The sequence below is a fragment of the Chanodichthys erythropterus genome, chromosome 10, assembly GCF_024489055.1.
Source record: "Chanodichthys erythropterus isolate Z2021 chromosome 10, ASM2448905v1, whole genome shotgun sequence".
Taxonomy (NCBI): Eukaryota; Metazoa; Chordata; class Actinopteri; order Cypriniformes; family Xenocyprididae; genus Chanodichthys; species Chanodichthys erythropterus.
In genome coordinates, this window is record NC_090230.1 from 37397726 (window position 1) to 37541904 (window position 144179).

General features: G+C 38.3%; 1 protein-coding gene across 1 annotated transcript; it reads right to left on the reverse strand.

The window, feature by feature from the left end:
- Positions 1-24934: 24934 nt before the first annotated feature.
- kirrel3a (kirre like nephrin family adhesion molecule 3a) lies at positions 24935-109839 on the reverse strand. The gene is made up of 16 exons (XM_067397088.1): positions 109707-109839; positions 100854-101003; positions 92627-92776; positions 74426-74583; positions 69272-69422; positions 57986-58091; positions 47176-47324; positions 46873-47000; positions 44062-44188; positions 37350-37450; positions 34377-34575; positions 33793-33900; positions 31966-32049; positions 31679-31788; positions 29244-29330; positions 24935-25399 (listed from the first exon to the last, which is right to left on the reverse strand). Exons 1-16 carry the CDS (start codon positions 109837-109839, stop codon positions 24935-24937), a joined length of 2406 nt encoding a protein of 801 aa, XP_067253189.1.
- Positions 109840-144179: the final 34340 nt, after the last annotated feature.

Below are 144179 nucleotides of genomic sequence, written 5' to 3' on the forward strand. Positions count from 1 at the left end.
TCGTAAGGTTGGCGAACAGTTTTGGAGAATTAGATTTTTCCCCATTCAAAGAGATTGCACGATGCCTCGAGAGGCGTTTCAAAGATGGCCGCCGAGTGAAATGACTTGTCTGAAAGGGACTTATATATAGTCAGTATCTGGGCCTGTAGAATTCCACAGAATTGTAACATTTGAAATTCACAAAATGCTTGTTTATTAAGCATTATTATTATATATAGCCTACACTCTTAAAAATTAAGGATCCAAAAGGGGGTTTTCACAGAAATGCCATAGAATAACCATTCTGTCCAAAGGACCTTTCAGAGAACAAAATAACCACTTTTCTTATTGAGAACATTTTAATAATCCAAAGTACCTCTTTTTCCATTATAAAGAACCTTTTTATCCAAACTGACACACATATTACAGGAACAATCTTCCTGAAAAATGAGTTTTATAATATCTTGAGAAAGCTAGCTATTAGCATTGACATTAATTTGCAGTTTTTCATATGGCACAGGAATTATAGGAATTGCCTTGGTAAAAGGCTCACATAAAGTTTGAACAAGCACCCTTCCAGTTCCCAGCCCTGATCTTTAGCCACACCATTCTGGAACATATTGGCCAGGAGTCCTATAATCCACTTTGATGCACAATTAAACCCAACAGTGAGACCATGACCCAGTGAACAAACACACTTTCTTGGCCCGCACAGGTTACAGAAAGACAATGTTTATGTAAATGAATCGTTCTTTTGACCGATTTGAATAACTCAATGGTAAACAAGCATTTGAGAGTGGTGAGATTAATGAATAAAATGCAATCAGAAACGATAGGACAGAATAGGACAGTCTTCAGTGTTAAGCGGTGGTCACACTTTTTCATTCCATTGACTTCCATTCATACACATACACATGCTAGAGACCAGAAACACAAGCTCATGCAAAGTTTTGCATTTCGGTGCATTCACTTCATGTCCCTTGTAAATACAACTTGTAACTTGTAAATTTCCTACTTGTACCACCCTGACCACTGCAGATTAATTCAGGTGTTGATAGTTTTGCACATAAAGGCATAATTCCCAGTCCAAGAATGTGAACAGCTTCGAGTAGAATGTCATATTGTGTGATGATAGCAGCGCATGATCAAGATGAAGAAAATAACAGGCTTCATTAAACTTAACAAATCTAGCATAATCTCAGGAGCAAAAACGCACAATACATCAATGAGAATCAACCAGGAGTAACAGAAACATAAGGCTTAAAGCTGCTGTATGTCATTTTTTTGACTGTATTAAAGCACAAAAATGATCATAATATGTTTGCAGAGATTTAGGAAACATGCTAAGTTCACATACTTGTTTCTCTGAAAAAACAATGCTACAGCCAGTTATTCTTTTTTGTTTTGGTCTGTGTGATCCCGCCCACTGTCAGTTTACCCAATAGCATTTCATCACCCTGGGTTGCCAGTTGGCAGAAAACACAGCATAATGCAGCAATGGAAGCCAGCAAACAAACTAGGTCAGAAATCACAGATTCTCCCTGACTTAAAAGCTTCAGTATCCATCTAAAAACCTCCATGTCCTATGGAAGCATGTTTCTGCCATTAAATAAAAATAAAAAAGGTAATTGTGACTTTTCTTACAATTGCGAGTTTGCATCTCACAGACACAATTGTGTCTTGTAAATTCAGAATTGCGTGATCTAAAGTCTCAATTGCGTCCTGTAAAGTCATTTTTTTCTCAGAATTGCAATTCTGACATTTTTCTCAGAATTGTGAGTTTATATCTTGCAATTTTGACTTCATAACACGCAATTGCAAGTTTATATGTCACAATTCTGACTTAATATCACGCAAATCTGACTTTACAGGACGCAATTGAGACTTTACACCTTGAAATCCTGAGAAAAAAAGTCAGAATTGTGAGAAAAAAAAGTCTCAATTACCTTTTTAATTTTTTATTTCATGGCTGAAACAAGCTTCCATAATGTCCAGAGGCGTATAAAAAGGGGATAAATCAACTCATCAACTTTGTTTGTTCCCGTTACTTGTCCTCAATCTGGCAACCAGCATGAGTGTCCAGTCTGAGGAGGAGTGGCCCTCTCCAATATTTAGAATTAAGACTGCAGTATTCATTTTAACCACTAGCTGCCAGTATTACTTTCTGCACCTTTAAATACACTGAACAAACAAGGGGAGCTAAGCTAAATGGTATTCAGGTGAATCTAATCAGTAACTATGGAAACAAATAGTGCATAATCAGTAACCAATGAGACAGAGGAGAAAAACATGAACACATTCATCTAAGTAGAACATATGCTGCGTTCACGTCACCTCGTATTTACCAGAATCTTGAAATGACATCACGTGACGTTATATTCGGAGCTGTTCACGTCCTTTTGGTCCTTGAACTGGGAATTATGCGTTTCCATGGCAGCACTATCGACGCCTAAATGATAGTGATGGGCAGATCGAGGCTTCATGAAACACTGAAGCAGCTGAATCAAATGTGCCGTAATGATTCGAGGCTTCGAAACAATCTGACACCCGTCTCCACGGTGACCCCTAGTGGTCAGAGCAGTGCAAATGCAACAAAACTCAGGCCAAACATGCGTTAAAAATACACTTTAACAAATGTATTGCAAAAGTTTTATTTAAAGTAAAATCAATTAAATGGAATGAACTAATCATCTAATAAGATTAAATACAGAGTGTCTGTATAATTTGTGTTCTTTTATCAATTTTAAAGGCTTGTTTCTCTGTTCCATGGCTCAAGCTAAACAGGCCAATAAGAGATTAATAACTACCATTATTCATTTTAATTATTCTAATGTATAATTAAAACATGTACAACTGTATAAAACTGATCGGAGATCAGGTAAAACCATAGGGTAAAGCCCCAGACACTTGTTCAATAGTTCTCAGAGAATCTGCATGATTCATGGGCTCACTTTATCATCGCCCTCTGTTGGTGAACCATTGAAATTTCGAACTGTTTCGAAACAGTGATGACGTGATGAAGCCTCGTTTACTAAATCACGTGACTTTAGCAATTTGATACACGCTCCGAATCACTGATTCGAAACAAAAAGATTAATGAAGCTTCGGAGCTTCATGAAGCAGTGTTTCGAAATCGGCCATCACTACTAAATTAATCTACAGCGGTCAGGTGGTACAGCGCAGCCACGTGGTACATCTGGGAGCTTTCAGAAAACTCCCAGCTTACAAGCTGTAATTACGAACTCTACGAGGACGTGAACGCTTTTTACAAGCTAGAATCTCGTAACTACAGGAATTACGAGGCCGCGTGAACGCACCTATAATACTGACACACATGATGTCATCACAAAATTATGGTAATTACCAAACTACACATAGTTCCAGTATGGTGAACACTGACCTGCGAATTCATATCATGTGAAGACGTGTGACCAATAGAAGATCGATAAGTCATGGTACGACCTCTTGGCTAAATTAAAAGAAAGCACAATTTTTGCAGTAAAGTGGAGTAGGTTATATATTTTGTATAAATGAACCATCCGAACAAACCAACTAAATGTGAATCAGACTTTCAAATGCTATTGCATCTCTATTTTTAAACAATTATCTCATTGGTTTTCTAGCCTTGGAAACCAATTTGATTCATTTTGCACTTTCATATACCTGATTAGACATCAATTTGAAACTGACATGACTTTTCCATTCGATTTAAGAAATGTTGTAGTTTTCCCCCTGTACAACCAGTCTTTGTCACGAGACGCCGGTGGCCCAGGTAATTTCCTTTTCCAAAGAATTTCCTTTCAAGCCGAGCATTCATCTGTGCAGACAATGAGAAAATTTCACCTCAGTCCATTAAAAAAATGTAAGCCATGAACATAGCACTCATTCCTAGAAGCGCTGCTCTCACCCTGGCTTTTAAAAGCTAAACCTTCATTTTAAAAGGCCCTATACCCTTTACATTAATTAAAACACCAAAACCCAAAGGCACAGAAGAACAGAACCTAAATCAATGTGGAATTTAAAAGGTTGAACCTTTTTATTTAGGAGATTTTTAAAAGTCAGTGTGATAGAGGATCTTTGCAAGATTTGATGCTCTGTTTTCATCATGTCGGGGAAATGCCACTCTTTTATCTGCGCAGTCATTGACATCTCTGTTTTAGTCTGACGACTTCCAAATGAATCCATTAAATCCCTCAGCCGAAATGAAACTGTAAAACACGCTCATGAGGAACTGGATTAGCACGAACACAGCTTTGTATGCCACCAGCGTGCGGGTCGACCCACGCCGGCATTTTCCAAATGTCAATAAGCACACGGTGATTTATCTTTAAGTCTAGTTGCAAAGTGCCCTGTGTCAATAACAGCTGTTGATGGAGCGTCTGCTCGTGTGCTTTCTGAATGGCTTATAATTTATGTAGAACATAAAATACACAAACAGACCACGGCTGATCTGTGGGTCAGCAGAATCACAGGCCGTGTCAAAGGTGTAATTGAGAACTTTGAGATTGATGTCTCCCTCATATATAAGACCTGTGAATTTTATAAGCTACTATAAATTTCTTCAAATTTGCATTGATTGTAATTTTCTCATTTTAGCCATTTTTATACTTTTGTTTTGGACATACACCATTCAGTGGGTATGGAAAGTATTCAGACCCCCTTAAATTTTTCACTCTTTGTTATATTGCAGCCATTTGCTAAAATCATTTAAGTTCATTTTTTCCCTCATTATTGTACACACAGCACCCCATATTGACAGGAAAACACAGAATTGTTGACATTTTTACAGATTTATTAAAAAAGAAAAACTGAAATATCACATGGTCCTAAGTATTCAGACCCTTTGCTCAGTATTTAGTAGAAGCACCCTTTTGATCTAATACAGCCATGAGTCTTTTGGGGAAAGATGCAACAAGTTTTTCACACCTGGATTTGGGGATCCTCTGCCATTCCCCCTTGCAGATCCTCTCTAGTTCTGTCAGGTTGGATGGTAAACGTTGGTGGACAGCCATTTTTAGGTCTCTCCAGAGATGCTCAATTGGGTTTAAGTCAGGGCTCTGGCTGGGCCATTCAAGAACAGTCACAGAGTTGTTGTGAAGCCACTCCTTCGTTATTTTAGCTGTGTGCTTAGGGTCATTGTCTTGTTGGAAGGTAAACCTTCGGCCCAGTCTGAGGTCCTGAGCACTCTGGAGAAGGTTTTCGTCCAGGATATCCCTGTACTCGGCCGCATTCATCTTTCTCTCGATTGCAACCAGTCGTCCTGTCCCTGCAGCTGAAAAACACCCCCACAGCATGATGCTGCCACCACCATGCTTCACTGTTGGGACTGTATTGGACAGGTGATGAGCAGTGCCTGGTTTTCTCCACACATACCGCTTAGTTCTATCTTGGTCTCATCAGACCAGAGAATCTTATTTCTCACCATCTTGGAGTCCTTCAGGTGTTTTTAAGCAAACTCCATGTGGGCTTTCATGTGTCTTGCTCTGAGGAGAGGCTTCCGTCGGGCCACTCTGCCATAAAGCCCCGACTGGTGGAGGGCTGCAGTGATGGTTGACTTTCTACAACTATCTCCCATCTCCCGACTGCATCTCTGGAGCTCAGCCACAGTGATCTTTGGGTTCTTCTTTACCTCTCTCACCAAGGCTCTTCTCCCCCGATAGCTCAGTTTGGCCGGACGACCAGCTCTAGGAAGGGTTCTGGTCGTCCCAAACGTCTTCCATTTAAGGATTATGGAGGCCACTGTGCTCTTAGGAGCCTTAAGTGCAGCAGAATTTTTTTTGTAACCTTGGCCAGATCTGTGTCTTGCCACAATATGTCTCTGAGCTCTTCAGGCAGTTCCTTTGACCTCATGATTCTCATTTGCTCTGACATGCACTGTAACCTGTAAGGTCTTATATGGAAAGGTGTGTGGCTTTCCTAATCAAGTCCAATCAGTATAATCAAACACAGCTGGACTCAAATGAAGGTGTAGAACCATCTCAAGAATGATCAGAAGAATACTTAGGACCATGTGATATTTCAGTTATTCTTTTTTAATAAATCTGCAAAAATATCAACAATTCTGTGTTTTTCTGTCAATATGTGGTACTGTGTGTACATTAATGAGGAAAAAAAATGAACTTCAATGATTTTAGCAAATGGCTGCAATATAACAAAGAGTGAAAAATGTAAGGGGGTCTGAATACTTTCCGTACCCACTGTATACCTCTCCAAAAATGTAACTTTAAACATTGCATAAATATGTTGACTGCAAAAGCTGTGATTAGTCCTCTTTACATAGACTGTAAAAAAAAAAAGATGGACAGCGTGTTTCGGCTTCTGGTGCCTTCGTACATTGTTTACGAGGTGAGAAGTCGTGTTTACGGCATCAGGTGCGTTCAAGTTCCTTTCATCGGAGTAAGATGACAGTGTACCTTCTTTAAAGGGTAAGTTCACACAAAAATGAAATTTCTGTCTTTCGCACGTAAACACTGAAGCTCTCCTACAAAAATAGCATAGCAGTATGACAGGAGACAGACGAATTTGTTGAATAAAGTTGTTATTTTTGTTTTGTTTTTTTGCAAAAAAAGTATTCTCGTCGATTCATAATATTAAGGTTGAACCACTGTAGTCATGTTGACGACATTTTACAAATGTCTTTAGTACCTTTCTGGACCTCAAAAGGTGCAATGTTGTTGCTGCCTATGTGTGATTTCATCCAAAATATCTTAATTTGTGTTCCGAAGACAAACAAAGGTCTTGCGGGTTTGGGGCGACATGAGGGTGAGTACTTAATGACAGAAATTTCATTTTTGGGTGAACTAACCCATTGACCCATCTTCCGACATGACTTGAACGCACCATTCCTTCCACTGTAGAAAAATTAAGTATCCCAGCAGCCGCTAACCGTTGTTGCTGATCACGTTGTTCGGAGCCCCTAGGCTGTGTTCAAAATCACCCCCTTTACCCTCATTGTCCACTTGAGCAAGTGAATGGAAACAAGTGAGTGAATTCGGACACTGAGTGCGCCGGAAGGACTGCTGCTTTGTTTAATAATTTGTTTAATAAACTCAGCAAACTGGCAGCTGCAGTAGTAATGAAAAGATTTATCTTGAACTCTGTCATGGAAACCTTAAATAAACAATTGAATAATCAGTTAAAAAGATTTATACCTGTATGATATTATGCTGTAGCCACATTGGACCAGCAGTTTGGAAAATGGATGGATGGATGATTCAGTTGCTGGCGCCATCTTCTGGTCAGATGTGGGAATTCATTCAACACGACTCTCTCAGGCCATGTCCCAAGTGGCACACTTCATATGCACTTGTGGACTTACAATGGCTGCCAAGCACATGTGTCCGTCAAGTCCATGAGACCGTAGGGTGTCTCATTTGTCATTTTAGGTTTCAGAAGTGTGCTCGTGAGCGCCCCCCCTTTCTGGTCGATATGCGCCCTTGATGCAGACTTTTGCCAAGCCCATACTGAAGCGAACTCCACAGCAGACAATCAAAGCAACCTTACGTCACAAAAGTGCAGATTCGTAGGAAGACCATGAGTGATTAGGGTGTCATTTGGGACAGGGCCTCACAGTGCATTATGGGTATTCTCTAGCCATTGAGTGTACATCGGTTGTACACTTGCGGTTCACTACAAATGGATGTTCCCTCAATAGTGCCTTATTTAAAGGTATGGGGGTGATTTCAGACACAGCCCAAGTCTGCACTGTAGTGTGATCCTGAGGTGGAGCCACAGTCTCGCACATACTCCCGCAGACTAAGCTGTCAAACATGACATTACACCCGTTTTTATAGCATCAAAAAATCTTGGGAAAACGAACACTTGAACATGCATCTGCTACGTGGATGCGTTGAACATACATCTGTAATTGGATGTTTTAGTTTAGCTCATGTCCCATTTGATTACATGGAAAGGGTGGGGTTTATGACCTATACAGCAGCCAGCCACTAGGGGGGGCAATAAAAATGCTTTGGCTACAAAAAAAGCAAGCACACAAGAGACCATCCCTCAGAATGATAAAAATATACATCTGTGGTCGCTTGCAATAGAGGCTTATTGCTAGAAACCTCTAATGAAGGCGGTGAGGCTGATTAGTGATGTGAGAAACTTTTTGAAACTCTGAATCAATTAAACCAATTGCTTCGCAAATTGATTCACCGTTTCAAAGTGCTTGAAACACTGCACTGGTCAAAATGCATAAATACAACGAAAATAATTAGTCCATTTATAAATGACACACATTGAAAATGTTTTCATGAAAGTATAATCTATAAAATGTAATCTACAAAATAAGTAAACACCATTAAGTATGACTTCTATAAAATTTGTGTTCTTTTATTAATGCGTAGTGCTTGATTTGTGAGTTGTTAGGCAGGGCTTGGTAAACTAGGTCAATTAGAAGCAATTAAAAATATCATTCTCCTTTTTGTGTTATAAATGCATAAGTATTATCATTCATTACATTAATTAAAAATGAACCTACTTTATTAAACTGAGATCAGTTAAAATCATTAAACGCTTGCCATAGGCTACTCGAGTAGTTCAGGGGTTCATTCGGCGTGCCATCTGAATTTTGAAATGTTCAAAACAGTATGACCTAACAAAGCCTCATTTGCTTAAATCATGTCTTGGTGAGTTTGATACAAGTCAAGTTCCCGAACCACTGATTCTAAACCAAAACATTCGTAAATGTTTTGAAGCTCTGTCCATCATTAAATACAGTTAGATTACTGGAAGCTTGTAATGAAAGCAGCGAGACAGATTCTACACAGGTTGGACTGAGATGACCTTTAACTATAAATGAACCAGCAATCCGAACGTATTTGTTTATCCATATAAAAGCATATATAAATGTTTATACCTTGGTAACCTCACAGCAACATGCTAAAACACAATAACATTGTGTTTGCTGTCCAAAATATAAAAAATCTAAACTGCTTTTTAATTGTTATTTGGATTCCAATAACTTGACCCAAGGTTTATTGGCAATCAGCCCATTTATGTGGAGGAAGTGGAGCAGGTAGCAACGTAATTTAGGGATTTACTTTGATTCTCAGTTACAATGGGGTTTTAAAGTGGTGTATGTTTGTACACAAACTAGTCAGCGCTTGCACTTTCTGCAAAGACTCAGGGTTTATGGGATGGATAAAGTGCCATACTGCTGTTCTATAGAGTAGCCATTGAATACATCATATGCTATTTGTATGATGCTATTTGGTAATCTGTCCATTAAATATAGGTCACAACTTCAGAACATGGATAGAGCTGGAAAAATAAATCGCACCCATTTCCTCTTCAAGAGATATTTGAGAGGACTGTAAAGATGCAGAGTCTTAAAACAGCCGTGTTGATCTGCTTTATCAATGCAGAAGGGTCAAGAGCGCAACTAAATCAAACACTGATCACCATGATGAACTAAACATTTTCAATAAGACATCAACATCTAAACCTCAATAAAAAACTTCTGTAGACGTGTGACAGAAATAAATTCAGTCTGGTTAGTAATAAGTGAAGCTGGTAATGCTGTTTGTGGAGTTGTTTAATCAGATCTTTAGAGATTTAATGTCTTTTATCTTCAGTTGATTTCATCTAAGTCTGTGACTGAAGAAAGTCATAGTTTGTGTTCTTATTTCTCTTTCTTTCAGAGCTTGTTCACAGCAGGTGTTTGAATGATTAAAATAATGTTTCAGGAACATCATATTAACCTTTAAATAACATTCTATTAACATTAAGGAAACTGGAAATTTTATGTTTATGTTGAATTTTAAATCTAAATTAAGTTGAAAGAACGTTTGAGGAACATCATACCTTATAAAATACATACGTCAAGAAAACTAGACATTTTTTACGTTCCCAGAACCAACACTGAATATTTAGAGAACATTCTTATAAAAAAATTCTGTAAGCTGGGTATTGGGTACCAACTATAGACTGTAAAGAGGATGGATAACACACCTTCACTCTCTACCATTGTAGAAAAGCCTGGAGCTTGAGTCTGTGCAGTGGTGAGCATGAAGTGGAGCCGCGATATCATGGCCCCGCCCACACTCCTGCAGAGTTGGTTAGTACAGTTTACTGCAGAACAAATCATTATGTCGGTGTGAAATAAACAGTTATGGAAATGTAGAAATTAATATTGAAGCTCCAATCTCCTCCCGAAAATCCTGAACAAAGTCTGTTGGTGCCTCAGTGTCAGGGACTGCTTCACTCAGAGAAGCTGTCAATCGTGACGTCAAACCTCCGTTTTTATAGCATCAAATAACTAACTAAACCCAAACTTATTTAAAAAATGAACACTTGAACTTACATCAGCATGATAAAAACTACCTAAAATGATAGAAACCATCAGGTTGAATGGGCATAACAACTCTCTAGTTCTATTATCAATTAAATTATTCAATAATAATATATGATGGGTGTGTAATGTGTAGGATATTGTGTAATGATTGAGGTATTGCATCTGGAAATGTCATGCAACGTCACACATTGCCTTTTAATTTTTTTTGCAGTAATTAGTTTATCCACAAGGTGGCAACCGTGCCCTGTCGATTCACAAGGTAGTAGGAAAACCTGCAGAAACAGAACAGACTGGAACGCATGCAAGCTACAGCAAAGATGGAGGCCTACATAGATGACAGGTTCTGCAAAGAGGTTAGAAATTACCCTTATTTGTACTCTAGCATGAAAGAATGCAGATATATTTACAGTTAATGAGTAATAACTCATTGTGAGAGATTGCTCAAAACAGCGCATGTATAGGCATGCAAGATAATTGAAGTTTACTTTGCAACGCTGTGCGTGTAAAAAAACAAAGTATACCTAGGCCTTCATTCTCTCTTTCTTCTCTCCTTTAAAATGCTGGTAATGTCAACCTAATTAGTCTGTGATTGTGCAATCATGAACAATTATTGGACCATCCTCATGTGCATAATACAAATGACAATTAATTACAGATGGTAATTGTCAGCGTTTGGTTAGCGAGCAGGTATCATGCCGTGAGGTATATGTCAGACCTCATCAGGAGAACGAGACGGGATTTGCAGCTCATCGGCTTTCATCGTGCATGAAGCCGTCCATCGAGGGAAGAGGGTGTTTGTTTGCTTGAGCTCTGCAAAGTTTATCTTTTTTTTTCTCTCTCTGTTGACTTTGTGTTGCTATTTAATAATACTTTATCATACTGTAACTATTTGATTCATATGCAAGTATTACGTTTGTCCTGAGGGAGAGAACATTTGAATTTAAATCTCATAATATGAATTATACAGTCAAATAAAGATTTAGAAGATTTATGCTCTGCAAATAGGGCGTTTAATTTCAAGAAAACTCTTTAATTTTTCACGATCAATTCCACCGCATCTGAAAGATTAGATAACCTTAAACATCCGTTTTAAAATGATTCATTACACCAGCATCAACAATACAGTCTGAGATTGAAAGAGATTTTAATGATCAATTTCACCACATCTGAAAGATTAGATAACGTTAAACATCCACTTTAAGTTGATTCATTACACCAGCATCAACAATACAGTCTGAGATTGAGAGATGTTATATCGACAGTTAATGCAAAGGTCTTTGTGTCCAGAACAGAAGTTAAACCTGTTCCTGAATCCCACAAAATACATCACAGAAGGACAAACTCATTCAAAAGGCATTGCAATTAAGTTCTAAAGCAGAGCGAGCCAATTAAAGCTGAAGTTTTACAAAAACATCTGTGTGTAGACCATTATGGTCATTATCTGTGAATAATGATCAATCCATGAAAGATGCTTTCAGCTGGAACGAATGACTCATTTATGAGTAATTTTAGCTGGATGGATGGGGGGGTATTTGTGGTTCTTCAGGTCAACAGAGAGAACAATGGGAGCTGAAAAAGAAAAATTGACATGCATATTGATTTGTGACAGTCCCTTAGAGACCTGAGACAAAATGTCAGAAGTTAGTTTGCCATCGACCAACTCAACTGCCTCTGATATTAATTATAGAAGGTAAATAGTTAAAGCAAGACTGGACGTGTCCATCATCCTAAAGGCACCCACACACTACAAAATAATCAGGCCGATTTTGGGTCCAATTCTTCCCTTCTGACAATCAAGTCCAAATTATCTTGATGGTTCTGCAGATTATCTTTTTAGATTTTCTTGTGGTGTGAGGTGTGTTGATTGAATCTGCTCGGAAGAATGTCAGGGACAAATCCTGTTGTGTGGGGGAAACCCTGAGGACAAACGCACACACACTCTCTAGATTGTCACGTGGAACGAAACGATACCCAGTCAGAAAGCGAGCTGATCGAAGACGGAAGCATAGCATGACTTCATCAAGTGGCAACCTCCCCCAGTTTCTCCTGAAGCCAGTACGGAAGTGACTTAATCTGCAATTCATCGACTGGCCGCTAGGGACAGGCTCTAAAAGAGAGCAGAATCTCATTGACCCCCATGTTAAAATGGCACTAAAACTTTACAGCAGAAAAAAAACATAGCTGGTACAAATTGTAGTTTTGGTCTATACTGATCATTTTGCCCTTCATGACAACTCTGAGGGGGGTGATTTTTTTTATAACTCATCCGTTTAAATTATATTAAGCCTTAAAGTTCTGAATAATTAAGGGCGTGGTCACTTGAGTGACAGGTGAATTGCACTGCTGTCTGTGAGCCGTCACCTCAGCTAATTCCAGCCACTGAACTTGGCATCTCTTGCCTGTTTGTGCTTTTTTTGGGATTATTTTATACAATTATAAAATAATATGGCTTGCTGCGTTAATGGTTGAGACTCCAGACAGATGTGCACGCATGTGGAAGATAAACAGAACACACATTGGATCATCTTGGCATTGGCTAAAAGTTTTAAGACAACGGTGAGAGGATATAAAACTCTGACAGCACTTGGATTCATCTCAATTTTTCGTGTTGTCATGTGCACACCCAACACAAATTACAATTACTGGTGCTGGAGCATCTATATCGTAAAAAAGACACTGTAGCTTGACAGTAAACCTTTAGAACTTTCTAATGATATAAGTTATCTTTATTAGCTTATAAAGATAACAAGTTATATCATTAGAATATTAATATTTTAGATAGTATCTAAGATAGATAGATAGCTCCTTTGCCTGCTAACATGATCACATATAAGAGTAAATAAAACTTGCTTAGACAAATCCAAATTAAACCCTGCGGCTCGTGACGACACATTGATGTCCTAAGACATGAAACGATCAGTTTGTACAAGAAACCGAACAGTATTTATATAATTTTTTTATCTCTAAAACACCACTATGTCCAACTGCGTTCAGCACTCGCTTAGTGAGGTCTGATCGTGCTCTGACAGCGGCAGCGATGTCTAGCACTTATTGAAGTATATGCGCGGGACATTAATTCTGTTATCTAGACAGAACTGTGAATGTTTTTATGGTTGTCAGTGCATGGGACACTATTTTTGCTTATATTAAGATTTTCCCAATAAATAGGCAGGAATAAACCTGGTGACCTCCATAATTCCTGTTCTTTCCAACAACAAATCACATGAATGAAACAAGCTCGTAATGAAATTTCTGATAGCACGTGAAGGCAGCACTCCACACACTAGAAGGAACCAAACTGTAAAAATCTGCGATTTTTCTTTTTTTTTTTTATCGTTATGTTCATAGTCACTCACATTTTGAAAATCTGAGTACAACATAAACTTTGATTGGACAATGTTAGGACATTTTTACCCAAAATGAGACTAAAATTGCAAAACCTATTTAGCTTTTTTCCAAGATTGTGAACTGGATGCCATTCACTGAATTAAAAATCCAAATGCTGTACACTCACATCACATTTTAGTAGTTAGCTTTTTAAAAAAAAAAAAATTCTATACAAGTTTTAGTTTTAGTTATTTTAGTACTTCAACTTTAAATGAAAATTAGAAACGTTGCCTTCGCAACTAGCTGAAATAAAATAAGTTAGTTTTTTAATATTTTATTTCAATTGTTTTTTTATTTCAAGTAATTCAAAGTAATTTTTTAAAGTAATTTTTAGTTAAATCATGATAACTCTGAATAGTTTTAGTATGTTATTGAATATGGAATACAATGCTAATGTATTTGGTTTTGGCAGGCTACATCTGCTACGCTGCTGCTGCTGCTGCTGCTGCAGAGCAAGTATGGACTCGCTACTGATAATAGATACACAGACATGCTGCTGTGAGCATGTAAGATATAATGCTGCTGCTGCATAAATAGACATAAATCCCATAGCAGATCTAGGCAGATGGAGCAGAATTAGCCTAAAACAAAAAAATCAGACTTTCTTAAATGTTGAGCAAGTAATCTCATTGGCTGCCGGATCAGCAGAGCCAATCAGCTTGCATTCTGTTTTGTTTAGAAAAAAGTAACATCTGATAAATATTGAAATAATAGAGCATGTTAAAAATGCATCCGTAATTATTTCTTACTCATTTGTCATACTAGAAATAGACAGTCAAATGCTTTGCATTGTGCTACACTCTTTCTAACCAATGATTTTTTTATTATTTTTTATTTTTTTTTACTGACATTTTGCCTTTTATTAGATATTGGAAAAGTCATGGAAATTAATAAAATGTTGAAAGGTCAGAGAAAACTAATGGATTTTTTTTTCTAGTCACTATACATTTTTCTAGTCATCCGTTAGACAGAACATTAGATAGGACAAGCACAACTGCATATGATAGAAGCAATGCACACGGCTCTCAAATCACAACTTTTTAAATCATTTTTAAAAAATCATTTGATAGCTTACGCTCCACAAAGACTAATTTCTATTTCAAAAAATACATTGACCATAGAAATTTCCATGATTTTTCCATGACCTTTTAAAATTGTATACATTTCCATGCCTTTTCCAGAAGTGAAAATAACACTTTTGAAATTCTCTGTTTTTCAGTTTTTCACAGTCATCCAGGTACTTCAAACATACAAAAAAAATGCAGTATATATATATATATATATATCTGATATACTGCAGATATAGTATGCTAATTTGAAATCTTTTTAATATACAACATTTTCTTTAGATATCCGTTTATATTCCGTGATAGTTGTAACCTGTGTGTGAATCTTCAGAAAAGGCCCTTTTATTTGTTCATCCTTGAGTCTCCTTTGAAAGGAAATGATGAATGAACAGAGCCGAGTTCCTCTGTCACCTGATCCATCTCTTTTTTCCCCTGTTCTCCGAGAGCTCCACGATGTTTGTATTTGCCCTGCTCTCAAAAAGGTTAAGCAAGAAAGTCAAGCATTCTGGTTTGACAGCTCCAAACACCATCAGCAGCTCTGGGGTCCCTTAACCTCGTTCAGAGCTGTTTAGCGGAGAGATGATCTTGAAAAAATCACCTTATTCTGCTGTCATGTGATGCTCTCTGTTCCTGAGCTCATCTCGACTAAAGGTTGCATAGTGATTTCTTTCCATTTCGTGACTTCCTCTTGCCATATGTGCAATGGGGGGAAAACAACACAGTGCCAGTAGACGAGCAATTGTGGATTGATTCTTTTTTAATATTTTGTGTTGCGCTTCTAATTGCTTTGTGCTGTTGTTGAGCAGCAGGTTGATTGTAAATGACACTTCATCGGTTCATTACACAAAAAAAAAATCAATTGAAAGTTTTCTACTTAATCTTCAAGATGTTTTCAAGACAAATAACAATCTGTCAAAAACAGGGTAATATTGTTTTGAAAATTTCATTTTTCATTTTAGTAAGTTTTAATGGAGAATAAATAGTTTTGATTTAATTTTGTTCTTTCTTTTGTAGACCAAGTGTGGTCTCTAACAGTGCCACAACTTGTTCAGTCCTGTGGCACATACTAAATACAGAAATAAATCATAAAATATTTCATTATAGTACCAGTTTTTCCAGTGATTAATTCTTTTTTGGAAGCTCTTAAAAGTGTGAAATGGCTTTTATTTTTATTATAACAGCTCTTTTAATTCTTTTAAACAAATAATATTAATTTGCATAAATTATTCTTGAACTAACTTTATTTTAACATTAGACATTACATTTTGATGTTTTATATAGAATTGTTCAGTCACATTTTAGATTAGGGTCCAATTCTCACTATTAACTATTAACAACAACTTTTGCCTCAATAAACTCCTAATTACTGCTTATTAATAGTTAGTAAGGTAGTTTATTAAGTTTAGGTATTCGGTAGGATTAAGGGATGTAGAATATAGTTATACAGAATAAGGCATTAAACTGGGTTAGGGTTAAAGGGTTAGTTCACCCAAAAATGAAGTTTCTGTCATTAATTACTCACCCTCATGTCGTTCCAAACCCGTAAGACCTTCATTCGTCTTAGGAACACAGATTAAGATATTTTTGATGAAATCCGATAGCTCAGTGAGGCTGATTTCAAAACACCGCTTCAAAGCTTTACGAATCTTTTGTTTCGAATCAGTGGTTCGGATCGCATAAACAAAGCCTAGTTTACTGAAATCACGTGACTTTGGCGCTCCGAAACAAAAGATTCGCAAAGCTTCGAAGCGGTGTTTTGAAATCGCCCATCACTAGATATTGTTGATAAGTCGTTATTTTATTTTTTGGCACACAAAAAGTATTCTCTAACCCTTTCAAGCGTGAGTTTAAAATATTCTAGCTGACCCCCCAGAGTATCACGTCTTTCTGTTTTTGCACCGTGTTCTGTTTGTCACATGTTCTCCTTTGTTCAGTTTCCCGCCTTTAATTTGTATCCTTGTTTACTCATCTGATTAGTGTCTTCAGTTCAGCTGTGTTTTGTTTGTTAGCTCATTAGTTCTTGTATAAGTACTCTTTGGTTTGTTCACTCTTTGCCCTGTCACTGTTATGTTTATGGACGTGTTTATCTGTCGTCTGAGTTATTATTAAACCTTAGAGTTCTTTTGGAAACCAGCTTCTCCTGCCTTCTTCCTCCTATTACCGTTACACAGAGTGAGTTTTTTTAAGACGACCGTTATTTTAGAACATTTTATTGTTTCCATGGCGACGCATCATTCATGCCACGTAACACACTGCAGCCACAATAGCACAGTATGACAGATGGATCGCTATTATTTTGTTTTTCTTTTTTCATTCAAAATATTTACAAACTATGACAAAGTGCTGAGTGTGTCCGTCTCACAGCCAAAGCACGAAAGCACAGTTATGTGACGTCACTGAACGTTCTAAATCCCATATGTGGGACCGTACCGCTCAAAAGGTTAAGGTTGAACCACTGTACTCACATGACCTGTTTTAAATACGTCTTTTGTACCTTTCTGGATCTTGAACGGTTCAGTGACATTGCTGGCAATAAAGGCCTCACTGAGCCATATCGGATTTCATCAAACATATCTTAATTTGTGTTCCGAAGATGAACAAAGTTCTTACGGGTGTTGAATGACATGCGGGTGAGTGATTAATGACATTATTTTCATTTTTGGGTTAACTAACCCTTTAATCCTTTGAGCGGTACGGTCCCATATATGGGATTTCGAACGTTCAGTGACATCACATAACTGCCAGATTCAAACTGAGCTTTCGCGCCCTGGCTGCGAGATGGACGCGTGCAGCTCTTGTCATATATCACAACCATGCAGTGTTTTCAGCCACATAACGTTTCTTTTAAGGTTTCAGACATTTAAATACGCATAAGCACCATTAAACAATACATTTAGAGTTTATAAAATACACACTGATGTCAGACATCAGTGAAAGGAACAATAACAATCCATTCAAATACAATACTGTTCACCAGCCACTTACTTGCTTATATTTCGGGAGAAACGGATGAATTCACCTGCTGTAAATCCGACTGACAGGACTCTGTGAACTGCGGGGCAAACTAAGATGGCGGCGCCCATCTCACATTATAGATCAAGATAAAGATCATTTATAAAGGCTTTTAAACGACAAAACACACTCACTTACACATATGTGAGGATCGGAATATCAGATAGTTGATGACATGGTAAGCAAGTTTGTGAATATTTTAAATAAACAAGGAAAAACAAAATAATAGCGATCCATCTGTCAAACAGTGTTATTGTGGCTACGTTCAGTGCTCGTGACAAGCAAGACGCGTCGCTATGGAAACATTAAAGGCAAACGTTCTAAAATAACGGTCGCCTTAAAAAAACTCACTCTGGGGGGACAGTTAGAATATTTTAAACTCACGCTCGAAAGGGTTAATATTTGCTTTATAAGTATTAAAGGTGCTAAAGAGGATCTTTTCGTCGACTGAGAAACCAAAGACTGTTAGTGAGTTTTTGAAATGAGCGCATGCCTAAGAACAACCCCCCCCCCCCCTCCTTTCGAGGGAACGCCTCCCAAAACTCGTGCACCGGGTATTGGAACGAGAGTGTTTGTTTACCACCGGCATTCACTGTGTCGTGTTAGTGGATTCATTATGTCGGACTCACCGCAGGTAACTCATAATCTGCAGTTGTTACTCCTGTCTGCTGACAAAAACATTGCATGCGGTGCCTGTGGAGTGTGGAAAGTTACTGGTTACTCCTCTCTCACAAAGGAACGTCACGGCAGTGATTGACAAGCCAGAGGGCCAATCGTTTACGCGGTGATCGTACAGATGATGTATATTAATATTATTCCTTTCAGTGCACCTAATAAATAGTCTTTTATCAGTTAGTAAAGACAGTTTCAAGTAATATTGCAAAAATGTATTAAAAAAAAATCCTCTTTAGCACTTTTAATAAACAGCCAATATCCTAGTAATATGCATGCTAATAAGAAACTAGTTAAGAGTGAGAATTGGACCCTAAACTAAAATGTATCCAAATGTTACCAGTTTTTGCTTATTCCTATGTAACTTTATTACTTTGAGTTTGATGAACTTAAATAATTTAAGGCAATCGGTTTCCTCAAACCGTTTAAGTAGCTATATAGTTGTTAAGGCTTGGTTAGGTTTGTTACCTGAATGAGTGGAATAAACTTAAAATCTTTAAGTTGAGTTTACTCTGATTGACTAAACTGACACTAAAATAAGTGAATTCAACTTAATGTATATGACACTTATTGGTTTTAAATCTTAAATGGTTTAAGGCAATCGGTTTCCTCAAATGGTTTAACATAACTTATCAGGTTTTACAATGTAAAAAATAAAAAATAAACTGTTGCCTAATAGTCTTAGTTAACCATACTAACCTAGGGGCAGCAAAACAATAAATCACATGTTTTCATGAGTATTTCACCTCTTCCTCTCAGACTGTCTGTTATGAATTTTCAGTATGATTAACCACCCAGATGCACAGCGTCGTTCAGGAGGATGGAGTGCAGATATACGTCTCACGCGGCGCCTGTATGAAGCTCGGGTTTGTAGAAATGTTTCATCATACATTCAGAGGCTTGAATCATTTTCCTGCAGCAGGTTTCGCACAGCGCAGGATGAGGAATGACGACGTTTATTTAGGGCTTCATATGTCACATTTCCGAGGCTCCTCGCATGCTGTGATCATCAGTTTCGGAGCGTTTGGAGGGATATAAATGTGCATACTTGTATCTTAATTTACATAAACATCTCGCCATCTGCTGTAAACTCGAGTGCTCAGGAAGACGCGGTTTGAGCAGCAGCTCTGACCAGGCCGTGTCCGCAACATCACGCCGATAAAGTTCAGAGCACAAGCTCAAAAGTTTGTGTGCTGTGTGGATTGGGTTAAATTGAAGCATTAAGCTGCCATCACTTCTGGCCGTGTGCAGAATCAATAGATGCATCCTGAAAGTGGCTGCAGAAGTAATTTACTCAGCACTGGTCACAACAGATAGGCAAATTCAGCTCCAGCACTCAGGCCTCCACACACACGGCGCAGGCAACTGAAGAATGTGCTGATGAAGGCTTTTCCAAATAGCTGCACTTACGAAGTGTGTGACTAGACTTTCGATTAAGATGACAAAGCCGGAAGCAACAAGGACTGTAATTTAATCCAGTGCAAGCACGAGGCTCTGTACCTCGAGTAAGATCATCCTTTGAAGTCCATTTAGTTTCAAGATGGATCCGTCGTGGTCGGGCCAACCTTTAAAAGCCAAGATGATGGATTAAAGACACGGTAGAACTCATTTGTATAAAGATGTTTGGAGGGTTTGTGAAATATCACTAATGCTATCGTGGGGAGATTATATCAGGATAGGTTTGCATTTCCTCTGCTGCTTTATTCAAGGAGGGCTTATTCAGATAAGATGTGAATGGAGGAGGATCTTACAACTGTATGTATTTAAAGACTTTAAAGAGCATTTTCCTATGCTTATGTATGTTAATTTGTTATAGGGTTGTCAAAAGTACAGACTTCGATACCAGGTCGGTACTGAAATATTAAAAATGTGATGCTTTGAGTGCTGTTGAGCGGATTCGTAAACACCATTGGCCATTGTGTTCACGTGCTCAACAGATATGTCTGTGATTGGCTACAATCATCAACACTTCAAAAACATGTAAATAGACATCTTTGGTGCTCTTCATCGAACGCTTACACAGATACACACTGGAGCATTTGAAAGCAGGTGTCTATCAGCGGACGCCTGCTTTCAAACACTTCTGCTACCACTTTCAAAACACTTTCAGATTCAAACACTTCGATGTGTTTTCAAATGCTCCTGTGCATTGATCATCGTAGCAAATCACAGACATGTCTGTTGAGTGCGTGAACACAATGGCCAATCAGAGGTGTTTAAGAACAGTGCTCAAAGCGCCACATTTTTAAAATTTCAGTACCGACTTGTATCGGTTGTATCGAAGTCGGTACTTTTGACAATATTATTTTGTTAACATTAGTGCATTAGCCATTAGGTGTCATGAGCTAACAACAAACAACATTTTACAGCATTTATTCATGTAATTTAAGAGTAATTGTTATATAGGGATGAATCCAGCTTGATTGGGACACTTTTTCCCAGTCATCTCAATGTCAAAAAATGTCCCAATCAACCTGAATTCACCCCTAAATGTACTGTCCACCGTCCCATTCTATCTGCAGCTCAATTCCAACCTTAATTAAACACATCAGAACCAGCTTATCAAGGTCTTCAGGATAACTTGATTAGGAGGTTTGATTAAGGTAAGAACTAAACTCCTCCAGGAACAGAATTGAATAGCCCTGCTGTAACTCTTAAAACCCATAATTATTGTTGTTGATTCACTAAAAGAACCAGTTCATAAACGTCAGTGGCCGCATCTGAAATCACATACATCCCAACTAGGGCTGTCAAACGATACCAGCAGGTGTCTATTTGCAGATCTCTAATATATCCGCTAATAGACAGATCTGCTGATAGACGCCTGCTTCCAAACGCTCCCGTGTGTCTGTGCAAGCGCTCGGTGAAGAGCATCAAAGATGTGTATTTACAACATGTTTTTGAAGCGTTGATCATTGTAGCCAATCACAGACATATCTGTTGAGTGTGTGAACACAATGGCCAATCAGAGGTGTTAAGGAATCCGCTCAACAGGTACTGGACTTGGTACTGAAGTCAGTACTTTTGACAACACTATTCCTACCTATATGTGACAAAAGAAATTTGTCCAAATTCACTGCTCTTACAAGAGAAGGCAAAACCCAGATGACCTACTGTTTCCGGCGTGATTCTGAAGTGCGAATATGATGTACTCTTGTACATTTGTGAATGGCAGTGAAGTGACGCAATTGACGCTGGTAGGTCACATGATAATGATGACATGGTGAATATAGTACATCTGGGGCCTCATTTATAAAATTTTGCGTAGAAACTGTCCTACGTTTGATCTAAGATCATTTCTCAAATGTGTGTACGTGCAATTCCGAAAAATGGACGTATGCACAAAAAAAGTACGTATGCCTCTCTTTCAGATCTGAAATCTATCGCAAATGATCTTGAAATTGTGCGCAGATGAATGGTTTCAGATCTTCGCCTTGTAAACGCCCCCTAATTAATATCATTAGTATATAAAAGAACACCATTCAACGTCCAAATTCTTTAATTGAGACTGGAAAGCGGAAAGAAAAAGAATAGTGAGGCCAAAATCGGGGTCCTGTTGGCGGAAGTAGAGGTTTGTGCTATTACATGCTACATAATTTAAATTTAACACTGCAAAAAATGGTTTTCTTACTTAGATTTTTTTGCCTTGTTTGCAGTCCAAATATCTTAACCATGAAGCATTTTCTAGACAGGTAAAAATATTGTCTTGTTTTCAGAAAAAAATAAGTCAAAATTGAGTGAGGTTTTCCTTAAAACAAGCAAAATAATCTACCAATGAGGTAAGCAATCTTGTTTTTGGTTTGAAATAAGATTATTTTGCTTACCCCGTTGGCTGTTATTTTGCTCGTTTTAAGGAAAAACTCTCAATTTTGACTTATTTTTTCCGGAAACAAGACACTTTTCACTTTTCCACATTTTTATAAATATGAACTTTGCCGCAGATTTTAGTGTACGCACACTCTAAGATCAAATATGTGCACACGCACGCTTTATAAATGAGGCCCAAGTATGTTCAGACTACACAGTAACACATTCATAGTATGATCATATTTTTAGTGGTCGCAAAGTAATTACATATTCAAAACAAGTACCCCACCTACTCAAGAGAGTATACAATTTCAGATGCAGCCATTCATTTGGGAATCAGACTACACTGGCTGCTCTCTGCTTTTGATTCACTAAAAAGAACCCGCTCATAAGAGTCATTTGTCCTTTAATCATCTATGCACACTGTATTTTGTTGATTCACTAAAAAGAACCGTCTAATGAGAGTCATTCGTTCAGGAATCTGACTACACTGACTGTGCTGTATGTTTTTGATTCACCAAAAAGAACAGGCTCAAAAGAGTCATTATCAGTCTACACTGGTCATGAGGTCAATAGAAAGAACAGGCTCATAAAACTCAATCAGACTAGGTGTGTATACTGACAGTTTGTGTATAGCTCTTGAGGATAACTTACCTGCAATTATACCTGCTAACATTCTACGGTACACAGTCTTTCTTTCTTTTTCTTTTTTTTTAAATCACATTAACAGTATGCACAGTATGATTTCTCCTGATTCAGCTGTGAACGGAGCTCCTGCAAAGGTTGCAAGTTGTTCATCAGTAATTCATATTCATACATAATGCATTGAAAATATATTGGTATATTTAGAAATGCACATTAACCAAGATTATTAAACGCTGTAAAAGTGTTGTTCATCATTGTTACTTATTGATACACAATCCATAAACTGATGTTATCACATTTTTAGGTCCAGTCTCTCTTGGATACTCATAATTTAGGCTGTTTTTGCTACTGTACTGTTACTTCTTTTCATATGAAATTCAATACAGTGAATGCCAGCCATCTGTTCCATGCAAATCAGTATTTTCCAGTCTTAACTAGTTACATAAAGCTTAGTCACTCATGTTTTTATTTATGTGCCATTGTGCTGAGTAGCTAAAGTTGTACATTACTATATTAAACATTAAATATGTTTTAACTATCTGTGATTGTGTTGCATTATGCAGTGTTTTTGCTGTCAGAGTGAATAGACTGTTTGTCACTCAGTGTTAGTTTTCTTTCCAAAGAGCAAGGAAAATCTCCTTTAAATGAAGCATTAGTGAAAACTTTCATAACCTATTTATCATACAGCATGCATATTTCAGTTGGTACATTTGAAACGACATAATCGGATTTGACAGGAAGCCATGAAAAAACATTACATGGATCAAAAAAAATAATAAAAAATAGACGCCACCTCAGCTTTAATGACCACAGAACGTCTTTCCCACACACTGTTTTATTCAACACTTATTTTGTAATCATGATTATTTGATCAGTGTAATTGCTCTGATGCACAGCTCGAGTCAAAGTTTCACTCAGAACGTTCTGCAGGCTCATCCGACCACGGGAGGCACTTCCTGCATCAATAAAGCAATGTAAACGCTTACGCCAGACATTCAGGGGGGCTGCGGGAAAGAGAAGCTTACTTAAAACAGTGAGCTTAAACATATGGCAGCCTTAAAATAAGCACAAAAATGTTCAATCATTCTCCCACCAGAATTGGGGGGGGGGGGGGGGGTGTTATGAACAATTATGTATAGAAAAACAACAACAACAGCACATTGTTGGAGGTATAAAAAAAGCTTTTAACAACAGAGCGTTTGAAACTCACAGGACGTGTACATACGTAAACGCATTTATTAACCATGAAGTGTTGAAATGATCAGCTCACATTTAATACGTGTTTAGAAAAAAAATTGGGGGATTTACATTCTGGTCTCTGGCATGTAAACACTACGCTGTCCACGCTAGCAAAGCTCCTGAAGAACTCCTCTCACATGCAGTTTGGTCGTGTGTGTTTTTACACATTCGCTTTGCATTGAAAAAAAAACACAAAGCATGGAATCGTAAAGACAAGAGACCACATAACGAGAGAGATGTAATTAAAAAACAGTTTAGTGCACACAAGTGAAATCTATCTTACAGAGTCTTTAGAAAAGCACAGAATGATCATTTTCAGCGACGACCTCAGGAGGATAATTCATCCTCATTTAGATTTCTTTATCAACAGAGAAACACTGCGGTTGGCATTGAACAGACATCCTTGTGCTTTGGGCCACAGCAGAAGAACTACAAAACGGCCCAAGTTTGGCTCCTTGTTTAAAAAATAAACGGATACAACCCTCGAGTTTTTCCCGCATCCGAGTACCGGATCCCAGGCTGCGTGGAACAGATTAGATCGGCTCACCGTGATAGTCAATGACAATTGTGACTCCTGATTGTCATGTTATGAAACGACGTCCAAGGTTTTTTTTTTTTTCCTTCGTTTTTCTTTTTCAAACTCGCAAGTCTTCCAGAAAGAACATGAGATCTAAAAAACACGTTACTTTTCAAAATATACAGAAATATGAGCTTGAGATGTCGGAATTGTCTTTCCAAGCTAGCGACGCTTGGATTTGTTCACGAATGATGCATGAAGCACAGGTGACTCACCTTTAGTGTTCGTTCAAAAGCATGTACGATTCTCACATTAAACGTGTGTCTGCATTCGTTTCTGTAGCGGTCGGGTCAGGTCCGAGTTTTGGGAGGACGACTGCGAGTAGTGGGATGAAGACGACGCAGAGGCTTTGCTAGCTTTGTCGAACTGCACATATCCATCCTGCTTGCTGTAGCTGCTGACACTGCTGTCGCACTGTGTGTCCTGGAACGAGCTGGAATCGCTCAGCGATCCCCTCTGGAACTCACGTTCGCACAGCTCGATGGAGCTGCTGCCCATGCCCAGCACGAAACGCTGGCTGTAGTCGTATAGGCGGTTGGGACCAGCGCCCAGCGTGTTGTAAATGTTGGTGTAAGACATGCCGGTGGGGACGCGGTGCTTTCCGAGGGTCGCCGTGGCAGGGTTTCGGGCCTCTGTGTTCTGGTTGGCTGTCAGAGAAATGGTAGGGGTTGGCTGTTCTTTGAAGGTGTTCACGCTGTAGTATCCGTTGGTTGGATCCTATGAGATATAAATAAATACGTTTCATCAATCATTTAATTATTTGGACACTTTCTATGCAAATAAGCAAAAGAATGGCAATGACTTAAATTACAAATGCATGGCACAGTGCTATGGTAGCACATATAGTGTAAGATAAAACTGTGGTGTAAAACATTATGAGCTTGTCCACTTTCATGCACTTCCAAAGGTAGTCGAAAACGTCCGGATTGCTTTCATACTGTAGATGCTCATGTGGTTGAATGTGTTCGAACAGCCACAAAAGACCACCTACTCTCCATCTACTGACCTAATGCGTAAACATTAGGGGCTTTCGCACCAAATAGTTCTAGGAACTTAGTTATAGGAACAGGCCACTAGGATAGTTCCCCAAGAACTAATTTCTCCCCCGGGCCATGTTCCTGAATTCACACCGAATAGGAACTCTGAAGCGGTCGACAGCGGCGTCCTTAAGCGAGGCATTTACAAATGCTAAAAACCGGTGGATGGAAGATTCTGTGATCGCAGCTGTGTTTGTTGTGTGTCTTGGGTTTCATGATAACAGAGATGGAATGTAAACGCATAATTTACGTGAATGAAAGAGCAAAAATTGGGGCTAAGAGACTAAATCTCTGTGACGAGCAGGGCGGGCGAGAGCCGTGAGGGAACGGCGCGAGGCCGGTGACGCGAGTGATAATGAGCGTCACCTGCGAGGCGTGCCGGCCTCGAGTCTCTCACGGAGGAGCTCCGGAGGCAAAAAAGGAGGAGCGACATCAGTGAAGGACGAGAGAGGACCAGGCCTGGACTTCTCTCGTCCTCCACGGTAGTCGCTCCTCCTTTTATGCTCCCGGAGCTCCTCCGTGAGGGACTCAAGGCCGGTGCGCCTCCCAGGTGAAGCTCATTAACACTCGCGCCACCGGCCTCGCGCCATTCCCTCACGGCTCTCGCCCGCCCTGGTCGCCACAATCTCCATTGACAACTTTCAGTATTGCATATAATCGAGGCAAATGATAGTTTCTATAGTGCTGGTTTAGACCCTACTCTGAAGTAGAAGCTAATTTAGTTCCCTAAAAGGAGTTTCTAGAACTAAAATCATTCCTAGTTCCAGCGGTGCGAACACGGCAAAATCCAGGTAATTTAGCCAATAGTTCTACGAACTATGGAAAGGTTCCTCCGGTGCGAAAGCCCCTATTATGGGAAGCATGCTAGCCAGACGGGATTTAAACTGTCTGCTGAAGACCTAAGTTTAGTTTGAAGATGAAAAACATACCAAACACAATGTTCTCTCACCAATTCCAGATTTCTAACAAGCACTCACTACGTTCGGCATGGTCTTGCATTTACAGTACCTGCCCATAGACCCTCCCCTCAAAGAAATCAGGACAGAAGGGGTCGAAAATGGATAAAAGAGATTAAAACACCAGGTGTAAACGAGTATGTCTTCCTCATGTACTTGTGATCCGATCGACCAAAACGCATCTTAATACCAGGTGGAAACGGCATAAATAGGCTCTTTTCTGTTGAAATAACAACGTAATGAATTCTCACCTTAATAGAAGTCAATGAATCAAATGATCACATCAAATGATTCTTTCTATTTGTTTGTGGATAATTCACTGGATGTTTCATAAAGCCTGACATCTAAATAATCTGTTTATTCAAAGTCTGTTAACACAGTTATTCATTTTATCAAACAATTATTTATATTACAGGACTTTTACAGTATATACCTTTCAGCCGAATTAAATGAGAGCAAAATGAGAGAAAAAGAGAAAGGAAACTGTAATTTTCCTCTCATGTATTTGTAAGCTGTAAAAAGCCAAGGTCAAGTTCAGCTCACACTAATTATAGGCAGCGTGACATGGAAATTAGGGAACAGACTGATAACTGTCCCACGCTAAGAAGATTACATGGTTTAGTGGTGTGAAACAGTCATCTCCAGCATAAACAGTCAAATCCTGTTATCAGCTAATTAAATGGGCCTTGACGATTCATGTCAGCATTAAATATGCTAAATAATCTCCATAAAATTCACTCACATTTTATTTTTGGCCAATTTCAATATAGATAACGTATATCTGCTCTCTCTTTTTAATCCTTGTGGCCTTGTGGGAGCGCGGAGGGGAAACAACTCAGGGATTCCTGGAAAAAAAATAGTATGGTGTACACTTTTACCGCTGTCAGAGTCAAGGCCGCACCTCTCTGAATGAGGACCAATGGCCTAATCGTATTAGATGGAATGGAATATTTCAAGATTGACGGTAGATTTCCGCCTTAGAGGGATTGTTGAGGTAAGTGTGGTTGTTGGTAGAAAACAATATGACCAACATTTTCTTTGTTCACTTCGCAAAAGTTGTATGTTCCCCTGAGAAACATTTTCTCCTCACAAAAGTTTTGCATTCTCCCAAGAAACGTTGTTCACTTCGCAAAAGTTTTGCGTTCCCTCAAGAAACATTCTTCACTTCACAAAAGTTCTGCGTTCCCCTGAGAAACATTGTGTGCTCCTTGGAAAAGATTTGCATTCCCCCAACTCTATGTTAGGAGTATATATAGGAAAATATATATTTAAATGGAGAAAAAATTATTAATGCTCTTACGTTGTCTCGCAAAAGTTTAGCATTCCCCGAAAAAAACGTTATTTTCGGATCGCAAAATTTTAGCATTCACCAAAAAACTTGATTTTCGGTTCACAAACGTTTTGCTTTCCCCTGAGAAACACTCCTATTCTCTTCACAAAGATTTTGCGTTCCCTCAAAGAAAAAGTTTCTTGGGAAATGCAAGACTTTTGCGAGACAAAGTAAAAGCATTGAAATATACTTTTACCTCCCATCTCATATTTTGCCATGTTCACTCGTAAAGCACTCAAAAGTTTTGCAAGCTAATGCAAAGTTTCTCAAGGGACGCAAAACATTTGCAGGACAATGCAAAGGCATTGAAATATATATATTTTTTCATCACCGTGGACTAGGCTCGTGTCCTGAAGTTGAGTCTGCTCACTTCCAAATGTAACGGCAAGCTCACAATTCACCATTCATGTTCTTCAAACGAGTTACAGGATTGTGTTAAACATAATGATAAGGAACAGACATGTTCATGCTGGTGCAAGTTAAAGTCTAAAATCCTAAAATTTTTTATGCTATAGGTTAGTTTTGCTATTGCAAGTCAATTCATTTAAAATTTTTATAATACTATATTATTTCAACATTATTTTTTCGAAAGTCACACGTATCTACAGGAAAGTATATGATGTTTTATCTTTGAAAAATGTTTTTCTCTTTGTAAATGACACTCAATAGGAAGTCGCAAGTCAAAGTTTCCATCTCTTGTTAGTTACGCTTGCCTAAGCACACATTACTAATGATGGATGCTGTGTCTTAAATGTGCAATTTCCAAAGATCTTAACAAGTCCTTGAAATATTGAGCTTTTGAAATTATCTGAAAGGCCTAAAAGTTCCAGACAAAAGTTCCAGACTGAAGTCTAGCCAAGCGGCTTTCATTAAACGAATTAGCATGCACATTCAAACAAATGCCCCAGTACTTCTCAATTACCAGAGAATATAATGAAAAACTGGGCTGTGGAGATCTGACATGCAGTCAGTCAGTTTGACAACACGTCCGTTTATGAACATTTCTATAATGGGAATAGTAAAAAAAAAAAGAACATGGCAAGGAATTCTGAAAAAAGTCAGAGAGCGAGAGTTCCCACAACTCTGCTTTATTAGATTCTGTGAGATTACGCGGCTGTTGTATTAAATCTGTTTTTTATGAGCGTGATGGAGAAATGCCTCTCTGGGGTTCTTTAATGGTGACAGATGCGAGTCCTGCAGAGTTCTTCCCCTCATCTCTCCATCTCTCTGTTCATCACCTTAATGTGTTGTAGCTCCCTCTCCTCCTCCTGCAGGACCTCCAACTGTTTTAACACCGATTCTTGCTGAAACTCAGCTCTCTCCATCTAAAAGCAGAGAGAAAGTGAGATGATGCAGTAGATGTGACTGGTATTGATTTCAGCCTGTAAGCATGTACAAGAGCATTTCAGCATCTAGCAAGAACAGAAATTCCCTCAAAGCTCAAGTCTGATCTGAACCCGGTCAAAGTTCAAGGATGCTGCAGTGCTGTGATTTGAGTGCTGCAGGGGTAGATAGGTAGGAAGACGAAAAAACCTGTTTACGCTGACAGCGACTTAAAGTAAAGACGTGACAAGAAATCAGCAATTGTAACAGCAATGTGGGCATGTCCAGCAACCCAACAATGTTGAGAAAATTATGGCTTTATGCAAATGAACAGCAATAATTCATGCAAACAATTGAGTGGCTATCAATGGTAGCGAAGGCTTGTGGTCCTATTTTAATGATCTAAGTGCATGGTCTGAAGCGCAGGTGCACTTAGGGTGTGTCCTAATCCACTTTTGCTAGTTTAACAATGGAAAAAATGGAAGGCGTGCCAGGCGTGTGGTCCAAAAGGGTTGCACCTAGTCTCTTAAAGGATCAGTTCACTTTAAAATGGAAATTACTCCAAGCTTTACTCACCCTCAAGCTATCCTAGGTGTATATGACTTTATTCTTTCTGATGAATACAATCGGAGTTGTATTAATAAATATCCTGATGCATCCAATCTTTATAATGGTAGTGAACGGGACCAGTGAGTTTGAAGCTCAAGAAAGTGCATCCATCCATTATAAACATACTCCAAACAGCTCCGGGGGTTAATAAAGGCCTTCTGAAGTGAAGCAATGCATTTGTATAATAAAAATATCCAAATGTAAAAGTTATAAAGTAAAATATCTAGCTTCCGCCAAACCACCTTCCATATTCAACTTACAAAAACTGACATCGCGTCAGTTGAATACGGAAGGCATAGGGCGTAGCGTAAGCTTTTGGAACTGAGAGAGGCGTTACACTTTCTTTGTTAGTTGAATACGGAAGGCGGTCTGGCGGAAGCTAGATATTTTACTTTATAACTTGTTAAATATGGATATTTTCCTACACAAACACATCTCTTTGCTTCAGAGGGCCTTTATTAACCCCCCGGAGCCGCGTGGAGTACGTTTCCAACGCTTGTATGCGTCAGGATATTTATTAATATAACTCCAATTGTGTTCATCAGAAAGAAGAAAGTCATAAAAACCTAGGTTGGCTTGAGGGTGAGTAAATCTTGGGGTAATTTTCATTTTAAAGTGAACTAGTGTGTTGTGGGCGTAACGTGCAATTAACCGATCAGAGTGTCATCTCCCATTACCTTTAAAAGTCAGGTACGTTTGCACCATGGTGTATTGCTATTTACATGACGGAACACAGACACCCTCAACCTGACACATAAGTTTAAATACATGTGTATTGCCATGACTGGTCAAATAATTAACCAATTTAATTTGCCATTACTGCAAATGGGAACTGATACATGCAATGACTCTCTATTATGACATGTAGGCATTTTTATCTTTATGTACACAATAATAATCTTTTATATTGTATTCCTTTTATTTTTAATATTTGGCACGTTTGTGTGCTGCTGCGCTTCCCTGTATGCACATTGTGCACCCATCTATAGGTGCATATTACTAACGCACCCTTTAAATAACAAAGAAAAATATACTGCGCCATTGAATTTAGACCAGGTTTTTATTTGTCAATGGCACAGTGATTTTCAGTTGCCTCAACACGCCAACAATGCACGTCGTTTTCAGACCAGCACACCCATGGGTGAACAGATGGGCATGAGTGCATTTGCTATTTAAACAACGTGGGCACTGGACATGGAAATGATAACTGCGTCGGGCTGAAACTAGCAAAAAACACTTGCGTTGCACCTGACATTGCATTGCGCCGGGTGTATGATAGAATCCTTGATCTTTCCCCTTTAAGACCTATATACAAACTCTTTCCTCTTCAGAATGTATAATAAAAACATATTCCTTGTCAAAATAGAATTAAGTCTTATTTCTACTGACAATGCATTTAATTTGTGAGAAGACCAATAATGTGATGGCATCCAGTGACATGATCGTCTACTATCAATATTTGAACATTACAACAAAAAAAAGGCTAACTACAGCAAGATAAACTATCAAATCTTGTATCTTTAGGATAAAGAATGTTTGACTCTTCAGATTCAAAACATGTGAATGTGTACGCAAACACTTCTAGCTTGACTTTTAAGCTCTGTAGGAGCCAATTTACTCCTGCATTTAGAGCTAACATCTGAATAACTGAGAAAAATGCTAAACAGGTGAAAAGGAAGTCAGAGAGAAGTGTGTGTATGTGTGTGTGTGTGTGTTGTGTGGGTTAGAATTGCAAACTTACCATCATTTGCTTCATGTTGCTGTGTTCTTCCGGTTCTCGGGCTGCATTATTGTCCTTATGGACAATCTCCACTCGGATGTCATTTTTAGCAGATACGACCCCTTTAAGATCTGGCAGAAATCATTCTGATTAGCCACAGTGATGCAAGCCACACAATATCCTACAGACATGATACTGAGTATCCCTTCACAGACCCGTGAATGTGCAGCACTCGCTGGTGAACAACATGCAGGTATGCTTTCCCTAAACCTGGCTGCTAATTTGAAAGAGGTGACAGAAGGGCTTACTTTCACTTTTTAAAGTGCTGGAGAGCTCTCGCTGCCGAGAGGAGAGTGACACTGGGAGTGATGACATCACCAGGTGCATGTCCTCTGTGGTGCACGGTCACAACATGCAAAGAAAGAAATATCACTTGTTAAAAAATGAGGTCTTTACAGTCCCGGCCAGATAAAGCCCGGCTGCTGCTGGTAAGGAGCCGGAGCTCACCGCTAATGGAGGCAATTTGCGAAAGGAAAGATAAGACAATAAAGACCTCAGATAGATTAAGACGTGAGTAAGGTGCGGGTGTGCTCTTATCATTGCGTGGTACAGTGTTGAGGAAGCTACTCAGAAAATGTGGCTTGCCGAGTTGCAAGCTACTGGAACCTTAAAGGAGTTCAACTGCTGTCAGTTGTAGCTGCATTACAGGTTAAAGTTGCTAACTACCCTGAACTAATCATGCAATTTCAATATAATACTATCACTATATATTATATATCAAAAGTTTACATACCCCTTGCAGAATTTGCAAAATTTAAATTATTTTAACAAAATAAGAGGCATCATACAAAATGATTTTGAAATCCAACTTTTCACACTAAGGACAATTGAGGGACTCAAACACAACTATTAAAAAAGGTTCAAACATTCACTGATGCTCCAGAAGGAAACAAGATGCATTAAGAGTCGGGGGGTGAAAACTTTTGAACAGGATGAAGATGTCCAAATTTTTCTTACTTTGTTTAAATATCATATTTTTTCATTTAGTACTGCCCTTCGGAACCAACAGAAGATACTTTCATGTTTCCCGGAAGACAAATTAAGTACAATTTACCTTGATCTTCAAATTCAAAAAGTTTTCACCCCCCAGCTCTTAATGCATTGTGTTTCCTTCTGGAGCATCAGTGAATGTTTGAACCTTTTTTAATAGTTGTGTTTGAGTCCCTCAATTGTCCTCAGTGTGAAAAGATGAATCTCAAAATCATACAGTCCCTGCTGGAAAGGGTTCATATATGCAAAAAATGCTGGAAAACTGAAGAATCGCCAGGACCTGGAGGGTTTTTCTGAAGAACGTTGGGCAGTTTCACTCATGAACAACCATCACAAAACAAAACAGCCATGGATCATCCAGGTCACGACACACAGTATTAAGAATCAAGGGTATATAAATTCAACCATTTTTTTCTTGTGAACTAAATTCAGGACAGTACTACAGTACTACATTTTGCAGATTCTGCAAGGGATTCACAAACTATCAGGCAGCATTATATATATATATATATATATATATATATATATATATATATATATATATATATATATATATATATATATATATATATATATATATATATATATATAATGGTAATATTAAATTGAAATTTACAGATAAAATGTACACTAAATGCAATTATTAAAACTAAAAGACTACATAATTTATATAACTGAGTAAAAAACACAGTGATAAACAACAAAGTCTTTGTATTATTTATTTAATTAATTAATTTATTTATTTCAGACTTCCCAGGAGAGTTTGTTTGGCTTTGTACAATATAATATAAAAAAGAGCGATGTAGTGTTTTGTCACGCTACACTGCTAAATGTTGGAAAAACAACTTATTATTGGAAAACAACACTAATTTGACAACATCTGAACTGCCGTCATGCTACAGGAAAATGTAGTTAAGCAGTGTTCCTATTAATTAGCTTCGTTCCAACACTGTGTGGATAAAGTTGTGCTACATTGTGCAATACTGCATTACAAGTTGAGTCTAAAAACGGTGGGTGTCTCAGTGGACGTGCGGGGCGAGTCGCCTCTGTGTTTCTGTCTCTGTAGAAACAACGAGCTCACTTACTCCTCTGCAGTCGAGCGCAGCAGAAAGCCCCCAGGGTCCCAATGAGGACGATGAGAGCCAGGAAAGCTCCCACTGCAACCCCGATGATGACGGCCAAGCGCAAAGACCCTAAGGAGAACACAGAACCGCTGGGATCATCAGACAACCAGTGACAGAACGTAGAACAGTCCGGATCAGGAGCCTGTTTGTCACTTGAGGAGACATAATGAAGTCGAGTTCCAAGAGTCTTCGATTAAATCCTACGGGGATGAGCTGACCTCTTTGAATAACTCAGCTCTGCACCTTGGGAGCTGGCTTTACTAGAGGAAAATGGGCCAGTATTTGAATAAAAAATACCATCTAATTTCATTTAAATATTTCAAAGAAATCATAAAGGCGAGTAAAAAGGATTAGGGCTGTTTAAATTAGATCACAAATGGAAGTTCTGAATATGTCGGAATTCCATTAAGGAAATCCACACATTTAAGAAGGTGACATTTACCTGAATAAACAGACTATGATCCAGTCTTGCCCTGATGCTCTGAAAAATCAAGTCAGGGCAGTTAATCACTGTGAGACATGAGTAAAACAGACTTGATTATTACCTTGCTCTTTGAGGCGAATGATCTCGGTGTCAGAGCCGAAACTGTTCCATGCGGTGCAGTTGTAGATGGTTTGGAAGTCAGCAGGAACGATATTGCTCATAGTGAGGGTGGAGATGACGCCTTCCTCTGTGCTCACAGTCTCCACGGTATAACGACCCGATGTTCCTGATTCCAGCACTGTTTCTTTCCACGACCATGCCTGCATAAAATATACACACAAAAAAATTGTATTATTTTGTTTGGTTTACTTACTATTTCAGAGTTCTTACAACTTTTAGGGACACAAGTAAAGCATTTCAGCGCAGTTTTGCAGTTACAAAATAATGTTTTTAAAGTTGAGCCCACAAGCACAGCAGGTCAGCTGGATTAATGCACTTTTTAGTTCAAATAGACCTAGACCGAAAAAATGCTTTTGCGGTTCAGTCCATTCTAGCTCTTCCCAGCATGCATCGGGACATGAATAATTAATATGGTTGCACTGTCTGACGGTTTGCCAATTTGATTTACACTCGTTGTCCTGTGATGTCAGGAGGAGTTTGTTCCTCGATTTAAAGTGATTGATTGTTTCATGCACCAAGTGTTGAAGGTCTGTGTGTGGTGGTATTTCACAAATGGGGTTTTTTTGCCCCGTGAGTGGTCATGTGATGTTTTCAATAGTTTTGGACAACAAGCACTTTAATCTTTGTCACATTCACTTAAATAATTAGCTTTAAGCACATGATTAAAGGTGCAATATGTAAGAATTCTGCTGTAAAATATCCAAAAACCACTAGGCCAGTTATATATTTTGTTCAATTGAGTACTTGCAACATCCCAAATGTTTGCAACTATTTGTAAATCGTGAAAAAAATGCAATTTTAACCAAGGCTCCGGGATGTGTGGGAGTACCATGCTTTACCATGCATCAGAGAAAACACTATTTTGTCAAGTAGCTAATATAACATAATCAGATGCAGCTTTATTTTTAGTAACAGTAATACACAATTTTCTCCATCATACAATATGTTTAAAATTAATTACAAGCCATCCAGCATTTATCTTACGGCAGTGTGCAACAAGTGTCTCACAGCAGTCGCCGAGCGAACGCACAGAGTAACGTTAATCATTTTCAACACACTCAAATGTATCTAATATGATACACACAGCTGCATTACCTCATTCTCATGACCGGAAAAGCGGTGCCGCTGACTGTGGCATAATAAAAGTTTGGCTGCTCCTGAGGCGTGTGTTGCACAATTGCTCCAGCAGCCTCGTTCAGCTCCCACAACACTCGCTCCTGCTCTGCTTCATACTACAGTAACGTTAATAATCGCATCCATGAACATGATTTGTTCCCGAGTCCTATCCCTATTCTTTTCGACATGTCCCAAGATTCCGCGCTTAAAGTTGGCATCATCAAGCTACGCCTTTTGAATAGGCCTCTAGCGACCTCGGACAGAAAATATTACATAGTGCACCTTTAAATGAACTATTTAATGTTGCAAAGAACTCTGATTCTTTAAATAATATAATTATTTAAAATTACAACAGAAGTCATGGCAACTTTATCAAGACATTAACTTTAAGAAAAGGAATTCAACAAAAATGTTCCTTCATTATTTAAGTTCTATAAACATCTTGTTTTTTTTTTACAGCGCACACCTACACCCACACAGATACAGTTTGTGAGACGAGTTCTGTTAAAGTGACTCAAACCACAAAAATAAACCCAAACACTCAATAAATCATGTTTAATAGATCTTCATTGCTTTAAAAGATTGTTTTAATGTGTTTAAGTCTAAAAGCATTAAAAGGTAGTTTACGGTAATCTCAAGTAGACAGACTGTGGACTGTCTTGTCCACTTATTCTGGCACAGAACTTTCCACTTATTCAAAACCATGTGACCAACATGTAACATGACCAACCATGTCCAGTTTTTACTTTTAGGGACAGATAAATATAAAATTAGACATAAGTCTCAGAACAAACCTGATTATACAAATAAACAGATTATTATAGTGCCAAAATCTTTGGGGTTAGTAGGATTTTTGAAAGACTTCTAAAAGTCTCTGATGCTGATCAAAAATACAGTAAAACAGTAATACTGTGAAATATTATTAACATTTAAAATAACTGTTTTCTGTTGAATATATGTTAAAATGTAATTTATTCCTGTGATGCAAAACTGAATTTTTCATCATCAATGCTCCAGATTTCAGTGTCACATGATCCTTTAGAAATCATTCTTATATGCTCCCTCAGATTCCAGATTTTCAAATAGTTGTATATCGGCCAAATATTGTCCTTTACTAACAAGCCATACATCAATGGAAAGCCTTTTTAATCAGCTTTCAATTTCATTAAATTGACCCTGTGGTCCAGGGTCACATATATATTTTTGTCTTTGCTGTCACTTTTGATCAATTTAATGCACCCTTGCTTAACAAAAGTATTAATTTTTTAAAATATCTTACTGACTCCAACCTTTCAAATGGTACTGCATATAAATATTATAACTATAAACATTTTAATAGCATAATTTAGTTATATTAAAATATTAAATGAGAAAGAATTAAATATTGATTTTAATAATGAAGACTAATTAACGAATTAAAATTCTTAAAATGATTCATAATTATTTGATCACTGGATGGATGGATGGATGGATGGATGGATGGATGGATGGATGGATGGATGGATGGATGGATGGATGGATGGATGGATGGATGGATGGATGGATAGATAGATAGATAGATAGATAGATAGATAGATAGATAGATAGATGGATGGATGGATGGATGGATGGATGGATGGATGGATGGATGGATGGATGGATGGATGGATGGATGGATGGATGGATGGATGGATAGATAGATAGATAGATAGATAGATAGATAGATAGATAGATAGATAGATAGATAGATAGATAGATAGATAGATAGATAGATAGATAGATAGATAGATAGATAGATGGATGGATGGATAGGACTCACAATGCGGTCCGGAGGAGGAGTGCTGCGGATGAAGCACTTGATCTGGCCCTTCTCCCCGTACAGAGCCTGCTGCGTCTGTGTGCTGGAGATGGTGGGAGGCCCTGAAACAAACAACAGACTGTCAAGCTTCCTATCTGACAGCTGAACCGCCTGCACACCACATCAGCACACATCCTCCCTGAGAAGAGAGATGACAGGACATACGCTGCTGTTTTCATTATCTCCAATCTGTTTTTGATGATCTTCTATCTTAAGATGAGGAGTTAGAGTAAAGAATCAAGAACAGACTTTTGCATGCTGTATTTCACTGCTTCTTATTCACTGACCGCTCGCAATTAAGTTCATAATAACCAGCCTCTAAATGCCCAGTGAGAATTTAAATGAAGTCATTGTCATTCTTTTCAGGACAAACATGCTTCCTTTCTATTTAAATTAGGCTCGTTATAGATTGTGCCTAAACTCTGTGCTGTTTAACTGGCACAGTTATCAATGCACTATTACAGTAAGCGCAGTTTCCTTTCAAAGAGATGTTCATGCACATTTTCTGTTGATCACTGCATTCATCAAACGATGATCAAATGATGGAAAAGAGACACACATATTACTAGGCGCACATCCAGACAAGATTAGATTCAGGTATCTGAATTGTAGATTTTGTGGCCACATTCACGCCATTACCGGATTTGCATATTTTTCCAGTGAATAAGGCACTTAAACAAAAAGAGAGAATACAGTGGCCACAAATTCACTCATAGTGAATTGTATTGTTAAACACTTTACACTTTACCCTCGTACAGCTTAAAGTATAACAATGTAATGGAAGTAGTGACAGATAATTTATTTTGCATTGTGACGTACATTTGCATAAAAGGGATTATCAAAAAAAAAAAAAAAAAAAAAAGGAAGGTGGTGCTTGATTAGGTGGATTTGATTAGATTACTAGAGAGAAGTCTGAAATTTCACATTTTGTTAAAAAATTAATGTAAAAAGTTACAAAATGAAACATAATTGCTGTCAAATCGATTAATCACAGTTAATCGCATCTAACATAAAATTTTATATATATATATATATATATATATGGCAGTCGTGGCCAAATGGTTAGAGTCGGACAATGAAGTGAGTTTTTGCTTAAAACGAGCAAAATTATCTGCCAATGGGGTAATCACATAATCATGTCTGCTTGAAATCTTGTCCCAAACAGAAACAAGATTAATTTTGCTTCTTTTAAGCAAAATCTCACTTCATTTTTTCTTTTTTTTTTCTTTCAGAAAACAAGAAACATATCTTATGTCATTTTACTTATCTAGTAAATGCATCTGGATTTAAGATTATATTATATGCTAAATAAGACTCAGAGCAGTTAGAGTAGATGATCGGGCCTCCTTGTTTCCCATCGTACGTGCAGAGCGTCGTCAGGCACAGAGCAAGACACGTGACGCCACCTTCCTCGCGTGTGACATTTGTCCCCACAATGTAATATAAACACACACACACACACACACACACACATATATATATATATATATATATATATATATATATATATATATATATATATATATATATATATATTTATTTATTTTTTTTTTTTTTTTTTTTTTCCCACAAAAATGTATTTTTCAGCTTTTTTCAAGGTAATTTAGATGTATTTCTAAAAAAGGAAACCAAATAACCAAATGATATGATTTAATATAATTCATACATTTATGTAGGCTACACCAAAGCACCCATAAAAAAAATCAAGCAAAAAAAAAAAAAAGTTTCAGAATTCACAGTGTATAGTAGGTGCAACAGCAAAGAGCTTGTTTACAAGTCAAGTTGTGATACTGAACAGGACCACATGGAGATGCCAAAAAAACGTCTCGGGTTACGAGTGTAACCCCTGTTCCCTGAGTAAGGGAACGAGATGCTACGTCAATGACGTGATGGGAACCCATCACGTCATTGACGTAGCGTCGATAGTTCCCACGAAAGGGAACCTAAACCAACTGCCTTGATCTGCATCTTTACTTTGATTGCAATCCTCATCCATCAAAACTTTCATAGCAAAAACCTGGTTTGCTTTATCCAGCCGAGAAACAATCATTTCATATCATATTCTTTTAATTTCATATTTTTAATGTTGACAGCCCTAATATATATATATATTTGACCGTACATTTTATACCGTTCACCATACGTTTTTTCACAAACACACCAAAGAGAGCTAAGGAGGATGTTAAGATGTGTTATTTGCTGAATGGCAACTTAAATTTCAGTCTGTTCCTCATTCAAACCTATCATATTACTTGAACATGGATGGCATGGAACACTTATATGGTGCTTTTTTTGTCATTTGGAGCTTGACAGTTTCAGTGCTCATTATATTGAAAACTGGCATGGTATTCTCCAACAATTTACGTCTTGTGCTCCACGGAAGAAAGAAAGTTATAAGGGGTTGGAATGACATGAGGGTGAGTAAATAATGACAGAATTCTCATTTTCTGATGAGCTAGTCACTTAACTCTTCCCATTGCATCTTATTCAACAAAACTGGAAATAATGCTTAGAGTAAACTTCATAATTTCATAAATAATTAAAAGTGAAAGAGAAAAGAGGGAGATAAAATCATAATAAATACAATCATAACATTTCCATTTCTCCATCCACAGCAGATTGAGGTTCATTATGTGTCTCTATATGAAAACAGATTTTCATTTTAATTGGAATTCGGGTGTCTCTGTGTGCGAGTACTATCCCATCAATTACAGATCCCAGCAGCGTGCAGGAGTCTTCTGTACACACCGAAGCACCGTCTCTCTGGAGAGAGCGAGACAATGCTCTCGCTTTCCCCTGCACCCTCTTAATCACACATGTGCTCAAAGGCTGCAGTCGGGCAGAGGGGTGGGACGCTTTTTCCGTGCTCTTCCAGCAGCAGTCTGCTCAGATCGTGTCCTCTGGGGGAGCCAAACAAATCTGACAGGGGATCATGGCCATAAATGAGGGCTGTAATTAAACAGCTTTATCTCTCAGGCTCAGACGGGAAACAAGCGGAGAAGGGAGAGAGAGCGGGATGTGAGACCGAGCTACGCGAGGAAGGTGGCGTCACGCGTCTCGCTCCGTGCCTGACGATGCTCTGCACGTACGATGGGAAACAAGGAGGCCCGATCATCTACTCTAACTGCTCTGAGTCTTATTTAGCATATAATATAATCTTAAATCCAGATGCATTTACTAGATAAGATATGTTTCTTGTTTTCTGAAAGAAAAAAAAAAGAAAAAATGAAGTGAGATTTTGCTTAAAAGAAGCAAAATTAATCTTGTTTCTGTTTGGGACAAGATTTCAAGCAGACATGATTATGTGATTACCCCATTGGCAGATAATTTTGCTCGTTTTAAGCAAAAACTCACTTCATTTTCCCCCCAGAGAACAAAAAAAAAATATCTTATGCCATTTTACATATCTAGTAAAGGCATCTAGATTTAAGAATTTTTAGATATTTACAGTGAAAACAAGACAAAAATACTAATTAAGAAAACATTTTTTTTGAAGTGATATGTAACGGGTGCATTTTATTTTGCAATTTAACTTGACCACTGTTGTATGGTGCTATAAACATTCCTCCCTTCACTTTTGACTTCTAGCAAGTAGAAGTCTAAAGGGTGAACAGAAGGAAGAAGTGAGAGAGGGTGTCAGGGAGATGCTCAAAAAACAAACCATTGGCTTTAGGACAATTAGTTTTGGTAAAGGCACACAACTGCAAACTGCATTCGACAACACTTCCATAACATGCTTCTGAAATGGCATCCTTGTTAATGGGTGTTTGGTTTCCTGTTTATTCTAAGATGAACTGAGGTTAATCCAAAACCAGAACCGAGTTGGTTTGTTTCCTTTCTTTGTTTTTTTTTGTTTGTTTTCTGGAGATGGAGGTGTAGAAATAGGAGTACTTTTTGAAGTTTGAAGTTTAAAAGCACCTTTTTACTTAGACGAGGGTCACAAGCTGTGTAAGGATTGCAGAGATATCGATCTGTTTCCGTGAGGCGGCTCATTCACGCACATCGTTATCAAATACATAAAATCATCTGTGTTTGTCAAAGAGATGCTCTTGCAGCCTAATGGACTATAATGTGGTTATTCATTAATGATCTATTATAATATCAGTAATCGTATTTCCCGTTCATCATCTGCCTAATCCATCTAATTTCTGGTATTTAAGCACTAATGTGTCTCCTCTGTTTATTAGCATATGGCTGCACATTTCTTAAAGAGACAGCTCACCCAAAAACTTGTCATTTACTAATCCTCATGTCAGTCCAAACCTGCATGACTTTCTTTATTCTTAAAAGGATAGTTCAACCAAAAATGAAAATTCTGTCATTTACTCACCCTCAAGTTGTTCCAAACCTGTATAAATGTCTTTCTGCTGTACACAAAGGAAGATATTTGGAAGAATGTTTGTAACCAATCAGATCTCGCCCTCCATTGACTATTTTTTTTCTTTTCTATTTGAGTTTTTTTTTCCCCTACTATGGTAGTCAATGGGGGGCGAGATCTGTTTGTTTACAAACATTCTTCTAAATATCTTCCTTTGTTTACAGCAGAACAAAGAAAGGTTTGGAATTACTTGAGGTTGAGTAAATGATGACAAAATTTTTGGATGAACTATCCCTTTAAAATATAAAATTTGATACTTTAAAGAACACATTTGAAGCTTGTCATTAATAATGACATAACTAACTGTCATTAACTCACCCTTAATAAACTAGAGTAACTGCAACATCCAAATGGCTTCACCATCACAGACATGAACTTGTGTAAAAGACTTGGTGTTGCTGCATTACTTGCATGTTCACATCCCCAGCAAAACTTCATTGGTTATAGAATAGGAGCAGATAAGGGTCATCAAGAACCATCTCTGACAATGAGGTGACTGAGCTACATTGTCATATAGACCTTAACTTTTAGGGTTCTTGATTTGCATCAAGAACACAACTTCATTTACACTGTAGGCGGTTTTACAGACTGCATGAAATATTTGGATTTTAAATGTTCAGTCTGGCTGAATCCAAAGTACTTTGTAGACTCTGTCAGTGCTACATTGTGATAAAGACCTCAGGAGCGACCCTGAACCCTTCTGTGGAACACAAAAGGAGATTTTGGCATTTGGCAGAATGTACAGTATATACTTTGTTCTAATACATAAAAAAGTCATGACCTTTTTTTAAGTTTCAAAAATGACCTTTAAGGTATCATAGAAAAGGATCACAGAAGTGGTCTATACACCCATGTGCCTCCTGAGTCTTCTGAAGCCATATTAAACAATAGCTTTTTGTGAGGAACAGGTTAAAAATGTAGATTTTATACAAATCTGAAAATCTTTCCTTTTGCCACAGCTCTCTCTTTTGCATTTTTAAAAAATGATGTGAGAAAAAGTGTAGCGCCAGATTTTTAGTTTAAAGGGCACATATAATGAAAGTCAGATGAGCTGTTAAAGCTCTGCCCTCTTCTGAAAAGCAGCAGTTCATTTGCATTTAAAGAGACACACACCTAAATACGGACAAATTTGATAAGATATAATAATGATCTGTGGGATTTTGAGCTGAAACTTCACAGACATACTTCACCAGAAACAATATATTACATCTTATGAAAAGGGGCATAATAGGTCCCCTTTAAGATGCCAAACATCATTTGGTCCTAATGTGTCTTACAGCTGAATGACATCTTAGTCTTAAAATTTCAGTCTTTTTCTTACACAAAGACTTCAGAAGACTTGAAGCGCAGTGCAAAAGTCAAACAGACATGACTTTTATGTTGCATTTTGTCATTTTTTGGAGCTTAACATCCTTCAAAACATCTCTTTTTGTGTTTAACAAGAAGATACAAAGTAATAGAGGTTTGGAGCGACACAAGTGTTCATTTTTGATTGAATTGTTCCTGGATTAGACTGGATTAGACACAAGGACTCAAGGAGGCCCACAGTCACACACGCTGACCCTACCCAGATCTCAACCCAGTAACACCACAAGAGGAAAAACAGCAAAGATTAAGAATTCATAGAGCGTTGAACAGGCTTATTGCCTCACAGGAGCAGGCCGGTGTTATTGCAAAGCCCTGAGGACTTAAAAGTTTCCATCAAAACAAATGGATAAAGCATACAAAGCTCCATAACACTTTTTCATGAGCTACTCTAGAGAGAGAATAACCAATAAAATGACGCCTACAGCAAGACAAAGCAAAACAACCAAACACGTATATGTATATGGTCTTTGCTGGTGCTGGTATTATTTGACCTCCCTAGAAAGGCATGTGATTTTTTTTATTACATTTCACGGAAAGACACTTCTTGAAGTGTGGGGTTAATCAATATGCTCATATTGATTCAGAAACCTGGTAGAGTCCTTAAAGCAAATCACACGGCCTCATGTGCCCCGGTCTGTCATCTATTGACGAGCGAGAAGAAATGATGAGAGCGGTTTGAGATCATCTCTCCTGATTACGGCGCCCATATCTCTGAGGGTCATAGAGCATGTCTTGGTTATTGCAAAGCTAAACAGTGTAGAAAACATCCCCTTTACCCCGAGCGAAATGTGGCTTGATCCTGCTTTTGAGAGGCTCTTCCAGCTCTTGTGAGTCAAAGCAATCAAAACCCGAAGCAAATGAGAATTCGTTGAAGGGTCCTGATCAGGCCGACAGACTGCATATAAACAAAGCATTTAAAGTATTTACCGTTGACAGTTAGCGTGACCTCCTTCTCTCCCACTCCCACTCGCGGCACCACAGCTCGACATACGTATTTCCCAGCGTCCTCCTGTCTCACTGCCTTCAGTGTCAAGGTGTTCTCGTTGCTTAGCACCTGCAAGGTAACAGATGTTTGGGGGGAAAAAAACACAACACCACAGACTGAGCAACTTTGTAGATATCATTAAAAAGTTTTTTCTTCCTTGTTTTCTTCTTTTTTTTTTTTTGAAGCAAATATATGAAGCAGAACTGCTTCTATAATTAACCATCACTATAGTCACAAATACAGCTTCTTGCTTGTGTTTTGACTTCATCTCGACATCAGTTGTGAGATCCTAACAGATGACAATCCAAACAAACACAATGTGCTCTACTGAGGGTCCATTAGCCCTTGAAACTCAATTGTCACAGCTGCCATCAAAAACAGTTCTGTCACATGTCGGATACTTTCATCACATCCAGATGGAGAATTAAATAAAACTCCATAAGTCAGGGTTGTGGGACATTCAAAAATTTAATTGAGAATTCATTTTAAAGGTGAAGTATGTAAGATTTTTTATGTTATTATATTAATATGCCATTAAGAGCGGTCTGCTCAGATCTGTCAGTCTCTTTCCAGCTCAATCTATAACATGCGTGGCTACTGTAGCAGGTGGAACCAGAGGTTGTTTAGCCGCTGTGGGACCATGACTGACATATTATGGGAAAAGGCAATCAGCTTCAGTTACAGAAGTGCAAGCCAAATTTCACTACATTTAGACCTTCAAAGATTAAACAGGTCATTAAACAGGTCATGAACATGTCAAAGCAAATGGGACATTGCAATGAAATGGGCTACAATGGACACTTCAAAACAACATCATAATGCACCCATTCAGAAAGACAATTGTTCCAGTTTATATTGTTTACTTTGATTGTGTCCGTTGTAGGCAGTCTCAAACAGTTGTTGTGTATCATGTCAAAAATGTGCCCAGTGCAGATATGTTGGATCGTTTTATTCTAAGCACCAGTAAGAGCTATATTTATGATGTTTGAGGTGAGAAAATATGCAGCATTTTTGTAATTCCGCTAGGTGCCACTAATGTCGCAGAACTACATACTTCACCTTTAATTCCTGAATTTGAGCAGTAAACAGAATGCAGAAAAAAACTTTGGTTCGACAAAGCCTTTGTTTGAAAGCTTTGAAAAGGCTTTTTTTTTTTTTTTTTTAAGTTTGAACATTTATGAGCCTTTTACTGTGCATTTAGACCCCCACTGGTGAAAGCGTCAAAATTTGCTCTGGCTGCCCTGCCAAACAACGCTGTAGAAAGATTTGTGGATGCTCTGACGTAGATCGAATGCTTGGTCTTGTAAACTTTATTTAAAAGCACTGCAAAGCAAACAAGCATGTTGATCAGTATTTGTGTAGACTGACCACAAGTAGGGTAAAAGTTAACCTCATGAAATCTTTTAAATGTGAAAGAAATTGATCAATGGAAAAACTTAACAATTGACCCTTCGCAGGGAGTTTGATTGACAGGCGATCTAACCAATCATAATGCTGAATCTGCCGTTATGTCCGACAGAGCAGTCAGGGGAATTAGTAGATTATGTCGGTGGACTTGAACCTGAAAAATGGTGTGTACTGAAGTCTTTCCGCGGTTGAAACAACATTCTTTCTGATGTTCATTCATGTTTATTTGATGCTATAAATTAACTAGTAGGAAGAGATGATTGGTTCACGAGCCGCTTGAACTGAGGCACTACAGCGATCTGTCACGACACATTAAAGAGCCACAAAACAATGTATATTGTTTAAATTGTTTCTTTAATTACAATATTTCAAATTTGAGATTTTGTTTTGTATCGAAAGTAACCTTCTCTGCCTTGTCTGTCGACACGTTGTCGGTGTCCTCTTTGCTCCGCGATGTACCTTTTTCACTGTGTGAGAACATGATGTGTGGCGTGACAGCGGCATGGCTTGTCAGACATAGCAACAATAACCAAAGAGGGCGGGTCTTTGCGAACAGTCAAATATAATTACGTTTACAAAGGAAATAAACCAATTAAAAGCCATTTGTGTTTTTCTTATTCATGTCCCTGTACGCAAACAGGGAAATGTCATATATTATTGGGAAACCCACCACAGCTATTATCAACCTCTCCTCCATTTTGCTTGGGAACTACTGTTTGGTCGGAACCAAAGTTTACACGACTGGAATCCTCTCAAGTGGAGGACTTCTACATTCCGATTGGTTTCTGGCTAACCACATCATAGCTTATTACCATAAAGTTTCCCTGACTTCAACTTTCCTCAATGCCCACACTGCCCAAGACACGCCACTGCTCGCCAGAGCTCGCCACCAGCTCACACTGAATGAATGAAATGAAATGAATGACTTCCGGTCACTTCGGTGCTCGCGTCGGCGGCGGTCTGAACCCACAGTTTTACAGGGTTTTTATTGTTAACTAAAAATAATAATAAAACTATTAAATACATTTTTGTTAATTGGAGTGAAGCTTAAATAAAACATAAATATTAGATGAAAAACTTAAGCTAAACCATGGCAACTAACAGAAATGCGTGTAAGAGAAGTCAAAACACTAACTGGAAAAAAATCTAAAACTGAACCAAAATTGAAAATAAAATAAATAAAATTAATTAGTAATGTTAAAAAGTTAAAATAAAAATGACAAAATCACATAACAAATTTAGAGGAAATTATAAAATGAAAGCTAATTCAAAATATTAACAGGACTAATAGTAGTTACAGAGAAGCATAGATAAATATTCTGAATAGTGCAGAGAAAAGTACGTACGACTCCATGGCCCCTTTTCATCCAGACGATGGTGAGCGAAGGGTTCCCAATCCAAGCGCAACTAAACACGGCATCAGAACCCCGGTCTACCTGGAGGCTCTGGGGATCAGCAGCCAGACGGGGGCCGACTACATAACAAAAACAAACAAATGTTCATTAATTTTTATTACATGCAAAAGAGCATTCAGGGAAGAAAGTCATGTAGGTTTGAAATGACAAATCATTGAAATCATGAATCATTTTTGAATAAACCATAAAATGAAAAGAAACATCTATATGCAGTAGGTACGCTGTTAAACTCACAGTAAACATCCACATTGCGACTGATGTTGGTGCTGCCCAGGGCATTGGTGACCTCACAGGATACTGGTTCAGTGAAGAAGGAATGATCAACCAGCACCTCATAAGTGTCTCCCGTCGCGTCTGTGATCATGTTTCCCCCCTTCGCCCATCTAATTATCCATCAGAGACAAAAACAGAGCAAGAAAATGAACAACCCTGATGGACGCTGCCAAGGTTTTTTCCCAGATCTACTCTAAAGATCAAAGGCAGTAAGAAAGGTATTTTTTCACCGGCAAATGACTGAGATCATGTCTTATTTGCATGGTGTACTGAAACAACAAAAGCATCCTTCAGAGTGTCTAATGTAATTTTCAGGACACCACATGTTTTTTTTTTTTTTATTCGTGCCTTTTCATTTTCATGCTGTCGGCAGGCCGTGTCTTCTTTGGTGGAAGAATAACAGGAACACATTAAGAGGTTTTTAGATGCTGCCTCTGTTATTGGCGCCCTTTGATGCTACAGTCATTATAGTGAAATGTAAAGAGGGAAAGAAACCACAGACAACACAAGCGAACACTACTGCTCTGGTTCATACGGGAAGATCAAGCACTGAGCAGATGGACTTTTGTTTGCATCTGTGAAGTAAAAGTGGACAGTGTTAAAGAAATAAAAAATAATTTGATATAATGAATGTATTCAACAACTGTCTGCTTTTATTTTATGTTTGGTATTTTCATCACTTTTGTTGGCAGTGGAGAAGCTCAACAATAACCTTTTTTTTCTGCTGGAGAGAAAAAAATGGCAAAAATGAAATATCTCATCAGTGTCAGAAGCAACAGAGCAATTACAATTTATTATTTACAATGAATGTACAACAAATAACATGTATTTAAAAGGTATATACATTTATGTATACACTCAAAATATTTTTAATGGTTTTGAAAGAAGTCTCTTATGCTAATCAAGGCTGTATTTATTTGTAAAAAATACAGTAAAAACAATAATATTGTATAATTAAATAAATAACTTTTTTCGGTAACACTTTATGTTAGTGACATAGTTGCATGTTAACTACATGTACTTACTATAGTAATAACAGTCAGTTATGGATAATTACTAGGGTTTTAATTAATAATTAATAGGGTTAGTAACTAACCATAAAACTCTAACCCCAACGGTAACTCTTTAGTAAGTATATGTAATTAATTAATATTACTCAGTACTTACTGGAGTAAGTACAATGTAACTATGTTACCTTAAAATAAAGTGTAACCCCGTTTTCTATTTTTAATGTATTTGTAAAAAGTTTTTCCAGTGATGGCAAATCTGCATTTCCACAGTGCCCAAGAAATTTCATATTATTAGCAATGTCAAAAATGGTTGTGCTGCTTAATATTATTGGGCAAACCATGATACTGTAAAGCCCGGAACACACCAAGCCGACGCCGACAAACTATTGTGGCGACAAAAGCAGACTGTGGGGTTGGCTCACGTTGGCAGCGTCTGGGTCCAAAGTTGTCCTGACACACCAAACCGACGCTCGACACCCGACGGCCAAGTAGCACGTCCGTTCTGCGACTGCGTAAGAACAAATGCCAAATGCCTACTGCAGGTGGCAGTAGCTGAACAGCCAATCAGAATGATCAGATGGCCCGACTGACCGACAAGCTCAGACGGCTATTTGACATGTCGAATTGGCCAGAAAAAAGCAGACGAGGGCCAACTTCAGCTGACGGTGTGGAACACACTGAGAAAACTTAGTCGGCTGTGTTTAATGTTATTGTTGTGCTTTATTCATTTCGTGTTGAGGAACTGTTATTAAACTGTTACCACAGTCATCAACCTCATCCAGGATAGTGATGAGACTGCATACGAACCAGAGAGCAGCTGGCTGTCTGGTGCAGTCATAACATGCTCAAAACAGTGGAGATGATAGTAGACTTTAGGAGAATCCCCCCAGCACTCCCATCCCATCGACTCAACATCATGAGCAGCACTGTGGCAGCAGTGGAGTCACTCAGGTTCCTGGGCACCACCATCTCTCAGGACCTGAAGTGGGTCACTCACATTGACTCCATTGTGAAAAGGGCCCAGCAGAAGTTGCACTTCATTTGAGGAAGTTCAACCTGCCACAGGAGCTGCTGATCCAGTTCTACTCGGCAGTCATTGAGTCTGTCCTATATACTTCAATAAATTGATGGTTTGATTCAGTTAGCGATTCAGATATCAAAAGACTGTAATGGACAGTCCGGACTGCTGAAGGCATTATTGGTGCTCCCCTGCCATGACCTGACCTGTACTCCTCCAGAGTGAGGAAGAGGGCAGGCAAGATCGTCACAGACTCCACTCGCCCTGGCCATAACCTCTTTGAACTGTTGCCATCTGGAAGTTGACTCAGAACAACAGGCACTAAAATATCTTGGCAGTGGAGTGGCTTCTTCCCACAAGCCATCTCCTGCTCGAACAGTTGATGCCTCTCTTAGTGCAATACTTCACATTTAGTGCAATATTTGACAAGTCCAATCCTACTTATTTATATTAGCAACAAAACAATTTTTTATTCTTATTTTTATTATTATGTGTCTAGTTATTGTTGTATTTATATGTGTGCACTGAAAGCTTCATTACCAAAAAACAAAAATATCCTTGTGTGTACAAGCACACTTGGCAATAAAGCTCATTCTAATTCTGATTAAATGTTCAAGTTGACTATATAGAGGCTCCGTCCCCTGTTTTGAGGTGAGGGGGAGCTGGGAGAAGGGGAGCAGAAGAGTACCCTGCTGGTTCAAGTGTGGTTCTCTGAATAAGTCGGGGTGTGTACAGCGTGGGCTGCGGCCAACAACAGCATTTAATAAACACCACTTTGCATCAGAATGCCTCGTCCTTGTTTTAGAATGCTTTAATACTTTTTTCAGAATTCTTTTGATGAACATTTGGTTACATTATAAATACTTTAACTTTTGATCAATTTAATGTGTCCTTGCTGAATAAAATAATTAGTTTCTCTAAAAAAGGAAAAAAATCTTACTTACTGCAAACTTTTGAACAGTTGTGATATTCAATTTCACAACTTACAGAAAAACAAGACATGCATTAGTTGTCATACCAACAGCAAAGTTTAAGGACATGTTCGGGGTCTGGTTGCATACTATAAACATAGCCATTATGTTAAAGGGTTAGTTCACCCAAAAATGAAAATTCTGTCATTAATTACTCACCCTCATGTTGTTCCACACCTGTAAGACCTTTGTTCATCTTCGAAACACAAATTAAGATATTTTTGTTAAAATCTGATGTTCAGTGAGGCCTGCATTGACAGCACGTTAATTTACACTTTCAAATGCCCAGAAAGCTACTAAAGATATATTTAAAACAGTTCATGTGACTACAGTGGTTCAACCTTAATATTATGAAACGATGAGTATACTTTTTGTGAGCCAAAAAAAACAAAAAAAAAAAACTTTATTTGAAAATATCTAATGATGAGTGATTTCAAAACACTGCTTCATGAAGCTTCGAAGCTTTACAATTCTTTTGTTTCGAATCAGTGGTTCGGAGCGTGTATCAAAATATCTCAAACTGCCAAAGTCATGTGATTTCTGTAAACGTCATAAGTTTCGAAATTTCAAACTTGATTCAAAACAAAAGATTCGTAAAGTCTTTTTTTTTTTTTTTTGGCGCACAAAACGAATTCTCTTCGCTTCATAATATTAAGGTTGAAACACCGTAGTCACATGAACTGTTTTAAATATACTATATCTTTAGTACTTTTCTGGGCATTTGAAAGTGTAAATTAACTTGCTGTCAATGCAAGCCACACGAGCCATCAGATTTGATCAAAAATATCCTGATTTGTGTTCTAAAGATGAACGAAGGTCTTACAGGTATAGAACGACATGAGGGTGAGTAATTAATGACAGAATTGTCATTTTTGGGTGAACTAACCCTTTAAGACTGTGTCTTAAGAACTAGTATGACCAACTAGCAGTAGGGTAATAATTTTTCCTTTTCGGTATCAAATTAGAACAATTTACGTTTTTATGTAACTGACTTAAAGAAGTTATGAACAGTCTTAAAGAAAAAAAAACAAAAAACTGATGACTAACTTGTAAGACTAGCCTTGTAACCAGCTCCAGGTGTTATATTTCAACTGTTGGTCTAATAAATGTCTTTTGCTTACTCATTCGTCTGAGTCTCATGCAATGAGTGTTTTATTCTTAAAATGAAGACAAATTAAAACTAGTTCTAAACATGCATTTCAAGACAGCTGCATTCAATTCCATTTCACCACTCTGCCTAGCTGCTTCAAAACATGTCAATTGTGAATGCCCCTCACTCATTTGCACATCTGCTCTCTCAACAGCAGCTCTACATGAGCACTTTGATGGAACTGAGACTCAAACTCACATTGCTTGCATTTACACCACGGCTCAATGTGTATGTGACTCCTGACCCCTAGGCCACGGCTCCAACACAAACTTTTTTTTGCAGAGTTTCCTCTGCATTCTTTTGGAGACGGCAGCCTCCATGTGAACTCAAACACATGAGAGAGATCCACATACAGGACATGGCTGATGGCTTCAGCTGTCAATCTCAGTGGGAAACAGTCTGGCCATCTCAAAATATGGCAAGAATGGAAGAAGAAAAAGAAGCCATGAGAAATATTTTATCCTCAGCGATGGACAGATATCCATTTCAATTGCAATGTATAGGATTGTAAATGTGTAGCTAATCCAGTGGCAATTGATTAACTATCAAAAGCGTCTAAAATGAAGAGATTACTCTGGATCACAGCAGGTCTCTGCCGTCTCATCACGGATTCAAACGAACACCAGAAAAGGGCTTATTTCATCCTGTTAGATGAAAATTGAATTTCATCAATTCCAATGGTGCCAATAGTCAGCATAAGCTGTTTATGAAATTATTTTAATCCTGTATTTGGTGCTAAAATAGGAAAAGTGCTGCAAACAATTTCCATGGATCTTTGACATTTAAGTGATTAACAGTCTTACTTTAATTTAATCAAGACCCAGAAACAGTCTGAGAAATTACAGCATCCTCCTGCCAGGGAGACGCATTCTTTGGCTCAGACGAGGGCTGCGTCTTGACATATTCAAACATTGTGTTATACATAGAGCTGTGACAACTTTATCACGGAAAAGGACATGAGAATAAAACGTAACCACAAATAAAAACATCAGAATAAGATGTCCAGCCTCAGCCAGAAAGACAAATCATGCTCTCAAACCTTTACAATACACAGATCAAATCCATGTGTCTGCTGCTACTTCCAGCTTTCTTTACATAATTCAACAGCAATAGTATATACGTACAAACCATAGATTTTTTTTTTTTTTAAATCTTCTGAAGGTGTAAGCCGATACAACACCCGTGGAAACAAAATTGTTTGTTTTTTAAGATGCTGCAGGAGGGCTGTCTGTGATCTGCTGCATTTCAAATTAGAACACTGGGTGGTATGAACCATCTCCACCAAAACAAGCACTCAGCCACGTGGACGTTGATGCCGACCAATGCCAGGCAGCAAAGCCACATGTTCACATCAAATGTTCGACACGCCCAACAGAGCGTCTTCCATTAGACACTTCAGAGGTGACAAATGAAGATAAGACGAGACAAATCACCTACACCAGAACAAAGCCGCCAATACTAGCGCTGACAGAAAGACCCTGGAGGGACACGAAGCACACACTTTATTCCAAGGCAGAAAACTGAAGTGTCTGATTCCATCCATTTATGCCCCACTTTTCCGCTCTTATGAAGGAAGGGTTCAGACTACACAATATTTTTGTCTGTTAAAGTAGTCACTGTGTCAGATTATGAGATTCTGACTCCTAAATTCCTGTTGTGGATGAGGCACATCATACTACACATCAGGGCCTCAACCACCTTAGACATTGAGGGGGGCAAGTCAAAATTAGAAATGGCCAAATTGTCACCACAATATTTGATAGGCTATTATTGATGCTGCTCTTCTGTACTCCATTATGCACCACTTTGTTGTTAGTAAAAGTTTAAAAGTTATATTTTGGTCTGTCTCAGCGGTCTAACAGCGCTCATCACTGTCAGAATGAGTCAAATCAAAGAAGACGAGAACGAATTCCAATGCGATGCTTTCATTTTAGCTATAGCAGTGTGGCGAGCAAGTAGCTAAACATTTAATATTTGATGACTGTTTTATGATATGAAATATTCAGCAACCGACAATAATATCCAGTGATGCAAACTACTCAACATTTGTACGAAATTTCACTGTTTTGAATTGAATACATGCTATTATTTGATTAATATGATATGATTAATGTAACTTATAACTGAATGTGACGAGACAAGAAACGTTTTGCATTTTTGACATATTAGACATACAAATAAGAGTGAATATATTTGTAAAAAAATATTATTTGCAAATAGTTTTAACTGATACTTAACTACAATAGACCTGAAACTTTTACCGTTCTTTTTTTTTATTCCCTGAAATCCCTTTTGATCTTTTAAATATTAAATTCCCTTTAATAAAAAAACAAAAAAAAGTCCAATAACAAACAATTCTTGTCTCACAATACCTATTGTTTTTTACGAATCACCACGAAACCCTATGTCAAACGGATATTTGCCAAAATCGAGCTGTCGTACCTGGCATTTTTGTTCAAAAAGAAAACATTCTTGGCCAGAATTAAAAGACCTGTTCTCTTTTACTCTTTTCTATAGCAAGGTTGTGACTTATTTTTTTGAGTGCAGTGGCTTTTATTGAACTCTCTATGATGGCTTCACATTTGAAGGTGTTATTTTGGTGGAGAGAGGTCTAGGTTTAGGATAAATGAAAGGCCACATCCTTGGAAAAGAAAGAACGGAACTCTCTATGCGAATTCACTGTCACAGCGAATTTCATGCACACTACATCACACTGCCTCCCTGGGACAATGCAGTACTTTTCTCCATACAGTCCAGCTTACTGGTATCATAAACACACTTCACAGTGCTCACAGCAGTTTGTATATACTGTATGTAGGGATGCTTAAGCAATATAGAGCGGTTGTTCAGCTATTAGGACCAGCAGCACAATTGTGAATGTGAAATGGCTTTTATTACAACAGTTCAATAAACAAAAAGTTTATTTTTTGACAAATTATTAATTGTTACTTTTTCTATTTTTGCTCCACCAATGGAAAAAGAGACAAAAGCAAAAAGAGTACATTATAATTATGATGCTGTCCACACTGGATGTGAAGCAGCATGGCATGAAATGTCAAATTCCAGACAATAATCTGATAACAGACAACTGTCGTGTCCAGTGTATACATGGTGTAAAGCCGCAAGAGAGTAGCATTTCTGAATTAATCCTTTTGTTGAAAATATTTGAGTTAATGATTCAATGACTCACTCGATTGTATAATTTCTGAGTGATTCAGAGTTTGAAAGAATCAGTTGAGGGAATGATTCATCCAGTCACTCAAAGATTGTCAATGTTTAGTTCCTGAATGAATCAATATTTGAGCAAATCGGTTGATTAAATGAGTGAATGAAACACTTATTAAAACAGTCACTTGCTGCAACAATATAACCCGCAGAAAGAAGGTTAATTAATCTTTTTTTTTACCAACATAGATAGTAAATATCATAAAATAATTATCTGTTTAATATTAAAAAATTTTATTAACATATTAGCCACATTTAATTTCTTATATTATATAAAGTGGGGTTCAAAAGTCTGAATCCATACTGAAAATCTGAGATTCAAAAACATTGCATTTACATGTGGAAATAGAATTTACTAATATACTAATATTTTAAATATTATTCTGTAATATTTATAAGTCAGAAACCAAATGAGCAAACCAAATGAGCAATTTTTTTAACAGTCTTTTTTTCCATTAAAGCACAAGCTGTTCTCAAATAATGCTGGAGAACATGACATTAGGTTTTGTGAAGTTCATGTCAGCTTGAGTGCTGATGTAACTAAAGCAAAAAGAAAAAGAAAAACTAAAAATGCTAAAATAGACTTTTGCACCCCACTGTATTGACATCAGTCATTGAAAAATCAGTCGAACGCTACTGGAGCTGTGAGATCACATCACGCCAGATTCCATTAGACATAAAATTGCTCTGCAAAATTATGAAAAGCCATGAATGAAAAATACTCAAGGTCTTAAATGGCCATCATGACCACTGAACATAAAGGCTTTATTTTTGCTAATTAATTTACAGCTTCACTAATCTCATTTCAAATGCCACAGGAGGACAGTGATGGGTTTTATTTCTGCGAGCAGCTGGACCGGACGCCTCCAATAAGCAATGCTACATTTTGTCTTACAAAAAAACAAAACAAAACAAAGTTAAATTAATTTCCATATTTATGTAAACAAAATGAACATGAATAAAATATTGGCTAGTGAAAATAATCCTTCCTCTTTCTAGTGAGGCAGCTCTAATCCTCTCAGAGGAACGGTGTAATGCCCACAGGAAATCTCCCGCAATCAGTAATGACTTTCTTCGTAATTAGTTGGGCTTCTGTGTTCCTGCAGTGTGAATTCAAATGCTGTGTTTCTCCAAGAAGCCAGTCTCCATGTGGAAGTTTCCCTGTGCTTGATTGATGATTTCATGACATTACATTTGGCCGAGGTTTTGGTCTGTGGCACAGCGTGTATTTGAAGCCTGCTGCAGTGGGTCAAGAGACAGGAGACACACAGTGTCCTCTGAGCTTCGGAGGGATCCTTTGTCCAGCTGGCTGAGGGCAGAGGCACAAGTGTCTGGTGTGTGTCGGTCTGTGCTTCTTTAGACCTCACCGGCATGAATAATGCATGAAACTCTTATGGGGCGGCAGGTAAAATCGTCTCTCGCTCCACACTGATTAAAAAGATGTTATGTGTGACATTGTGTCTCTCTAAATATGATGATGTTCCAGTAAAATCAACAAAATGCAAACTAACAAGTTCCTGACCGACAGGTTACGGCTGAAATAGTGGCAGCTTTTAGGATGAAATTATCAAAAAAAATGAATATACAATGTTCATTTGAGCACTTTTAATAAAAGTTAATTTATTTTAGTTTTGGCTTTGAAATGAACAAATACTCTCCTACGGATTACTATACTCCACCGTTCAAAAATTTGGAGTTGGTAAGATGGTAAGAAGTTGTTAAGTTGTTAAACAGTAGTATTGTGAAATATTATTACAATTTAGTTGTTGTTGGTTTTTTTTTTTTTATATATATATATATATATATATATATATATATATATATATATATATATATATATATATATTTCAAATGTAATTTATTCCTATGATGCCAAAGCTGTATTTTCAGCATCATTACTCCAGTCTTCAGTGTCACATGTTCCTTCAGAAATCATTCTAATATGCTGATTTGCTACTCAAGAAACATTTTTTATCAATGTGCTGCTTACAATTTTTGTGGAAACCATGATACATTTTTTTTCAGGATTCTTTGATGAATAGAAAGTTCAAAAGAACAGCATTTATTTTATTACATTATACTTGTCATTACTGTCAGTGTTTGGGAAAGTAATGCATTACAATATTGCATTACTCCCTGAAAAAGTAAATACTTGTGTTAGTTACTTTTTATGAAAAGTAATGTGTTACATTACCTTTACGTTACATTTTCTCACATGGCTTGCTTGTTTGTTTTTTGCTAAGTTTTTTTTAAAAGTTCTATTTTTGGCAAATGTTAAGGTCACACCAAAAGTGAAATGAATAAGCCTCAGGTTGAAGGAAATGCATATTTACACCTGTACAGTAGAGGGCGCAGCTCAAACAAACCTTTCATCTTTGCTGCCATTCTGGATAAAAGAAGAATAGGATACAGGAGAAAGAAGTTCAACACTCTTATTTCTAAATCTAAAGTAATTTTTGCTTATTAATATGGTTGCATCATTGAAGGTCAGCAGCAAAGACACTGATTAATAAAGTAAGATTAAATACATAAAGTATATTTGTGTAATTTAATATAGTTAATTATTACAGGTTTGTGTACTATTATTCATTTTTAGGAATACTGAATGTTGTTGTGCAAGTGATATGAGTAAATGCATGTTCACATTTAGTCTAGGACTACAACAACCATCATGTTCACACAGCGCACACAACGCCTCTGCACTTTATTTCTCTCAACATGGGTACAGGAGAGCTGTCAGTCAATAAATTTGTTGTAAATTGAAAAAGTAATGTATTACTTTACTAGTTATTTGTAAAAGTAATCTGATTACGTAACTCAAGTTACTTGTAATGCATTACCCCCAACACTGTTTACTGTCACTTTTGATCAATCTGATGCATCTTTGCTGAATTAAAGTATTAATTTCTTTTAAAAACTGACACCAAACTTTTGAACAGAAGTGTGTGTATCAAGTTAAAGATCATATTAAAATATAGGAGCATAATTCATATTCAGTTAATGAGATTAATGATGTCACAACCAGCAAAAAAACAAAGTTTTTTTTGATACAAAGTAATGTAAAATTATACAGAAAAAACACATGAATTTCAAATAACTAGATTCACACATGATTTTTGTGTGGTTTTGGAGCATTTCCCACAAGCTCTCAGTGTAACACAGTGTGCCTCAGATGCTATTTTCATACGATCACGTGCTGAAACAAAAACATTAATTTATCATGCTGCTTCACATACATATGTTATGAACATGTGTTCGCATGTGAAATTCATGTGCTTTTTCTGCAAAGACTTATTATGCACAATAACAAAAATGTCGGGAGAGTGAAAGAATGAGATACTGGGAAATAAAAGTTATCAGTATTGCAGTTGATGTGTGTGTGAGTGTGAGCTCTCACCTGTAATGAGTGACAGGGGGATTCGCTTTAGCGGCACAGTGGAACTTGACCAGATTGCCTTCCAGAACAGGCTGCGGTTCCACAGAGAGGTTCACCAGTGGGAAATCTGGAGGAGCAGAGAGGGCCGGTCAACTTCATCTTCCTGCAGAATGTCTCAAAACGCTCATTAATAAACACTCGTCAGAAAGATTAATTGCGAATTAAAGAACAAACTAAAAATACTCTAAAAAGTGGGAACGGCTTGATTATTCTTTTTCTCTGTAATGAGAGCTACTTTGCATTAAGATTAATTGCCGCTTTAACTCTCCTTCTAACCACTGAATTAGAATTTAAACAACTTTTAAAATGAGCATGATTAAAGAGAGTTTTTGGTGAAATGAACAAATAGATTGATTACACAAATTAAACAAACAGCGGCCAAATTCACATTGAGCAAAAGCGATATTTAACCCAGACTTTTTATCGAGCCATTTCAGCAGACAATTACATTTTATTTAGTTGAGTTTAATGCAGCGCTGGAATTCTTGTTTTTAAAAAATGGCAGTTTCAATTAAAACAAAAGAAAGTTTGAAATGTGTATGAAATTTATAGGTTGGATCAATACCACTTTCTCTAGAGTTGCTTTCATTCCCTCCTTTCCAATTACACACACACACAAACCCAAACAGACAGACAGGACTGACAGCAGATAGACAGGAAGTGACAGCGGACAGACAGGCTCTGACATGCTCAGAGCTGAAGGAAGTGTCTTTGAAAGCATGATTGTGCTGTGTGTTTGTTTGGACACAGGGCATGTTGGACATTAACTAGGCCAGCGGTAGAAACATCAGCGACATACCGACAAATCACAGCAATTCCAGACAGCAGTGGTTCCTCCTGCTGTTTTCCCCCCAAAATCCTGAAACTTTAATATGAGAAAAGCTCCTACAATCTGCCCCAGTCCTGTCAAAGCACAGTGGACAGATCTGTCACCTCCCACAGGTCTGAATGTGATTAGAGGCCTCTGGAAAGCCCAGACACAGCGCTGGGTCTGATTTCTCATTAGCAGTCTGCTCCCGTCACTCGGCCAGCGTATTTGTACCTGGGACAGATGTTTCATTCATAATGCCTTATGGCGCGGAACTAGTCATTTAAAACTAACCTGCAGGCTTTCTGAAAAACGTCGAAACTAAATAGCAGTGCATTCGAACATATTAGAGAAACAATAACAGCGATAAAGTGCGAGCGGTTAGCAAGCATCAAATAGATTTCTTGCGCAACTTTTTCCACCTTATTACAACTCTGGTAACAGAGTTCAGTGCACCTACATTATTACTACTTTTTACGGCTGTCAGTTGATTCAAACTATGAATTATACATTAAACCTGCTAAAATGTTCTTAAAAATATATATTTTCATTTCCAATTTGGATTCTGAAAAATAAAAATAAAAAAACATTTCCCCAATAACCTGCAGCAGTCCAGTGCTTTTTCTCATTACAGTGTTTTTCACTTACTGGTCATATTTCATACTGTGATAATGATTCTCGAAGATTACTGGAGTACATATTACAAGAAAATACTATTTCATTACTTTGACTTCAAACATTCACTCTTAATTCAATGTGTTACCAAGTATTTCTTTCTAATTATTTGTGAAATTTAACGTAATGTTTTTACACAAATCTTTCTTTCAGTGCTCCTGTTACATTTCCATTTATAAATGAATTTGACTGATAAGGCCAATTCGCACCATACAGACAAACGCCAACAAACACATTTGTTGGGTTTTGTCGATTCAGTGTGTTACTCCAGTTGGTGTCTGTTGGCGTTGGTTGGGGTTTGTTTTTCCCCAACTAAACATGTTCAGTCAGCATTTGTCGGAGTCTGTTAGGGCAGTGAACATGACAAATATTTTTCATAAAATTCTAAATCCAACTGCCAACTTGTTTGTTGGTGTCTGTGTGGTGTGAATTGGCTTATAAATCAGTTTTGTTTGTTTGTGCTGGTGTTCTTATTCAAGTTTTTTTTTTTTTTTTTTAAATAGCTGAATGAATGTGGTACCTGCTTTAATAAAGTTAACCATATTGAAAATTTAATTGGGAAGCTTGGCATAAACATGTAATTTACATATAGTGAAATAACTGTCAATGAAAAATGACAATACATTTTTAAAAAATTGCTTTCGCTGAACATAATTTAATCATGGACAGTGGTTCCACGTGATTGAAACAAGTAAAACTAAATAGAATCAACCATGTACAACTAACTAGAATCAATGGTGTTCATTTAACTTGAATGAATGGTTTAATTTTAACTCAAATAAACGGTTATAAAAGCAAAAACGCTCCGTTTTTGTGAGTCCCTTTAAATGCGAATGAGCTGCTGCTCCCAAGAAGAGGGCGGAGTTTCCAGAGCTCGTGTTAGCAGCTCCATTAATCCGATTACCTCATGCAGACTCATTGAAAATGTCAGAAACTGTTCAGCCTGTTATGTTTAAACCGGAGTCAGACAATGATGGAGAGACTCAAGAAGAAGTGACAACAACATGTAGAATGCAACAGGACGTTTTTGAACGGTTAGTTGATTCATTTATGTAGCTGACATGGAGTTAACTATCTTAAAGTCATTGATTAGCATATTCTGCCATGATAATCTATAAATCGCTCATGTGGGAACTGTTGTAAAATGCCTACAGAGCCAAAGAATATATGCTGATAAGATAGAACAGGTATAGTTTAGTTTAAAGGTCCCGTTCTTCGTGATCACATGTTTCAAACTTTAGTTAGTGTGTAATGTTGTTGTTAGAGTATAAATAAAATCTGTAAAATTTTAAAGCTCAAACTTCAATGCCAAGCGAGATATTTTATTTAACAGAAGTCGCCTACATCGAACGGCCAGTTTGGACTACATCCCTCTACTTCCTTCTTTAATGACGTCACTAAAACAGTTTTTTGACTAACCTCCGCCCACAGGAATACACAAGAGTTGCGTTTGTAGAGTGTGTTTGTCGCCATGTCGTCGAAACGCTGTTATTTTCATCCCGCAGTCCAATCACCTTTGTTTGGCCTTCCCAGGGACGCTGTACTTAGAGATCAATGGTTACAATTTATGTTTAACTCGTTCCCGAAAATTATAATTGTGGTATCCTTACTGCAATAGTTAATGTTGGACTGCAGTGCACATAATGGCCACAAGAGGGGACTATGTTTATGTATATGGCTGTTTTCTGTATGAGGTACTCTTCTGAGTGAGTGCAAACGTTGTACATTTTCTGTCGCTGCTTGTGGAGATTAAAGAGTTCAGTCTCTCAGGAATTATTGTCTTTTGTGTTCATTCGGCACAACACCACAATAATCCACTTGTAAAACTATGTGCAGCACACGTTATGGTAAGAGGCATGACCTTTCCGGGCAAGGAGCGCTAAGCTGCTGTCGTATCACAACACATGAACCGCTGGCACAATCAGAACTCGTTACGTATTTCTGAAGGAGGGACTTCATAGAACAAGGAAGTCATCAGCCCGTTTTTATGACAGTGGAAACAGCGGTATACAGATAAGTAAATTATGTGACAAATACTGTGTTTTTTTACACGCAAAACATGAACATGTTATATTGCACACTATAAACACGATCAAAGCTTCAAAAAAACACGAAAAACGGGACCTTTAATTATGGTTATAACTTATGTTGTCATCTTGCTTTTATGACATTCTATTGCTTTTGTGTTATGTAGTTACTATATGGCAATAACATGGCATCACCCCCTTTGTTGCATGTTCTCGGGGGCAGGGTTTATGTAAATATTAGGGTTAGGGGTGTCACTAACCCGGGAAGAAGCTTGTTGTAGTCCCTACCAGCCGTTTGTTGTAGTCCTTACAAATCTATTTCTTTAAAAGAAAATGTCTCCCTTTGCATTGAACTTTGAGCGTCCTAACTTTGCAGATGTCGTTTATGCCCTAACAACAACATTAAACACTATCTAAAGTTAAAAAAGTAAAATCATATACAATCACCTCTTAAAGTCAAAGAATAACCGTTTTAACCCTTGTGCGGTCTTCGGGGTCTTTTTGACCCGTAAATGATGTTTGCTCAAATTAAAAAAAAAATTCACTTTGTCCAAATGGCATGAGACTTTGTACGGTGGTTAACACTTTTAAGATCTACAAATTAAAAAAAAGGAGAGATATCTTGTTTTTATGTTAGTGTAAAAAAAAAAAGTTACGTCCATGGTCTTCGGGGTCTCTGGAGACCCCAGGCAACAAATTGTAATTTTGTAACAATACAATATATTTTTTTTTAAAACAATGTAATTTTACTCTGTTTATTAATGTTTTTTTTCTCAACATTTGTGCAGTTTTTGGAGGATTTGTGATATTGTTTAAATTTATATAAATAAATTATAAATATGTTTTGAAATAGGTTTTTATGCATGAACAGCTTTTTATGTAAAATTCACTTTATAAAAGGCCCAGATTTCTAACTTTCATTCATGTGGATAACATGGATAATTTGACATGGTTTAGTGTAAGATTTTTGCCCATCTTTTGAAAAATGCAGTTATAAAAGTAAAAAAAAAAACTTGGCTTCCTCACTCTGTCTCCTCTCTACCAATAAGCTGGTGTGTGGTGGGCGTACTGGCGCAATATGGCTGCCGTCGCATCATCCAGGTGGATGCTGCACATTGGTGGTGGTTGAGGAGATTCCCCCTTCAATATGTAAAGCGCTTTGAGTGCCCAGAAAAGCGCTATATAAATGTAAGGATTATTATTATATCTAAATGTTATGAAATCACAATTATAACAATAAAAATTACTTTGCAAAGTTTAGCATTTTTTGTGCAGGGCAAAATCAGTTTTTCAATAATTTTATAATAAAAATAATAAAATAAATAATTTTTATTTTTGTGTGAGCATGTCCATTTTGTATTGGGGATGTTTTTTTGCATTTTTGGAAGTGTGCCACTTCATTTCTGTCTATGTGTGATTTTGAGAATGGATTTTGTCCAGTTTCTAAGTGGGGTCTCTGTGGGTTACATTATTGATGATATTATTGAAAACTGTTTTTTTTTTGTTTTTTTTGTTTTTTCAGAACAAAAAATGCAAAACTTTGACAAAAAGTTATTTTTATTGTTATAATTGTGATTTCATAACATTTAGATATGAATCCAACTGAAAAAAAACTTGTGAAAAGAGACCCCGAAGACCACGAGTGTAAAAATCAATTTAACATGAAGCAATCATATTTGAACCTGATAAAACCTGATAAAATGGTGTTAAATCAAAATAAATTGTTTAAATAAAGTGAACTGCATCAAAAAAAAAAAAAAAAAAAAAAAAAAAAAAAATTTTGTTTTTGTATGTATAGTGATTAAAATACAAATATTTAATACAAATAATTAAATGTTTGTTCTGGTCTTATTCATCAGGTCTTTCACTGCAACATTGCAGTCTGGATTTTTAAATCTTCTTGCTGACACTGATTTTAACTGCCATTTAACCAAAAACTAGTGAGCTGCAATATTTGAAAACAGAACTATGTCACCACCAGGCTCACTGCCAATAGTCCATTAAGCCGCATGGGCGCCTATGAAAACATACCAGGTCCTCAGATGATACAGAATCAACATTGATTCATGATCATTCATTTTAAACAAAATTTACAGTGGATTTTGGTAACATTGGAATTTAGGGAAGTTTCTAGGTTTCTGAAAATCCGAAAGAGTATTGCATCCGAAACCATGTCCTCTAAACATAGAGGCATGCATCTATTTAGGATGGAGGACTCGAGGGGGGATGCGAGTGAGTGTTTCCTTGAGCTTGATAAAGCACCTCTTGTCAGTTTCCTTTGTGTGGAGTGAGTGCGTTTGCCCGACAGGCGCTCACGAGAGGCCTCCAGACGCGGCTCCGTGTGCGCATGTGGTCATTAATTATTCCTAACAAACAGCATTGTTTCAATCCTGCTCTTATTTACAAGGCAATTACTTTGAGAAGCGGAGAGCCACTCTCCTGGGTGCTAATTCTTAAACGAACCGCTACACAGAGGCCCATAAGCTAACGTTGCCGAAGATCTTCATGCCACGTTCGAGCAAAGGGTCAGACGGCGTTATCGGTGGCACTCGCTGTGAAGAATATTAGCTGCCTTTACAATAAAGCCAAATCTCCTTTGAGTCGTAAGAGGGAGAAAATCCAAAAGGGGCTAAAGTGAAGTGTGCATGCAGATTGATGTGGGCTGCGAGCTTTGAGAACCTTTTATGAAATATGAAATGTGTTGTTTAATAGGGAAGTTTTAATTACTGAATGTGGTTCAGAGGCACTGATGACCTTTAAAAAGAGAACATGTGAATGGAAGAAGGAGTGTTGGAGATGTGAATGTCAACACGTCTCAGATTAATTTGTGTATCTAGCCCATGAAAATTGGTTGAGTCCAGAAATCCTTATCGAAATTTTGTTGTGAGGAGAGGAACCACCAAGAAACTCTCCATTACTCACCATCATCAAGTTTTTTTTTTTTTTGAATGTCTACTTCCATGGAAATAATCAATGGGATCTAGAATAGAAGTCTAGGAGGGTGTCAGACTAATTAAAAAGTAGCACCCATATCATTGAGGAGCGATACAAACCCTTTACTTTGGCACACTGGAGGACCATCTGCTCAGGGCCAAACTGATTAAACACATGCACATATATCCCTGCTGAACAGACCGACTAAAACCACTATGAATTTCCAAAATGGACCCGGTTGGTTTATTCTGGTTTAATGCTGGTACAGCTGGTGTCATGAACAGTTTAGCATTTCTGTTAACTGAAAAAAGTAGAAATCATACATTATGTACATTGTCTGAACTACATATTACTATACCATTAATGTGTTTTAAATTACATGTATTCATTTATATTTAATTTTGTGATTAATTAATAATCATACATATTTTCAGCAAGGATATATTAATTGATCAACAGTGAGAGTAAAGACATGAATAATTTTACATATAAATAAATGCTGTACTTTTAAGCTTTCTATTCATGAAACAATACAATTTAATCAATTGACATATATACAGGTATATACATATATACATTACTTTTTAGGAATCACTGATGCTAATACTGGTACTGATGTATCTATGAAATAGATTGTTTTATAACATTATTTATGGACATTCAACATTACAGTATAACTGAAAGCTATCAATTTCAACATCTATTAAGCTTTGAAAAAATAACTTTTTAAGTTTTAAGTTAATATATATATAAACATATGTTACCAGCAATGTGTGAAAAGCAGGTATTGTATAGAATGCCTAGGGAATGAATGCGTTTGTAGGGAAAGTATGAAATGTCTGGTTTTTGTGATTATGTTGTATACTTTTCCTAGGCATTCTATACATTATCTAGGCATTATACAGAATGGCAAGCCGGCTGGCCCTTTGGCATTGTATAGAATGCCTAGGAAATGTGTGAAATATAAACCATTTCATACTTTGCCAACAAACTTCAGGCATTTTATATATTCCCTAGGCATTCTATATGGGTCCAATGTGGGTAGCATTTTGGGGGACCTGTAACTCTTCATGACATCAGCATAGCAGTACAAAAGGGTTTTGTGGCTCACCATGATCCAGATCATTGTTGGTCAGAAGGAGAGCCCAAGTGGTGATAGGGCAGCACAGCAGGGTCAGGACAGATGAAGCTGGTTCTGCAGGAGCCCTGATAAATAGGCCAGTGCTTTCACAGCCAAGAGCTTATAAATGATTATGAGCGAAAGTTTCCTGTCTAGTATGAAGAGACGGGCCAGAGTATCTCAGTAATAAGTGAAAAGCAACATGCTTATTTGGGTCACCAGTGACTCATGTACCCACTGAAAGCACTGTTTATTAGCAGTATACTTTAGGCAGAACAGAACTTCAGATGAAATGAAATCCAAACATTCTCCCATTCCACTGATGAACTCTTGCAACTCTGTCACGTTGCCATATTTGATCAGGCCTGCAGGTTTTATAACTGTTGTTGTTGGGCAATTACCTACAGAGAAGGATAAATGGAAAAAACAGCATGTGACATATAATGGAAGTGTTTTCTGTAAATAATCTCCAGCAATAATGGAAAACATCTTTTGCGAGCTCTTCAAACTGCCAAGTCTGACACAAAACACGTTTCCATCATGGCACCTCACTTAACAGCTGCTTTTTATGAATATTGATGACATGAAGCATCAGGAAAACGCCCCTGATGCCGGTTCGAGATCCCTGTGGGCCGCTGTGGCCCAAAGGCTCAAGCACCTCTCTGCTCTCCGTCATCACTTATTTACCCAGCACATGTTCCTTCAGTGTGTGGCCTACAGCGGGGTCTCCACTTCACTGAACTGCTTCCTCGTGTTAGACCTGGCACATCTCAAATGACAGCGCACAGAGGTGCAGGTTAGACACGGTGTAAATTATTCTCATAAAGATGGCTAAAGGGAAGTTCAAGTGAACCACCCGGAATCGTGAGATAAATGAATCATGACAGCAGCAGTTAGCTTATTTGTGCCAATTTCATTGACTTACACATATAACAGTCAAAAGCTTGGAATAATTAAGTTGAATTTAAGGCAGAATTTATTTAAATACAGTAAAAAAAAAAAAAAAAAAAAAAAAAATATATATATATATATATATATATATATATTATAATAATTTTATAATAATTATTAATTATTACAATTATTAATTACAATTTAAAATAACTGTTTTATATTTTTATATATTTTAAAATGTAATTTATTCCTGTGATGCAAAGCTGAATTTTCAGCATCATTACTCCAGTATTCAGTGTCACATGATCTTTCAGAAATCATTCTGATATGCTGATTTGCTGCTCAGTTGTTATCAATTACAATTGGTGCTCAATTATTAAAGGTGCCCTAGAATGCTTTTTCACAAGATGTAATTTAAGTCTAAGGTGTCCCCTGAATGTGTCTGTGAAGTTTCAACTTAAAACACCCCATAGATTTTTTTATTATTCAATTTTTTAACTGCCTATTTTGGGACATAATTAAATATGCACCGATTCTGTGCATGTCCTCTTTAAATGCTCACGCTCCCCGTCCCCAAGCTCACGACTCTATAATACATAGCTTAAACAAAGTTCACACAGCTAATATAACCCTCAAAATGGATCTTTACAGAGTGTTTGTCATGCAGCATATCAAATATAGTAAGTATAGTATTTATTTGTTTATTTATTTGTTTACATTTGATTCTGAATGAGTTTCATAGTGCTCCGTGGCTAACGGCTAATGCTACACTGTAAGAGAAAAACATTATAAAGAATGAAGTTGTGTTTATAAATTATACAGACTGCAAGTGTTTAATAATGAAAATAACTACATGGTTTTGGTCTCCGTGAATACAATAAGAAACAATGGTAACTTTAACCACATTTAACAGTACATTAGCAACATGTTAATGAAACATTTAGAAAGACAATTTACAAATATCACTAAAAATATCATGATATCATGGATCATGTCAGTTATTATTGCTCCATCTGCCATTTTTCGCTATTGTCCTTGCTTGCTTACCTGCATAATGTCTGATGACTTGGCTGTGCAGCTCCAGACGTTAATACTGGCTTGTCTAATGCCTTGAACATGAGCTGGCATATGCAAAATTTGGGGGCGTACATATTAATGATCTTGACTGTTGCGTCACAGTCTGTGTTGTGTTGAGATTCGCCTGTTCTTCAAAGTTCTTTTGTAAAAATCTAATTTACATAAGAAGGAGGAAACAATGGTGTTTGAGACTCACTGTATGTCATTTCCATGTACAGAACTCTAATTATTTAACTATGCAGAGGTAAATTCAATTTTCAATTCTAGGGCACCTTTAATAATGGGTGTTTTTATTATCAATGTTGAAAACAGTTTTTATGGAAACAATGATATATTTAATTTTTCAGGATTCGTTGATAAATAGACAGTTCAAAAGAACAGCATTTGTTTGAAATAGAAATCTTTTGTAAACTTATAAATGTCTTTACTATAACTTTTGATCAATTTAATGAATCCTTGCTGAATAAAAATAAAAACAAGCATATTAGAACGATTTCTGAAGGATCATGTGACACTGAATGTAGTGGCTGCTGAAAAATCAGGTTTGCATCACAGGAATAAAATATATTCAAAAAGAAAACCTTTAAATTATAATAATATTTAACAATTGTATTTATTTATTTTACTATATTCTTTATTAAAAAACAGCCTTGGAAGGTTTAAGAGACATTAAAAAAATATTAATTAGCAGTGTAGGAGAGTAGATATGATCTCAAACCTGGCTGGTTTGACTTCCTCCAATCATGATTAATTAAACAAAGCATTTGTTCCCTCACCCAGTAGTGACATCATCTAAACTGACCAATCAGGGGTGTCTGTGCAATCCAGGGTGGAAAGAAGCTTACAGTAAAACTCTTCTATTGTTTTGCATGACAAAACGATTTGAGCAGAGTCCGGAGGACCAAAAAAACAGACAAACGTTTTCCGTTTTACGCTTTCAGTTCAGAATTTGAGCTCCATTGTGCTGAGGCGCATTCCTTCTGGGCAATAAAACAGACTTTACGGACATGAAGAAAGGAGCTGTCAGAACTTGTGGATCTTTCAATATGATATATTTTCTGCTTTATTAGTCAGAGTTAATATCTTTCAACACTTGAGAGAGTTGAAAGAACGCCTTTGTTCCCTATGCGTACAGTGTCAGAAATATTTCATCAAATGCTAATCTTCGCGCGGAATTAGTTAAGGCCTTTCATTTTAGCGCTTTCAGATACACTTTTGACAGCGGAGCTTATGGCTGCTATAAATAAACATAAGCAAAATGCCTGTATACACAAGCAGGATCTGGTTGTGCTCAATTATTCCGATGTTTAAAAGCTAATAATTAGCATTTATGTCCACAATAACCGGCTTAAAGCTTTGGAATGTCCCTGTATGCTGCCTGCAGAGAAACTGTCACTTTTACAATTGCTTCTCCAAGACAAAAAACAAGGAAAAACAAAAATTGTGTCAAGTCTTGTGTGTCTGTGGAGCGAAGTACGACATGTGCTCAGACATCAGATCGCATGCATACACAACGGCTGTTTGGATAAAGAAAATAGGACAGCACATAGCGGATTTTCACATGTGAATAATTTATCCACACAGACAGGAAAACACAAGAAGCACTCAGAACAGAATGCGGGTCGCTGGATTTGGAAGGGGAACGAGAGCTCAATCCTGTCTGCCACTAATTATGTTTGAACGGAAGCGCAGTCGGTGGAAGATTCACTCACGTTGGATGTCGATGGTGACCGTGGCCTCCTTGCCATTGGGCGCTGCTTTGTTGGAGGCACGGCAGGTGATCTGCTGGCCGCTCTCGATGTTTGAGGCAGAGATGTGGAGCGTGCTCACCGTGCTTTCTCTTTTGCCATCTCGCAACAGCGTCTGCATGAAAACACAAACACTGTGAGCATTAAAGTGCCGTAGGGCAGCACTTCACAGATGGGCAACGATATTCTCAGAGTTGAAAAGAAAAAAGTATGAGCCATAATTCCTCTTGAGTGTAGGTCAAAGACGGACTTCAGAACTTGCAATCAGCTCCTCTCTGTTGGAGGTCTCTGAAAAAACCATCTACCCAACAACCCTTGAGTCTCGAGCACCAAATCAGCATGTGAACGTGCAGCTATAGCATTCCCAAAATGTTCGCTTTGCTATCAGACTAGCTTTGTGTTGAAACCTGTATCAAGACTATTATACAGGAATCTTTCATTGGTGTGATGGCGTAGAGGTTACACACTTCATATGTCACTCACAAAGCAGCTTATTCATGCCAATATTACCTGCACTTTTGCGCTCTGGTATTCAAGCTATTGTAGAGGAACAGTGTTTATTGAGGAAAGATGATTAAAAAATTGGTACAGATATTTGAAGGATATTGACTTCATCTAAAACACCCGTCTGCCTCGCAGCTATAACAGATTCTCTCTGAGAATTAATCAAATAACGCAATAAAGAGTGGAGCTCGATTCCTGGAGAAATATGAAAAATTCAAATCTCTTGTGCTTTTATCATCTGACATTTTTCTAAAAGGTAATTGTGTTATGATGAGACAAGGCTCTCCAGTCATTAGACATTCATTGTGCTCAGTTATCAATCAAAGTTTTAGGCCAAAATCAAGTTAAACTCATTTCGACATACAGACATCTGAATATTTCACTGATTCTTGAGAGATGAGACAAAGCATTCCCACACGTTTACCTGCCATTCGTTATGAAAACAGCACATTTCCACTATGACACTTATCAGAGATGATCGCAGTGATATTTACACAAATGCAACATTTCAACTACTGTTCATTTTTATCAGTATTTATGAAATGACATCACTCACAACCCTCCTCCCATCTGTCCTCAGACACATACACAGACTTATGTACACTTATAAATAAAACAGACAGAATTAAGCTAATGTATGTTTCTGTTGATGGATACACATTCTGGCCTCCCTTAAACTTTGTTCAATATGAGTGCCTTATGCTCTATATGACCAGTCTTTTACAACGTCATCACCTGGGTGTTGATAATGCACAGGTGAGACCTGAACAGCTCATGTTGCTATCTGCGTTTAAATTAAACTCATTTAAACCTTGCAAAATGAAACATTTGGGTGGAAGAGGCGAAAGAGAACTTGTGCGCACACTGTGAGAAGATTTGTGCACTCATCCGAAGCAAGCGCACAGAAATACTGAATTCCCTTTCAAGATTTAAGTTTGAACAGACAAATTCACACGAAAATTCTCTAAACATGCCTGTCTTGGCGAGTATCCTTGCAAACATTGTAGGTTATATCTTATCTTGAACACTCAAGAAAGAATGCATGTGTTCAGTGTCAGTGTACTGTCCCCGTGCATTATGTCTTAAAGTGACAGCAGCCTAATATTCCTGTTGTCTGTATGTTTTTAATGTTAATTAATTTGTATTTATTTGTGCTGTTGCTTGTAGTTTGATAATCTGTTCTTATTTTCTTTACTTTTATTTGACAGTATACTTTTTTCCCTGAACATACAGTAGCACACACTGAACCATACCGAAATCGTGACCCTGAAACGATGATGAACCGTTGTGTATATATATATATATATATATATATATATATATATATATATACGTGTGTGTGTGTGTGTGTGTGTGTGTAAGATATATCTCCACTTATTTGATGTAGTTCCTATTAGTAGCAACACCAAAATAACAAAACAAAACAGCTACTACACACACCCTGTATGAGTGTGTGATTAAATGCATTATGGTTATTTTGACAACGCTGTTGATTTTCTGTCTGACTGTGGTGACAATTCAATAGATGAAGCTGAAAATCAGTGTGAAACCATCCTGTAATCTCAATTCATCCTTAATCGTGTTGACACACTGAGTTGTGTCAAGGAAAAACACACATTTACTGTGAAAACAGAAGAAGCAGGAGGTTGAACCAGCACCTCTGAACATGTTTAACAGATTAATCCAAAATAATTCCTCTGTACATTCCTCTGCTCAGTTCTGCAGGCTGTTTTGTCCCAGCACTCAAGAATCAGTGGTTTACAAGACTCCCGTTTTCATTAAAATAACCTATTTGTCTCTCATCTAATATCCAGTTTACACTGGAATGACTTTCGAGACGTGAATAGCTTTGTTTTTATTCGTCTCATGGAGGTACTTGATCATTTCAGAAGCATTTAAAAGAGTCTCCCAAGTGTAGAAGAGATTTGAAAGCAGTTCTTCTGTTGGGAAAAAAAAGAGGTAACCTGTCTAGCTTGCTTGTGTCTAAATTAGGCCTGGTTAATTAATGAAGGGACTCTCTCCAGTAGGTGCTGAGGGGTTCGGCTTACTCAAAATGAGCAGATTACGCTCTCCAATCATAGTACGAGCAGCCCTTTAAACACATTTCCTTCTCTCTCAATTTCCTCCCTAAAGCCGACCAACTGAGCAAATTGCTGAGGAACACATTCATAATGGAGTGCTGGAATGTCTTTCCATTATGACATATTTAAAGCACTGCATTACAGCTTCACTTTGCCCCAAGGATTAAATTAAAAATTAGTCCTCACTTGTCATTAATTTGACAGAGCTGAGCGTTTCGAGGACACGCAGTCAGGCGAAGTGCAGGATTTCATAAGAGACTCTTTTTTTGACGTGTGAAAGAGGGGTAATATTGAAAATATCAACTGTAGGCAAAAAATACCGCCACAGGCTGTGTCTCAAAACCTAGTAGGCTAGTAGGTAGTAGGCTACAGCATTTTTGGGTGCCGAAGAAAAGCTTGAACATTCAAATAGAATTGAAATGTTTCAGACAGCATCCTTGGGGAATGTAAGTACATTTAAATACTGTATTCTTGGCACACTGAAACATTCTAGTCATGTTTTAATCATCATGCTTTTGGGCATCACATGCACATAGATGAAGCAAAAAGTTTGAGAGAGCTTATTTGGCTATCACAGTAGTGTTTGGTTTGTTTAAACTGAATCTACAATGTTCAAGATAGCATTTTTTTGGGCATCGCATGTGCATTTAAACTAAACCAAAACATTTGATCCATCACAGGAGCGTTTGAATGTTCAAACTAAATCTAAAATATCCATTACTATGTTTTTGGGCATCATAGATCATTCACTTGGAATAAAACACTTGGTACAGCATTTTTGTCTTTTACTTGCATGCTTGAATGCTTTTGAGCGTCAGACGCACAGACTGAATTTCACTTTGAAATGAAACACTCAAGACAGCATTTTGGACATCATAAAAGTGCTTGAACATTCCAAATGGATCAAAATGTTTGTATGTTCAAATGTTTTAATGTTAAAATGAAACAGTTTGAGTGTTTTGGCCATTATATAGACCTTATGTGCAAGAGAAACAAGCACGTCGCCATCTTTATAAAATTGTCTTTGAACTTCCGTTTTGCGCTAGCTCTGTACATTTCTACGGCATGCTGTCAAAGAATAATTAGCTGATAAAGTGGATTTACTTGTTGTAGAGTTAATGAAAATAATCATGAGCATTGTAATATTTAAAGCAGATGTCTTAAAAAATGTCAGTAGACCGGGAAGACTTTAAAACGAGCAGTTCATTCATAAATATGTATCAAAAGACAACGAGTGCAACGCTGAAAAGGGGCAGTGCTACATAAGGTCTATACACTGAAAAAAAATTACTTGTAGGATTAACTTGATAAAATCCACTGTTCTGCAGAGTTTAGCTCCAACCCTAATTAAACACACCTGAACCAGCTAATCAAGGTCTAAATAGGCATACTAGAAACTTACAGGCAGGTGTTTTGGAGCTGGTTGGAGAGAAACTCTGCAGGACAGTGGCCCTCCAGGGCCGAGTCTGGACTACCCTGACATAATAGAAGTAATGCGGCACTCACCCAAACACAGAGGCTTTAATACTTGGTACACAATACATAATGACAGTAACATTCGACAAATCATTTTTGAGTATGAATGTTTCATTTTGAGTAGAAAATGAACTCCAGATGTCACAAAATAAGTTACTAAGCCTAAAGCAGTAAAACAAATGTAAATACAGCTTGAAAACAGCAAAAAAAAATAAATAAATAAATAAATAAAAATGATTAATTATTCATGCCCCAGTGCATGATGGGAACACCGATATCAGAAAATTTGAGTAGGTTTTACTTAATTTAATATTGTTGATATTTACACTTTAATTTCTACAAACTTGTGATTATTAATAATGCATTGGTTTTTCTGTAGTATTTACTTTACCACAGAATAATTTTAGCAGTGTATGTGATCAAATGCTCTAATTTAATTAATTTAATTTCTTTCATTTGATCATTTGGTTTCAAATGAAACACCTGATACAGTGTACCTAATACAGGCATCATATGCATTTTTTTAATTTAATCAAACATTTAGACAGTTTAAAGTGCTGTTTTGAGCATCATATACTTGTTTGAATTTATAAAAAAAAAAAAAAAAAAAAAAAAAAAAGGAATTAGGAATAAAGTGCACATTTGAACTGAATCAAAACGTTTGAGATAGCTTTTTTAGGGAATCCCAGGAGTGTTTGAATGTTCACAGATAACATTTTTGGCCATCATATGCACATTTGATCATTCAATTTAAAATTAAACACTCAATACATTGTTTGTGGGCATCATAAACTGAATCAAAATGTTTGAAACAGCATTTTTGGGCATCAAATTCACTTTTAAACTGAATCGAATACTGGAATTTTTGGGCATAACAGGTGAATTTGAACATTCAATTTGAAATGAAACACTTTTGAGCATCATAGGTGAATTCAATCAAATATTTGAACACATATTTGATGCCTAAAATGATTTTGAGACATAGGCCGTGGTTACATCGTGTTTCTGTATTGCGTTCTGTTGATAAAAAGCTGCCAGCAGCAAGGACCTGCCATACCTTTGTGTACGCCGCACCGTTCAGCACCTCTCCGTTACGGATCCAGATGATGGAGGCGGCCGGTTTGGCATTGTCAGCATGGCAGGTAAGGTTTAGCGAGTCTCCTGCACGCAAGCTCACAACAGGTGCTCCGATTATCACAGGGTCATCAGGGGGAACTGGAAAAAAAATCAGAGGGAAGTTTATCCTCTTGTATCACAAACAATGGCACAAAGCAAAAGAGAGAAAGAGAAAAATGGAAGGATGAGTCAAAAAACAGTTTCTGAATAGCACTGATTGCAGTTCTCTTTTTAAACAGCTCTGATCAGCCTGCTTCTCACTCAGACTCAGGTAAATTATTGATTGGGCACTCAGCTCATTAGGGAGCATATCTAGGGCAAGTCTAAATCAAAGGCAACAAGCAGCTGCTACATCCTGAGTGCTCCAGAGAGACAGCGGTGGAGGGAGAGAGGGCAGTAAGACGTGAGAAGAGGAGGGACTATTTGAAGATGCCAGAACGGGCCGGCTTGGGGGTGGTTGTTGTTGGGGAAGGTCCCAGAGATGCTGACTTTATTAATAAGGAAGCTGAGACCCCATTACTCACATCTTACTGATTAGTCTTCAGCCAGCTTTTACTCTCGATGAGATTTCTGGACAATCAGATGGCACACACAAGTTTGAGCAACTGGGTACCTCAAGATGCCATGGTAACAGCGAAGTTTAGGGTGCAAAGGGGACGTTCTGAACATGCTTCTCCACGAAAGGGAAGTCTCTGAACGGTTATATGGAGGACGCTGGACATCTTCCCTTCAGATCTCTCTGTGTAGCACAGCAGACCGTGGAGATTTGGCCCTCGTGCTACATGATGATCTCAGAGCACGGAGTCCTGTGTGATTTGTTAGCTGGTATTTCTTCCCTGGAACCAATCAAATCTCCCTCCGGCTTGAAAAATCATACGGTTCTCAGAACGAATGAATAGTTTTTCCCTTCTGCCTCTGTGTATAAAGGCCACAGCCACATCTAGTTGTCAGCGCAGTTTGGAGAAGGAGAGAAATAGAGAGAGTGAGAGAGATTAGAGAAAGAGAGAGATAAAGAAAGAATGAGGAAAAATGAAAAGTAGAAAACTGATTCGGTCTGTCGTGATGGAAAAGTAAATCTGCTTAAGTGTGTGGCCACACAGGCAGCTCAAATATTATAAATAGATATACAAATTATGAAAACAAAAAATTGTACACAGTATACAATAGATATACATTTCAGTTTAAATCGTTGGGGTAAGTAAGATTTATATTTTTATTAAAGTTTTTTTTATTTTTTATTATTGAGCAAGGATGTATTAAATTGATGAAAAGTGACAGTAAAGACATTTATAATGTTCCAAAAAATGTATTTTTCAAATAAATGCTGTTCTTTCTGACTTTCTATTAATTAAACAATCCTGTAGGCTATGTATTACTGTTTCCACTAAAATAATAAGCTGTTTTCAACATTGAATATAATATTTTAATTTATAATATATAATAATTTCTGAATGATCATGTGACACTAAAGACTGGAGTAATGATGCTGAAAACTCAGCTTTGCCATCACAGGAATAAATTACATTTTCCACTTTGATTAGCATAAGAGACTTCTTTCAAAACCATAAAAAAAAATCTTACCAACCCCAAACTTTTGGTTGGTTGGTTGGTTGGTTGGTTGGTTGGTTGGTTGGTTGGTTGGTTGGTTGGTTGGTTGGTTGGTTGGTTGGTTGGATGGATGGATGGATGGATGGATGGATGGATGGATGGATGGATGGATGGATGGATGGATGGATGGATGGATGGATGGATGGATGGATGGATGGATGGATGGATGGATGGATGGATGGATAGATAGATAGATAGATAGATAGATAGATAGATAGATAGATAGATAGATAGATATTTAGACAGACAGATTGTTAGACAGACAGACAGACAGACAGACAGATAGATAGATAGATAGATAGATAGATAGATAGATAGATAGATAGATAGATAGATAGATAGATAGATAGATAGATGGATGGATGGATGGATGGATGGATGGATGGATGGATGGATGGATGGATGGATGGATGGATGGATGGATGGATGGATAGATAGATAGATAGATAGATAGATAGATAGATAGATGGATGGATGGATGGATGGATGGATGGATGGATGGATGGATGGATGGATAGATGGATAGATAGATAGATGGATGGATGGATGGATGGATGGATGGATGGATGGATGGATGGATGGATAGATAGATAGATAGATAGATAGATAGATAGATAGATAGATAGATAGATAGATAGATAGATAGATAGATAGATGAGTAACAGTAATAGTGATTCTTCCTTATTACTAAAACAAACATAGAAAACTGGAATAAATCCCTTTGCCACATTTAAATTAGTGACAGATAATGCAAAGTACTTCCATCCACTCAGAATCCACTCTCATTTCCAGGAGCAATTAAAGTCAGTGTCATATTCCTTTCCTCATCTGGACATCAAAGCCATCCTTAACAGCTTGTTTTAACGCTTAAGTGCTTTGCCTGTTTAGAGCAAACTCATTCGTTTTTTTTTTTTTTTTCTCCAAGTGAAACAAACATAGCTTACAATTGCATGCTGGGATTGTTTTCCGGGACTGATAGACCAGAGGCTAAGTGTATGCAAATGAGCACAACAGTTAAGTCAATCAGTCTGTCTGCTGTTATTGTAAGTTTCAGTTATTGATGAGGTTGAATTAGAGAGCGAGTGAGAGAGAGAGAGCTTCCTAAGCTGGCACTGCAGTCCAACATTCAAGTCTTAGAATTCCAGAAAGCTAAGTGCCAATATATTATGGTGTGAATTCACACACTGGCATTTCCAAGTAGCTTTGGATAGCATCCCATGACTCTCCATGTGGCATGGATCCCAGACGGTTCATGCTCTCCTTTTGAGCGCCAAAAACTGGCATGACCACGTTAAACCTTCTTGTGACCGCCATGTTTGCAAATATGCCCTGGTGCGACGCTTTCCAAAGCTGGAGCCTTAACGCGGCCAATCATCTTCTTTGTGTTGAGCCGGTCAACACGATGGGTTAATCATCCCGCCGTAATTGCTGTTCAGAGTGGGGAGAAACTCTCACATGGAGCCTAACGAACAGCCAGGACCGAATTACTTCTGTCTCTGCCCTCTTGATACACCGGGCCCTTGAGACACCTCGAGTCATTCAGCATGTGGAAGGAGAAAAATGGAGCAATTTCATTTTGGAAACAAGAGAGAAGGGGCATTCTGGGAAATGTGACCTATTTTGTAATGTACCTGGATTTGGTCTTATATCTGGAGATGTCTCTCTCTCCCTTCTCGTTCCCTCTCTCTGTCTTTCTCTCGCAGGAATTGGTAGCACGGTGGATTAATCACTTTCATCCTGAGTTTAGTTGCTGTACCACACAGCGGCACACAGCCTTTAGCAATTATTCCTTCTTCTTTTTTCTCCAGGTGTATTAACTAAAAATACTCACGGAGGTTCACAATAAAGACCCTTTAAACAGAAGCAGATGTGATCTTTCCACCAGTAAACATTTATTTGAATTAAAGCAACAGAAGTGAAATATTCTCCTGTGTTGTTTGAAACTGCGCTCTTGTTGATCAGATAATGATGGCACATTGTTTCACCTTAAAACCTTTTGAAAGATCCTGCTGAAGGCCAGTTTGTTAACAAAGGGGGCACTCAGACTCAAATGAACTGGAAATCCAATTAAAATCGAATAAGGAAGGTGAAATAACATTTTAAAAAGTTAAAATGTTAACACAATTAAGGGCAGTAAATGTTAAATCCAGGACTATTTTTAACATAATTAATGAACACTGCTTTACATTTAGGAGAAGTAAACTAACCTTGAAACAAACATTCAACAACATCAAATGACAATAAAAAGTGCAGCGATAATATTGACTAAACGGCCTTGCAGCACTCAGCTGTCTGTTTGTTTTGTAATAGAAATCATTGTCTTACATACTTCTGTCAGCTTATCAATGCGAGAACATCCGACCAACCTTGTGCCTGTTTTTAAATTGCAAAGTTTGCTCTGTTTAAAGGAAACAGCCTCAAGTGAGACTTTTCAGATACACATTTGTTCACAAATATCAGTGAAAGAAAACTAAATGTTGTATTGCAGGCTTCCATAGATTCCTTTTAATACTGAAAGCTTTGGCCAATGCATCAGATAATTAACTATCTATATTTTCTTAATTTCAGTTAACACTAGTTCTGTCATTTCACATTAATATATCTTAATTATCATATAAAGAGAAGCTGTCATGTATTGAGCTAAATCTATTGAGGAGGCGATGAATATTAAAGTTCAATTAAGGTTTAGGTTCAGCGTGTTTGTTCTTCCGTTATGACATGAATAGTGTGTATAAATAAATAAATAAATAAATAAATAGATGTCTGCTTGATGAGCTTTAACTACAGGGTGCCATTATTGACACAAGCGCTGAATTGAGAGTGAACAATTTATCCCACTCCTTCTGCTCGAGTTCCCTTTAAAGCATCTCTGGGAGGGAAGGCATGTCACTGAGATGCCTGATGCTCAGAAACAGGGAGGACACCCAAAAAAAAAAACACTGCAGCATGTACAGAGATGACATGCATGGACAATTGGCCCACACCAGAGAGCCCTTTGGCCTGAACAGGCCAGTGAACAGCAGCGCTCTGCTCTAATCAGAACTTGGTGTCCCGCTCCACATGCCCTGTGGGAGCTATACAATACAGGAGGAGCTTGTCACACTGCAGTTGTTACACTCCTGTTACTCCCTATGATATTGCAATGTGATCTTAATTTCATTCAGATGGCATTTGTATTCAAAGTTTAGTTGTTTAGATACTGATATTGACAAATTGTCAGCTTTTAAAACACAAATCCTTTTTGAATATGTACAATTTAAGAGATTAAAGTTTTTCAAATGTTTAATATTGTTTACCCAGACTTAAAATGTACACTACCGTTCAAAGGTTTGTGGTCAGTAAAATTGTTCTCCTTTTGAAAGAATCAATAAATTACATTTTAAAATATATTCAAATAGAGAACAATTATTTTAAATTGTAATAATATTTCACTATATTACTGTTTTTACTGTATATTTGATCAAATAAAATGCAGCCTGGGTGAGCAAAAGGGACTTAAAAAAAGGGATCTCGCTGACCCCTAAATTTTGAATGGTAGTGAATATGTACACACTTTACATACAAATATTGAATCATAAAGAGAAGTCATCAATTTGGAGTTACAGAAAAAGCTTTTGGTTTCATGAATGAATCTGTTTTCATCCAGGAACAAAACAGGCTTAAGTGAGTCACTGAAAGACTGACTCACTCATAAATACAATGAATCAATAACTCACAAGTGACTCTTTATGAGTGAGCCAATAAATCAATGATTTGCTCATAAATGCAGATTCCTTTCAGTAATCTGTGTTTATGAACAAACTGGATAAGTGTATGATTCAAGAACTCATTCACAAAGTAGTTAGTTCTTGAATTAATCAGTGCTCTTGAGTGAATCATTTGAGTAAGTGATTCAAATGACTCACTCATAATGGAGTCATTTGTCGCCACCTCTAGCATAATGATGTAACTTGCAGAAAGAGTCAATTTCCACATACAAGCGGAGTGATAAAAACAGTCAAGTGGAAATCCACACCAATTAAACACAGAACTGAACGAACTCCTGAATAAATGAAAATTTTGTTTAAATTCTTGGTCCCACTTTATATTAGGTGGCCTTATGTACTTACATTTAAATTAATTATCAGATACAATGCACTGATGTGTACATACATGTGAAAAACATGTATGTACACATCAGTGCATTGTATCTGATAATTACTTATTGTACTTATATTTTAAAAATACCTGCATGTAATTACATCTGTAATTAATTTCTGTAAGTATATTTATAATTACACTGTTGGCCCATTCCTTACACCTTAACCCACCCTTAAACCTACCCATACCACCAAACCTGTCCCCAACTTTACCCGTATCCCACCTCAATAGCAGCAAAAGTGATTTGCAATACAATATGAACACAATAAGTATATTGTAATTATTTTTTGTTGTAAGTACATAGTAGTTAAGGCCATCTAATCTAAAGTGGGACCAAATTCTTAAATGGCCAATTTAATTTACTCCCCAAATCCTATTGTTACTCACATTTAGTGTTTTGCAAGTTCATTTTAGACATTGCATTTATCTCAGCTGCAGTTGGAAGTTTTGCACCTACGTCACATTAGTGAGAATTTTCATTCTGCTGTGACACAGAAGCATGATGTACCTGTCTGTGAATTCACATTTCTCTGAGATACAGATGTTGCTGCATGCCTGCTGCCTATTCAACAAAGTGTGACGTTCGAAAGGAGGACCAGCTGTTGCAAACTTCAATAAATTTGTAAAAATTCATAACACTAACTGCACTTGCAGACCGAGGTGATAATTCTTACATTGAAAACCAAGAAAACTTTGTAATTGGGAGGTCGGTGGGGGGTGGGTGTGGGGGGGGGATTGAACAATGGCATTTGGCTGTTATTCAGATCAAGACCTGTATCTGTGAACTCTGCATTTTCAATTTCATCACATCATTGTTTGCTTTCTCTTTTCTCAATTTGGCTGCGATGTGACTTTTTGTGGCCAACGCTGGCGCTGACATTAACATGAGGAGACGGGGAGCATATTTGGTCAGAGCAGGGTGAGTTAGCTTGCTGTGCAAAGCTGAGAAACCCATAAAAAAAGGAAAAAAGACAATAACACATCTTTTCGCCGCCTTTCCATTCTAGTTTTCTGAGAATCAAGTGATGATCCCTGACTGGTGTCTTATCCACAAAGAAGAGAAACAGGACAGCCTCTTTGCTTTGAAAGACTACGCGTAATTGCCGTCTCCTCTCATTAGGACTGATGTTTGTCTCCCTCTGGGACAGGTTAACGTGGCTTGTTCAACAAGCTCTTAAGGCAGAGGATAACATCTTGCACAAAGCTTTAATCCACTAGCTTTTCTCCTACTACTAGTCTGAGAAATCCACATTTAGACCTAATTAATGTGACATGACTGCAAAATTAGATTTCAAGATAAAGAACACCAAAATGAGAATTTTAGTCCATCTACACTACCATTCAAAAGTTTTGGGTCTGAAGTCTGCATTTACAGCATCATTACTCCAGTCTTCTGTGTCACATGATCCTTCAGAAATCATTAAAATATACTGATTTGCCACTTAAGAAACATTTCTTATTATTATGAGTGTTACAAACAGATGTACTGCTTCATTTTTTTTGTGTGTGGAAATTGTGATACATTTGTTTCAAGTTTCTTTGATGAAGAAAAGAAAATCATTTTTTACAATACACATCTTTTGTAACATCATAAACGACTTTTGTTTTCACTTACTTTCAATTTATTGAAACCTTGCTGAATAAAAGTCTTAAATTCTTACTGACCCAAAACTTTTGAACAGCATGTATATTCGTTCTGGTATGAATTTATGGGATTGAATTAAGGTTTTATAAACTGAAATCAAGAGAGAGAAAAGAATGCAATAATTTCATTAATTTACAATAGCAAACATTTGAATTGAATGCAGTAATTGGAGTATAGAATAATTCGTTCTTACAAACCATTTTCACACAAATTTGTTCTGGTAAACTAAAAAAAACATTGACCATAAAAATTTGACATGAACTTTTAACCTTGGTAAATTGATTGTCTCTACATAACAGAATAGAGGTGTTTGAAGGAGGGGATTGAAATACAAAAGAAACAAGAAGTCATTTCATAGACCAGGGGTATTCAATTCAATTTCCTTCCAGCAGATGTCCGGACAATACTTTTTTGGAATAGCTATAAATTTCCATCTGGGCAGCAGCAGTACTTTGTAAAAGTAAAAAAAAAAAAAAGGAATAGTCATCAAAAATTAGTATATTGGGCTCTCAGAGCCAAACGCATGTGAGTCTGAGAATTTTTCAACAAAGAAAAACAATATATCAGTTGGGCACTATTGGATATGATTATTAAAAGGTAAGATCAGATGTTTTATCATTTAGATACCTATGTATAGCAGAAGGCCATGTGAAAGATGCTGTGTGGGGGGTTCCTTTTCAAGTCTGGACCGTTTTTATATTTTGCTCAAAATAAGTATCTACTACAAACAAACAATGTACATAATAATCAAAACACTCTCATCATGAGCAGAAAACAAAGTTAACTAGTAATTTAAAATTTTTTGTTGTCTTTCCTTGCCATCTACAAATAATTTCCCCAATTATAACATTGTTTATTATGAAATGCTCTTAACATGCTGATAAATAATGCTAAATGTCTTGTCAAAAACTTGTTTAATTGAAAGGTCTAAGTCATGTATGACAGTTAAAAATAAAGTCTCGGTTACAAAGGTAACCCTCGTTCCCTGAAGGAGGGAACGGAGACGTACGTCGGACAGACCGACGAATAGGAATCTCGCTAGAGAGGCCAATCTACTTCGAGTGTAACTAAACGAGCCAATGCACATTGGCATGCAATCATATGCATCAGCTGCTCGCCTCGCAGCGCGGGTATATAATGAGCAGCAGGTGCGTTGCATCTTCAGGTTTTCGCTGAGGAGCCGAACCGGATAGGCGGCAGCATCAGCGGGGTACAGCGACTGTGGCGACGGGACGTACGTCTCCGTTCCCTCCTTCAGGGAACGAGGGTTACCTTTGTAACCGAGACGTTCCCATTCAGTCGGTCACGTTCGACGTACGTCGGACAGACCGACGAATAGGAATCCCTACCAAAGCGCCACAGGAGCTGCCCCCTTCCAGCGCTCTGTTGCAAGCCACCTGAACCCCCTTGCCTGAGGATGGTGGGACAGGGCTAACACAGAGAGAGTCGATCACTGCTGTTCCCCAAAACCCATTCAGTGAGACTATTGGATAACGCTGGGAAAGCGTACCCTTCGCTGGGAAAGGAACGCTGCGGAAGCCACATCCTTCCCCGAAGGAGTTATGTGGAGAAGTACATATGGACTAACCCTGTAGGGCTGTGCTACATATGGAAGAGCTGGGGTGACTCCAACCCGATGAAGGGTAGGTTCTCCCAGAGGGAAAGACACGGGCTTCGTTTAGGAGCAACCGTGGAACCAACCATATGGGATCCCCGTAGGGTCACACATATGGAACCCAGCCTAAACCCGGTTCTCAAGGATACAACGGAGTATAGGCCTGGCGCCAGACGCTCCGCCACGTCGGTTGCCGAAGGGATATCGGAGGACTCAACAGGGTCTGCCTTGTAGGGACTCTCTGGAGAAAAGAAGCGCATGTAGCGCAGCAAGCCGACACTAAGCCGGGGCCTCTCCGTGCCTCTGACCTGTGGCGAGAACATGGGAGGAGACCGGCTCGACACGAAGGCTATAGTATCTAGCGAACGTGTTAGGTGTCGCCCAGCCCGCAGCTCTACAAATGTCTGTCAGCGAGGCGCCACGAGCCAGCGCCCAGGAGGATGCGACACCTCTCGTGGAGTGAGCATGCAACCTGAGCGGGCAGGGCACACCCTGAGCTTGGTAAGCCAGGGCGATGGCATCCACTATCCAGTGGGCCATTCTCTGCTTGGAGACAGCCTTTCCCTTCTGCTGGCCTCCATAACAGACAAGAGCTGGTCTGAGGTCCTGAGGCTTTAGGTTCTGTCTATGTACAGTCGCAAAGCGCGGACTGGACAGAGTAAAGCCAGGGCTGGGTCTGCCTCCTCCGAGGGCAGCGCTTGCAGGCTCACCACCTGGTCCCTGAAGGGAGTGGTAGGAACCTTGGGCACATAGCCAGGCCGGGGTCTTAGTACCACGTGGCTATCACCCGGCCCGAACTCCAGGCACGATTCGTCGACCGAAAATGACTGCAGGTCCCCTACCCTCTTGATGGAGGCCAATGCCACCAGCAGCAAAGTCTTCATAGACAGAATCTTTAAGTCTGCTGACAGCAAAGGCTCAAAGGGAGCAATCTGAAGTGCTCTCAGCACCAGAGTGAGGTCCCAAGAGGGTATGGAGAGGGGACGAGAAGGATTTAACCGTCTCGCCCCCCTAAGGAACCTGATGACCAGGTCGTGCTAACCAACAGATTTGCCATCTAAGTGGTCGTGGTAAGCGGATATAGCAGCAGTATGGACTTTTGAGGGTGGAGGGGGGACAGCCTACGCTCCAACCCTACTGCAAGAAGGAAAGCACGACTCTGATCGAGCATCTTCGGGGGTCTTCCCGGCGAGAAGAGCACCACTCGACGAACAGGTTCCACTTTGGAGGCGTAAGCACGTCTCGTAGACAGTGCATGTGCCGAAGTGATGGTGTTAAGTACCTCAGGGGCAGTGGGAGGTTTCTGGTGAGGCAAACAGGTCTACCTGAGCCTTTCCGAATTCTCTCCAGATCAGCTGAACCACCTGGGGGTGGAGTCGCCACTCTCCTGGCAGCGCAGCTCGTGATAGCTCGTCGGCCACACGGTTGAGCACACCGGAGACATGAATGGCGCGAAGCGACCTCAGATGCTTCCGACTCCACAGGAGGAGATGGCGGGCGAGTTGTGACATGCGACGGGAGCGTAGACCACCTTGACGGTTGATGTACGCAACGGTCGCAGTGTTGTCCATACGGACCAGTACATGCTTGCCCTGAAGCAGGCCTTTGAGGCGGCTCAGAGCAAGGCGTACTGCCAGCAACTCGAGGCAATTGATGTGCCAATGCAGATGGGGTCCCGTCCAAACCCCTGAGACTGCATGCCCGTATTACGTGGCACCCCAGCCGGTGGCAGAAGCATCTGTGAACACCACAGCATGCCGGGACACCTGTTCTAGGGGCACTCCTGCCCGAAGAAACAAGGGGTCCGACCACGGACTGAAGGTTCGGCGGCACTCCTGAGTGATTGGCACCCGGAATGTGCCGCGCTGCCACGCCCATCTCGGGACTCGGCCGTGAAGCCAGTGCTGAAGCGGTCTCATATGAAGCAGACCGAGCGGTGTTACAGCCGCAGCAGCCGCCATATGCCCCAGGAGCCTCTGAAAGAACTTCAGTGGGACCGCTGTCCTGCCATTGAATGTATTCAGGCAGTTCAACACTGACCGAGCACGTTCCTCTGTGAGGCGTGCTATCTGCTCGACCGAATCCAACTCCATACCGAGAAAAGAGATCCTCTGCACCGGGGCGAGTTTGCTCTTTTCCCAGTTGACCTGAAGCCCCAACTGGCTGAGGTGTCTGAGCACCAAATCCCTGTGTTTGCACAACTGATCCCGGGACTGTGCTAGAATGAGCCAGTCGTCGAGATAGTTGAGAATGCGAACACCCCGTTCTCTCATGGGAACAAGGGCTCCCTCCACGACTTTCGTGAAGACGCGGGGAGACAGGGCCAGCCCGAAGGGTAGGACTCTGTACTGATATGCTCGACCTTCGAACGCGAATCTCAGGAATGGCCTGTGTCGCGGAAGAATTGAAACATGGAAGTACGCGTCCTTCAGGTCAATCGCTGCAAACCAATCTCGGGGACGGATGCACTCGAAAATGCGTTTCTGCGTGAGCATTTTGAATGGTAGCTTGTGGAGGCTCCGATTCAAAACTCGCAGGTCCAAGATCGGTCGTAACCCGCCGCTTTTCCTGGGTACAATGAAGTAGGGGCTGTAGAACCCCGACCTCAAATCGGCTGGAGGGACCGGCTCTATCGCGTCCTTCGCCAGTAGGACTGCGATCTCCGCACGCAGGACAGGGGCATCGGCATCTTTCAATGTAGTGAAGAGGACGTCCCTGAACTTGGGGGGGGGGGCCGGGCGAACTGAATTGCAAAGCCGACCCTGATGGTCCGAAGGAGCCAGCGAGACGAACTGGGGAGCGCTAACCCGGCTCGCAGAGACCGTACAAGCAGGACCAAAGGGACCACCGGTGTACCCGCAGCAGGGCAGCGAGGTGGAACACAGGGACGCGGCTCGGGGGGCTCTCTTTGTGAGGCGGCCCGAAGCGGCGTCACAGTGTGCTAGGCAACACTTACCTGGCTCCACGGATGGACAGAGGGAGCAGTCGAGGCTTTGGCTGCCCGCTGCTCGCTGCTGTCCGCTGGCGACAGAAGAGGGGGATGAGAGTGGTGAGGTTTTTCTCCTCCCACTGCTCTCCAAACCCTCTTCAGACCTGGAAATGGAGGAACTGCTCTTTAAAATTTGGGTACCGCTGCCTCTTGGGTCAGTGGCGGAACAGAAACAAACCCAATAAAGGATTTACCACCTGGCCCTCCTCCAGGGGTGGAAGAGCAGCCCCACCCATCTCTGGGTCGCCCGTCTCAGGGGTGATTCTCACCAACCAGTTAAACAGCTGCAGAGACGGGAGGCGTCATCTCCCCGCAATGGATACAGCAGAGCCTGCTGGGCCGGAGTTTCTTGCAGGGGACGACACCCTTGGCGACGAGCAGACTGAGGGGCGGCCCAAGAGGAACTCAATGGTTTGTCATGGGAAGCTCCCCTATCCGCTACTAACTGAGGAGAACCGCTGGGCTCAGTCCTCGACAGTGTCACCGAAAGGCCACCTCGTAAGATGGGAGCATTGAGAAAGCATTTAGCTTGACAACCTCTCACACCTCACAAGGTAAGCCAGGGGGCACTTCTGGACCACGGAGGTGGACATCGTCTGGCTGAGGGCCTGCGCCGTGACTTTGATCACGGTTAGTCAACAAGCGCAGCTCAACCCCAGCACAGAACTACCCTCATGCAAAAAGAGTGCCTTGGCCTCACATGCAGGGTGGGTGTGGTCTGTGTACAGCCACCCCATCCAAGAGGGTAGTGAGAGAGGAAAAACTTATGCAGATTGGCACCTTTGGCATTCCATATTTATGGCACCAATATACCCCCATACTGCCAAGTTTTCCATGCACATCTGGAAGACCCAGGAAAGCATGGCTGTAAACTCTGAATCTGAGTCAGCATAAGCACACACCATTACAGTGGGCAGCGTCACCCTCATTTCCAGAGCATAACAGCACTCTCTCCGATGCTGCAATCGACGTCTGTCCCTCAGCTGGAGCTCTGAATGAAATGCTAGGTTCCCCTATGAAAAGGACCAGCAATCCAATCCAGAAACTGCACAGCTTGCAATGCGCTAGAGAGGGAGGGGCCCTAGGGGGTTGGTTCCCCGAAGGAACCCCTCAACCTCATGTCACCCAAGCCATATCAGCAAAGTAGACCTCTTCTGGTGCACCAGAGAGGGCGCTACAATGGAGATTACGCAAGGGAACCGCGCATCTAGAGCGCCGAGCGAGCGCTGGGTTGCCGTGACAACCCGCGCTGCAGCCCGGCAGCTCGACGGCACACGACACGCAGAGGAGCGAGAGGTTTGCTCTCGCTGATCTCCGCGGTCTCCCAGAGTGTCGGGCAGAGCCGCGGCTGTGCTTTTACACACAAGCGGCAGCTGGCCAACAACAGAGGGGACTCAAGCTTCCCGGAGAAAGAAGAGTCACGACCGGCGTGTCGACGTGATCATGTTCTCATATGAAAACATGAACACCCACGAACATCATTTCAGCACGCGCCCAGACATGCGAAACGGTGATCGTGGCCGTCAGTGAGGACAGGAACGATCGCATCCAGAAACACAAGTAGGATGTCGTCTTTAAAAAGACGCGAATCTACTTGTGTAAGCTCTTTCAGGGACTTTACTCTTTTAGAAGTGCTGAAGCACGCAGGGGAACGGCCACCGCAACACAGACAGGGATTGTGTGCAGCCTGTCATGTGCTTTCTCTCTCTTTGAAGGCGCTCACTCTTACCAGCCGTAAAAACGGCTTTTCAGCGCTCAAAAGCGCACCGTACCGGCCGTGAGAACAGCCTTCTGACGCTGTCAAACAGCTATTTGCTCAAAAACGGCAAACGAAACAGAAAAAGAGAGGACGTCGACCCCGCTGCTGTGCTGTTCGCCCGCACTCGGAAAAAAAGAGAAGTTCAACCAAAAGCTTGACTCGTCTTCTAGCAGACACTCGCTTGCAGAGAACAGGAACAAACACCGTTCGGCTCCGAAGCGAAAAGCTGAAGATGCAACGCACCTGCTGCTCATTATATACCCACGCTGCGAGGCGAGCAGCTGATGCATATGATTGCATGCCAATGTGCATTGGCTCGTTTAGTTACACTCGAAGTAGATTGGCCTCTCTAGCGAGATTCCTATTCGTCGGTCTGTCCGACGTACGTCGAACGTGACCGACTGAATGGGAACTGTATTTGCTGCATTCTTGTTTTCTGCAGAGCGGAAAGGGCTTGAATTAAGCGTGTTTGGCTTTAGATATAAATATTAGAGGATATAGCAGTAAAAAGATCATTACCATAAATGACCGAACGCTTGTGGTTTGAACCTCAATGCTGTTTCGAAGCACTGCTCACTTTAAACTGTAGAAAAGATAAAATGGAGCTACTGTGTCATTATGTCTTTATGTCCAGTTGGAACCAAGCCAGGGTCTGGAACCAGATGACCCCTGCACTTCATAGACACAAGAAGTTATTTTCAAACTTTGAAATAACCAATGGATTGTTTCTAATAAGTCTAGGAAAAGTAAATGGGGTCATTTCTGCTTGTATGTCGACTTTAAGAGAGTGTGACACATTGAATGAACTGTACTTTTGTTCCGCATAGCCTGTTTTCATACGCATCAAATCGCATTGAGAAGGAAAGAAAGCCTCTAATTAAGTCTGAAAGCAGCTGAATCGCACAAGCCTCTTTAACTCTAGACAATGAGCAGAACAAATGCTGAGAGCTTAGAGAAACACTGCAGTGGCTCTTTTTAAACAATAGTGACCTTTGGAAGTGGCTCGGGTTTCTCTCCACGGTTCACTGAGTTGCTGCGCCGCGGCTCTCGCTTTCTCTCCAGCTCCTCGGCTTGGCTTTAGGGGAATTCCTTGGATCTAATTAGCCTCAGGGGTCCTTCTTCAGCAATGTGTACCAACCCCATCTCATGTCTTATTCAGCAGCCTGGCCACCAAAAGCAAACTGGGTTATCCCACAACTCTCATACGGATGTTCAAAGTTCAAATGTCACTCCGGCAGGTCAGCCGCCCTCCCGCTGCTGAGCATGTGCTGGTGTAACTGCAAAAGCGCACGTCCCAAACAGAGACTGATTGTTTGAGAGCCTTAATGCGAAGATGTGCCACAAGAAAATAAAAAAAGAAAGTGTGAATATATATATATATATATATATATATATATATATATATATATATATATATATATATATATATATATATATATATATATATATATATATATATATATATATATATATATATATATATATTTTAGGGATGAAACGGTACATTTATTCGTCCCAAACCATACAGTACAGACATGGCGGTTCGGTTCATGCAGTTTGATGACAAATACAGTCAGTCTCAGGTGATTAACACTCCAATCTTCTTGAAAACAAAGTCCACTAGGTAGGATGCACACGTCGAATGCGTCTTTCTGCGCTCATGGACAAATAAGAATACTGTGAAAGGTTTGCATACTCAACTGTTTACAAAATGGAGTAGAATGCTGAAAATTAAGTATAGGAGGATTGGGCATAAGCTGTGAATGTTTAAATATAATTTAAGTGGAGCAAATTGTAACACTCCTAATGCACAAGTTTTATTTTTCATTATTCTATTTATTTTGTACTTTTATAACACAAGATGCTTTTCAGTTTTGTAGCTGATTGTGACCAAATACCTTTTGTTTTTTATCTGCCCTGCAAAAAATATGACCTATGCAAGAGTGCATTGTTTAGTGCTAGTGCTTAATATACTAAGGGAGGCTGTACTGTACCAGCTAGGGGACTAAATGCTGTTAGGTGGAACAAATTGTGATTTGTACTACTGTCTGTTCAAAATAAATGAAAAGAAACCTAGCACTTTAATTTAGGGTCCAATTCTCACTATGAACTAGCTGTTTATTAGTATGCACATTACTAGGATATTTGCTGTTTATTAGTACTTTAAAAGTAGATATTAATGCTTTATTCTCCACAACCATAGTCTACATACCATAATCCTACCCATTACCTAAACTTAACAACTACCTTAAAGGTGCAAAATGTAATATTTTTGCAGTAAAATATCCAAAAAAACACTAAGCCACTGTTATATATTTTGTTCACTTGAGTACTTACAATATCCCAAATGTTTCCAACTATTTGTAAATCGTGAGAAAATTGCAATTTTAGCCAAGGCTCCGGGACGTGTGAGGAGTCGCCTGTCAATAGCATTATACCCACGTTACCCTCGGTTTGTGGTTTTATTTTGTAAAAACCATGGAAACACTAAAGACGCTTTAATATACATGTTTTAATAGACAAGGAAACAACTGTTTTGATATATTTATAGACAGAAAAGCCATCCAGCATTTAATATGATATTCTAAAATCGATCTATCTTACTGCAGTGTGTCTCAAACAAGTGTCTCACAGCAGCCACTGCTCAGAGTAATGTTATAACATCATTTTCAACACTCTCAAATGTATCTAATATAATACACAGAGCTGTGCTACCTCATACTCATGACTGGAAAAGCAGAAATGTCGCAGACGACTGCGGCATAATAAAAGTTCTGCTGCTTGTGAGGCGTGTGTTGTGCAATCGCTCCAGCGGCCTAATAATCACATCCATGAACATGATTTCTTCCCGAGTTCTATCCCGATTGTTTCCACCGACTGTGATGTGAAGACCACATGTCCCAAGATTCCGCACTCAAACTTGCTGTCATCATGTTACGCCTTTGTTTTGAATAGGCCTCTAGCGAACAGAAATCTTACATATTACACCTTTAAGCAGAAATTAGGGGTTTATTGAGGCAAAAGTCATAGTTAATAGTTAGTTAATAGAGAGAATTGTGACCAAATTGACTAAAGTGTGACCATTCTTCCTCTTGTACCGAAATCATTCCGAACCGTGAAAACTGTTGTGAAAATTAGACATGAACTTGGAATAACTCACTCTGAATTTGTATGATGGCTTTGTGGGGACCAGAGAAGCCATTTAGAGGGCCGATACACACCGGCATAGCACGATTTGAGACCCAAGAATATTAATGCATCACAACGGAGCCCTGGACTCATGCCCAAACACCCGGGCTTCAAAGTCGGGAAAAATCCTCCACAGCTATTTTTCTCAGTAAGTGACAAAGACAGGTTTGAGACTTCACAGGCGAGGGATCCAATCAGGTTACAAAGACCACTCTGAATCTTGTCTGTCAGGAGAAAGATAGAGAGAGCGAATGAAAGAAACACCACGTCTGATTGTGGTCACGCGCCGTCGTCCCCCCCGGGAGGGAAGTGACAGGGGATTGACGGTGACGGAGTCCCTACATGAGGTTCATTACCTCGCTCAGGAGCCGCTTGTGGTTTTGTATGCAACTTTTCAGAAGTAAGCCAGTTTGTGTGGGATTACATGTCAGGCTAATGGCTCTGCCCTGGGGAGTATGATGATTTGTCTCTGCTGCCACCGGACCAGCAAAAAATAAAAACAAATGAGTGGCCTCTCATCTATAATTAATCATTTTAATGGACCTAGAATTGCCGGCATCTTCGCTCGGCTTTAAGCGTCTAGACTCAGATTACTGGTTTAAAATGCTGTTACTTTGAGGCCGGTGTAATGAACTTATTCCTCTGGAATATATCATAGTTTTAACAAAGGAAAGAAAGAAATCAATAATGATAATCAGGCCAAGCTGGGCTGCCCGGGAGCTAAGCTGACGCAATGCATTTGTGTCAGGGCCTCTATCGATTGCAAACATATCTAATGTGTCTTATTAAAGCTGATTAGCCCTGATTTCAAAATATCACACATTTATCTGACTCAGAGATTGACTTTGTTCTTGTCTACATTCACAGTATTGCAGAGGCGGTGCTTTTTTGTGCTTTCTCGTTCTCAGGGCCTAGCTTTCTTTACTCTTTTACTGCTCGAGTGCTATTCTAGTTAAAGTATGTATCGATTAGTTTCATTGTCTGTCGATTCATCCATCAATCCATCTATCCGCCCTCATCCAAAAACAGGCTCCTACTGAAAAGAGAACCAAAAAGTGAACCACAGAACTTGCTTGTCATTTAACCTATCCGTCCGTCCGTCCGTCCGTCCCTCCGTCCGTCCGTCCGTGTAATCTATCTATCTATTTATCTGTCTGTCCATCTCATTTTTGGAAGGTTCTGGAAGGTGACACTGACCCAGAACAGTGAGCCGAGCAGGTCGAGATCTGCTAGCAACCTGGATGGCTTGACACTCAAAGCTGCCGTCATCGACCAATTCCGTCCTCTGGATCAGTAGGTGATATTCTCCTTTGCTGTGGTCCCCAATCACGTCATAGCGTGGATAACCTGAAACACAAGGTCTTAGGTTTAACATTAAACAATCAAACACAAAAAGCATTTTAGCATAGAAATATCCTCTACTTTCCAAGCACTAAAATGTCTGCCCTCGAGCTATGAAGTTACCCTGAGCATATTTGTTATCTGAAAGATCCAGTTGTGAATTTTGTTGCATTTTACTTTTTGTGCTGCAGCATTGTTAAATTCTATGAAAGTTGCAGAAATGGGTGAAATATTGGAAGCATATAAAAAGACCAATAGTTTACTGCACAATAAGAGACAAGACCCATTCTGAGTTGGCCTTGAATGATCTCCAGTAATATTTACTCCAGTCATGAAAAGAAAAACATAACAAAATACACTCTGTGGTATGACTGGAAATAAACTTTGCAACATGAACACACAACATGCACCTTGACTTCCAACATGAAGTGTTCACAGATTAAACCATTTTTTAACAGTTGATATCTAGAGAGCAGGTTTGTTTTTGGTTTTGTTTTGTTTTTTAAGAAACAAATACTTGTATTCAGCAAGGATGCATTTAAGTGATAAAAAGGCATTTACAATGTTACAACAACGACAACAAAAATCCAGAGGATCACGGTTTCCACAAAAAAAATATTAAGCAGCGCAGCTGTTTTTAAATTTGATAATAATAATAAATGTTTCTTGAGCTAATATTAGAATGATTTCTGAAGGATCATGTAACACTGCACTAATCTCCAGCTTGTCTACAGAGAAAAAAAAAATGCAGATTACTTTTTACGATATCCATGTTTCCTGACATAAGGAGAAGTTACAGCCATTTGTGACACCAAATGGTCATCGAGAAGATAAAGAGTCTTTGATCAACAGATCAAAAGTGACAGAGAAACAACGCAGGCCACTTTTGTTTCTCTGAGGGACCAAACTTCACAGAAAGACCAACTAAGACTGTCCTACAACTAAAACTTCATCAAAATTGTTCCAAACAATGGACTTATTAAACATCTTTTAACTGCATACATTTTACCTCATGTGTCCACAAATACTACCTGTAACCAGTTTTGCTTTAGAACACCCACAATTCATGTAAATGTGATTACTCTTGAATGACTGAAATTATGCCTTATTTGCAATGCATTTGATTCTTTTCCTCTTTTCTAAAATCTTGGCTTGAATGAAATCTGTTTAAAATCTGATTGGCCAAAACTCCTCTCAGAGGTGTGACAAACACCTAAGTTTAAATAGTCATATCGCAAGATAGTGAACTACACAAGTGAAACTAGAGAATGAGAAGAACTAGAAGAAAGAACCGGTCAGCAGTTACCAGAGTAAGCAGAACAATGAGTAACCATGGAGTAGCCTAACAAGAAGAACAGACAAGCAGCTCATTCAAGCCATCCAACTTTCACTCAATTTTCTTTTCTTTTACTTAATTTTCTTTTCCGCTTAAAGTCTCGTGTTCTAAGTTTTACCGCAAAGTTTAACCAACGACTTTTGCCGCTTCAGCTTTAACTCCAGCGACAAAGAGACTTCTTTTCATTTTTCCAGCAAGCTCAAACGTGATTGGGTTTTACCAACACAACACGGACCTTTAAGACCCTGCAACAAATCATCGACTTGGAAAACGCTTCTCTGCATGCCGAAGAGGGAAATTTACATTTAAAGTCGACTCAAGCAAGTACCTCGAGATTCTAAAAAAACTGAACTGGTGCATTTAAATTAATGATTCATGGTTCGTTCAGGTCTTTGAAGTGCATATTTTGCTAGGAACCCCATTCATCATATCACTCTCTCTCTCTTAAAACTCTTTCTCTCTCATTTCCTTTCTTACTGCAACGTGTATGAAAGTGTGTGTGTGTATGTGTTAGATTTAGTTTGTGTAAGAATAAATAAAGTCTCTTGTAGATTTTTAAAGAAAGTGTCTTGTATTATGTGCTTCTTAATGTCTTAAACTGTTGATCTTAAAGTTACCGTGCTCTAATCAGTGTTTCCACGATTGTTGGATATTTATATCTGCTACACAAGAGCTTATTATGGCTCGAGCAGATGAACGCTGGATGCTCGGTCCTAAACTAAACAACTCTTTATAATTCCCTATCAATTAATTATTTCATTTGAGCTAATTTTACTTCCTGGGGTGTGTTCCCTACAGTATTATAAAATAATTCAATCATGAAAAGAAAATGTATGTAATTTTCTGAAATGTGTATACAATATTTATTAAAAACTGCAAAAATAATAATAAATATAGCTGTGAGCAGCAATTATCAGGGTTCAAGCACTTTAAGGCCTTTAAACACACAAGTAAAAAAGGTATTATGTTATATTAGCAAGCCTGTAACCATCTTTATATATCATAGATGGAAAAGACCATTTACAGTTAATACAGGCAATTTACCATAGGAAATATAGTTTTTAAAGCTTTTTAACACTTTGTACCCTTGGAATTATAAGGTTCTATCTACATTCTGAGCGGTTTTAAGATATTTAACTTCATAGTTTTTGCATTTCATTTGACTTTGTAGATAAAACCTTTTTGTTTTTTAAATTAAAAAATCCCAAAATGTACACAACATTAAAAAAACATCACATAATGTAAATAAGTTGTCACAGAAGAATATGTAAATAACTCAACTTTGACAAAAATGTCAGATAGAACCTTATGATTGCAAGGGTCCACATGATTGCACAAAAAATTTTTGAAAAAAATCATGCGATACACAATCCTTTCCATATGTGAAAAACGTGAAGGTGCCCCCGGTGGTCGATTTCTTTTTCAAATTTCTCACAGGCCTCTAGGGCCGTGAGTCAAACAGGCCCAGTGAGTTTCCTTTTGATCAGCCTACGTTAACCTTGTCTGATAGCTGCTCAGAATCTACTGGCCGATGGCGGCCATGTTTTTTGAGATGTGTCAGTGTCCTCATAGACAATCATGGCACCTCAGACAAAGGCACTGCATGCCAACTTTCAATTTTTATTTTTGCCAAGTAAATTTGACTATCTGTAAAGTAGTTATAGCTGTTTTCATGTTTTTTTCATGTTATGACACCACCAAATGGCTAGTTGCCACGTCATTTTTCACGCGACCACGAGTTTGGTGAAAAGTAGGGTTTTCAAAGCATCCAAAATACCCCAAAATTTTGTAGAGGTGCATGTAGTTTGTTCGTCTTGAGCTAAGGATTCCAACAACATAAGACACTTGAGTCTATGCCAAATGGTTTAGGAGTTTTAAGCGATTTTGTAGTTTTCACTGCTGTAGTGCCCCTGTCAGGCCGATCGGGGCGAGCCTTGCTGATGTTGTAGATGATGTGAATACTACCAGCCTTCAAAGTTTCAAGTCTCTATGACTTACGGTTTGGTCTGCCCGATCACTTTTAGGGGAGAATGCTGATCCTTGGAAACTTTAACAATTACAATAGGGTTTCAGCACTACGTTCTTGAACCCCTAAATAATATTTATATAGTATATATCTTATGCAGCTGTTCTGATGATGTAAAGCTAAAAAACATATATATGTCCTTCAGGGTAAAAACAAAACAAAACACACAAGTGTAAAATAAGGCAAGTTGAATAAATGATGAATGGTGCCTTTGTAGCTGGAATAAATTGGAACAACAAAATTGCTACATGATACTCTACTCAAGACAGATGTCTCATTTTTAGTTAATCTGCTCATACCAGCAAACAGATCACAGCCCCGAGCACATTTAAATCCGAACATGATCTTGTAAACAGTTATCATGGCGTGTCTCTGAAACCCTGGTGATCCTTTATATTAAAGACTGTTTGGCTGTGCTGTGCTATCTGGTAATAAGCCCGTATTAGGAATCAATAGTGTCATTACTGCCTTCAGGTTTCCTGCCACTGGATCTTCTTTTGCCTTTTATTTAAGAGCTGTTTTCATTAGGGATTATTGAGGCATACAGGCGCCTCAATAAAGCTCTGATGAATTCCCCAATATGCTTGACTGGACGGCTTCAGACAATGGCTGTCAATTAGAAGAAACAATGTGAAATGACCCTATTAAAGGTAATGAATCCCACCAAAATGGATTCGGCTTCATGTCGGATCAATAGCAGCTGCGATAGAGAGCTGGGACATGGATTTATCACACTGTGGGCATCTCACTGACACTCCAATGGATGGAAGTATGCTTGAAACTTGGCTGAAAGCAGGCAGATCAAAGCTTGGAGCGAGGGAACATGAAAGCTGAAAGGAGAGAGATACACGGAGAGGCATCCTAATCAAGCGTTATGTTAGCTTCAGTCTCTCTGACACAAAATCTGTAACTTTGAGGACACTCGCCCCGAAAAGATATAGATATCTATGTCACATTGATTGCAGGATGTGTCATTTCATCAGTGTGAAACTGCAGGTGATAAAATATCAGACAGATTTTACAAACAAAATCCACAAACTGCTTCACGTTTGAAACAGTCAGCAGGATTAGAGCTGCTCTGAACACACTGATATTCATTCATGTTGGTGCTCTAGTTCATTTTAGTTCATTTTACACTTTAGTGAGTGACGTTTTCACATCCGCTTTGAAGCAAGACTTTGTCCGGTTGCCATTGCTGGTTAAGTATCACAGCTCTACTTGATTATACTACGGTACAATGATATCCAGGAGTCCCTGGACACTTATAAAAGCTCAGAGAAAGACAGACGCAGTGGAAAGGAAAGAAAAACCCTGAGAGGCTCAATTAAAGAGCTCCGTCCATGACTAAATGCTGCCTAGGGCCATGGCTAAAAATGACTAACTTCTGGAGAAACCCATGTCCAAAATTGAAATCCTTTCTTGGTAAAGTATATAGTTTAAAATCAGACATCATGAGAGGACTAAATGAGGCCGCAGCTGAAGGCTCAATTTTTCAAATATTAATTGCTCGTTTCTTGAAGAGCGTACATGAACGCAATCAGCAACTATTGTTAGCGATAATGACCCCTTGATCCAGCAGTTATGTGTAACTTTATCTGATTGCTGTACTTTGAGTTAGATATGAGAGTAAATCATTGAATTATGCTTCGTTAGACAATAAATATTTCAAAGAGCTAATAAGTTCAACTTCAAGTGAGCTGAAGCAAATTTGGAAGCGACATTCAGCAAATTAAAGCTTTAGGGATGAATGTGCAATGAATTTGAATGAAACCAAAGTTTGTTTGGCATTTTGTCTTTAATCTGATGGTCCACTGCAAATAAAACAGCCAGTAAATGTGGTGCACTGAAGAAAGCGAGTTTGGTAATCATATCTGATTTGTTTGTGATTTACAAAACAAGCCGATCTGATTTTGCAAACCTAAACCTAAAGGTTGTCCTTGCATAAGCGAGAAGTTTTGAGAACATTTCAATCTGTTCGAACAAATTAATTTGTAAAACTCATCATGTGAATGTAAAACAGCTGCACTTGCGGCACGTCTCTCTTGGGTTCTGCGGATGATGAAGTGTTTGCCTTAATTAATGATAGAAATGCAATTAATTCTCAATTGTTGCTTTGCTTTGCTCAGTCTGATGGTACTTCTGACAGGCACTTTCTGAAACAAGCAGGAAAACCTTCACAACAATCAGGAAAAGTTAGTGGGGGAAAAAACTGCAAAGCTGCTCGGTATTGTCAGGGGAAGCATTCACAACCTGACAGAATGGGCTGTTGTGGCTGTTATGCCTTACTGAAGAAAAGACTAGACAAAGAAATATCTGAGGTGTTCAGCATCTCTGTAATAATACAGACAGATCCAGCAGAGACAATTGGCTGTTTTGCGCAGGAAATGTCTTGACTACAGGTTAGGGTTAGGGTTAGAGCAAAGCAAACAAATGTTTACTTGGTCATAAGTTGAATTTTGATTATATTTTGCTACATATAAAGGGATTTTAAAGATTCTGAAGTGTCAAAAGGTCATTCGGTTTAACCGTCCAAATGCCAATACAACCATTTCATTTGTGATTAAAATATCTTAAAATGTATGCATGTAGGTATGATTTTATAACATCATATATCAACATAGTGCAAAATGGTATTAAAATTATGTGTAGAAGTTGTTGCTTGGTTATGAGAAAGAATATCCGGAAAAATGAATTTCATTCATGTAATTTGGAGCAACCAATATAAAGTGACCATTTTGGATCAAGTCATGCAGTCAATATCATGTGGTAGGATGTGACATCATTCAGACACCTGCAAAGGACCACATGGTCATGAAGCAAAGAAACTAACTCTCTCTTAACTATTTGAAAAATTTATGTTTTCACTTGTGAAACATCAGGTCGTTCGGTACAACCGCTTAAAAACTTGTACTAAATATAAAATGTTTGATTGTCCTTTTGTTAGCTAGCTAGCAAGGTAACTAGCTAGCTAGTTACATATCAGCCTGTTAGCACTGTTTGAAAATATCGTCATTTGGTATAACCAAAAGTGTCATATGGTAAAAACAAAATTTTGGTTAAATCGAATGACATTATTGGTGACAAATCTTGTAAAAAATGAAATAAGCAGTGTTAATTGATTATAAAAACCACATCATCTCATTGTTAACACTTAACCCTTTCGCACGTAAGTTTCAAATATTCTGTCTGACCCCCCAACGTGAGTTTTTTAAGGCGACCGTTATTTAGAATGTATCACTTTATGGTTTCCATGGTTTCCATTGCTTGTTATGTGACACACCGCAGCACTGTATGAATGATGATCTGCTTTCATTTAATTTTTCCTTTTTTATTCAAAATATTCACAAATTTGTTAACTATAGCATGAAATATCTAATATTCCGATTGCCAAATATGTGCAAGTGGATGTGTTCTGCTGTTTAAACACCTTTATAACGATCGCGTTAGTTGAGCCATATGAGCGATGGGCGGCGCTATGTTAGATTGCACCGCACAGAGAATCGGATCTGTTGGATTTACAACCCGTGAATTTATCCACTTCTCCCAAAATACATGAAAGTAAGTGTGCCGGTGAACTGAGGAAGAATAGAGTAAGTTTTTAAGTTACTTTTACAATGTGTATCTGATATGAATTAAACGTGTTGTCAAGTTATAATGGAAAGGGTTGTTATTTCCGCTTCTATAGACATCATTGTGTATTTTACAAACTCTAAATATATTGTTTTGTTAGTACTCATGTGTATTTAAATGTCTGAAACCTGAAATGAACATTATTTGGTTGAAAACACTGCATATATGTGATATATGAAAAGCGCTGCGCGCGTCCGTCTCTGGTTTAGCGCCAGTTAAAGCGCGCACGCACATTTGAATTTGGCAGTTGATCACGTAATGCACTGAACGTTCTAATCACACCGGTGTGATCGTACGCTCCTGGGGCCAGCCAAGACTGATCACACCGGTGTGATCGTACGCCTTAAGGGTTAATAAAACTTCAAAATTAATTATATCTCCATTATGTTTTTTTTTTTACACTTTTAAAAACCTTATTCGTATATAATATATATAATGACCCATATATATATCAAAAGATTTATATTTCAAATAAATACTGTTCTTCCTATTCATCACACAATCTGGAAAAATGTAATTTATTTCATCACAGGAAATTTTTTTTTTTTTTTAATATATATTAAAATAGAATTATTATTCTTATTATTATTATAAGTTGTAAAAGAATCTCTCAATATTGCTGTCTTATTGTAATTATGATCAAATAAATGCAGCCTTGTTAAGCATAAAAGAGACTTCATTCAAAAACATAAAAAAAATTTACAGACTAGTAGTGTAAATTAATTATACATTTTTTTAACAAAAATGTTTATTACACCTTGACATATTGTTTTCATATCAATCTTTAAATGAATTAATCTCATGGACAATTTGTTTTTCCCCTATGAGATCAGAAAATATTTTAATTCATGATTGATATAATTTTAAGTTTTAATATAAAGCCATTGATTGTAGGGTACTTTATATATACTTTGTAATCATGAATTGCAATTATATTTAATTATAAATTAACTGCAATTATGTAATCAACCAATTGCACACATGTGGATGACCGTGTACGCAAGCAACTGATAAAATAAGCAATAAGACATTAGGTCAAGTTATTTCACCACAGGTTAGGCTATGAAACAGACTGCAGCAGAATCTCTTACCTGACAGGTCTCGGTTAACCCCTAGAGCGAGACCGTCTTTGACCCACAGCACCATGCCATGATATCCAGTGATGGAGCATGGCAGGGTCACGGGTTGCCCAGCCACTACCACCAGGTCATGGGGTTGCTGGATGAACACAACACAGCTTCCTAAAACAGAGAGGAAAGAAAGAAAGAATGAACGAGGGAGGTCACAATTATAAATCATAAAAATACAATTTGTCAGAGCTCACTGCCCCTGCCAGAGGATTTACAAAAAACAGCCTTTTACTTGAGAATCATTATTATGGCTCTAGTAAATCTACTCCAACCCCCAAAACTCACTTTGAAGAATAAATCTATAAATTTTAACTTTATGTCACTGGAATCCTTAATAAAGTGCACTGACACACAGAAGTATGAGTAGGTGCCTCACAGTTAGTAAAGCTGAACATGACACTGCTGAGATCCACAAGACTGCAGCATCTGCACCATAAATCAGCTCGCGGCTCGCAGCCGAAGCTCCTCAAACTCCGCTCTTACTCCTAGAAACTCAGCTTAGCAGGCAAAATAACTTTCCTGACGTCAAACTCTGCCAGTGTCGGATGACAGGCTCAGTGGTGCTCTGGAACGGCCGCTCACAGATGGCTGTTCACCTTGAAGTCTAATAGAATGAGCTGCAAATGAAAAAGTGCCCTGAAGGTACGTAGTCTTCAATACGGGAGGTGAAAAGTACGCGTTACCCTTCTCATTAAATTTCAGACAGAGACAGACAGAGTTATTTTTGCAGTTCGGAAAAGCAGATAACCGCGTCAATAGAAAGCGAATATGTATTTCCCAGAGAATATATAAACAGAAGATTCTCTGAAAAAAAAAAACATCTCGCCCTTTCAAGTCACTTTCCCTCACCTTTTTTGGTCTTTTAATGTGAAAACAGTTGACACATCAGAGAAACGGAGGAGCCCTGTGCGTCTCCCGAGACCACTTTGGTCGATTTTTGTCTTAAATTCAATAAAGTGCAGCTCTGCGAGGTGCAACTTTCATAAATAGCACTCGGCCTTCCACTGATGTGACAGGATTTCTGCGGGACGGTGCTGTAACACAGCAGAGATGCCAAACTTATTGTTCTCTCTGTATGCTGCTGTCTAATTTTGCTGTTTAAAGTTAACACCAATTCTCACACATGATCTTAGCTCTGTTAAAGTACAAAAAACATTAAAGCTTAGCATTAAAATGTACTGCTTTTGTTCGTCTAAACATGTTGAAGATGATGAAGTGTGTTTATATAGCATAGCATACAGGATTTTTACTCCTTTATAATGGAGTTCTAGGTTATGTGTCCTTTAAATAGCACATTTGTTTTAGATGTTTCACCTGATATTTCTTGGGATCAATAAAAATAGACACAGATGAGACACTTACTGTCACACAATAATAGCTTTAAAATCATGGTGGATAGCATAGTGTTACATGAAAAATGTTCTTAATGAAATGTGGGGGTCAGAAAGATTTTTCTTTGCCTTCTTTTTTTCTTTTTCATTCTTTGTTTTTTGAAAGAAATAAATACTTTGATTCAGCAAGGAGGCATGAAATTGAAATTGATCAAAAGTGACAGTAAAGACATTTATAAATGTCTTAAAAAATACTTTTAAAATGCAAAACAAAATTTCACATTATTACTGTTTTTACTCTATTTTTGATCACATAAATATTTTAAATTAATATTTACATAAATTAATAAATGTTAATTTCCAACATATTTTAGGTTCATTTTAGGCATGCAATACAGTCATATTTAAACAATAGTTGAGTTAAATAAAATACCCAGCAGGTTAGGCAAACATTTATGCCAACTGCTGGGTTAAAAAACCCAATCGCTGGGTTTGTCCATATTCAACTTAACTTGGGTTGTTTTTAACCCAGTATTTTTTAGAGTAAATTATCTGTGACATTTAAAAAAAAATACTTGCTATTATTTTTAGTATCTATTCTTCATTTTAGTGAAGGTTTTCACATAAAATACTTCATGAAGCTTTGAAGCTTTACGAATCAGTTTGTTTCAAATTAGAGCGTGTATCAAAATGCCAAAGTCCCCAGTGGTGAACCACTGAAATTGCAAAACACTCATGACATAAAGCCTCGTTTACGGAAATTACGTGACTTTGGCAGTTTGAGATAGTTTGATACACGCTCCGGACCACTGATTCAAAACAAAACATTCGTAAAGCTTCGAAGCTTCATGAAGCAGTGTTTTGAAATCGCCCATCACTAGATATTGATGAATAAAGTCATTATTTTGTCATAACATTATGGTTGAACCACTGTAGTCACATGAAACGTTTCAAATACGTCTTTAGCTTTCTGGGCACTGAAAGTGTTAAATTAGCTTGCTGTCAATGAAGGCCTCACTGAGCCATCAGATTTTATCAAAAATATCTATTTGTGTTCTGAAGATGAGTGAAGGTCTTACGGGTGTGGAACGACATGAGGGTGAGTAACTAATGACAGAATTTTCATTTTTTGGATGAAATAACTGTTTAATATGTTTTTTAATATGTTAATATGGCGTATGACGACAGATCAAGTTTGTGTAAGAACAAAATAGATATCAGAGCTCATTTTGACTGCTTTTATTGTGCTCTTTTGACATGTTTTGATGGCCGTGTCCACCCTATTCACTTTCAGAGCGGTTTAAACATTCTGCTAAAAATCTCCTTTTATTTTCCACAGTAGGAAAATCATATCGTTAAATAATGACAAATGATGGAGAGACAATAATGATCACATTTTTATTAACTGTTACTTCAATGAACGATGGGGTGGTAGTCAAGGAAAGAATACAGCCCATAATACCCACACTATTCAATGTTTCTGGGTGATCTTCAGAGTTCCCTTGACATTTCAAACACTTATGAAACTGACATCATGATGAAATGTCACAGACAGTCCTCCAGCAATGAAGTAATAAAAAATTCAAAGTTTACGAAAACTTGCAAACTTCATTAAAAGTTTACATTAGAGATGAGTGGGAATGTAAATATTATGCATCTGCAATAGCTTCCAAAAGAGGCAGCATTTAGAACTGCTTCTCACCTCTCATATGCATGAATATGTGAATGCTTTACAAAGATGTTGCCCAGCTAGTTAACAGCACTGCCTTTATAGCTTTTGTCTTGAACTAATCAAACAGTTAAAAGAGAATGTTTTAAAGGAGTCTTTCTAAAGGATGTTTCTAAAGATGAGTGGTTGTTTCCATTATACTTAAACTGTGTTTGAAAGTTAAGTCTACATGCATGTCAAAGGTCACCTGCAGTCACTTTGAACGAACGAAGAACAAGTGATACAGTGCTTTTGAAACTTAATGCATGACTAAAGACCCACACAGAATCACTGATCATCTTCTAAAGGCCTGTTCACATCAAGGACAATAACTATAACGATAAAGATATAGTTTTAACAATTGTTCTAAAAGTAAAAGAATAGCAGAGTCCACATGACAACTATAACGTTAACGGCACAGAAAAATGACATTCAGTCACTTAATGGCTGACATTTTAATACACCCGATGCGAGCGTTGCACTGTGTAAAAAGCAAATAGAACCCATTATAATCACTGATGCTGTCTACACTAAACATACTGCATACACTTGAGTCTGCCAAAAAGGGGACAAATGGAAGCTTAGAGCAGGGGTTTTCAATCTTTTAGTACACGCAACCCCCTACGCCCAAAAGTACTGAAAATACTGAAATAGAACGAGGCATCAGTTTACTGTCGAGGATTTTGTGTGTTGCATCTTTCTGCTTGCATCCGGTGTAGACAGGGTGTTAGTTAAAAACTGAAACATTAAAAATAAAACAGCTTACCGACTTTAGAGTGACAGCTGAGCTTGTTTTTCATTCAGTTTAATCTTAGTTTTTATCATCTCTGGGCTTCTTGATTTTACAAGCCACCAGTCCATTTTGTTTTTAGTTGTTTTTGCTCAAATTCAGTTGTGCCAAACCTGCTGTAACCATAGCCAACGATTAGCTGGGAGAGTAGTCAAATTGTCCCCTCTAGTGGATGACTAAAGATTTGCTATTAAAATCTCACATTTACAGCTGTTTCACTCCAGTGTATGCTTCTAAATTAAAGGTGCCATCGAATGAAAAATGTAATTTATCTTGGCATTGTTAAATAACAAGAGTTCAGTACATGGAAATTACATACAGTGAGTCTCAAACTCCATTGTTTCCTCCTTTTTATATAAATCTAATTTGTTTAAAAGACCTCCGAAAAACAGGCGAATCTCAACATAACACCGACTGTTACGTAACAGGCGGGTTCATTAATATGTACGCCCCCAATATTTGCATATGCCAGCCCATGTTCAAGCATTAGACAAGGGCAAAATGTCTGGATGTACACAGCTGAATCTTCAGACTAGGTAAGTAAGCAAGGACAACAGCGAAAAATGGCAGATGGAGCAATAATAACTGACATGATCCATGATATCATGATATTTTTAGTGATATTTGTAAATTGTCTTTCTAAATGTTTTGTTAGAATGTTGCTAATGTACTGTTAAATGTGGTTAAAGTTACCATCGTTTCTTACTGTATTCACAGAGACGAGAGCCGTCGCTATTTTAATTATTAAACACTTGCAGTCTGTATAATTCATAAACGCATCTTCATTCTTTATAAATCTCTCCAACAGTGTAGCATTAGCCGTTAGCCACGGAGCATAGCCTTAAATTCATTCAGAATCAAATGCAAACATCCAAATAAATGCTATACTCACAGGAATCGATGTATGCATGATGAACACTTTGTAAAGATCCATTTTGAGGGTTATATTAGCTGTGTGAACTTTGTGTTTGCCGTTTATGGCAGTCGATAGCTCGCGGGGGCGGGGGAGATTTAATCTGCACGCTTAATCTGTGCATATGAAATAATGTAATAATGGCACAAAATAAGCAGTTAAAAAAAATAATTTAAAAAAATCTATGGGGTATTTTGAGCTGAAACTTCACAGACACATTCAGGGGACACCTTAGGCTTATATTACATCTTTTGAAAAGAAGTTCTAGGGCACCTTTAAGAGGTGCTTGTTCCCCCGTTAACTGGTCCTCCACAGGTTGAAAACCCCTGGCTTAAAGGAACGTTTGTTTTGACACATTCTGTTTAAACAGATCATTTGCTAATTTCTGTAGAGACTTCAGAAGGATACCAGCATCAGGCTTATGTTTAATGACGTCATGGATCGTGTCTGAGGATTATATGTTTGTTCAGAGCATTTGACCGCAGATTGTTTTGTAAATGAGCCACAGTGTAATAGAGAGTTCTCAAAGAAACTTCTGTTGACAGATGAAGCAACCAACTGTATTGGATCTGACAGCAGCTGCATCACAAACCATGAGTAAAGGATTTCTTAATGCTTTGTTTATAAATGACGGGTTTTTCCACATATGTATTTATTTTTTGCACAATAATATAGTTATCATTATAGCTATCTTTATAGTTATATTTCCTGGCCTTAATAGATACAAAACGATAAATAAACCTCACCATCTCTATCCAAGGTGTCACAGCATCTTTTGTTTATGAGAGCCAGTAGTAGTGCTTCATGAGAGCAGACCAATATCCACAGCAGGGGCTCTGGGAACCATGGACACTTCTAATGAGAGCCACAAATAGATAAATAAATCCAATCATTACATTCAGAGGTTTGGCGCATCCCCTCACAGTGGGCAAAGCACCCCAAGTCAAATCTAGACAAATGAATTTTGTTATTGGATTCCTGCGGTCCCATTTCCTGGACACAGATTTAAATATCACTCCCAGAAGACGTCAATTCTGAGCATAACAAAGGGAGAGAAAAACAGCATGCAGGCAGGGCATTGAATGCTCTCAGAGAAAAGAAACCAAGCGAGAATGTGAGTGAGTGCAAGATGACAGGGAATTATTTACATGATCAACATATAAGATTGATTGAGTTCATTGTATTACTGCCCTTTTGAAATCTACCGCAAAAGCTACTTGAAAAAAATCCTCTGTTTATTTGGCAAGAACTCAAGCGTGGGGTAATACTGCAACATATATACCAAGGTGAGATCTTAGGAGTTTTGCATGAAATTGATTTCCCAGGATATCATTTCAAGAAGTGTAAATTGTCTGCTCTGTAGAAGTGAAATCGCTTGCTTTCCCCAAGCACATGATCTACTAAAGCGCTTTGCAAAATAAAGGTTATATCGAAAGATTATTAAATATAATAATACTATTAAGTATTCAGAAAAACTAGCACTGATAAATTGTGCAGGGATATTGAGTAACTATTAATTATTATTATTATACATTGAATAATACATTGATATATAAAATACATAAGATATATAGAAATGTATATATATATTATAAAAACCTTTTTTTATATAAAAATTCTATATATGTATATATATATATATATACACAGCATTCAAAAGTTTGGGTTACTTCATTTAAAAAAAAAATTATTACCTTTTTTCAGCAATGATAGATTGAATTGTTCAAAAGTGACAGTAAAGACTAAGACTAATAATAAGAATTGTTTCAATCAGCAAATTAGAATAATTTCTGAAGTATCATGTGAAACTGAAAACTGGAGTAATGATGCTGAAAATTCAGCTTTGCATTACAGGAATAAATTACATTTTATAATATACTAAAAAAGAAAATGGTTATTTTAAATTGTAATAATATTTCACGCTATTATTATTTTTACTGCATTTTTCATCAAATAAATACAGCCTTTGTGAGCATAAGAAATCTTGTTCAAAAACATTTAAAAAATCCTACCGATGCCAAACGAATTGTGGACAATAAAATGAGGGACATTTAATATGAAAGTAATTAGGGTCAATCTTGATTGCCACTTGCCTTTTATGTTCGTCCTGAACGAATCGGATCCGTGAACTAATTTGGATTTTATGAGGTGGATTTAGGATCTGTCTGAATATCTTACCTGTGGAAGAGCAGAAGCAGCTTTATTTAACTGTGGCTATGGAAGCTAAAGGGTCAGCTGAGAGGAGCAAAACGCCTGCAGTAAACAGTGTCAGCAATTTATGCCTGAGTGCTGCTGATGCTACAGCTCATTAAAAAAACGGCCCTCTAGCATCCTTACCACCTCCAGAGAGAAAGACAGAGAGAGAGAGGGAGAAATGGAAGAGCCTTTTGTGCAAAAGGCAATCAGCTCTGTTGTCTTGTTGTCAAAGGACTACTTTACCACAGCGCTTCAGCGGTGTTTAGAAATTGCGTGTCATAAGGCTCCAATGGTACGATTAAATTGGTCAAAAGCCGAAGGAAACAAGATTGCTTTATTGTTATTCTTCGAACATTCCCGTGCCTTACATCAATGTGAGATGAGAAAAGCGAGCAGCTACCTGAGGTACAGAAACAGGTGGCTGATTAATCTAGCGTGCAACAAATTATTACAAACGATATTCTTCACGGTCCACAAAAAAAGTGAGATCATTATTGAGGATTATTCATACTATATACACTATATTGCCAAAAGTATTGGGACACCCCTCCATATCATTGAATTCAGGTGTTCAAATCACTTCCATGGCCACAGGTGTATAAAATCAAGCACCTAGGCATGCAGACTGCTTCTATAAACATTTGTGAAAGAATGGGTCGCTCTCAGTGAATTCAAGCGTGGTACTGTGATAGGTTGCCATCTGTGCACTAAGTCTATCCATGAAATTTCCTCACTACTAAATATTCCACGGTCAACTGTTAGTGGTATCATAACAAAGTGGAAGCAATTGGGAACAACAGCAACTCAGCCACGAAGTGGTAGACCACGTAAAATCACAGAGGGGGGTCAGCGCTGCATGCTGAGGTTCACAGTGTGCAGAAGTCGCCAACTTTCTGCAGAGTCAAGAGCTACAGACCTCCAAACTTCGTGTGGCCTTCAGATTAGCTCAAGAACAGTGTGTAGAGAGCTTCATGGAATGGGTTTCCATGGCCGAGCAGCTGCATCCAAGCCTTACATCACCAAGTGCAATGCAAAGCGTCAGATGCAGTGGTGTAAAGCACACCACCACTGGACTCTAGAGCAGTGGAGACGTGTTCTCTGGAGTGATGAATAACGCTTCTCTGTCTGGCAATCTCGCAAAAAATTTTTTTTTCCTCAAGAGACATCATGGCTTGCAAATGAGTGAAGCATGGCAATTGTACAAATGAACACTTAAGTATTTTTTTAGTTCCTTCATCTGAGCCAATGTGAAACGGTGGGTTAATTTTATTTTCTCTGGTAATGCGCCGATACCACTTCTTATGTGTGCGCTACACATTTAACCGATGACTGTTTCCTCAACGTGGGCCAATACAGCCCATTTACTGTCGCCAATGTAAAGGCAGACAGCATCAAGTATGTGTGTGAAAACACACGCACTGTTACACAAGTGTTGTACATTTCTTTGTTGTTTGGATAACTGTTCTGCTGTTGGTGTTATGGCGCACGCGATATCCACATTTCCAGATAGCAGAGCTTGATGTATTTGTAATAAGAAAGATTGTAAAAACTTTTAAGATATATGAAATATAAAATATGTAAACAAATAAATGATGTTGGCATGGTAGCTCATTTTCCACAATAGGCACCTATCCAAAAAGGTATTTGTAATAATGGCAGAGGTCTGACTAATATAGTGGTGTTGGTTAGTGTCTATAGCTGATAATTATATATATATATATATATATATATATATATATATATATATATATATATATATATATATATATATATATATATATATATATATATATATGAAACCAACAATGTAGGCTAGCATTAGCTACATGATAGTAACTGTAACAACATACATAAACAAACAAACCAACTAAAGTACCGTATCCAGACACAATATTTAAAACTAACCATTCAGAGACGTCCTGCTGTAGCCGCTGAGTTGCAACTTCTTCATCCGGATCAGATTCTGGGTCAAACTGAAACGCTTGAACGACTGCGTGTCTACGAGCCATTGCGATACATCTACTGTCAACATTAGCGCATGGTACCGTGGCCACAAGCTGGTTAAGGCCACACCCACCCTTCACCTTGCCCCGCCTCTCTCCTCCTCATAAGCATTTAAAGCTACAGACCCAGAAATGGCATGTCCTGAGGAGAGCTCATTGTTGGGCTGGCTCTTGGTGGCTGAAATTCTGGCTCATAGTGGCTGAAATTCTGCACCAAGGCGGATAACAAAATTTATAATAACAAAATTTCGGGAAAGAGACTTCAGATACAGTACTGGGGACCACTTAAGCCTATATAAAAGCATCCAAAAAGCAGCATGTCATGGGACCTTTAATGTTTTCGAAAGAAGTCGCTTATGCTCAGAAAGGCTGCATTTATTTGATTGAGAAATCAAAAAGTTTTTTTATTTTAAAATTTGATTTATTCCTGTGATGCAAAGCTGAATTTTCAGCATCATTACTCATTACTCAGTCTTTAGTGTCACATGATCTTTCAGAAATCATTTTAATATGCTAATTTGGTACTCACACTGTAAAAACGAACTGTTGGTTTAACTTAAAGTAAGTTGCCTTATTTAAAGCTTTAAAATTTTGAGTTCATTGAAATTAAAAATTTTAGTTAATACAATGAAGGCGACTGATTTAATCAACAGATATTATGTTATCTAAACCACATTAATAATTTAAGTTGATTTGACAAAAGAAAAAATGTTGTAATAACAAATCATGAAAAAAAAAATATATATATTTTTTTTTTACAGTGCAGTTATTATCAATTATTGTTGGTGCTCTACAGTATTATTCATTCTTATTATCAATGTTGAAAACAGTTGTGCTGCTTACTATTTTTGTGGAAACTGTGATCTGTTTTTTTCCGGGTTCTTTGATTAAAGGCGCACTATGTAATATTTTCTGTCCGCTAGAAGTCGCTAGATTCCTATTTAAAACAAAGGCCGAGCTTGATGACGCCAAGTTTAAGCGCGGAATCTTGGGACATGTAGTCTTCATCTCAACCGTCAGTGGAAAAGAATAGGGATAGGACTCGGGAAGAAATCATGTTCATGGATGTGATTATTAACATTACTGTAGTATGAAGCAGAGCAGGAGCGAGTGTTGTGGGAGCTGAAGGAGGCCGCTGGAGCGATTGCACAACACACGCCTCACAAGCAGCTGAACTTTTATTATGCCACAGTCAGTGGCGCCGCTTCCGCTTTTCCGTAACGCAGCTCTGTTTATTATATTAGATACATTTGAGTGTGTTGAAAATTATGTTATAATGTTACTCTGTACGTTTGCTCGGCGGCTGCTGTGAGACACTTGTTTGAGACACACTGCAGTAAGATAGATCGATATTAGAATATCATATTAAATGCTGGATGGCTTGTGTTGATAAATGGCATGCAATTAATTTTAAAATGTATTGTATAATGGAGAAAATGCTGTATTACAGTTACTAAAAATAAAGCTGCATCTGTTTATGCTATGTTAGCTAATTCACAAAATAATGTTTTTCTCTGAGGCATGGTAAAGCATGGTACTCGCAAAAAATCAAGAAAATTAGATTTAAACAATAAGAGCTATATAGAGCTATATAACAATAATTAGTTTTCTGTCTATAAATATATCAAAACTGTTGTTCCCTTGTCTATTAAAACATGTAATATTTTAAAGCATCTTTAGTGTTTCCATGGTTTCAACAAAATAAAACCGGAAACCGAGGGTAACACCGATATGATGCAACTGACAGGCGATGCCTCACACGTCCCGGAGCCTTGGTTAAAATTGCAATTTTCTCACGATTTACAAATAGTTGGAAACATTTGGGATATTGTAAGTACTCAAGTGAACAAAATATATAACACTGGCCTAGCGATTTTTGGATATTTTAAGATACAATATGTAAGATAATTCTTACGTATTGCACCTTTAACAGAAAGTTCAATAGATCAGCATTTATTTGAAATGTAAATCTCTGTAACATTATGTTTTTATTGTCATTCATTGTTTATATATATATATATATATATATATATATATATATATATATATATATATATATATATATATATATATATATATATATATATATATATATATATATAGTTCTAATCTTGTACTGGAAAATATAAAATATAAACAAACCAAAACAATAAAAAAATAATTATAATAATAAAAAACTATGGAAGCATAATACTATAAATCATCACTTTCACACAGCTGATCTGTTGTCCTCCTCAGGCCCACCAACAAAAATAAGACTGCGGCTTGTTACGCTTCAGACGGCCTTGAAAGATTGGGACTAGTTTTGGAAAATGATGTGCAAAATTGCACTTGCTTTCGAGGATCGGGAGCTCTCCCATATCAGAAAATAGGTTCGGCTGGCCTGGCCCTCGCCACTCTAAGCAAAAGACATCGTGCACGACAGAAGTGGAACATGAATCACTTTGATTTCTGGATTGATTTCTCAACTGAGTCTTCAAAACTCACAAATTCAAAACCGAGCTGTTAGCCAAGAGAAATCAGAGGGCCTCCAATTCCACCTAGACCTCTCTGCTCTTCAAAAGATGGACATGGTCTGAATCTTTCTGCCATGAAATTCAAACACTCAAGAAGTTGTGAATACTGCAGAAATCACTGCTCTGTGCATTGCATGGCTAGGATTTGCCCAATGAAATAAACATGAATCTGCACAGTATTTATTGATCTTCATTATGTGTTTGTATGATTGCTGAAGAAGCTTTTTTCTTAACTAACCTGTACTTCAAAGCGATTACAAAACTCTTAGCGCAACCTTGAAACACAAAAAGACACAAAGAATAATAAAGTCAAAGCTGCTTGATCTTTTTGCCTGGCTCAGGTTGATCATGGCCTTGTTGGGAGAAAGACTGATATCCACTGAAAGTTCACAATAATCAGTAACTGTAGTTCAGGAAAGGGTTTGTTTGTTGTTTTGTTGAATTAAACATGCCTCAAGAGGTCAATTAACATACTGAAAGTATTTGATGTGCACCAGTGTACGGAAAGACTTCAAAAAGAGTCCATCAATATGAAAACCAGACTGATCAACGACAGGCACACAAACATACTTTTCTGAGAAAAATTAAAGTGTTTTCACAATGGATTGACAATCTGGAGTGACAGAGAAGTTATTTCTGAGGGGAGATGATTTCTTATTTGGAGAACCAGATTAGGTTGTGTTGTGAAGATGATCAATTCTGTCAAGCTGCTTAATTCCCTTCACTTGAAAATTCACACAGAGGCCTTTCTAAGCCCAGTCATGCTGTCATGCTGAGAAACGGTCATCATATGAATGTTGAATAAGTTTCTAAAGGACAAAGGAACTTTCAATGAATATGTTACATTTTAAATGCAAATATAGCTAGTTTTACACACATCAAATGTCCCCTTTAAAATGGTGATTTCTGTGTCTCACCTCAGGGGATTTGAATTTTTACATTAGTGTCTAACGATTAAAATCCTACTATAATTCAATTAAAATCATACAATCATCATCATCATCATCATCATCATCATCAAAAAAAATATATATTTCTGTATTCCACTTTTCATTAAACACATTCCTTGAATGTGTACAACATAACTTTTAAAGAATGGTGGAAAGACAAGTAAATAATCAATTGTCTTATTTAATATTCTCATTTTTATACAAATAATAGAGACTACATTCCTATAGCTCAACCATTCAATCTGTCACCAACATTTTTATAAGGAAATGATCAAATATTTTAAGGATAAAACTGCCCTTTTTGATTGACCTGAGATTAATTACCTACTTTCACTGATCAACCAACCAATGAATGAATGAATGAATGAACGAACGAACGAACAAACAAACAAACAAACAAACAAACAAACAAACAAACAAACAAGCAAACAAACAAACAAACAAACAAACAAACAAACAAACACATACATAAATTCTTATTTGAAATGGAAATATTTTAGAACATTTCCATTTTACTGATCAACTGACCAATAAATGAATGAATGAATGAATGAATGAATGAATGAATGTGATATGTTTATGAAAACCCACAAAAGTTACTCGAAATTAGCCATGTTTTAATTCATTTTTTAATGTTAGAAAGTTGCAAATTCCACAGAAAACAAACAGAAATAAAACAGTTCATATAAATTGAATTTGATCTCCAGAGATTAACCATCTTTCACTGACCACTGAATAAATAAATAATAAATTTAGAAATTTTAGGCACCTATTTTGTACCATATTCATGAAAACGTGCCAATATCCAGGCTTCACTGGAAACCAGTTTCTGTCGAGAGTTACATTTTAATCATCACACTGAATTCCAAATTCGACTGCTCTTCTGACAGATAAGATCAAAACAGGTGAATCTGAACATCAAAGAGTACAAAATTAGACCAGGGTCTAAATTACAAATTGTAATTTGAAACATTATGGTAATTTGTGAAGTGTTCACGTATGCAAATCACAAAGCAAACCGCTAGGCAAATGAGTCGTTCTGCTTGAGGAGTTAATGATTATGTGTTTGTGACATTTATTTCATCTTTATTTTCACATACAGGTTTTTTTGTTTTTTTTTTTCTGCTGGGAGGTTTATGTGTTTATACAGTCTTACCGGCAATGCTAAGAACCAGCCCGGTGGTTTTGTTTGGCTGCGGTGGCGTCTCTCAGGGAGCTCGAACTGCTCTTGTGTACGGTGAGGGCATGAATGAATGTAAACTCAAGGCCTTCTGCACTCCTGCCTGATTCAGCCACCCCCTCTGGCCTGCAGGGCTGCCCGGGGCAATAATCCTGCTGCCTGACACTCAAAGAGATTCACAGGCTCCTGCTCCCTTCACCACCGGCTCCACATTCACTTACAGAACTCTAAAACAGCCGCAAGGACACATCCACACATATGTAAGCACACACACTGAGAATGAATTTAACACATGGCCTGGAACGCTGATTTATTCTTTACATAGTTGATAATTGTCCTTAAATTATGAAGGGAGGGGGGGTTGTGAGGCGAGGACGTGTTAGAATCCTAAAGGAATTTGTCAGACTTTTGCTCGCAAATTACTTTTTAGGGCAGAGCAGAGGCTGGCAATTGTCACACACTGAGATGACAAGCGATAATTGCGGTTTTAACATTGCCGTAAAGCCAATCCAATGGAAAAAATAAAAGAGGCAGAACGTTCCATTCTCATTAGCGCCAGCGTTTGGGCCTCGGTCCTGAACAGGCAGGGCAAACCGAGCACCAACACGGCTAATTACTGTGGGAACCTGGGACTACAAACTCAGAGGAACTACCTCACCTCTAAGCAGCCATGGAAACTTGCGCATTTCCAGTATACATCTCCTGTATGGCACGGCACCTACTCCTAATAAAACACCAAATCATCTGACAAGCAATTTCTCAAAGCACCTTTATGTCCGCAATTACTCACTGTGTGACATCTTGGCCCTCATATTGCATTAGCACATGGCTTGGTACCGTTGTGCGGCTCTGGGGAAAACAGAAAGGTGCAGAGCAGCCTCAACTCATCATGCTGGGCTGCGTTCGTATTCGATATGTATGAACTCTGAATCAGGTGCATGTTTTTTTGCCCCAGGAACCCATGCGCACCCGCTGTAGCATGTGATTCACGTTGCGATGTGTCTGACGTCCCCACCTGCCGGCCTGCCACTTAGGAAGGGCGAGTCGCACTGAATTACTTCAGCTCCATGAAGTGCTGCTGCCCAGAAGAGGAATTCTACTTAAGCTCAGGATCGGGTGAATTACCGCACCAACAGCTTGCCTCTACGTCACTCCAAGAGAACTAATGGAGCTAATCTGTGGTCTAAAGGTCGAGTCGGGGAAGATTACAGTGTAGTCTTGAACTGACAGCCTGACCTTACCATGACTAATGCCACTGTGCCTATCAACACCTGGCTGGAAAAGCATGTTTTTACCTGAGTGCTATATTGTGACAGAGATGGTTGAGGAATTTACACTGGAAAGTGTGATTATCTGGTAGGGCAGGGGGTTCCAAGCCCTTTTTTTGTCAGCTGAACCCCTTAAGCAATGGTCAAACTAGACTTTGAGCACACAAATTTCTACAAACACTGCAACAGTTGCGAATGCAATTAACATGCAATTAACTCATGCAGCAACTTGTCAATTTTCTATTGAAAGACTAAGTGAAAGTGACGTGACGTGTAGCCAAATTTGGACTTATGTAATGCAGCGAAATGTAAATCTTTCACACTTGAGCTTGCGTTTCCTGTCTCCCAGATTTGCATGTGCATGAAAGAAAGTCAATGAAATGAAAAGTGTAGTGTGACCCCCCTTTATTGTGCCACTCTGAAAAAAAAACTGTATTATAAGCTGCAAGTGTGTAAATGAACAAAGTGCTGAACTTCAATCTGAAAACCCCCCACCTACATTTCCTGCCGGTACTGGGACTCGAACCCACAACCTTCAGGTTGCAAGGTTGTGGGTTCGAGTCTCAGTCACACATCTTCACTTGATACAAATTTTCAGATTTCAAACTTGGACTTTGTAATGCAGCAAAATGCAACTTTTTCGCTTGAGCTTCCTGTCTTCCACATTCGCATGCACATGAAAGGAAGTTGCTTTTAATTTTATTTTGATTAAATTAGTTTAGTTTTACAGTTGTACAGACCAATTTGTTTACATTTTTTTTATATTCTATTTAATTATCTGGCTTTTCATTTCAACTCCTAGGGTAAATATTGCACACAAAATACACCGACAATCTGTCGGGCTGTTCAGAGGAAGCGGTGTCTTTATTATCCATAAGGTAAAAGTGAGATTAAAGCTGTGGTGGTGAACTGGACTCATTGAGTGCTCTGTTTTGTGAGTTTGCGCTCAAATGTCAGTGGGGTTGTGGTGGAAGGTTAAGCAATGTGTCCCTCGCAGCTAAAGCAGACAGGCTGTGACACTGCCATGGCTCTCCTGCACTCACCTGGCCCGGGCAGATTCATAACCCTGTGTCTAATGGAAATGTCAGAAGTAGTGTTTGAGCAACAGTCATGCGCCCCTCCCAATGAGCATGCACATGCGACAGGCTGTGTCATAACCAGACCGCTCTCTCGTGTCTGACAGACCACGCTTGGCAGCAGCCCTGCCTTCTCCCTCAATAAACAATCCCCGACAATGTGGGAACAGAGACCACCCGTCGCGAAAACAACGTGAGATGGAGCCTAGTTTTATCTCACGACTCAAAATAGATTCCGTCTCTGAAACCGCGCTCAGGTGCCCTGTCAGCTTCCTGCAACGGCGAATGGCTCATAGAGAAAGAATTAATACAACAGTGTCTGAGTGGGTCACAATCAAAGCACGCTTACAAATACTGTTTGGGAATAAACTTTGAGTCGTGCATCCGCGGATTGAGCGGAACTCCCTGCGAACAGATACAGAAAGAGAGATGGGTTTTTCTGCTGCTGGAATTCAGAAGGAGATTCATAGAAAAGTTTATATTTACAAGCATTCACATATTCTAGATAAGCCACTAAATTCTTTCATTAACAGCATTCTGTAATGTGTCAAGTATAAAGTAGAATATTCAGTGGAAACATAATGTAGGGCTAGACCTGATTTTAATAATTTGTATGTGATTTAGGGAGAGGGAGTGAAACATGCTAAAGCTACTAACATCAGAATATCCGAAATACGAGTTGCGTCCCAAATGATGCACTATACACTGTTCACTTATGCACTATGTACTAATCCATGTAGTGTATGGATGTTATAAGGTTATTTTGTCATTCAACATCGAAGTCTAATAACCCCTCCTCCTCCGCTACGTAATTAAAGCTGTGACAGTTAGGCCGTGTGTCCACCAGAGCGTTTTTAGCCAGCTGAAAACGCTAGACGCTCTGCTTAAAACGCCCGTCTTTGAGCGCTTGAGAGCGCTTCTGCAGCGTAGCGTTTTTTTTCCGTTGAGACGCTTTGTTGCTATGATACGGAATATCCGCGTCACTGTTACTTATAACGGATTTTGCAGGTAATTTGTTTCATACTAAAAATGTTCACACGATGTGGAATTACTTGCTATGTATGTTCGGAGACCAGTAATATTAATTTCTCATCCATTTTGTTTCTGTTTGTTAATGTCGTTGTACAGCAAAAATGTGACAGTTGGTCAGAGTTGTATTTGTCCCGCCCCTCCTCCACTCTGATTGGACGGCTGTCTAAAAAGTGACAGTGATGAGCGCAGCGTTTTACTCAAAGTTGAACATTCTTCTACTTGAGGCGACCAGTAAAAAACGCCCAGCTCTCAGCGCTTGAGCGTAAAAAACACGCTCAGCGCCTCGTTACGCTCTCGGCGTTTAAAAAACGCGGCGTTCCAATTGAAAACAATTGAAAAAGTACGCTCGGAGCTGGAAAAAACGCTTAGGTGGACACACGGCCTTGGGGGTGTAATGATTTATCGCAGTACGATATTTCTCGATGCAAAAATGTTATGATATGCATCGTAGAGTGATGGTGATGCTTTTACGATATGTCGGCAGTCTAATCTTATTGGTTGAGCTGCCGACGTGACCTACTCTGCTACATGGAGGTGGCAGTGAGAGAATCCAGGTTGTCACCGCATATTAAGGGTGTGTCTTAATCAGCTTTCTAGTTCAGTAAGTGTTTAGCGCACACATTGAATCTTGCAAGCAGGTTTAAACGTTTCTCGCATCAGTCTCATGGCTTTAAGTCATGGCTTTCCTTTACCGCAGTGCCACAGCAACAGCGATGCTTTGCTTTAAGAAGTTCCGCAGGGCCGTTCACATATTGCGTCTTTTCCGCGTATTTCAAATGTAGCCATGCAGCAGGTGCGCTCATAATGGGATCAACGTGGTCGCGATGCGCATGCGGTGCGTTTTCCAGGCGCATCAAGATAAACAATTCTCAACTTTTCAGAATGCTGTAAGCGCACCACAGGCCATGTGACAAGAACCAACTGATCAGCTATGCCCTTTCCGTAACAAAACATCAAAAACATCATAGCTGTACAGGGTGGTTTTTATATCTTATCTCCATATATATATATATATATATATATATATATATCTCGTAGTAAAGCTAATGCAAGGGCTAGAAATCATTTATCCTTTGCAGAAACTTCCTGATCCGCAGTTCATGGTTGCATAGCAACAACCGACGCCACGGGAACGCAAGCGCTTTGGAAAGAAGGAGAAGTGGTGCGGCCGTGCCTTCCACACGTTTTTAGATGCGATATGTGAACGGCCCCTATTCATAATTCTAAGTTCATGTTAAATTTAAAAAAAAAAATTCTCAGTGACAGACAGACCTATTCAGCTATTGCTTTGAATACAGAAGGTTTTTAGAAACCTTGAAATGTGATCTTGTATGTACAACAAGGAAAATTATTGAAATTTGTTAATGTTTTTTGAATAAATCTTGTTTGAATTTCAGTTTCATTTTGTTCAAAATATTGTGATACGCATCGTATCGTGAACTCCGTATCGAGATACGTACCGTATCGTGACCTAAGCATATCGTTACACCCCTATGTTCCACACTTAATTTTTTCCGTAAATTTAGTGCATCATCCGGGTATTTAAAGTGTACTTTTTCTTTGATATATTTTCCTGTGCAAACACACAACTCCCACTATTTGTACTTAAAAAAACGTCATAGAATAGTGCAAATTGTACGCAAAAAAGTACGCAAATTGGGATGCACCTACAGTTGTATTGACAACAAATGACTCTTATGAACCGGTTCTTTTTAGTGAATTAAAAAACAAAGTGCAACCAGCATAGTCTGATTCACAAACAAATGACTCTGACGAACAGGTTCTTTTTAGTGGAAAAAAATACAGTTCAAGCAGTATAGTCCGATTCACAACAAATGACTCTTACAAAGTGATTATTTTTAAATTTCTGTATCTGTTTATTTCAAATGACTGTTATGAGCCACAATTCTTTGTGAATCATTCAAAAATGACTTACCGTTTGACTGATTCTGTCATTTGAATCAGCCTGATGGACCCTCCACTGATTGTGTTAATTACTGAATCAACAACAAGTTATCATTATGAGAACATAACATTACCATAAACATTCATGAATAAGAAAAATAAATATGATAACTAAAATATGCCAAACTGAATCAGAATCAAATAACTTGCACTGATTAACTGTGTGTAACTAGACAAGGAACATTTATCAATAAAGTAAAATTGTGTCAACTTTAATGCCATGTTGTCTAAATATCACTCAAATGCGCCAAATGATTTTACAGCAAAGCTTGTACAGTTGGCCTGTGAGAACAACTCCGCTGCCAAACAAATCAATGCAGCCCAGCAGATCCCTGATTTTAGATTATGCAGGTGTCTGTGGAATTCGATGTAGTTTGTGCAGGCTTGTGTGTCATTTTTTGTGAATTTGTAACTATGTGTGTGTGCGTATGTATATGTGTCTGATGTGTGTGGAATGATAGCAGGTGATTCAGAGACAGAGAGAGAGAAAGAGACTGTACAGAAATTATAGCTCAGAACAGCCTCCAATTGCCATCAGGGACTTTGTAAGTCAGCAATTAGAAACACACATTTCTGTGATTAGTTGAAACTCAATGGGCCAGCAATCATGTCACAGTGAATCCTGTCAGAGGCACAATCTCTTCCACTGTCAGGTTAAAGAAAGAGCACTAATCACAGCAGACTACGCACACTTCACAAGACACTTTCACTTTTCTTTATATTGAGTTGGAAATAAGTTGGCAAAAAAAGGGGGGGTGGGGGGTTGTGAGGTTGAAAGTTTTTTTTCCCCTGCCGGTTTCATTTCTCAATGTCAAACACTGCCCTCGCAAAGCTCATGGGATGTTGAGCAGCAGGTTTTCTGTAGCCCTATAGCAGCGGGATGATATTTTGAAGACATAGATCAGTTCTTGGCATGTTCTAGCTGAACATATGTCACGATCTGTCATTGTAGTCTTAGTTAATGCTGGTCCTGCACCTTCACCGATGTTACTGAGGCTGTTTTTGGCTTTACCAATACAGAAATCTGCTGAAAGATTTGACTGGAGCCATTCCAAGATTTACAAACACAAGGGAGAAAAAAACCTTTGGATCTGAGTAATGGACTAACTGGCAGGAGGAGAAGAATTAGATGTGACAGATTAAAAGCCAGACAACTGTTTGCTGCATGTGTGTTATTAACTAATTGTGTTGTTAAAATAGTACGCCTTTGTGATGCGTTTAATGAAATTTCAGGCTTGCGCAATATCAAATCCACACAGACTGTCTTCTTAAACTTAACCATCACTTTAAAACATGATCCCTGTGAAATTGCTATAAAATTGCCAGATTATTATTTTTTTTTTTCTTTCTTTCTGGTAGAGGTATTTGTTTTTCAGACATAGGCATGTACGGATTAAGACCATTCACAGACCACCAAATTGCATTTAAAAACTCTTATATAATTTGTTGGAAATTAACCTCAAGCTTGACAACATTTTTCGACTCCAATGTATGCCGTAGAAGCAGTGGAGTAATTTCAGCTCCTATTTTAGTATGACTTCTGTGAAACACAAACAAAATATAAGATGATATAAAATATAAAAACAAAATGATCTTCCATACACTGAAAATGAATGGGCTCTCAATAAATAAAATAAAATAAAATAAAATAAAATAAAATAAAATAAAATAAAATAAAATAAAATAAAATAAAATAAAAAAATAAAATAAAATAAAATAAAATAAAATAAAATAAAATAAAATAAAATAAAAATCACCTTGTGAGGAACTGATCAAAGTTACTGTACTTCTAAAAACTTTCTCTACATACATCACAGTTTAAAAGCCTGGGGTCAGCACTTTTTTCTTTCTTTCTTTTTTTTTTGAAAAATAAATTTTACAGAGATGCATTAAGTTGATCAAAAGTGACAGTACAGTCTTACTATCTATTCATCAAAGAAAAAATTATATCAGTTTTCACAAAAATATTAAGCATTATTATATTATCAATAGATTTTTCTCCTACTATTATCATGTTTTGTACATTGATAATAAGAAATGTTTCTTGAGCACCAAATCAGCATATTAGAATGATCGTGAAGGATCATGTGACACTGAAGTCTGGAGTAATGATGCTGAAAATTCAGCTTTGCTTTCATAGGAATAAATTATATTTTTTAAATGTTATCGAATAGAAAACATTTATTTTGATTTGTATTAATACTTCACAATAATACTGTTTTTACTGTATTTTTGATTAAATAAATGCAGTCTTGGTATGCATAAGAGACTTCTTTGAAAACATTAAACAAATCTTAATGACCCCAAACTTTTGAGCGGTAGAGTATGTGTCTATTCAAATATGCCACTGTATGTTTGTAGGTTTTCACAATTTAAATGTCCAGTCATGATTCACAGCAAAGTTTGAATATTTGAATGTGCGAGCTACAGCAACGATTATCAGTATAAAAGTATTTTTAAAAAGTATGACATTTCTCTTTTTCTTCACACAATGCAATCACATGACCTCAGAAGACACAGAAGCACACAAGTTGTATGGATGACTATAATGATTCTTCTTTGTCAATTTTTTCGAGCTTAACAGCATCCATTATCATTCACTAAAGTTGGAAGGGAAAAGAAAACCCAGGACAATGTGCTGGAATTGTCATCTCTTTTTGTGTTTTGGAATGACACGAGAATGAGCAAATAATAACAATGTTCATTTTCGTTGAGTGAACTAACACTTTATGCCATTTTAACAACAGACTCTGTCCACAAATGACCTGTGAATAGCTTACACAAGAGAATATAACAGACACAAACATTCAAAACACTCACAGTTGTGACAGTATTTACCTTCTCTCCCAGGGCTTCTTCACCCTGAGTGCCATCAGAGACAAGGCAACAGGAAAACTGTGGCCACTTCACCTTAGCCTGCACCGACAATACTGACATTACACACATGAATCAGAAGGGTTATAATATCAGATTAGCTCTCAAGAGTGTTTTAAATGGACTAAATGGAGTGTCAGAGAGGGGCCAGCCGTTGTGCTAAACAGTCTCTCCACATGTCAATCAAACACTTGAATGGGAAAGCTTTGTACTATGGATAATCTTTCAATACATAGAAGGGGGAAAGCACAAAATTCATTGACATGCTTTCCCAAGGCCCTTGAGTCCTCCGAAAACTTGACCGAGACTCTCTTGAGGTGCCTGACGTGAAATATCAGGAGTGTTTGCTCAGGATTATGGACTTTTGATGACGGATTATTAATAGTCAGGCTAATGTCACGGCTGTTTGAAGCGGTCAGGGGTGAAGCTGGATTTTGGAGTGTTGTGTGTTCGGAAAATATGATTTAATTAACCTCATAATACAGTCAACTGAGTGAAGGTGAGAGTTCTTGTGTGGCAAATACAAGGAGAATGAGAGAAATTGAGAGAAGACAAAGACATAAGCCGTTTCTCAATATGCATTCTTGTCTGTACTTGTGTTCTTGTGGACTTGTGAAACGTCATCAGTCACTGCCCAAGTACTGTTCCAATTCAAAGTTCGCATCTAGCTAAGTACATTTAATAGCGAGGATGCATCGAGAGGTGACTTGTGCGGACTTGAGATAGACAGGTATCCCAGAATCCATCGTGAACTAACCAGCAAGCGGCAATAGTAAAGGAGAAAACCTGTATAATTTAAACATGATATGAAAAAATAGACTAGGGTTGTGTTTTATGTTACATTTCATTTCATTACAGCGAAGATAATCAGAGTATGCACATATTGCCTCAACCACATTGTAGGGACCCGTTCGACAGACGTTACCAAATGGCTTTATCAGCCAGAGGCATGATTGAACAAAGCTTCATTTGGTCCAAAAGATCCATTTCCTGACAGGAAAAACCTAGCTTTTACAGAAGTGATGACGTGACTTCTTTTAACAAAGGACTCTGTCTAAAGGACTTCTTTGCTCATCAGCAATAAACTAATCAGAACCCATCACGTGGGTCTGATCACATTAAATCTATTGATTCTCTCACAAAACCCTCTTGTATTATCGGACAGAACAGGAAAACACCCATCAATGGATTTAAAGACAAATCTGTCCTATTAATACCTCCCTTGTGTGACCGTCCATCGTGACCCGGTCACCCATGACTCCGGTCAGAGTTTAAACTATGCGTAAGGACTCAATCTTGAATCTCAGAAGGGACAATTGTCGATTACTTAAAGTATTAACTATATCCAGAATAACATTTGCTATGATGTGATTACTAATATGTTGGAGTCAATGCTTTATATGTTTGTAGTCCTGTATGCATCTTCTTTCTCTTATAATCATTGTTTTAATTAGGTCAGTCTAGTAATATGTGTGTAAGAAGTGTGTCGTGTTTGAGCTCTAAATGCAGAATTTATAATTCTCTGTAATTCTGTGTGAATGAAACATTGAAATTCAGTATCAGGAAAATATTAAGAAACTTTATGAAGTTGTTAATAAAACAGGAGAATGTTCTGCAGACATCACGCGATGTGATCAATAGACAATAGACGAGGCGTGTCTAACCTCCGTAGCAACGTCTCATTGGAGGATCGCATCCGAAGGATGGAGCCAGAATTGCTCCTTTAAAAACTATGCTGTCCGAACAAGCTAACGTCAAGTCAGTCAGAAATATGAAGTAAAGTCAGAGTCAGAAGCTGGAAGTCAGAAGTCGGTCAGAAATACTTTGACCACGGCTGAAAAGTTGCTTGGGTCATGCTGAACAGAAGAAGTTGAGAAGATCCTTTATCGGGGCTGATTTTCCATCTAACAGCCGCCGATTTCAACTACGAGCCACGCCGCTGATCAACAGCCGTCACATCCAGATTCCAAAACCCTCGGTGAAATATCTGACCAAAGTCTCCCAAGAAGAGAGCCGCTCAAGCCAGACGCTCAGATCAGACAGCAACATCCTTCAAAGCTTCCGCGCAACCCACGAAGGGCTTTCTCGAGAAGACGTCACCTGAAAGACAGCCAATCCAGAACGGGATTCCGCTGTACACGAGTCACGGAACAACCCGATTACCTCAGCTGTCAGAGCAAACGCAGGTACAAGCAAACTTCTCTCTCTCTTGCTGGAAACTGGTGAAACTCCTTTAAACCTAAAGAATCAAGCCAAAGCTCTGCTTTTGTGATTTTCCTCAGGTTATGAGTTAGCACTGAACTTGGGACTTTTCATAACTCATCAACTCCGCGAATGTGTGTGCATGTATGTATGTGTGTATGTGTGTATGTGTTTAGCCTTAGTTTCCTGTAATCATTAGAAGTAGTCAATAAATCTTGTTTTGATTTTCACATATAGTGTTTCTTGTATTGTGTGTCAAATTACTGCCTTAAACTTAAGATCAAGTTACCTCTTGCTTATAATAATATAATAATTATAATAACAATAATCATAATAAAATATTGTTACTGTTAACCACAGAATAATATTTTATCCAGAATTGGTAAAATACTCTAACCTCAATTTTCGCTGGACGAATAATTGATGAAGTGTTAAATATTAATTCTGAATCATTTACAGTGAATCATTTACAGTTGATTCAATTCTTATTCCCTTTAACAATTAAATTGAGCTAATAAATGACGTAAGGCTAAGTTACCTTACAACATATTAATATGTTTAATATTTTTAAAAATATAAACAGGCAGGGTTGCAGTGTTTTATATTTCATTTTGTTATAAATACTATACATGCAGTGAAGATAATCATGAACGCATTGCCTAAACCACATTTGTGAGGCTATTAATATGTTTAAGTTTTTTAAATGAAAACGAAAAGAGCCAGCGTTGGGTTTTTTTCACTTATTTCGTTTTATTGTTGCCTAAAATATACATACAGAGATAACCGGAGAAGCCAGAGCGGGCTGAGTGGTGTTATCAAGTACGCTGCTGTAACAATTGTAGAATCACCGGACTCTTGATTCCATTAGTTAAATTAGCTTCATAGCTATTGAAAGGGACTGGTGGTGATGAAGGTTCATTCAAGGTGATTGACTAAAGTCACTTATGCTTTGAAAACCAGTGTATTGTAGGATTTGAATGAAGAGGATCAGATCTCAAACACCTGATGCAATGAGTGCCAGCGAAGTCAACAAAACATGTTATAAAAAATGTAAACAAAAACTTCAAGGCCAAAAACCCATTTTCTAAATAACTCAAAAAGTGAATGGAGTGATTTTTCAAGGCTTGTGTCAGCTGACAATTCTGAGGGAAGCTAAATGATTCCTTTCCACAAGTACTAGAGGTAATCTTAGAAGTGAGGGAATGGAGATCATCCATCTGTAACAACGGTGCCATTTTTAGGTCTAAACCAACACACGTCGTTCATTTTCCTGCATGTCATGTCACATCTGGAAGATTCTGGACATGAGAGATAACGGATTGGTTTTAGGTGACCAAATCTGATCCCAAGAGTTCAGTCACAAACCAGCAGATGCAAGAAAAGACAGTGCTTCATGTGATTTCCTGCTAACACTGAGACTTCATGAAATGAACATTACTTTAGGTGTAGGATCACCTGGGATTTGGCCCTGTACACTTGTGACAGGTGAGCAGTGAGACTAAAAATAGTACCATGAATGATCATAAGCACATGCTACGTTTTGGAAGCTGGTACTAGGGGTTCACTGCCAGTTTCTTACAACATTCATTTGCGGCATTAGCTGCTTTTTAAAGGGATAGTTCACCCTGAAATGAAAATTATGTCATAAGTTATTAACCCTGGTGTTGTTCTGATGCCGTTTGTCCCTCTTTCTTTATGGACCACAAAAGAAGAATTTTTAAAAAAAAATGTTCCGCTCGTGCTCATCCATATATTGGCAGTAGCTGGCGACTAAATTTTAAAATAGATGAAAAAGTATCACAGAAAGATCCCATGCGACACATGTCGTATATTCCATATGTTCTGGGGGTATATGATATTCAATTATTTTTTATATTATTTAAACCTTGTATGATATGATATATACGATGAGAGGCTATGATGTCTCTCTCTCTCTCTCTCTTTCGGAGACAGCAAGCATTTAGGCCTATGTATTCTTTATAATTCATTCAGTTTTGCATTTGTATACATGGTAAAAGTTGTTTTAGCAATTTTCATCTACTGAATATTTTCTTCTAAGTTCCATGTTCTCTAATCAGCTATTTTATATAGAGTTTGACTCCTCTTATTTGTAGTTGTGGATGATTGTCCTGACACAACTCTGCACACAACGTTCCTCTGGAAAATAATTTAAAAAAACGTCTAATTTACAACTCTTATACAGCATTCATCTGATTTTATTTGAGGTTGTGGATGATTGTCCTGACATAACTGCACACAACATTCCTCTGGAAAATAATTTAAAAATCTTCTAATTTACAACTCTTATACAGCATTCGATTGATCTTATTTGAGGTTGTGGATGACTGTCCTGACATAACTTTGCACACAAAGTTCCTCTGGAGCTGAAAACCAAAATATATATATAGGGGTGTCACAGTGCATGTATTCATCAAGAATCATGGCGCGGACGTCACAGGTGATCCACACTCCAATCCAGAAATGGGGCGTGTGTGGTAATGCAATGCTGTTTGCTACCAGTAGCAGTAAAAAAAAAAAAAAAAAAAAAAAAAAAAGGTAAAGGTCCCATTTTATATTAGATGGCCTTGACTACTATGTACTTACATCAAAAAATAAGTACAATGTACTTTTTGTGTTCATATTGTATTGCAAAACACAAACACAAGTCTTCATCGGAACAGCATTCTTACACAGAGAAGCGTGATTACACAACAATTTAAGATAAAGAGGCGCTCTTTGGTTTTTAACTGCAGTAGCCTAACTAATGTGTTCACTTACAGAATCAAACACTGTCACAGAATCAAACATTTATATAAGACATTTCTCTATGATATTGTTTGGTTCGTTGGTCCGTTGGGTCGGATTGCTTTCACACCACAAGCGAACTGCCCCACAGTTTGTTTGCAATCGGGCCTAGACCACCTCGTTCAGGCGGTCTCGGAGTGATTGTTTTGGTGTGTGTCCGAGCGAAATTGCCATGTTCACAAATGCCTAAATGAACTGAGCCAAGGGAAAAAACGCACCAGGTTCTGAAACAAACGCTCAGGTGTGAAAACACCTTAACTGTAAGGCTTTCAGCTCTGACAATTAGAAGATAAATAAAATTTAAATTATAAAAAATTATTATACAAGGTTATGTATAGTTATACAAGGTAAATAATAACTAAGAAAGACACAGAATTACATTTAAAAAAAATTACGAACTTCCAGTTCTATCCGAATACAGATACAAATATGAATAATTTTGAGATTGTTACAGATACAGATACACATTATGCTGCACACTCCTTTTATTAATAATTAGTATATTCATGTTTAAATAATTTGTATATCTGGGCCCCCAGTGCAAGTTGTTGCTGTGGACCCCCTTGAAATCAGGGAATAATAATTATTGTATTATTACAATTTAAAATAACTCTTTTCTATTTTAATACATTTCACCCTAAACTTTTGAACAGTAGTATACATGCAAATAATAAATATTAATGAATACTATCAATAGAGGCAAAAATCACTAACATTCAAATGGGGCAAAACAGACTTATTTAGAAGCAAGATGAAACCTAGCACTCATTTACAATACAACTAGGCTAACCTATAGTATGTACAGCTGATGCAACTAGCCCCTGGTCTCTAGTATGAGATGCTAAAGTGTCGGTTTCCCCACCTGGCTTCACCAGCAAGACAACCTTACTCAATCAGCTTAACCAGGAAAAAATGACTGGTTGACCGGCTTCATCAGTTTCACACTGGGAGCTTGTGTTCCTCACTAACATCTTTCATTATTAGATAAGAAACCCTCTGCTTCTGGCAGCAGACATGACAGATGTGGAGTACAGTAATTCCTCTGACAGATCCCATGCGATGAGGCCTCACCGGTGGTGTGGCACTAATGTCATTTTCAGACGACCATCAGCCTCAATTTTATTAAAAGACTTAAGCAAACTCACAGGGTGACGTGGCCGTCACTTGAAAGATGTAATTATTTTCTACTGCCAAGCCAAAGGCGGCTGTTCTTTTATTAGGTTTCTGTTTAATCACCCTCAGAATCTGAATTCCACAAGGTTTCCCCATTCATTAAAGCAATTAGGATTACAAATCAGGACAAAGTGTCATCTATAGACATATTTTCATCTAAGCATTAGTTTGTTCTCTCCTAAGCAGCCAATCAGAAAGCAGAGACTCTGCGTACATGTAAGTCGCGAACCCATGTCAGGCTACGACCAAAGACCAGCGGCGCAAACCCTTGAAAACAGCAGACATGAAGAGTCACGTTAATTTGAAATTACTGATACGTGAAGAGCACGGCAGCCTGTGTGCGCGATATCAGAGAGCACATGACACGCGTGTAAGCGCGCCGCCCGGGGTCCGCGGCTCACTGGAGGCAGGGAGTAACTGGTTGCTGTGCGAGTGTGTCAGAGGTCTGACGGATTCGTTTGGACAGGAGAGCATGAGCGCTGCCACACAGCATTAGACTCAGGGCAGGAGAGTACGGCACACAGGAAGCCCACACAGAGAGGCAATCACAGATATAATACCGCATCCCTCTCTCGCTCTGTCTATCTCTCTCTTTCTCTCTGGGGGGGTCAGTCAGACGCTGCGGGGAGAGTCTGTCAGTACGACTCAGTCTTTGAAGCCTCTGTCGAGAGAGAGCACATACAGTGAAAGACGGCCATGGAGACTTCACGAGCGGGAAATGATTAATCAAAGCACGAGGAAATTAGTAAGGCAGATGACATTTAGTAAGGTTGTTTATGCTTTCTCTAAACTGGAAAACAGGAAAAATAATGATCTGACACACTGAAACATTGCATTTCAACTCGGCCTACCTGAATAGCTGAGTCCTTGGCAAAAACTTCAGGTTTGGAAAAAAGAGAAGGCTAAAATAAAAACCGCGTTGTCATCTTATATGATTTTATACAATCAGCAACATGTTGATCTAAAAGGCCATGATCTGATATCATCTGAAGAGCATCAAAATTAAGAAGCATTAGTAAGTTATTAGATAAAATTGTAAAATTTGCTTGTAAACATATAAAGCCAGACTGACGTCTCAAGAGAGCATTTAGACCCAATTTATGTGCGATCACTTTGCTTGTTGCGTATAATATTTAGCAGGAAGAAGAGATGGGCTGCGTCTTAATATGTTAATACGTTATTTAAACATTGCCAGAGGCAAAAGGGATAGTGAGCGTTTGGAACAAGACACGTAAGGCCCTTTCACATGACTAGCATCAACATTCCCCAATGTACTGAACTCTATGAAGTGAAAGCGCCATGCAATGCACAAAATACATGCAATTTCAGCTCTGACTCTGTGTTCCACTGACCTTTCAACACGTAGCCTGTGATTACTGGACAATTTACACAACGTATCATTATGTATCTTTTTATGGAGGTCCAAGAAACATTCATGGCACTTGTTTTGAGCAGGGTTGTATAATTTAGAATTGAATTGAATTAAGAATGCCTTTTAAATTCCAATTCAATAGCTCAATTTAATTTGAATTGAAATTTGACGCAAATCTAACCATAAAGGCCCGTTCACACCAAGAATGATAACTATAAAGATAACCATAATAACTATATTTGCATCCACACCAATGAACGATAACAGTCTGTTTATTCTAAGCTCACGAATTGTGGTTTCAATGTGTGTACAACATGTTTTTGCTGTTCTTGTTGCATTTACATGGCTTTATCCAGCAGATGTCCTCAGTATGCTCTGTTTCGAGTGGTTAGCTAGTGTTATTGATCTAATCTAACTGTGAATTTAGCTGACAAAATCAATATAGTGGAATAAAAACAACGCCTAGTCTTTTTCCCTACAACTTCAAAGGAAGCAAGACAATGTTGTCGAAACTAGCGCTGGATACCTGAGGTAATTTTATGTTACACTGTTTGCCAGCCTGGCATAATGATCTCATCGTTAATACTTCTCAACATTTATTCAGAGGGTACAAACGATTGTTTTCCATATATCCATTTTCTTTAAAGTTGACTTGTCAGAAAGTTGTGTTTTTTTTCTGGACCTCGGTGATTAACTTCTCTGCAATGTCGTCTGCCATTTTAAATATGCAAGCCCTTAAATTAGAACGGATTCTGATTGGCTGTCAGTTTTTTTCGTTCAACATCTGGGAAAAAAACGTTTTGAAATTAATCCCAATGATACTGTTTCTCTATATTGTAATTGTTATAGCTGTGGTGTGGACAGTTCTATTCTTTTATATTTAGAAGGATTTTTAGAACTATATCTTTATAGTTTTCCTTATAGTTATTGTTCTTGGTGTGAACGGGCCTACGAAGTAGAATTAAAATGAATTAATTCAAAGAAATTCATATGAATGTAATTTTTTATGTTGCCTTCATGTGAATGCAATTTTTTATGTTGCCTTGACAAAACCTTTGTTTGAAAGGGATTATAGATTTAATGAGAAAATGATAGAAGGATCAATTGATAGATAGGGGTGGACGATATACTGGTAGGCACGATTAACCAGTAGAAATGTGTCAACCAGTAGAGATTTTGGACTATCTCTATGGCAATTATGCCCTCACGTGACATTGCCGTGCTGTGCAGTCAGGGAAGTTTATCATTTGCATTTCTTCAGCTCATACTCAATGATCCCGCTCACTGCTATTATAAAGCTCAGATGCATCAGGATATTTATTAATATATCTCCAATTGTGTTCATCAGAAAGAAGAAAGTCATATACACCTAGGATGGTTTGAGGACGAGTAAAGTTTGGGGTAATTTTCACTTGAAAGTGAATCAATCCTTTAATTACTTTATACAATTTATGTAGTATTTCTTTTAGGTCTATTTCATTTGTGTCTTTGTTCTATCGTAGTTTTGTCATATTTCTTGTAATTAGTTTCTTTGTTTTTATTTCATCACTGATTGTTTACTTGCCTTCAGTAAGCTTGAGAGTTTTTTTTTTTTTACTTAGACTTAGTTTTTTGTGATACTGAAATTGGTTATGATACATGAATTATGAAATTTCAATGGTATCAAAAACCATAAAAACTTTATTTAAAGCAAAAATAACTAGATTGTGTCCATATATATATTGTTATTGTGAAATAAAATTACTCATATTGTGATAAGATTTTGGTCATATCGCCCTCCTATCTACAAGTGTTAAACACTCTGCCGTGGAGTAGAAGAGAACAGCAGCTCAAGTTGTTTCTCTCTCTTGAGAGTGATGCAAGACAGCCAGTGCTGGAGTAGAACGCTCACAGTATGGCGTAGAATTGCTGAGCTTTTGTGTTGTCTTGTTTTTCTGATTAGCTCTGACTGGAGCAGCGGGACCCACAGAGATGAAAGAGGAAGTGAGCACACGCTTGCTGCTCTCGAGGTGAAAGGCTGCGACAGGGGGAAGGGGACAGAGCAGGTGAAGGAACACAAGGTCCACTGAGCCTCCGTCTCTCATTCATCACTGCTGTATTCTTACATGATCTGCCAAAACATCTCTGTTCTGCAGGGGGGGAGAAATCTCAGATTCTACTCATGGTCTTAAGCCAGTTTATGCATTTTCATTTAATTTAGAGATAGTAGAGTCTCTGGTATTATGCAGCGGTACAGATTTGCTGACTAAACACAGACTTTCCTGGCAGTATTAACATGGAAATGTGAGACAAACAGCCGGAGCGTGGCGCGGTTAATTGGATCGGATACCGGAGGAACGGGGGCCCTTCTCCCTGGGGCCTCAGCAGTGCTGAGATGCACTTTCAGCCCCGGCTGAGGCACTCCAAAGCAGCAACGTCAATTTACATCACCCATCAGGTGTCACGGCAGGTTACAGCTCGTGCTTGACGGACCCCCACTGCGCTTTGGGTCTTTTAACTCTCGCTGACAGTCCAAGGGCCAGTTCCCTCCGGCGCCTGTGGCCTCTGCTCTGTGGACATGGGGGGAAATAAGGTCTGTCTGCTTTCCTGAACACAGACAAAGCTGGACAGAAACTGAAAAACAAGCAAACTGCAGCAACAAAATAAATATTAGATTGAATCTACTTACTCTTATCTTAACAGTATAAATTCAAGAACACACCTCTTGTACAGCCACAATCTGGATGCAGTAATGACTACAGGATGTGCAGTTTAGCAAAACGGGAGTATGTTTGTAAGGGAAGTTGTTAAATAGAAGAGTTGTATGTGATTTGGGGGGAAAAACTTGCAAATGTAATTGAAACTATCAAGTACCTGCAGAGCTACAGGGCTTTGAACTCCCACAAATACCTCAATTCCCTTTTTAATGGCATAATCCCACCGCAGAGGATTTTCAACACAAGCAACAAAGCTTCAAAAGGCTGTAAAAAAGTAGGCTATGAGTCACTGAGAGAAAGAAACGATTAATTTCAGTATACAAAAACTCAAAATTTTTTACTTTGGGTGGAAGATTTCAAACTGTGACGGTGATGACAAGTTTTCAGCCTCCCTGCTAAATAAGATCAAAATAATGAACCCTAAGGACACTATTTTAAGAGTGCAATGCTATGCGTAATGCAGGCAAAAGTCATTGAGTCAAAAAAAAGGGGGAAAAAAAGATGGAAGCACTGTATCAGAGATTCATTTTTGCCAAAAGCATGTGATCAATCATTCAAATCTTTGTTTGCCTGAGAAACACAAGATTGCTTTAGTATCTGGTTCATACAGTGCTTTGTGCTGCGAAACGAAGTGGATCAACTTGTCAGACGCCATTCTGGATTTTGCCGTTCGCTTTCACGGTGGCTCTGAATTGTCAAATCACCTCTTAAAATGCTTGCTACAGATGCGAAAAATGCAGAAAATTGAACCTGATCCTAATTTTTTTATGATGGATGAAAGTTTTGGAGGCAGTGTGTAAACGTGATTGACACAACATGAGGTTATATTTATTTTTTAATAAATAAAATTATTTTGAACAAGAATTTGAGACTCAGTGTGCAAGGACCTTTACTTTCATCTTGTGTTGTACCACTTTGTAAATCTGTGTATCTAAACCATCTTTTCTGTTGTACGTCGACTTGAAACGCACAAGCAATGCATCCACTCATCTGGATAACAGCTCTTAGTTCTTGGCAAAGGTATCCTGGCGTTTGCGCTCTGCATTTTGGAAACAAACAGGTTCTGCACAGTTTTCCTGATTGCTGAATATGATGATTACCGCAATCAGCCAAATAATCAACAGACAGGTTCTGCAAGAGGGAACGGTGTTTGCTCTCAATTGCACGTTTTTTGCTTCTGTGAGCTATCCCGTCAAGTGGCCCAAAAAAGCATGTCACCATGGCGACTGCCCAACTGAGTTTAACTCCAGCCTAAAGCAAAATCTCTTAGTCGTGCAAAACAGAAGACATTCTTACCCAGTCAAAAGTGTCTGGAGAGAGTAGAAGCTCTAGGGTTTTTCCATAAAATCACAGTTGTGATCAAATGCAATTGTGAGCACACACTGAACGCACATTTTAATTGGATTGCAAAAAGGTGGCATAATCAAGGAGAACCTTCCTGATTAGATTTAGCCTTCCTGACTTATTCTTGACAAATATGATGATCAATGCATCAAGCAAGATGTTATGCTCTACAGGCAATGATTTTTCTTCCATTTGCTCATATTAATTAACTGTGCAAACTCAAAAATTATTTTAAATGAGCAAAACCGTGAAATGGAAGACAACGGAATATAATTTTTCGGAGAGAACTGAAAGGATCTAATGAGAAATGCTTTAGCTCAATGCACAACAGCTGCGGTGCCCAACAACAGCGATCAATGTGTTTTAGCCATGTGAAGTACAGAGCTGATAATGCAGTAGCATGAAACGTGAGATGGATCGATATGGTGTGGAAACACATTACTGTAATGAAACAATCCTTTTATTAAATCCTGGTGCGACTCATTTACACTTATTGATTAGACTGAGTCTTATTGCAATCAAGTCGTCATACAAATCGGTTAAAAAAAAAAGAGTCTAGTATACACTAAATAGTATGGAGATATAAAGATACACCTGGGAGAATTAACTTTATTGTGAAATCTATCTATCTATGTATCTATGCATCTATCATGTGTGTATCTATGTATAATCTATGATTTTTATTCTATTTGTAACTTCAAGTCACTGTACAGCACATTAGTAAACTGTTGTTGTTTTTAAATCTCCTTTTGAGATTGAGATACTAAATTGAGATTGAGATACTAAAAGAGTAGAAGACTACAAGAGTGAACTAGTTGTCCCATTCTATGCCATACCTAGACAGGATCCTGATAATTTTTTGTATCCAATCATTTTGCCAACTTATTTTTGTCTTTAAAATAGAGATGGAAAAGGTTTGGCTAAAAATGTACTCCATGGCCCAGATTCAAACGGAGACGTTAGATCACTAGATCAGCTATTTTATGAGTAGACAATTAGATGAAGCTTCTGCACGGCTGCATCTGAGATTTTCTTCTGTACCATCAGAGGAGCGGCATGACAGTTTGTTCATGAATCTGCCGTATTAAAGTGAAACGAGGGGAAACTTCTGTGAATAAAGCACCATGGAATGTTTCTCTAAATTCTTCAAGTATCCAAGTTTAAACAAACATCTCCTTTTGAAGTTTTCTTTAAAAGCATCTGTAACTCTGCTAGGAAAAAAAAAACTTCTGTATATATAATGGTATATTATGGCATGTCATGTACAAGAAGCAAAGAAGAAACAAAGTTTTATCTTCCCAGGGAGGTTTTTCGTACTATTCAGGAGATATCTGCAACAGATTTATACTTCACACACATGCATTATTAACATTGCACACAAAACATTCAAAAGTGTGGGGTTGGTAAGAGTTTTTTTTTTTTGTTTTTTTTTTCAGAGAAGTCTCTTATGCTCAGCAAGTCTGCACTTATTTGATGAAAAACAGTAAAAACACAAATATTATCAGTGTTGGAGGTAACGCATTATATTCAATTTACAACAAAATATCTAAGTTACTTTTTCAAATAAGTAACTCAAGTTAGTTTGTTTTCACATTTATTGACTGCCAGCTCTCCTGCCCCCATGCTGAGAGAAATAGGATAAGTGCAGAGTTGTTGTGTGTGCTGTGTAAACATGATGGTTATTGTAGTTCTAGACTAAATGTGAACATGCATTTCCTTCAGCCTGAGGCTTATTCATTTTACTTTTGGAGTGAAAGGGCCTTAACAGTTGTCAAAAATAGAACTTTTTTTATTGTTATTAAAAATCAAACAAGCAAGCCCAGCCCAGGTGAGAAAAAGTAATGCAAAAGTAATGTAATGCATTACTTTTCATAAGAAGTAACTAAGTAATGCAATTAGTTAGTTTTTAGGAAGTAAAACAATATTGTAATGCATTACTTTTAAAAGTAACTTTCCCCAATACTGAATATTATTGCAAATTAGAACAACTGTTTTCTATTTTAGTATATTATAAAATGTAATTTATTCTTGTGATGGCAACGCTTAATTTTCAGCATCAATACTCCAGTCTACAGTGTCACATGATCTTTTAGAAATCATTCTAATATGCTTATGTGCTGTTCAAGAAACATTTATTATTATTAACGAAGTTGAAAACAGATGTGCTGCTTATTTTTTGTAGAATGTGCTGCTATTTTTTGTGGAAATCATGACCTTTTTCAGGATTCTTTGATAAACAGAAAGTTTAAAAGAACAGCATTTATTTTTAAAGCTGAATATTTGTAAATTATAAATATTATTTTTGATCAAATTACTGAATAAAAGTATTAATTTCTTCCAAAAACAACAACAACAACAACAACAAAAATGTTGTTTATACAGTGGCCCCATATAAAGTATTGGGACACACTAAAAGTCACATTTAAAAAATATGCCTGAATTAGATATAATATCAAACCAAGTTCACACAAATGATGCACTCAGCATCAGACACTAGTCACGAGCTGGTCTTTCCAGCAGTGTCACCTCTTTCTGGGCAGCTCTCACATGCTCACTTCCTGTCCGTCAAAACAAAGTATTTGCTTTCAGTCTCCTAGAATGTCCTATACTGGGCTAAAAGCAAATATGGAATATGATCTCCCCGAGTGCCGTGTCTGTCGTTGCTATAGTTTGCTTAAGATGCTGGTTCATTTCTCTTAAAACAAACAATATTTACAATAATGGGCAAAATAAAGAACTCTGTTTCCATAGTAACATGGTAGCTGGTTTAAGTAATTTTGTTGTCACAGGTTTTGATGCCACAGCACTGACAGTCAAAGACCATTTTAGCCAATGACCAGCCAGGAAGCTGTTCAGAAGTCTAATGGGCTGTATTACTGAAGGACTTTCAGCCGTGGGTTGACGTAATAATCACAGGACTCTCTGACTTTCTAATTTCTAACTTTCTCTCCCTAAAGATCTGCTCTGAGCAAGAGTTAAGCTTTCATCTGTCATTTAGGGGATGTAGTTATCCAATTTAGAGACAATCAAAGCAGTTTTGTCTTTTTCTTTGATTTTTCATTTGGGCAAGGTTCTGCTGAATGCATGATATTCGTGGTACTTTTTAAATATGCCATTTCAAGGAGATGGACTGAATTTTCTTACTGTTTTGACATGAAAGAGCTTGATATACTATGTAAAAAAATGTTCCTCTCCCATCCATCCGGACCATTTATCAACAACAATGAATGATGAACAACAATACAGTAAAGACATCAGTTTACATTGTTACAAAAAATTCAAATAAATACTATTCTTTTGAACTATCTATTCAACAAAGAATCACAGTTTGTGCAAAAAAAGAAAAAAGAAAAAGTAAAAAGAATGATTTCTGAAGGATCATGTGACACTGAAGACAAATAGAAAACAGTTGTTTTAAATTATAATCATTTTTCACAATATTACAGTTTTAATGTATTTTTCAACAAATAAACGCCGACGTGGTGAATATAAGGGACATTTTTCAAAAACATTGAAAATCTTACTGACCCCAAACTTTTGAATGGTAGTGTAGGTACGCCTTTATTATCCAATTATAATGGAGGTAATCTACATATATTTAAAGGTACAGTAACAAAAGGAGCAGATGGTTGTGTACAACTAGGGTAAATGACTCTATTAAGCACAATAAATATATATATATATATATATATATATATATATATATATATATATATATATATATATATATATATATATATATATATATATATATATATATATATGTAAATATATGTTTTCTGAATAGCCTTCCAATAAACTGAGTATTATATTGAATTATAAAGTTTTGTCATAAACTGAGACAAATCACTTATTAAATTCTATTTTAAACTCCCAACTAGATTTAAAAAAAAAAAATTATCAAGACAAACTTTGAAGTTGGCTTGAGAAAGCCTGACCAGAAGGTTTGAAGAAGTTTTAAAAGCTTTGGTTTTCAGAGGTTTTCAGGTTGAAATAGTTTGAAGTTTAAAGTACTTAAACCTTAAATCTTAAAGTTTGACGGTTTTGTAGGCAATACAAGCAGAACCGTCTTGGCTCATTTGAACATTCCGTCAATGTAAGTCTATGGGATTTTTTTGAGTTTTAATTCTAAGTCATTTTTAGGAAAATATTCTATTTTTCTTTCTTTTTTTGACCGGATACTAGAAAAATAGTGTTTGGAGGAAGTTTTGGCACAATATCTGAGCATTCAACAGTCTCCAAATAAAAAGCAATAACAATGACAGTAACAAACATGAGCATGTTGTTGTGAATCAATTCATTTTTCTCATGCTTTGTATTTTTTTCCCCCAAAATAATAGAACAAGTGTGCTTATATGTTATGTGGGCTTCCCAGGGTCACATTCCCCAAATGATGACAAAATTAAAAGGCTAAATAAAAAAATGAATATGTTCCAGCAATGAAAGTATTTTTCTAATCAACTGCTAGCCTTATCAACACAGAATAATGTATTGTTGAGAGCTTTTCCAACAAAAATTGACCTTAACCTTGAGAGAGCCATCTTCAGTTCACTTACACGCATACATATACAAAAAGGTAAAAAAAAAGGTTTCTGCCTGAAAGCTTGCTGTGTGCTCTTCCATTTTTCAACTCAAACCTCAGGTGTGTTGCGGATGAGTAGAGTGGAGCTTTGTGTAGACAACAGTCGGCCTCGGCATCAATAACAAGCATGTGTCCCTCTGGCCTGCCGTCAGCACCGTCTGCCCCGCCTCCACCACCTCCTCCTCCCAAGAGAGTGCCGGAAACACCCCAGCAGCCCGGTAACGTCTGACAGCTTCATCAGAGCAGCTGCACACCTGTCAGGGCCGCTGAGTTTGCACACTCGCCCCCTTTCCCCATTATCAGAGCAGTGGCAACTCTGAACCGCAATTACTTCGCACACACAAACACCTTAATGACCCAACACACACACACAAACACACATCCTAATTACCTCATACACACACTCACCGCCTCGGCCTGGAGAAATTACTTATTGACTCCAACCTGAAGGTTATATGACGGGCTGTTGTTATGGGTGGGAGAGTTTGATACAGGGACGTGCTCTCACACCCATGACAAGAAATTCAATACGCCTTTAATTTTATTATCTCAGATTTGCATAATGATTGCTCTGCAGTGTAATATTGCTCTGGCTGCGGCAGTCTTTAAACACATAATTATTCGTTTATGTTATTTTTGAGGGTCTTGTACGAATCAGCTGAAAGTTGATCTTGTTACTAAGTCTGTTCTTATGGAATTATGCAGATGAGCAAAGTTTCATCAGAAAAAGTTTTCTTTGTGCAAAATGCGAGCTGCATAATTAGCATTTTCATAAGCGCCGATTTGGTTTGCCTCATGAATATGAAATGAGCAACATGCTTCACATGTCACGGCAATACCAAACAGTACTACGTTCAAACTAACCAACCGCGTAATAATGGCCATTAACTCAGTTGAGTGTAAAACATAATCTAAGGTATTAAAAAACTCCAAGCTGTAAACATGACCTTGGTTTTGGCGGCTCAAATGAGTTTGGATGAACAGGTAATGGGCCTCTTCATTGGTCCTCCAGAGTGAAATGAGCAGAAGAATCATGGAAGCCTTCACCTCTTTATCTCAGGGTTCTGCCTGTGATTATTCAGCTATTAAAGTCTGCACAATTGTTACCTGTTACGTATATTACAAATTTGTATTGAACTGTCCCTGTGGCATGAAGAGAGGAAACTAAACAGAGCATTTTCTGCAGGATAAGGGTGTGCAGGATAGGTATTTCTATCTTGAGGATTAGGGATTTCTTCCACAACTAATTTCTGAAATGGAAATTTTGGAACTGACTAGTCTGAGAAACCCACAGAAGTCTATATAAGTTATCCAAATAGTGATTGAAATAGCCTACATAATCTATTAATCAAACAGTCAAATCCCATACAGAATGCTGTTGAGAAATAGGTCATATGCCGTGTTTGCCTTGCATTATGATCACTCTGCATTAAAGGGATAGTTCACCCAAAAATGAAAATTTGATGTTTATCTGCTTACCCCCAGTGCATCCAAGATGTAGGTGACATTTTTTCTTCAGTCGATTACAAATGATGATTTTTAACTGCAAACGCGTTTTTTGACCTCACTAGCAGGAAGCTGAACGGAGTTGGACATAGTGGTGTATTAGAGGTAAAAAATTATATAAATACTTTTTGGTTTCTCTCACAAACCGATCGTTTCGTGTCTTAGGACATTAATGTGTCTTCACGAGCCGCAGGGTTTAATTTGGATTTGTCTAAGCAAGGTTTATTCACTCTTATAGATAAAGTTCCCAATCACTGCAATTATTTGAATGACAGAGGGCAGCGTTTGCAGTTAAAAATCATAATTTGTGATCGACTGAAGAAAAAATGTCACCTACATCTTGGATGCACTGGGGGTAAGCTGATAAACATCAAATTTTCATTTTTGGGTGAACTATCCCTTTAAACTTAAAGGATTAGTTCATCCAAAAATGAAAATGATCCCATAATTTACTCACCTTCAAGTCAACCTAGGTGTATAGACAAATCCGGCGAAACACGGAAGTAAAGCAGCGCCACCATTACTGCGTGCCTTGTAGCAGAAGTAGCGTGCTGGTCCCGTAGGCTGTAGTAGATGTTAGCTATATAGTTTTTTTTAGTTCGTATGCTGTCCAGTGATGCCGGGAAGAGCGTGTTGTGTGGTTGGTTGTTTTAACAACAGCACAAAACTACAGGCCTGGAATAAAACCGTTTGTGTAATCCACGAACCTTTGTTGCACATTGACTGCCCATGTTTATGGCCATACGGATTGCACAGAGTTCCTGGTCGAGCGGAGGACCAAGATGTGCGTCAAAAGTGGATGAAACACATAACCGAGATGCTCATTGCATGCCAGATGATTAATAAAATAATCTTGAATACCTGTAAGAACATGTATTTTATTGCTACAACTGGTCATGGCTAAGGCCATCCTTAAAAATATTTTGGTTTGCCGTAACAGCCAAAAAAAACGGTCGGTAGGTCGTAAAAAATGTAAATATTTTTATTATTGCATCACAATAAGTGTATTGTGACTGTCAAAACATTTTAGTAACTAAGCTGAATTTTATTAGGTTTACTGACATGTTACAATGTTTACATGGTAGGCTACAATTTCTGGTAAGCTACACTTTTTTTATTATTTTAATTCAGTTATTATTTAATTATTATTGTGATTTGATTTAATATTGACTCATTTGGATAAATATTAGGTAGGCTACACAAGGTAGGCATTAATTTTTCTCAAGAAAACAACAACTCACCTAACTTAATGCAGAGAGCCCTATCAGCTTGCAGTAATATTTAAAAATAACAATTTAAATATAATGCATTTTTTATTATAATAACAACTTTATTTAATGATATAAGTAAAAATATAATAAAGATGTAATACAGTACACATATCAGCCAAAACAGGTTCTGTGTGAGGGGCTGCTAGCTGACAGCGTTCGGTCATTTCTGAGAGATTTACCTTACGAAGGTAAGTGTGAATACATAAATCCATTTTGAAAAACAGGTTTACAAGAAAATAACATTATACGTTGTCCGATGTTGTAATATTTTTTAATCTGTATTTCTAGCATGTCACATTACTGTTACGGTTGCTGCACAACCAGACACGACAGAGACGAAGATAACGATAATAGCGATACTTTAATAATACACGGGAGATTACTACAAAGGGAACAGCATTTACACATCAACGAGAACGGACAAGGAGTGAAGGAGAACACTAGGTATATATACACAAGAGACTAACAAAGGGAACTAAACAAGGTGATGAGATAATTAACTAGACACAGGTGGAACAAGTGAACTAATCAGACTGGGGAAAACTGGGTCACAGGGGAAACAGAAACAGCAGATATGTGACAGTTCGCCCCCTCCCGGATAGGCGCGTCCTCGCGCCGTCAGAGTCCAACAGGGAGGGAGGGGGCTCTGGAGGAGGAGCAAAACAAGTCCACAGAACACAAAAACAGTCCAAGGGGGAGTGGAGGGTGGGAGGATCCAGGGGACAGCCTGGAGCAGAGGAAGCCGGAACATGACCCAGGCCACAGTCAGCATGATGTTCCTTGGCGGTGGTGCAGGAGGGAGGAGCCATGGAGGAGACTTCATCCTGCGGCGCTGCCAGCCACGGTGGAGAACTAGACGGAGCCGAAGAGACACGGAGCCTGGGTGACACCGAAGATCCGGAGGGCCGTGGTGGAGCTGACGGCTCATGGGACTGAGGCGGAGATGGGGCAAAGGAAGACCTCTGTGGAGCCAGTGCGACCGAGGATAACGGAGGAGCTGGAGGGAAGGCAGAGCCCGGTGGAGCCGGCGGGATGGAGGGCAGAGGTGCAACTGGCAGCCAGAAATCCCGAGGTGGAACCAGGGTGATGCCTGACCAAAGCGCAGCCGGTGAGACGAGGAAGCCTGGAGGAGCAGGTGGGATGACGTGCCACAGTGGAGCTGAGGGCGCGATGAGCCAAAGCGAAACCAACGGGTCATAGGATCCAGGTGGAGTCTGGGTTTCTGTGGCTGGAGGTGAAGACAGGGGATCCTTACGCCAAGGCCATGCTGGAGACTGGAAGCCCCGCAGCGAATCCGCAGCATCGTGAAGAGGCGGCTGAGGAGGAGATGAGGGGCGGACAGGAACCAGAGGAGTCACAGTAGTAGAAGTAGGTTGGTGAAATAGAGGAGGTGGGAGAGGGAGGCTGGGTGGGTAATCTGCAGACATAGGAGGCGCTGGAGATACATAGGGTACAGGAGATACAGGGAACACTGGAGAAACTTGGAGAACAGGAGATACAGGGGTGTCTGCAGAAATGACCTCAGAAAACCAGTCTATTAAATCCTCCTCAAAATAATTAAATTGTCTCCCAGTGTCCATATAGCTTTTGCACTCAGCAGTGGGAGTGTAGGCGGGGCTTCCTTCCGAGCCCTCAAGCTCCACTAAAACTCCCTCGGGGACGGGCGTTGTTGCCGACTCGCTCACCTGGTCAGACATCATAACGGGCTCTGGCTCCGGGGTGAAGCACGGCTCAGCTGGGCTCGCTGGCGCTTTCTCCGCGGCAGGCACAGGCTCCGTGTCTGTGGTGGAATCAGGCTTCAGCTCCGTCTGGCTGGGCGTAAGCTGACTGGGCGCTGGGTTTGGTGGAGTGGTGCTGATATGCTCCGCTGGGCCGATGGTGAACGCAGAGTTGTTGTTTTTCAGCACCCACTCCACACATGCGGCGAAATCTTTCTGTGGACCGCTCCCTGGGAGGCGTGCACGGGACCGCTCGCTCAGGCTGGCGATGTAGAACACAGAGCGAGCGGTCAGGATAGTTTGTGAGGCACGCCAACTCCAAAAAGTACATGGTGTGTTCCTCCAGGGAGCGGTCCTTCTGCTCCAGGCATAAAAGGGAAACAGCAGGTTCCATAAAGACGGGGAAAAAATAAACGAAAGAAAACACCGCAAAAAATAAACAGTATTGGTCCGTTCTTCTGTTACGGTTGCTGCACAACCAGACACGACAGAGACGAAGATAACGATAATAGCGATACTTTAATAATACACGGGAGATTACTACAAAGGGAACAGCATTTACACATCAACGAGAACGGACAAGGAGTGAAGGAGAACACTAGGTATATATACACAAGAGACTAACAAAGGGATAGTGAGATAAGAGACTAGTGAGATAATTAACTAGACACAGGTGGAACAAGTGAACTAATCAGACTGGGGAAAACTGGGTCACAGGGGAAACAGAAACAGCAGATATGTGACAATTACAAGCACCAAAACGGTATTTATTGTTTGAATTTCGTAATAAAATTGACAGAATCTGAGAGCTGGGAT

Excerpts from the sequence above, each read along its gene's own strand:
- kirrel3a (XM_067397088.1), bottom strand. The coding sequence starts at position 109,839 with ATGGCTCGTAGACACGCAGTCGTTCAAGCGTTTCAGTTTGACCCAGAA. Across the intron at positions 44,189-46,872 it reads TGAAAAGGGGCCATGGAGTC|GTGCTAAGCAACGAGAACAC; the intron begins GTACGTACTTTT and ends GTTACCTTGCAG. Across the intron at positions 25,400-29,243 it reads GGGAGCTACAACACATTAAG|GATCCAACCAACGGATACTA; the intron begins GTGATGAACAGA and ends TATATCTCATAG.